Source organism: Podarcis bocagei, assembly GCF_964188305.1.
Source record: "Podarcis bocagei genome assembly, chromosome: 1".
NCBI classification, from domain to species: domain Eukaryota; kingdom Metazoa; phylum Chordata; class Lepidosauria; order Squamata; family Lacertidae; genus Podarcis; species Podarcis bocagei.
The window spans coordinates 5,351,488-5,458,093 of record NC_138125.1 but is presented as its reverse complement, the minus strand read 5'-3'; the positions used below and the strand labels follow the sequence as shown (position 1 = coordinate 5,458,093).

At 46.0% G+C, this 106,606-nt stretch overlaps 1 protein-coding gene across 6 annotated transcripts; it reads left to right on the top strand.

Annotated features, from left to right (window-relative positions):
• The first annotated feature begins 19,184 nt into the window (after positions 1 to 19,184).
• Positions 19,185 to 101,554, top strand: LOC308585378 (maestro heat-like repeat-containing protein family member 2B). 6 transcript variants are annotated; one of them, XR_014007349.1, is made up of 44 exons: positions 19,185 to 19,412; positions 22,998 to 23,125; positions 26,343 to 26,508; positions 27,872 to 27,970; positions 29,736 to 29,887; positions 32,009 to 32,149; positions 34,701 to 34,793; positions 35,586 to 35,696; positions 38,215 to 38,284; positions 39,715 to 39,831; positions 40,729 to 40,802; positions 41,360 to 41,482; positions 42,118 to 42,255; positions 46,417 to 46,555; positions 46,742 to 46,782; positions 49,162 to 49,315; positions 50,571 to 50,617; positions 51,765 to 51,872; positions 54,632 to 54,751; positions 56,681 to 56,806; positions 59,826 to 59,978; positions 60,825 to 60,851; positions 61,824 to 61,946; positions 62,913 to 62,992; positions 63,318 to 63,444; positions 66,343 to 66,438; positions 67,700 to 67,801; positions 71,260 to 71,383; positions 71,497 to 71,606; positions 72,563 to 72,715; positions 75,878 to 76,032; positions 76,182 to 76,344; positions 78,324 to 78,514; positions 81,132 to 81,269; positions 82,354 to 82,465; positions 83,718 to 83,864; positions 87,439 to 87,612; positions 89,093 to 89,248; positions 91,374 to 91,505; positions 91,808 to 91,910; positions 95,389 to 95,454; positions 98,305 to 98,517; positions 100,639 to 100,697; positions 101,410 to 101,554. XR_014007349.1 is itself a non-coding variant. In XM_081191008.1 (43 exons), the coding sequence occupies exons 1-42, from the start codon at positions 19,379 to 19,381 to the stop codon at positions 98,514 to 98,516; spliced, it is 4,995 nt and encodes a 1,664-aa protein (XP_081047134.1). In that variant the 5' UTR covers positions 19,185 to 19,378; the 3' UTR covers position 98,517; positions 101,410 to 101,554. The 6 variants fall into 6 exon arrangements, 4 of the variants coding, with proteins under 4 accessions (XP_081047134.1, XP_081047132.1, XP_081047133.1 ...); XR_014007350.1 differs by having other exon boundaries at positions 98,305 to 98,526; XM_081191008.1 differs by lacking the exon at positions 100,639 to 100,697 and having other exon boundaries at positions 42,148 to 42,255.
• Positions 101,555 to 106,606: the final 5,052 nt, after the last annotated feature.

Below are 106,606 nucleotides of genomic sequence, written 5' to 3'. Positions count from 1 at the left end.
TTAAATGACAAATTTAGGTTATATTTTAGTGATTAAGATTTAACTGATATGTTTTTAACTGCGGTTATATCTGTATCGTCCCTGTTATTCCCTATTGCAACTTTAAATGTATCCCTATCGTGTGTTATGACTTCCCTGATATCGTATGTGAGCTGGAACTGGTCTGTGACCGAAATAATAAATTGATGACCCCACCAGTGCCCCCTCTTATGCGCTGTTTGAATCGGGACGGTTCCAAACAGTGCCACCAATTGCGGCCGCCATCGTCTCTGCTTCCCATTAAAGCTGGTGCAGCCTCCACAAAATGAAACATGCAATATTGCCTTGTTAGTAGATCTTCTATTATTCCTCTGGTCAGTGCATCCCTCTCCACAGGTCTGAGCATTCCCTCTGGATGCAAGCGAAGAGGTAATAAACATATTTGTTTCATTACAACGTCTTTTAAAATCATATATATATATATGCCAGAAAAACACCACTCAACCAACTGTAAGCTGACCTCCAGCCAAAGTACACATTAATTATCCAGCTTAAGTCAGGCGGATGCTCAAGGGAAGGGGAGATAAAGTTACCCCCAGCTGAATACTTTGTAGTTAGCACAAATGTAATATAAAGCGAACCAGAGTTTGTCAAGTGTCTGTCTGGATTTTCAGTTTTCATTAGTGCCCTAATTAAAACCACATTTCTCGACTATATTACCTATAACAAGAAAGGAATGAGAAATGAGGTTGTCAAGGTCAGCCTCTCCCTGCTCTTAACGCTGAGGATCTGCAGGCCACGGGGCTGGATTTTGGTGTAAACCAGAGCAAGAGGGGTGGAATGTCATGTTGCAGCCGAAACCTTTCTGCGGGCGAAGAGGCGAGCCCATGAGATCATTTCCTCCTCATCGCCAACAGAAGGCGTTCATCGGGACGGCGCTTCTGAGACAGAGAGGTGGGCAAGGGTGGTGGCGGGCAGAAACGACAGGCACCCTGGACCTGTGTCTTGTGACCCCCGTAGACTCAAAAACGGGGAGCAGGCGAGGTGTAATTTGGGCTGTGCCTCACTACGGGTTAGTCCTAGGACCAGGGCTGGATTTAGGTTTGATGAGGCCCTAAGCTACTGAATGGGATGCGGGTGGCGCTGTGGGTTAAACCACAGAGCCTAGGGCTTGCCGATCAGAAGGTTGGTGGTTTGAATCCCCGCGACGGGGTGAGTTCCTGTTGCTCAGTCCCTGCTCCTGCCCACCTAGCAGTTTGAAAGCACACCAGTGCGAGTAGATAAATAGGTACCACTCCAGCGGGAAGGAAAACAGCATTTCCGTGCGCTGCTCTGGTTCGCCAGAAGCGGCTTAGTGTGATGGCCTGGGAATCCGATTCAGAGGGTGAACCGGAGGAATCCCAGCCTGCACAGGAGTCCCCGCCTCCAGGGCCGGCTGAACTGGGGCAGGGCCTTGATTCTGAGGTGCATGCACCTGTGCCGGATCCTCAGGAGCAGGCACCAGGTGAATCCACTCTGGCTCCAGAGGTGGTTGAGGACTCAGTGCCTACAGGTGAGTCTCCCCCTGGGCCCAGTAACCCTTCAGCCTCTCCTGAACTGCAGAGGCTCAGGGCAGAGAGGCGAAGGGAACTGGTTTCTCCCAGGAGGAGTGCTCGCCTTAAGGCCAGGAGAGGCGGGTCTCCTGGGGGCCGGGACCGCCCCTGGCCTCAGAGAAGATAAAGGCCAGTCAGCCCGTTCCCAGGTTGTGGGAGCAACGTCGTTGTTGAGTACCTGTTCCTGCCCGGACCCAGACCTGACCCTCCAGTGTTCCTGTCCCCGCCCGGCTTCCTGCTTCGGACCTCGCCCTGCTCCTTGTGAACTGTTTCCAGGCTAGTGACCCAGGACCGGACTTTGACTATGCCAACAGTAACCTTCCCCCCGGGACCAGCACACTTAGTCATGCTGGCCACATGACCTGGAAGCTGTATGCCGGCTCCCTCGGCCAATAAAGCGAGATGAGCGCCGCAACCCCAGAGTCGGTCACGACTGGACCTAATGCGGCAGCTAGACTGGTGACTGGGAGCGGCCGCAGAGACCATATAACACCGGTCTTGAAAGACCTACATTGGCTCCCAGTACGTTTCCGAGCACAATTCAAAGTGTTGGTGCTGACCTTTAAAGCCCTAAACGGCCTTGGTCCAGTATATCTGAAGGAGCGTCTCCACCCCCATCGTTCTGCCCAGACACTGAGGTCCAGCGCCGAGGGTCTTCTGGCGGTTCCCTCCCTGCGAGAAGCCAAGTTACAGGGAACCAGGCAGAGGGCCTTCTCGGTAGTGGCGCCTTCCCTGTGGAACACCCTCCCACCAGATGTCAAAGAGAACAACAACTACCAGGCTTTTAGAAGACATCTGAAGGCAGCCCTGTTTCGGGAAGCTTTTAATGTTTGATGTATTATAGTATTTTAATATTCTTTTGGAAGCCGCCCAGAGTGGCTGGGGAAGCCCAGCCGGATGGGTGGGGTATTATTATTATTATTATTATTATTATTATTATTATTATTATTAATGGTCAGGGGTCCCTTTACCTTTAAGCTACTGAATGTAATGGGGCCCTTGATATGTCCAGCTGTCAACAACAATTTTTTGTGTGCTTAATATATGCTATATGGTAATTTATGGACCTAATAGGTATCTATAGCCATTTGCACATAACAGTCCGTGCAGAATGTAGGCACCCTATATAAGGAAATGAGCAAACCAGTGATATTTGAGGGAGCAGGCTAGCAGGCGGGGCCCATGACTTACATCATAGGAGCCTACACAACATAAAACACTGTTGCTATCTGTAGGTTTTATTTTATTTGTTGTTTATCTTATATTTTGGAAATGTACATCCAGGGTTTTTCCCCCTTTAATTTTCTTGGGGGCCCCCAAGAGAGTGGGGCCCTAAACTATAGCTTGTTTAGCTTATACGCAAATCCGGCACAGGAATTATGGCAGGGTGCCAGACAGATACAATGAGAGAGAGAGAGAGAGCGCTGCCATTTGGGTGCTAACCTCAGGCGGCAGAAGCGCTCAGCAAAGACTCTCTGGTGAAGATCTTCATTGTAGTTCTTCAACGCCTCTTGCCTACTTCTCCCTTTGGCTGGAGAATGAGAGATGTTACGTACTGAAGTTCTCACCTTGGGCCAGCTGGGGGATACTGTAGATAGTTTTCACTCAGGTCCACATATGCAAATAAGGGATTGAAAGTGACGTTCAGTGATTGGATAGTTACAGAAAGTGGTTACTGTTGCATTGTAGTACAGCTCTATATAAGCAGGCTGGCTGAACCCTTCAGTTCAGTTCTGTTGTGGCCTGTGAATAAAGAAGAGCTGTTTGAAGAATCGCTGTGTCGTCTGATATGTTCACCCACAACTTAACAAGAGGCAAGGACCCTGCTTTGCACATAGAACCACAGGTATACAGAGCTGGAAGGGACACAAAGCACCATTTGGTCCAACCCCTTGGAATGCAAGAATCACATGACTGGGGAAGGGTAAGCCATCCCATCTACTTAGGTATGGTCCCAGTAGATCTGAAGGAGCATCTCCACCCCCCCCCCCATCGTCCAGCCCAGACACTGAGGTCCAGCTCTGAGGGCCTTCTGGCAGTTCCCTCCCTGTGAGAAGTGCTGTTACAGGGAACCAGGCAAAGGGCCTTCTCGGTTGTGGTGCCCGCCCTGTGGAATGCCCTCCCATCAGATGTCAAGGAGATAAAGAACTGCAAAACTTTTATAAGACATTTGAAGGCAGCCTTGTTTAGGGAAGTTTTTAATGCTTAATGTTTTATTGCTTATTATTATTATTATTATTATTCTATTGGGAGCCACCCAGGGTGGCTGGGGAAACCCAGACAGATGGGCGGGGTATAAATAATATATTATTATTATTATTATTATTATTATTATTATTATTATTATTATTACAGACTCTAGAACAAGGGTGTGGGGTTGTGCGTGATTCATCTCTTTTACATTTTCATTCTTAGCAGGTACAGCAAATTCCCCCCCTCCCCAGACACCTGTATGCGTTGCAAGGCACTATGATTTGATGCATTTTAAAAAACAAACAAACAAACAGGACAATGTTTTTTTTGCCCCCCCCAAAAAAGCCAGGAAATGGGAACCATAAAAAAAAAAGTATTACTTTTTTTTAAAGAAAAGAAACCCAGGCAAATGTTTCTTTTTTAGAAATGGTGACTTGCTTTTAGAAAGGGTCAAGGGCCAGGTGGGAAGGGAACACCCCGTGTGTCCCGCAAAACTGCTCCCTCTCTGCGTGAACCTCCTGGACGTTGGTTGTTGCCGGCTCTCGGGCGAAGGGGGTGCTGGGCTGGGAAACCGGGTTTCTCTCCCGAATGTCCTTTGGGCAGGCAAGATGCCCTCCGTCCCAGCCGGCTCCAAGACCACCACAAGAGACAGCCGTGTGGCCTCAGGTGCCAGCAGGAAGCTCTCGGGGACCCAGATGTTCTTTTTTAAAAATAATAATATTTATTGGAATTTTACAGGCAGTAAAAGGTTACAAAATTTAAACATAAAAAATAAGAAAATAAGAGAATAGAAAAAGGGGGGGAAAGAGATGTAAAAATACAAAAACAAAACACATAAAAAGTGAAAAACAGTTAAAAAGAAAAAAATCAATATTTTCATGTCTTATAATCAATTTACTTGTTTCCTGACTTCCTCACACCTCCCCTTTTGTATTCCCGTTTAAAATTCCTTTCAGCAAATCCTTACCCTCTATCATTTATCTTTACTCAATATCTTAACCTATTATAACTATGTATTTTCAACCATTACCAATCCATATTTGCATACTCTTAATAATCTTTTTGCCAATACCACTTATTTTCCATTCCAACATCATTTTAACATTCATTAATTTTACAGTATTTCTAAAAGTAGCCTTTGAATTTCTTCCAGCCCTCTTCCACCGACTCTTCTCCCTGGTCACGGATTCTGCCAGTCATTTCTGCCAATTCCCGGGGACCCAGATGTTCTTCCTGGGGGGAGGGGGAGAAAGAGCAGGAGGCTGTGGCATCTGGAAGCGTCAGCTGCCAAGTGGGGGCTCATCATCTGCCGCTCGCAGGTGCTGCCGTTGCTGCTGGCACGCGAGGAGAGCGGAGCGAACCTGACACCCCGAGAGGATGTGTTTTCAGCCCCCAGAGGCAGGGGCTGCTTCGAAGCACCCCAGATGTTCCTGCAGGCCCTTCGGTCCAGGGTCTGCTGAATGCATAAGGGCTGTGGAAATGCACCAGTCTTTCTCTCTGCATGTGTGTCTGTTTCTCTGTCTCTCTCTCTCTCTCTCTCTGGCACAGGGGGCTCTTGAGATTCTTTTGCCTCTCCGATCTTTTGTAGCCAGGGCCAGATTTAGGTTCAATGCGGCCCTCAGCTCCTGAAGGTAATGGGCCCTTGCTATGTCCAGCTGTCCTTTGTCAACAACAAATTGTCGCTGTTTTTTGTGTTGAATATATGTGATATGGTAAAACCTAAAGGTTAAAGGGACCCCTGACCATTAGGTCCAGTTGTGACCGACTCTGGGGTTGCGGCACTCATCTCGCTTTACTGGCCGAGGGAGCCGGCGTACAGCTTCCGGGTCACGTGGCCAGCATGACTAAGCCGCTTCTGGCAAACCAGAGCAGCGCACGGAAACGCCGTTTACCTTCCTGCTGGAGCAGTACCTATTTATCTACTTGCACTTTGACGTGCTTTTGAACTGCTAGGTTGGCAGGAGCAGGGACCGAGCAACGGGAGCTCACCCCATCGCGGGGATTCAAACCGCCGACCTTCTGATCGGCAAGTGCTAGGCTCTGTGGTTTAACCCACAGCGCCACCCGCATCCCTTTAGATACCTATTAGGTAAAACCTAATAGGTATCTAAAGCCAATTGCACATGTTGCCGTGCAGCCAGTCCATGCAGAATGTAGGCACCCTATATATAGACGGCTTTATAGGTCAAAACCAGCACTTTGATTTGGACCTGGAAGCTAAGTGGTAGCCAGTGCAATCGGACCAAGATCAGTGTAATATGCTCAAACTGTCTTGCTCCGACGAGCGAGCAATCTGGCCGCTGATTTCTCCTCTATCTATCTATCTATCTATCTATCTATCTATCTATCTATTTGACCAGAGTGGCTGAGGCAACCCAGTCAGATGGGTGGGCTATTATTATTATTATTATTATTATTATTATTATTATTATTATTCTTACTTCCCCACCCATCATCTGGCTGGGTTATCCCAGCCACGTGACAGGGACTCAAGTCAACTTGCAGCCAAATTTTAATTTCATTCCGTTTATCTGTAGAAGGCGCTGTACACGATCCCTTCCCTTGCACATTTTTCCTTTACAGCCATTCTGTGAGGCAGGATTGGTGGAAAGGTTGCCAATGGCTCAAGGTGACAGGTGTCGACGTGTGTATAATGTCGATGTGCTGCGAGATCCAACGAGGGAGAAGCTTCGTGATGTAGAACGGGACGACCCTTTTAAATCAGAGAAATATTGGAGGCTTTGGAGTGCTGTCTGCACAGGCCTTGATGGACACAGGGGCTGCAACTTATAGCCCTGGGATGGGAAGCCCTCTGGATCTGCCAGGCTTGGTGCAAATGGTAAGCGAATCGCCTCCTTTGGCTCACACAATTCTGGACTCCCAGGGGTGCCCGGATGAACATTCAGAGGGTGCAGCCTTCGAGTCTAGATTACAGTACAGCTGGCACAGCCCTGGCACAGCCTGGCCATGTCATACATGCATGTAAGTGTTTTCTGTGTTTTCTGTGACGTGGACCCAAAATTCTGCCATTCTGCCATCCGGAAAGCAAATTTGGGATGAGTATTGAAAGCCAACACCTCCCCCTGCTGGCTATTTTCAATATTATTGAATATTACTCTATTTGTGATAGGTAAAGGTAAAGGGTCCAGTCGTGGCTGACTCTGGGGTTGTGGCGCTCATCTCGCTTTATTGGCCGAGGGAGCAGGCGTCCAGCTTCCGGGTCATGTGGCCAGCATGACTAAGCCACTTCTGGTGAACCAGAACAGTGCACCGAAATGCCGTTTACCTTCCCGCTGGAGCGGTACCTATTTATCTATTTGCACTTTGACATGCTTTTGAACTGCTAGGTTGGCAGGAGCTGGGACTGAGCAACGGGAGCTCACTCCGTCACGGGGATTCGAACTGCCGACCTTCTGATCGGCAAGTCCTAGGCTCTGTGGTTTAACCCACAGCGCCACCCGCGTCCCCTATTTGTGATAAGTTGTCTATTTTCAAGTTATGTTTTTATGATGACATGTTCGTACTGGATCAGATTGTTATAAGGTCTACGGTCTTCATTGTTTCTGCAGCTTATAAACCACCCTGTGTATGGTAATATAGAAAGGCAACCTACAAATTAAAAGTGAAATGAAATGAAGAGGAATCACAATTAATCTATGATTCTATGAGAGTTTAGTATTCCTCCCCCGCACAGATTTTTAATGGTCCGCCTTGCACTCACCCAGCTAATTTAGACCAATGGTCCCAGTTTCTTAAGAGCGCATTTGCAATGCAAAGGGACTGAGCAGATCACCCAGCAAAGAGCATTTCTTTACGGAATTGCAATATTTGTGGTTGAAGCCGCTTCCTCTCACATCCTTCGTCCTCTAGCTTACAGGAAGAGGAAAGCGCACGATGCGAGTGATGCGAGACACGTCGACCGGCCGCTCATCTCCAAAGACCAAGGAAATCCCCATGTCTAAACATGGATCGTTAAACTGTAACATCTGGAAGGCAGGCGAGCTGTCCGCTGCAGAAGATCTCATCAAAGGACCTCGGATAACGTGCAAATGCGTCCCTGAGGGCCCTCTGGCCTTCCAGCTCCTGCGCCGCGAGACGCGTGATTTAGAGAGACGATAGTGCAGCCTCCCTCCATCTGCGGGGCTGACAAGGAGGCCTTGGGAGAGCATTAACGCAGAATTAACACACAGAGGCAAATGCAAAGTGAAGCGTTTGTCCCGGCCAGCGCGTGTGAGGCCGCTGATGTATCAGTTTGGGAAGTTACAGTCCAAGTGGGGCCCTGCATCAAATCCTAGGAAAAATTTAACACAGTGTTTCTCAAACTCAGGTCTCCAGCTGTTTTGAGACTACAACTCCCATCATCCCTAGCTAGCAGGTCCTGTGGTCAGGGATGATAGGAATTGTAGTCCCAAAACAGCTGCAGACCCAAGTTTGGGAAAACCTATGCAGTTTCGATGCAATGCATCCATTCTTCCTCCTCTCCAAAGTGGACCCATTCAAATTGATGGCCAACTTAGGTCCACTAATTTCAGTGTTGATGCTTTTGAATTCTGGTGCTGGAGGAGACTCTTGAGAGTCCCATGGACTGCAGGAAGATCAAACCTATCAATTCTGAAGGAAATCAGCCCTGAGTGCTCACTGGAAGGACAGATCCTGAAGCTGAGGCTCCAAGATTTTGGCCACCTCATGAGAAGAGAAGACTCCCTGGAAAAGACCCTGGGGGGAAGTGTCAAGAATGTACAACTTGCTGTTGAAATGGAATACACAAGATGAAACAGTGAAATCAGCCATGATAAAGTGGGCACAAGACATTGGTCATAACATTATGTTTGCTGACTGGGAACAGTTGTGGACCACCGGTATAAAATTTACGGCATGTAATGCCCTAAGAGAGAATATTATGAAAATGATTTACAGGTGGTACATGACCCCAGTCAAGCTTGCAAAAATCTACCACTTGCCTGATAATAAGTGTTGGAAATGTAAAGAAACTGAAGGTACTTTTTTTCACCTTTGGTGGACGTGCCCGAAGATTAAGGTCTTCTGGGAAATGATATATAATGAAATGAAAAAGGTACTTAAATGTACTTTCCTTAAGAAACCAGAAGCCTTTCTCTTGGGCATTGTCGGCCAATTGGTGCTAAAGAAAGATAGAACATTTTTTATGTACGCTACAACGGCAGCAAGAATACTCATCGCAAAGTATTGGAAGACACAAGACTTACCCACTCTGGAAGAATGGCAGATGAAGGTGATAGACTATATGGCTTTGGCCGAGATGACTGGCAGAATCCGAGACCAGGGGAAAGAGACGGCGAAAGAAGATTGGAAGAAATTTAAAATTTATCTTAAGAAATATTGTAAAATTAATGAGTGCTAAAATGTTATGGTTATAGAAAGTAAGGGATTACAGCTGTAAAGATTAAGTAGAAGAAAAGAAAAAGAAACAATTAGATAAAATTAAGGGGGAGGATTTGCTGAAACAAACTTTGAAATTGGAATGCAGAAAGGGGAGGTATGGGGAGGTCGGTGAAACAAGTTTTAAGAAAAAAAAGGATATGAAATTATACATGTTTGTCTTTGTGTTTGTATGTTTGTATTGTGTATTGTGTGTGTTTATATAAATTGTGAAAACCCAATAAAAATTTTATTAAAAAAAAGAGGAAAACACCCTGGGAAAGATGGAGGGCACAAGGAGAAGGGGACAACAGAGGACAACATGGTTGGACAGTGTTCTCGAAGCTACGAACATGAGTTTAACCAAACTGCAGGAGGCAGTGGAAGACAGGAGTGCCTGGCGTGCTCTGGTCCAGGGGGTCACAAAGAGCTGGACACGACTAAATGACTAAAAAACAACAATTTCAGTGGGTCTACCTTAAGGACAAACATAGTAATCTGAATAAGGTAAAGGTAAAGGGACCCCTGACCATTAGGTCCAGTCGTGACCGACTCTGGGGTTGCGGCGCTCATCTCGCTTTATTGCCCGAGGGAGCTGGCGTATAGCTTCTGGGTCATGTGGCGAGCATGACTAAGCTGCTTCTGGCGAACCAGAGCAGCGCACGGAAACACCGTTTACCTTCTCACTGGAGTGGTACCTATTTACTTACTATCTACTTGCACTTTGTGCTTTCGAACTGCTAGGTTGGCAGGAGCAGGGACCAAGCAACAGGAACTGACCCTGTCGTGGGGATTTGAACCGGTGACCTTCTGATCGCCACAGAGCCCTAGGCTCTTTGGTTTAACCCACAGTGCCACCCTTAGTACTCTGAATACAACCCACTAAATATACATTGACATTGGCATTTTCCATGGAGGGCACTGACTGTTACAAAATGTGTGGCTGCAGAGCAAAATAGTTGTCTGGTTCCTCCTCAACGATAAACATTTGAATTTGGGTTGCAGAAAGGGTGCCTTCCAATAAGTTTAAATCTCCCACTTCTTTTTGAAATCCACATATTGGCATAAACCCTAAGAAATTGTCTTTTGTTTCTGGTGCCTTTGCAAAACACAATAGAATTCCTCCACTCCCCCCCCCAATTTTTTTTGTTATATATCTGTTAAATAAAGAAAATAAAAGCACACAGGGGTGGGTCCCATTTAATCAGGAATCACATGGAGACTGGTATGATGTCATAATGTGACATGCTGATGTCACAGGAGGTCAGAGAATAGAAGCATGCGAGTCAACACAAGTGACCAGATACTGGACTCAGATACGCTAGTGAAGAAAAAGCGTTTTATATGCGTTATAACAATGTCACACCAGAGGGAGCTGTGGAGTTCCATCTTCCACCAATGTGATTTCCCACTAAGGTTTATAACACATTTTCCTGAAACGCTTTTTTGATGTATCTAGTTCCAGCATTGACTGAGGATGCTGTCATCGAAGGCAACCGAAGGCATGTTAAAAGAATAGCCATCTTTTTTTTCTTGAGTGCACAAAAAGGAACCTACTAAGAGTTTTCCTGGATCATATGAATTTGCTGAACCATTTTTTAAAAGGGATACAAAAAAGGGAGGTGTGAGGAAGTCAGGAAAATAAGTTAACTAAAGAGGAGAAATCAAGAAAGAGGGAGTTTTGTTTTCTTTTATATGTTTTTTCTTCTTCTTTTTTGTGTTTAATGTTTGTATTTTTGTATTTTGTAATTTTGTAATTTTCTGTTTTTGTATTTTTCTGAACTTTTCTATTGATAAAACTTAATAAAATATTAATGGAAAAAAATAAGAGTTTTCCTGGATCAGGCCAATGGCCCATATAGTCCAGCATGCTGTTCTCACAGTGGCCAACCGGATGCCTGGGGAAAACTCCCAAGCAAGTTTTGAACACGAGCATCTCTCCCCTTCTGTGGTTTCCAGTCTCTGGTTTTCAGAAGCTTTGTTGCCTCTAACCGTGGAAGGAGAGGGTAGCAATCGTGGCTGGTAGCCATCAATAGCCCCCTCCTCCATGACTTTTTCTAATCCTTTAAAGACATCTAAGCTGGTGGCTGTCACTGCCATGTCCTCCAACATTTCTCAGTAGAAAATTGGGACGTGTGTCAGCCTCCCCTGCCACAGCCCCTGCCTGGCAGCTGCCCACTCTCTTCCAGTGCTGGATTTACATTTAAGCAAAACAAATAATAATAATAATAATAATAATAATAATAATAATAATAATAATAATAATACCCCGCCCATCTGGCTGGGTTTCCCCAGCCACTCTGGGCGGCTTCCAACAGAATATTAAAATACAATAATCTATTAAACATTAAAAGCTTCCCTAAACAGGGCTGCCTTCAGATGTCTTCTAAAAGTCTGGTAGTTGTTGTTCTCTTTGACATCTGTAGCTCAGGGCCCCACTCTCTTGGCCCCCCCCCCAAAAAAAAATAAAGGAAAAAACCCTGGATGTACATTTCCAAAATATAAGGAAAAAGCAAATAAAATAAAACCTACATACGGCAGCAGTGTTTTGTGTTGTGTCGGCTCCTAGGATGCAAGTCATGGGCCCCGCCTGCTAGCCTGCTCCCTCAAATATTACTGGTTTGCTCCTTTCTATATATAGGGTGCCTACATTCTGCATGGAATGGTCGCGTGGCCACATGTGCAAATGGCTTGAGATACCTATTAGGTCCATCAATTACCATATGGCATATATTCAGCACAAAGAACAGCGACAATTTGTTGTTGACAAAGGGCAGCTGGACATATCAAGGGCCCCATGACCATCAGTAGGTTAGGGCCTCATCAAACCTAAATCCAGCCCTGGCTCTCTTCCTTCCTTGCGCCCTTCCTTCGCCTACGACACACCTCATGCCGCCATGACAGAGGTGGCAGCTTTGGTGGCAGAGCTGTCAACTTTCAGATTTGAAAATAAGGGATCAGCAGCCTCACCTGTCCCAGGGACAGCCTACGGGATATCTAACAATCCAGGATAGCAGCGGGAAGCAGCGGGAAATGGCGCAGGAATGAGGGAATTTCCCACAAAAAAGAGGGAAGGCTGACAGCTGTGTTTGGTGGCGGCTGAGAGGGGCGGCAAGAGCGTTACTCATGTCCGCTGCCCCTGCTCCGGCGGGAAAATGCCTTCCCTCTGCACAAGAGTTCCGCTTCGCGCAAGCGCTGGCTCATGCTCCTCCCGTGTCTGGTGGCAGCGGCGCTGGAGGGGGAGAATGGGGCATTCCCGGGTGAAATCAGAAGCAGGGGAAAGCTTGTCTCGCAGTTTGTATGCCAATTTCTCCAATCAATTTCTCCATCAATTTCTCCATCAATTTCTCTTGCCACTGTCCTTTGGTCGGGGGTTTCCTCATTCTTCCATCCTTCTGCCATTAAGACTCTTGCCGCCGTTGTCGCATACATAAATAGATTCTTTATTTTCCTTTGCAGGTCTTTTCCTACGATCCCTAACAAAAATGCTTCTGGGTTTTTTTACAAATGTTAATTTAAACATTTTCTTCAACTCATTATATATCATTTCCCATTTTTTAAAAACATTCTCTGCATTCCCACAATATATGGTAAAAAGTCCCTTCTTTTTCTTTACACTTCCAGCATACATTTGACCCAGTTTTGTACTTTCTTGCAATCTGTACTGGTGTTATATACCATCTATACATAATTTTCATATAATTTTCTTTCAAAAGAGAACAGTCTGTAAATTTTAAATCTATTCTCCACAATTTTTGCCAGTCTTCAAATTGTATATTATGTCCTGAATTGGACTCCTTGGCAGGTTTTGAATAAACATACACAAATTTATTGATTGTTAACATAATAGGCAGATAATTTAAGGATCTTTACAATTTTACAATATGCAGAGAATAACCTGTGTTGGAAAACCAGAGAGAGGAGCTGAGGGAAGTCCTGGGGGACGGAGGGAGAGATGGTTCTTCTTGGGGAGAGAGGGAGGGGGAAATGGGGGGATGAAGATGATAGTTTTTGATAATTTGTTATGTTAAAATTCTTAATGTTGTTGTTGTTGTTTAGTCGTTTAGTCGTGTCCGACTCTTCGTGACCCCATGGACCAGAGCACACCAGGCCCTCCTGTCTTCCACTGCCTCCCGCAGTTTGGTCAAACTCATGCTGGTAGCTTCGAGAACACTGTCCAACCATTTCGTCCTCTGTCGTCCCCTTCTCCTTGTGCCCTCCATCTTTCCCAACATCAGGGTCTTTTCCAGGAAGTCTTCTCTTCTCATGAGGTGGCCAAAGTCTTGGAGCCTCTGCTTCAGGATCTGTCCTTCCATTGAGCACTCAGGGCTGATTTCCTTCAGAATGGAGAGGTTGGATCTTCTTGCTGTCCATGGGACTCTCATTCTTAATAAAATAATAAAATAATACTTAGTAAAAACTATTTTTTTTTAAAGAAGCCAGGGAAAGCTTCTGTAATTCCACGAATGTCCCGGGAAAGCAGGGACACTTGACGGCTATCCACTGCGTCCTGGAAGAGCAAGGTGTTTTTAGGCCGTCAGAAAAGCTCACAGGAGTCATCCCGTTAATTCCGCCTCCCTCCTGGCGCTTAAGAGAACTCCCTACCCTGAAGATGCGGCCTCTGCGTCTTATTTGCGTCTCTCCATCTGCTTTCCCTCTCTTTGTGTGTGAGCGCACGTTCAGCAGCCCCCCAACTGCGCTCTTGAACCTTGGCAACCGGCCAGCGCAGGGCCCCCCCCCGCCCACTTTTTCACGTCTCGCTTCCAATTTCCATCTTATTAAAGACATGTCCTAACTTCAATGTGTGTAACATAAACAGTATCGCAAAGAGGAAGAATTAAAGCAGGCTGTCCCTGAGTGTAGCTGCGAGGGCTGGCGGAGGATGGGGGAGAGAGAGGAATTTCACCGCATGCTTATTTCATCTTGAGGGGGCGAGGAAAAGGGGGGCTGCTTGATGCTCAGGCACACGATGAACCCCATGTTGCTTTTTCCACAACGCATTTTGGACCCCTTGTCCTGAGCCCCTCAGAAGTTTCCGCCCGTATTGTTCTTCTCGGCGAGTTTGTGATACCGTACCCCACTCCCGCCTATCTCCCGTTATCCTCTCTGTCAAGCCCGCCGTGTCCATCACGAGAGAAATTTGGAGCGCTGCTGTGGCGGACATCTGGAGAAGGTTCGTTTGCTTGAAACTGTGAGCCTCTCTCTCTCCTTAATGCACCCCTGAGAAAGGGCCTGACGGGCCGCATACTTCTGCAAACCGTTCCCAGAAAGACCTAATTTCCTGGCGTCCCATGTGGTGTCAATAACAGAGCCCTGAGATGGAGCAGGCACTTATGAAATATTAAATCTCCGTTCGGGCTTTGCCCAAATTCAGACCACCTGTGAGCAAGTGGCTCGCTGCAAGGAGGACTCCAAACGTCGGAAACTTGGGGCATATGTGACCGATAAGGCATAATCAATATCTTTTGGAGAGTTTGGCGCAAGAAAGGTCTTGACAGTAGTGTGTCAGGAATCTGGGGTAGAGGAGTGGCTGTGGAGCATACGATTTGGTAGGGGGAGGTTTCAGACACATTGCTCCATTGTTATAAATCTTTTAAGGATTCAAACAGTATCGGGTCACGGAGATTATTAAATTTACTGTCCTTGGCTGAGAAGAGGTCTTTATTATTCATCCATCCGTCGAGGAGGGGACCAGGCATGGCTGACGTTTCGTGACATTTGAATTAGATCATGTTGGCCCACGCCAATGAAAACAGCCTCTCAGTGTTTTAATGTCATGATTTAATTCCTTCATTGATACTGGGAGGCAAAGACGAGGAACCAGTGGAAAGGCTTCAGTCAGGGCTGGGGGGGTACCTTAAATCACTCAGCTCCACACCCACCCGCACCCCATCGGAGGGCAATATTACAGGACCGTCACGTCTCAAGTAGGGTGTGTGTGTTCTACATGCAGCAATGCTTTTACGTTGCCAGATCTCCCGTTTTTCTTTCTTTCTTTTAATGAAGTACAATAAATTTGGGAGCCTGCCTAAGCAAACAGAGAAACATCTGGGATCTTTTCTGCCGGCAAATGCTGGTGGACGTTTGACCTCAGAGTGGATTCCAAGATCCGAGTGTTAATTAGCAGCGCTGTTTTACGGCTTGCCAATGTTTGGACATCTGGGGAAGGGCACTTCCTGGAAGGTGGAAGAGTTGATGCCGCAGTTGGGGAAAAGCTTAAGTACCTGAGAAACGCTAGGGTAGAACTCTGCTTAGCTGCAAAGTTCACAAACGATTAAGAGACGTTCTTTCCAAGCCAGCTTTGCAACGAAAGGGATCAGGCCAAGCTCAGATCAGCGTTCTGTCTCCGCCAGCATTCCGGTGTGCCTTTCTTTTAATATGCCGTATTTTTCGCTCCATAAGACGCACTTTTTTCCTCCTAAAAAGTAAGGGGAAATGTCTATGCATCTTATGGAGTGAGTGGTGAGTGCGTGGTCCCTGGAGCCGAATTTCCCAGGGGCAAAAAGCGGATTGTGCTTTTTTTTTTCCTTTTAGAAAGAGGGAAGGGGGTGTTGAAATGAAGCCGCTGAGCAGCTGTTCAGCTAGCGATCAGGAGGGAGATAAGGGACGCTAGCGATAAAGGAGGCTGCCTGGGAGGGGGGAGGTAAAGACAGCAATCTTGCAAGGAGAGGAGACAGGAATACTAAAACAAGCAATGAGGAGAGAAATTAAAAGAAAAGGAGCAAAAAAATTGCTCCAGCGAAGGAAAAGACGCTATTTTTGCAAACATGTTCCCCAACCTAATGCATTTTTCATGCTGTGTTCATGCTGTTGTTGTTTAGTCATTTAGTCGTGTCCGACTCTTTGTGACCCCCTGGACCAGAGCACGCCAGGCACTCCTGTCTTCCACTGCCTCCCACAGTTTGGTCAAACTCATGCTGGTAGCTTCAAGAACACTGTCCCACCATCTCGTCCTCTGTCGTCCCCTTCTCCTTGTGCCCTCCATCTTTCCCAACATCAGGGTCTTTTCTTCTCATGAGGTGGCCAAAGTATTGGAGCCTCAGCTTCAGGATCTGTCCTTCCAGTGAGCACTCAGGGCTGATTTCCTTCAGAATGGATAGGTTGGATCTTCTTGCAATCCATGGGACTCTCAAGAGTCTCCTCCAGCACCATAATTCAAAAGCATGAATTCTTCGGCGATCAGTGTTCATGCTAGTGGCGTAGCGTGGGGGTGGGTACAGGGGCAGTTGTTCCGGGCACAATTTTCTTAGAGGTGCAAAATTTCAACACCTGGTGCTGCCTCAATACAGCTGGGTGCTTCTGTCACCGGGCTTCACTGAAAATGGCTTCTCCATGTGAACCAGGAAGTGACCTCTCTGGACAACGGAACGGCTCTTCTTTATCTTATCTCTGCTGCTGAGATCTCCTGGGTGTTGTGGATGCCATTAGGCAGTTGAATGCTCATGTGTACTCTGTTTGTTTCCATCCCTCCCCCTCCCCTCTGTGCAGCCCTGGGTGCTGGCAACCCACACTATGCCACTGGTTCATGCTGCAAAATTACTTTATACTTGTTTTTGCACACATTTTTGGGTTGGAGGAAATATCGTTAAATCTGGGAATGATGTTCCCGCTGTCAACATGGGGCAAATTTGCATCAAGCCCACCCTGAACCACTCCACCAACCCCACTTGAACTGGGAAGACACTCAAGGGTCAAGGGACCCCTGCTTTTCATAATCCCAAATATTCCTGGTTTTGTTTTTGCACAGCTTTGTTGCACTGTAGCGCTGGAGTTCCCCTCCAGGTGGCAGTAACAGGAAGAACAGCATTCCCAACATCCCCATGCAGCAGAACAACATGTGTGGACTCTCCAGTAGAAATCCATCACCTGCTCACTATTACAGTGGTACCTCGGGTTACATATGCTTCAGGTTACAGACTCCGCTAACCCAGAAATAGTACCTCGGGTTAAGAACTTTGCTTCAGGATGAGAACAGGAATCATGCTCCGGCGGCACGGCAGCAGCAGGAGGCCCCATTAGCTAAAGTGGTGCTTCAGGTTAAGAACAGTTTCAGGTTAAGAATGGACCTCCAGAACGAATTAAGTACTTAACCCGAGGTACCACTGTATTGCAAGGACGCGGGTGGCACTGTGGTCTAAACCACAGAGCCTAGGGCTTGCTGATCAGAAGGTCGGCGGTTCGAATCCTGGTGACGGGGTGAGCTCCCATTGCTCGGTCCCTGCTCCTGCCAACCTAGCAGTTCGAAAGCACGTCAAAGTGCAAGTAGATAAATAGGTACCACTCCAGCAGGAAGGTAAACGGCGTTTCCGTGCACTGCTCTGGTTCGCCAGAAGTGGCTTAGTCATGCTGGCCACATGACCCGGAAGCTGCACGCCAGCTCCCTCGGTCAGTAAAGCGAGATGAGCACCGCAACCCCAGAGTCATCCGTGACTGGACCTAATGGTCAGGGTCCCTTTACCTTTACCTTTACCACTGTATTGCACTCAGTGACATGTTGCAGAAGATACCTGCAGAAAAAAACACCCATCTGAAAGCTTTTCCTATTATTCAGTTAACACCATATAATTAACAAATTGTCAACAAAACAATTACAATCTATAAAACACTGTTAGTAAGCCAGCGACAAGAAACAACAACAACCACAGACTAAACATCACAGTTGCAGCATAAGGCATGATTAACAAATCATCAATAAAACATTTATAATCTAGAAAACCTTATGAACAGAATAGCAACTGAAAAATAAGCTGAACACTGTTTTGGTGTTCATATTCTCTCTCTCTCCTCCCTTTTTGTAAAGGGAAATGTGTGGGCATTGGTATAAGCCATGTATGGAGAATCAGTGTCCTTCCAGGTGCTGGTAAACTACAACTCCCACCATCCCTGACCATTGGGAATGCTAGCTGGGTCTAATGGGGTTCAAGATATGGAGTGTCAGAACTAATAATAATAATAATAATAATAATAATAATAATAATAATAATAGTTTATTATTTATACCCCACCCATCTGGCTGGGCTTCCCCAGCCACTCTGGGCAGTTTCCAACAAAATATTAAAACACAGTAATGCATCAGTCATTAAAAGCTTCCCTAAACAGGGCCACCTTCAGATGTCTTCTAAAAGTCTGGTAGTTGTTCTCTTTGACATCTGGTGGGAGGGCGTTCCACAGGGCGGGTGCCACAACCGAGAAGGCCCTCTGCCTGGTTCCCTGTAACTTGGCTTCTCGCAGGGAGGGAACTGCCAGAAGGCCATCGGAGCTGGACCTCAGCGTCCAAGCAGAACGATGGGGATGGAGACGCTTCTTCAGGTATCGTGGACCGAGGCCATTTAGGGTTTTAAAGGTCAGCACCAACACTTTGAATTGTGCTCGGAAATGTACTGGGAGCCAATGTAGGTCTTTCAAGACCGGTGTTATACGGTCTCGGTGGCCGCTCCCAGTCACCAGTCTGGCTGCCGCATTCTGGATTAGTTGTAGTTTCCGGGCCATCTTCAAAGGTAGCCCCACGTAGAGCACATTGCAGTAGTCCAAGCGGGAGATAACTAGAGCATGCACCACTCTGGCAAGACAGTCTGTGGGCAGGTAGGGTCTCATCCTGCGTACCAGGTGGAGCTGGTAAACAGCTGCCCTGGACACGGATTTGACCTGCGCCTCCATGGACAGCTGTGAGTCCAAAATGACTCCCAGGCTGCGCACCTGGTCCTTCAGGGGCACAGTTACCCCGTTCAGGACCAGGGAGTCCTCCACACCTGCCCGCCCCCTTTCCCCCCAAAACAGTACTTCTGTCTTGTCAGGATTCAACCTCAATCTGTTAGCCGCCATCCATAACTTTGCCAAAATGGTCCTGCTAGAGGCATTGGTGTGTATATCCAAGGACACAGGGCTGATGTGCAGGTCTGAGGCAATAATCTCCAGGTCTTAATGGTGTCAACAATCCCCCGTCGATTCCAGGGCCGTCATTGGTCAGGTTGCTTTAGTAATGTATGACACCATCACCACCCATATCACAATGGAAGCCCCGGCTCTGTTTGCTTTCCACTCGGGCTGCAGTCCTGTGCACGTTTACTTGGGAGTAAGCCCCCTTCAACTCAGTGGGACTTACTTCCGAGTAAACATGCACGGGCTTGCCCTGTTACTTGGCTCCGAGTTCCTGGCAAGGCTGTGAGGCAGCCCTTTGGCCTGCGAACTGGTGTGATAGTTGACTGACGGCGTCCGTCATGGATGTATCTGGTGACTTAAAGACAATGAGAGGTAGGTGAGGCAGTCATTCTGAATTAGCCTCCCCTGAGCTGTTTTGGCCCATAATTCCCACCATTCCTACTTAGCACATCTTTTTTTATAATAATTTTTATTGTTTTTTTAACACATATTCAACACAAACAATACACAATACAAAAACAAACAAACACATAAACAAGTATAGTTTCAAAACCTTCTTTTCTTAAACCCTGTTTCTCTGACTTCCCCATACCTTCCCTTTCTGCACCCCTGTTTTCAAATTTCTTTCAGCAAATCCTCACTTCATAATTTAATTAATTGACCTTTTTCTCCCCCTGTCTTTTACCTAATCAATACAGCTGTAACCTCTTAATTTATCTAACCTTGACATTTTAGCACTCATTTATTTTATAAAAATTCTTAAGATAAACTTTAAATTTCTTCCAATCTTCCTCCACCGTCTCTTTTCCTTGGTCTCGGATTCTGCCAGTCATCTCGGCCAGTCCCATGTAGTCAATCACCTTCGTCTGCCATTCTTCCAGTGTGGGTAGTTCTTGTGTCTTCCAATACTTTGCTATAAGAACTCTTGCTGCTGTTGTGGCGTACATAAAGAATGTTCTGTCTTTCTTTGGCACCAATTGGCCGACCACGCCCAGGAGAAATGCCTCTGGTTTCTTAAGAAAGGTATACTTAAATACCTTTTTCATTTCATTATAAATCATCTCCCAGAAGGCCTTAATCCTTGGGCAAGTCCACCAAAGGTGAAAGAATGTACCTTCAGTTTCTTTACATTTCCAACATTTATTATCAGGCAGATGGTAAATCTTTGCAAGCTTGACTGGTGTCATGTACCACCTGTAGATCATTTTCATAATATTCTCTCTTAAGGCATTACATGCCGTAAACTTTATACCGGTGGTCCATAACTGTTCCCAGTCAGCAAACATAATGTTATAACCAATGTCTTGTGCCCATTTAATCATAGCTGATTTAACAGTTTCATCCTGTGTATTCCACTTCAGCAACAAATTATACATTCTTGACAAAGTTTTAGTATTGGGTTCTAACAATTCACCTACTTAGCACATCTTGATCCTTGAGGAATAACAGCGTCCACTTTGACAATCAGGAATTATTTTCTTTTTTAAAAAAAAAAACACACACACCCATGCTTTACTTACCGTATTTTTCGCTCCATAGGGCGCACCGGACTATAGGGTGCACCTAGTTTTTAGGGGGGGAAATAAAGAAAAAAAATTACCCCCCCCCAGCCCCAAAGAGCAAAGAAGCCAAGACAGCGAGCGGGATCTATTCCGCTGGCTGTCTTGGCTTCCTCTTTAGCCGTGCGCAAACTCTTCAGCTGGGAGAGGCTGCACACAGCTTTGGCAGAAGCCAAGACAGGGAGCGGGGTGGATCCTGCTCGCTGTCTTGACTTTGTTTTTAGCCGCACGGCTGGGGTGGGGGAAGCCCGAGCTTCCCCAACCCCAGCCCCCAGAACAGGTCTGGGAGCAGCGGCAAGGTTGCGCGCAGCCTTGCTGCTGCTCCCGGAGCTTGCAGCGCTGGGGGTGCGCTCCAAAGGCTTGTGGATAGCTGCCTGAAACCTGGGGAGCGCAGCGGGAGTTGGCACTGCACTGCCTGGGCTTCAGGCTTCAGGCTGCTATCCGCAAGCCTTCAGAGCGCGGGGAGAACTCCTGCTGCGCTCCGAAGGCTTGTGGATAGTTGCCTGAAGCCTGGAGAGCGAGAGGGGTTGGTGCGCACCGACCCCTCTCGCTCTCCAGGCTTCAGCAAAAGCAACGCAAAGCCTCCGGAGCGAAGCTCCCTCTGCGCTTCGGAGGCTTCCCGTTGCTATCGCTCAAGCCAAGGAGCCTGCATTCGCTCCATAGGACACACACACATTTCCCCTTCATTTTTGGAGAGGAAAAAGTGTGTCCTATAGAGCGAAAAATATGGTACAGTGGTGCCCCGCAAGACGAATGCCTCGCAAGACGGAAAACTCGCTAGACGAAAGAGTTTTCCGTTTTGGAGGTGCTTCGCAAAATGAATCTCCTATGGGCTTGCTTCGCAAGATGAAAATGTCTTGCGAGTTCCTGCGGTTTTTTCCCCTTTCCCTCCCCTTTTTCTAAGCCGCTAAGCCACTTATCAGCTGATCCGATAAGCTGATAAGCCGCTAAAAGCCGCTAATAGCGCTAATAGCGCTAATCCGCTAATCCGTCAATGGGGCTTGCTTCGCAAGACGAAAAAACCGCTAGACGAAGAGAATCACAGAACGGATTCTTTTCGTCTTGCGAGGCACCACTGTAATTCTTGCAAGAACAAAACAAGCAAGAATTCGTTATCACTGTAGAGCTTTCACCTGCAGAATGGCCCAGATTGCTACCTACCCAGCATTTTACAAACATTTCCCACAAGAACTTTTAAAGCTACAAGTATCTGAGAAGGAAGGAGACATGTGGGGAGAGAGGAGGAAGGAGCGAAACTGTCCGTTTCAATTTCACTCAGTTCCTCATTTTCTCTGTCTTCAGTTCTCTGCATTGCCGTATCAGTTTGCAATTTATAAAGTCCTTGTGAAAGTGAATAGCTCAGCTGGTTAGAGTGAGGCGCTGATAATGACAAGGTTGCAAGTTTGACAGCTGCATATTCCTGCATTGCTGGTGGTTGAATGATATGATTCTGAGTGCCCCTTCAAATCCTACAATTCTATGAGTCTATGAAAGCTCATCGTTTTTTCTTGTTGTTGCAAATTTCTCCTAACATGCTCATTTTGCGTGCAATTTTGCAAAGCAATATCCCCTCATAGAATGCAATTTTTGATGTTCTTTTAAGTCATACTTCTGCGGAGACACTTTACCTTAGAATAATATTACCATACACGTTTCTTGTTTGGAGAACTCCACTGCAGATTTCAGAGAAGTGGAAATACGGTTGCGCATTGGTTCACATACAGTTTTGAACAAGTGAAAATTCGGTAGGTTCGTCTTTAAATGCAAAATAAATAGAACATTTCCCCCACTCCCAGGAGAGGACTGAAGACTGGGTGTGCTGTGTGATGTCAAACTGCATGTTACACTTGCAAACAGCTACATATATTTAAAGAAGATGAGTAAATGAGCAAATTAAGTTCAAGGGGGCAGTGGTGTAGCAAGGTTAGGTGGTACCCGATGTGGAAAATTTCTTGTCCCCCCTGCCCTATTGAATATTTTTATTTTTGCCTGCAAAAATGGTTTGACTTTATTTCATATTTTGGGGGAGAGCCAGAGTTGCTGAGCTTTTTTGAGCTTATTTTGCAGAGATTGCATGCCTTGCGACAAGGAGTCTGCCTGCTGCCCTACAGCTGATGTGGAGCCGGCAGGTGGACTATTTTGGAAGCCTGCGCATTGCAACACCAAAGCATCTCTCACAGGTCTTGAGTGCCACACAGCATTTTGTCTCCCCCCTCGGAGGTGACACGTGTGGCGAACCACACCCACCGCCCCCACCTTGGTCCGCCCCTGCAAAGGCGGAGGCCTGTGGCAGTTTGAGGAAGAGGCGCTTGTTGCATTCGTGGTTCTTCAAAACCAGCAGATCAGATACGCACACCCATCAGTGACAACCAGTACAATGACCCGTGTTGCTTTTCAGAAATTTACAACTACATCTGCTGCAGCGCTGAGCAAAATGCCGACCTGGCTGCCCAAAGTCTCATCCAGTGGGTCGGGCCACCGAACATTGATGCGGCCATTCATGTGTTGGTGGAGATGCTGAAGGAGGTAGGAACAGAATTGACATCATGTGGGTTCAAGTGCTTTGGGTTGTACTCAGAGCAGATGGGCCAAAGGTAGCAGGGCATGTCAAATTTTTAAACTTTCAAATTCCAAAAATGAGTGGTACTTATAATGTGATATGGGAATTCAAAATATATTTTGGTTACATTAATATAATTTAGTTTTGCTTGGGAAGTAAAACATGTGTAAAATTGCATAGCATCATTTAAATGATTGCCAAGTACTTGCAGATGGTTGGACAGTGTTCTCGAAGCTACAAACATGAGTTTGACCAAACTGTGGGAGGCAGTGGAAGACAGGAGTGCCTGGCGTGCTCTGGTCAAGGGGGTCACGAAGAGTCGGACACGACTAAACGACTAAACAACAACAACTTGCAGTTATTATTGATATTATTATTTAGCATAACCTGACATTATTATTTAGCATATTATTATTTAGCATAACCTTCCAGTAGGCAAAATTAAAATTCTTTGGTTTTCCGAAAGCAGTTTTTGTGCTTCTTCATCAAACATAGACTCACCAAGCTAAATATTGTCCAGTCAAAAAAATAATAGCAGATTTGAATTCCTCACGCACACAAAATTATTTTTAAGACCCCCTCACTTAAGAAATTTGCAAAAATTATGTTTTGCCGCCTTAAATGACATGCTCTACTAAGGAAGTCAATTCCATTAATGTCAATGAGAACATTCGGAGTAGGATGAATGTTGACTGTAACTCTTTAAGCTGAATATCCCCACAAGAATTTTCAGGGACCTTTCTGGTTAGTTAAGAGTGACTGTTGTACAATATCCTGTTTCTTAGAGTAGGACTGCACATCTCAAAGAAGAGAGAGTTGCCCTTGAAAATGGCAGCCGTGTGACTGACTCCCTATCCCATCTAGTTAGGGCTACATTTGAGACTTTTTAGTTTCTTCTTCTTCTTCTTTGGCGATCCCTCGTAGCCGAGTAAGATTGTCTTCCATGAACACGGTTTTAGCAGTGTGTCCGTAAAGTGACTGTGGAGGCCAATTCTGGATCCACACATCCTTCCACAGTGGGGACATTGGTTTCTGGGCAGGAGTTGATCACAGTGTGGATTTGCTAAGCGTGCCTTCCTCTTAGCACGTTTCTCCCTTGTGTCCTGAGTTCAAGTGTCTTCTAAGCCCATGACACCTTTGGTAAAGGCTGTTCCCCAACTGGAGCACTCGCAGGCCAGTGTTTCCCAATTGTCGGTGTTTATACTACTTTTTTTTTAGATTTGCCATGAGAAAGTCTTTAGACCTCTATTGTTGTCCACCAGCATTATGCTTTCCATTCTTAAATTTGGAATATAGTAGTTGCTTTGGAAGACGATCATCAGGCATCCACACAACATGACCAGTCCAACGAAGTTGATGTTGAAGAATCCTTGCTTCGACACTGGTGATCTTTGCTTCTTCCAGTACACTGGCATTAGTTCACCTGTCTTCCCAAGTGATGTGTAAAAGCGTTGATGGAATCGTTCAAGGAAAGGTGACTAAGGCAATGGAAGAAAGGCCAGCAATGACTTAGTTGTAGTTCTTCTAACCTAGATCATTCTTTGGGGATCCTGAAGAAAAAAATTAAGTACCCAGCTCAGGTCATTGTCTTACATAGAAGCTAGTCTGAGAAATCCACTCCACTTCCCAGTGGGGAGGAGTTGCGGTGGACCGCGTGGCCACCCACTCCCCACCGGGGGCTGGGGACTTTGTCCCCCGTTGCCTGGGGGGATCAAAGCCCGGCCAGCCAATCCGCTGGCCAGGGGTGGTGGTGGCCAGAGCCGTTTAAATATAGGAGCGAGCCAGAGGACTTCCTCTTTGGCTCACTTCCTCAATCACCCGCCCTCCCTCCCTATTTTGCAGGTTAGGCAATGGCCTTGCTATGGACTTCGGTTGGTCGCCTTGGTTGTCAGAGGGGCATGGTAGGAATTTTTCCACTTGGCAAATTGGCACCAGCCACTTGGTTTTCACCTACCTCGTAGTAATCATCACAACTATGTTAGGGTTGCGGTTAGGCATTGTTTGACCTTGTGATGGGGGGAGGGGAGGTGTGGCCATCACCTGCCCCTCCAAACTTAAGGGTATTCCGTTAAAGGAATCCGGGGGTGTGGATCTAGTCTGAAGCCCGGCTGGGAGCTAGGGCCTTGACACAACCCCACGGGAACACCAGGGAGAGCTTGAGTTGGTTCGCATTGACAGGGCTCCCCCTACCAGTGGTTTACCCTTACTGGACAGTATCCTGGACATCAGGCAGGAGTCAGATATAGTCAGGTGCAATCAATGCCTAAGCTAATACCGCTCACATTCTGTATTTTCAATAAAGTTGTGGCCAAAATTTTGCCCAATAACATAAACCTAATATCTGATCTAGGAGTCTCGGTTGACCACAAACTTGACATGAGCCAACAGTGTGACGCGGCAGCTAAAAAAGCCAATGCAATTCTGGGCTGCATCAATAGGAGTATAGCATCTAGATCAAGGGAAGTAATAGTGCCACTGTATTCTGCTCTGGTCAGACCTCACCTGGAGTACTGTGTCCAGTTCTGGGCACCACAATTCAAGAAGGACACTGACAAACTGGAACGTGTCCAGAGGAGGGCAACCAAAATGGTCAAAGGCCTGGAAACGATGCCTTATGAGGAACGGCTAAGGGAGCTGGGCATGTTTAGCCTGGAGAAGAGGAGGTTAAGGGGTGATATGATAGCCATGTTCAAATATATAAAAGGATGTCATATAGAGGAGGGAGAAAGGTGGTTTTCTGCTGCTCCAGAGAAGCGGACATGGAGCAATGGATCCAAACTACAAAAAAGAAGATTCCACCTAAACATTAGGAAGAACTTCCTGACAGTAAGAGCTGTTCGACAGTGGAATTTGCTGCCAAGGAGTGTGGTGGAGTCTCCTGCTTTGGAGGTCTTTAAGCAGAGGCTTGACAACCATATGTCAGGAGTGCTCTGATGGTGTTTCCTGCTTGGCAGGGGGTTGGACTCGATGGCCCTTGTGGTCTCTTCCATCTCTATGATTCTATGATTCTATGTGTCCTTGTGTGAGTTATTTCCAATGAGGGGGTGGCTGCGGGGTCCTGACACCCAAGTTCAACAACCTCCCCCATTAGATCCCAACCCTCTCTGGGCACAGAAGGCCAAGAACTGGGCAGCATAATCCAGACTGACCGCCACAAACCCACAAGACTTTCTGCTTCCTTAGAAAGATGCGTCTGGGAGAATCGTCCAGCAAGCCAATGATGTCCTCCTATCTCTGGCAAGCTCTCTTTTCAATGACGTGATGTACAGACTTCAAAAGAATGTCAAGACTGGGATCCTCCCTCACCACATGGTCTTCAGGACCCTGGGCAACCTGGCCTCTCGCTACGGTAGGGCTCCCTCCAGTTCTTCACTGTTGCATGTTCTCCCATTGAAGGGAAAAAGGGCTTGATTCCCATCTCAGATAGGATGCAATTTACATATGGGGTGTGGGGGGAAACACTGAGGACTAGTGATTTTTTTTGTAATACAGTAATATGTTGTTCTTCTTTCCATATAGAAAATTGCATTTATTACTCAACAATTATATTCCAGTTAAACTAGTGACTTCCCACTTGCCCGTCATCGCTGTTTATAACTCAAATACATTGCATTTTAGGGTTCCGTCTTAATTTTTTTCTGCTGTTTTCTTACACTTTAAACCCTGCTGTGGTCTTCGCATATGGGAAATAACTTTTTATATAGACAAGAAAAGAGTTTCCAGTCTTCTTTAAAAAGATTCTAAATTTGATAATACAAAAACCAAAAAATATAATCCAAAAACAATGTTAATGTTTAAATGATTATTTATGTAGACAAAGATTAAATGTAAGGTATTGGTTGTGTTTAGAATAGATTTATGAAAGATTTAGAAAACTTATTGATTAGAATATTTGTGTGAGATAGTATGGGGAAAATGCAGAATAACAGATACAATCTTGCTTAAAATGTATATAGGAAGTGCGGTGCAAGCGATGGAAGTCAATCAATGAAATTTTATTATTATTTTTATATTGAGATATTTGTAGAATAAATTTGGAAGAAAATCTTCCAACTTTTCTTCTTTTTTCCTCTTTATTTTTTCTTCTTTTTTCTTTTCTTCTTTTTATCTTTTCTTTTCTTCTTTTTCATATATGTGTGTGCTTACCTGAAATATGTATGCATTTGCAATATTTTGCTCATCTTTTGTAATAATTATGTTAAATAAAATAAAATAAATAAATTTGTATCTTCTATCAGCGCCGTCAATTTCACCCTCTCTGCATCTTCCAAGATTTCCATCAACCATTCTTCCTTTGGAAAGAGGGTTTTTCTCTCCCCCTTCCATAGGTGCTGGTTTCCTGGGCCCCCAGGTTCCCGAGCACCCACAAAATTCCCCATGAAGGAGCCAGGATTTTGGCCTCTTGGGAAAAGTCACTTTAAATATTTTCCAAATTTTCTAAATCGTCAAATATATATATATTTTTATTACTGAGAACTAGTGACTTGACAAAGCTGGTTCTGTTTAATTTCACCCAGGCCACGCTAGGGGATCTAACCTCAGGAAGGGCCACACTGCAACAGAGGTTTGTGTGTTTGCATACCAAAACCAGCTGAAGTTCAGTCCCATATAGAAGCATCTCCAACAGAAGGGCTGCCCAGAGTTCGTGATCCTAAATTGTAATAAATCATTACCATCCTCTAACGAAAGGTTGCTTGTGTCTCTTCACTCAGCACTCAGGTGTATCCCGTTTTTGTCACTTACCTGTGTGTATTTAAGGGTGATGATTAAGTGGCCCATGACTAGCCACATGAAAGAAGCAATATGCTACGGTGAGTGATTCTTTTTCTTTTTTGGGCGGGGGGGGGGAATGGAATATCACCATCTTCCTTCCATTCCAGTATAGCCCCTACAACTGCTAACTGTTCCTTAAAGACCATCACCTATGCCAATCTCTGTGCGCCCCTTCCAAGAGAAGTTTGGAAGGCAATGAGACAACAGGGCCTATTTGGTGGTGGCCCCCTGATTGTAGAATGCTCTTTACAGGGCGGTTTGCCTGGCACCATTGTTGTGCTCCTTCCAGTGCCAGACTATGGGGAAAATTCCCCTTCGTTCAAAACAGAAGCACTGTTTTTTGGGGAAAGGAGGCAAATGGGTGTGGAGGACTCCCTGGTCCTGAATGGGGTAACTGTACCCCTGAAGGACCAGGTGCGCAGCCTGGGAGTCATTTTGGACTCACAGCTGTCCATGGAGGTGCAGGTCAATTCTGTGTCCAGGGCAGCTGTTTACCAGCTCCACCTGGTACGCAGGATGAGACCCTCCCTGCCCGTGGACTGTCTTGCCAGAGTAGTGCATGCTCTGGTTATCTCCCGCTTGGACTACTGCAATGCACTCTATGTGGGGCTACCTTTGAAGGTGACCCGGAAACTGCAACTAATCCAGAATGTGGCAGCTAGACTGGTGACTGGGAGCGACCGCCGGGACCACATAACACCAGTCCTGAGAGATCTGCACTGGCTCCCAGTATACGTTTCCGAGCACAATTCAAGGTGTTGGTGCTGAACTTTAAAGCCCTAAACGGCCTCAGCCCAGTATTCCTGAAGGAGCGTCTCCACCCCCATTGTTCTACCCAGACACTGAGGTCCAGCGCCGAGGGCCTTCTGGCAGTTCTCTCACTGCAAGAAGCCAAGTTACCAGGCAGAGGGCCTTCTCAGTGGTGGCACCCGCCCTGTGGAACACCCTCCCACCAGATGTCAAAGAGAACAACAACTACCAGACTTTTAGAAGACATCTGAATGCAGCCCTGTTTAGGGAAGCTTTTAATGTTTGATGCATTACTGTATTTTAATATTTGTTGGAAGCCGCCCAGGGTGGGCGGGGTATAGATAATAAATTGTTGATGTTGTTGTTGTTGTTGTTGTTGTTGTTGTTGTTGTTGTTGTTGTTGTTTGCCCTCTCCCCAACCACCTTTGGCCAGCCCAGCACATCACCATTTTTCATCCAACTACAGCCCATGAATTACAACTGACTCAACACCTTTTTCTTTTTGCTGTACATGTCAGAGTTGCTTTTCACTGTAACAGTCAGCCATTAGTTTCCCATTTAACTGGTTCTTGCCAATCTTGTGATCAGGTCCCATTGTTGTGCCCGTGACACGGGTCTGAGTAATATTCAGGCCTAACAGTATTTCCACCTCAAGACAAATCCAGTGGTACCTCAGGTTACATACGCTTCAGGTTACATACGCTTCAGGTTACAGACTCCGCTAACCCAGAAATAGTGCTTCAGGTTAAGAACTTTGCTTCAGGATAAGAACAGAAATCGTGCTCCGGCGGTGTGGCAGCAGCAGGAGGCCCCATTAGCTAAAGTGGTACTTCAGGTTAAGAACAGTTTCAGGTTAAGAACGGACCTCCGGAACGAATTAAGTACTTAACCCGAGGCACCACTGTATTTTTTTAACCCCACTCCTAGGAATTGGGATAGAGCGAAGGGTCAGTCTTCCATTGTGGCCAAGTGTGGACCCACAACCTCCGACTTTCGATTGCTTCAGTGCCAAGCAATCGCTTCTCAGACGTTTTCTCTCTCTCCCTCATTCAGTTATGGAACATTTCTGTGCAGCAATAAACTATTACTACAAAAACTGGAGAGCATGTTCGTTCCCAAGAGAGACAGAAGCTCAGCTTTGCAGCCCCGTCATTCCCATCTATCAACGCTTGGCTGGCGATTGGCTGAATGACGAGGAACCGAAGGTGAGAACCAGGAAATTTTCATCTTATTACAGCCGCGCCCAAAGCAAGGGAGCAGCTCCTCTTCCGGGCCGATGGGATTAGCTTGGAGGGGGGGTGCTAAGCGGCTAGGGGCCAGCAGGGGGTGCTGGAGGTATAAATGAACTGCCAGACTTTGCAAAGCTGGTACCCCTGGCTCAAGTTCATCAATTCTGTTGAATTAATTGTTTTTAATACTCGATTGGGAGCCGCCCAGAGTGGCTGTGGAAACTCAGCCAGATGGGCAGAGTATAAATAATAAAAAAGGGAAAGGGAAAGGGACCCCTGACCATTAGGTCCAGTCATGACTGACTCTGGGGTTACGGCGCTCATCTCACTTTACTGGCCGAGGGAGCCGACATTTGTCCGCAGACAGTTTTTCTAGGTCATGTGGCCAGCATGACTAAGCCACTTCTGGCGAACCAGAGCAGTGCACGGAAACGCCGTTTACCTTCCCGCTGGAGTGGTACCTATTTATCTACTTGCACTTTGACGTGCTTTCAAACTGCTAGGTTGGCAGAAGCAGGGACTGAGCAACGGGAGCTCACCCCATCGCAGGGATTCAAACCACGACCTTCTGATCAGCAAGTCCTAGGCTCTGTGGTTTAACCCACAGCGCCACCCGTGTCCCGCATACATAAATTATTATTATTAATTAAACTAAATCGTCAGCATTGGGTTTTGAATAAATGTGTACATCACCCTTCATGCATGGATCTCAAGGCGGTTCGCAACATTGCAATACAAGACAGCTGCTCCAGACAGACCCTGTGGTCAATGGTTATCAAAAGCCACTGAGAAGTCGAGGAGAATTAACAGGGACACATTGCCCCTATGTCTCTCCTGGAAAAGGTTGTCATACACAGTAAAAGCAAAAAAAAATTCCTTCCAGTAGCACCTTAAAGACCAACTAAGTTAGTTCTTGGTATGAGCTTTCGTGTGCATGCACACTTCTTCAGATACACTGAAACAGAAGTTGCCAGACCCTTCTATATAGTGAGAAGGTGGGGAGGGGTATTACTCAGAAGGGTGGTGGGAATGGGAGATTGGCAGATAGCTGAGATGAGCCTGTTGAAGTGTTCTCCTACTGGTTTCTCTGTTTTGTGATTCTTGATGTCAGATTTATGTCCGTTTATTCTTTGGCGTAATAAACGGACATAAATCTGACATCAAGAATCACAAAACAGAGAAACCAGTAGGAGAACACTTCAATCTCCCAGGACATTCTATACAAGATCTCAAAGTAGCTGTTTTACTACAAAGGAATTTCAGAAATAGACTGGAAAGAGAAGCTGCTGAATTGCAACTCATTACCAAACTTAAAACCATGGAGAGACCTGGTCTGAACAGAGACATTGGATTCTTATCTCATTATACATGACTTAGCCATTTCTCACCTTCTCACCCCTTGCCTTTTCCTGTAAGACCTATTACAGTGGTACCTCGCAAGACGAATGCCTCGCAAGACAAAAAAACTCGCTAGACGAAAGGTTTTTCCGTTTGCGATTTGCCTCGCAAGACGAATTTCCCTATGGGCTTGCTTCGCAAGACGAAAACGTCTTGCGACTTTGTTAAACCATTAAAACCGTGCTTCGCAAGACGAAAAATTCGCTAGACGGCAAAACTTGCGGAACGAATTAATTTCGTCTTGCGAGGCACCACTGTACAGTCCTTAAGAGTCGTCAACAGGCTCATCTCAGCTATCTGCCTATCTCCCATTCCCACCACCCTTCTGAGTAACACCCCTCCCCACCTTCTCACTATATAGAAGGATCTGGCTACTTCTGTTTCAGTACATCTGAAGAAGTGTGCATGCACATGAAAGCTCATACCAAGAACTAACTTAGTTGGTCTTTAAGGTGCTACTGGAAGGAATTTTTTTTTATTTTGACTATGGCAGACCAACACGGCTACCTATTTGTAACAGTGAAAGCAGTTTCTGTGCCAAAATCGGGCCCAAACCCCCATACGATATGGATCTAGAAAATCAGTTTCCTCCAAGTGCACCTTGATCTGGTCTGTGACCACCCATTGGAGAACCTTTGCACTGGTTTGAAAGCAGCACTCAGCTCCATGGAAAATCTTTCCATGTGTGTCCTTTTGCAGGTGAAGGAAGCCTTGATGAAAGCTCAGTGGCCCATGCTAGGAGCTCTGGTCCGCTGCAGAACGAAGCAAGATGAGATCATCAGGAAGATCCCACAAGTCCTCCGAGACAGCAAGATTTTGGATTCTTTCCTCATTGCCAAAGTAAAGGGATATTTATATATATATATATAAAACACAACCAATTTTATAAGTTGTGCGTCTTTGCTTTTCAATTTGTGTTATTTTATGCACTGTGACTTACTGTTATTTTTATCAGTTACATTTTAGAAATTATTTATTGTAATCGCTAAGAGTGAATTTCTGTTTAAGTATTATTATTCGCTGATGTGTAATTTTATTGTGCGCTATTGTATCCTAATGGATTATTGAGTATTACATTATTTGATATAAGTGGTTTTTTTTAAAGTTATGTTTTTATTATGACATGTTTGAATTGGATCAGATTGTTATAAGGTGTGTGATCTTTTTTGTTTCTTCAGCTTGTATTTTTTTTAAATAATTTTTCCCCCGGTTTTACATAAAGGTTGTACACAACAAACATAACAATTCTAAAAATAAATAAGGTTCCTTCGAATCTTCAGACCTCCTTCCTTCCCTCGATGGGTTCCATTTCTTAAAAAAAATAAAATCTGGATCTTATACAGTAATCTATCTATTATATAAACATAGTATCCAAAATTCATGTTACGTTGTGTCCCTGTATTCCTGCCAATGATTTCAACAGTGGTCTCTCAAATATGTTAAAAAGTTATTTCAGTCTTTTAAAATTTTTTTATTAGTTTTCACAATACTATAAACAAACAAACACACACACACACACACACACACACACACACAAAAGACAAACAAACATAAATCATAGCCTTCTTGAAAATTACAGTTATTAGCTTTGTTAGTGACTTCCTTGCTTCCCTTTGGTTGAATTTAATTGCATGTCCTTTTAACGGTTTTCCAAATCCCAATTTTTATAAAATTTAACTTAAGCATTAACATCCTTAGATCTTCACCTTATGGAATTAAACATATTAATTCATCACTTAACATAAATAAAATCCTTAGCCCATTAGGTATCTGCAAGCTATTTTCAGTCAGTTTAACTTAACAAATTTAACTAAATAATCATTAAATTTATTCCACTCTTCCTGACACTCCTCCTCCTTCTGGTAGTGGACTCTTCCGGTTAGGTCGGCTAGCTCCGAAAAATCCATCATCTTCATCTGCCATTCTTGTATTGTCGGTAATTCTTGGATTTTCCACTTTTTAGCTAACAAAATACGAGCAGCAGTTGTGGCATACAAAAATAATTTAACATCTTTCTTGGGCAATTCCGAACCTAGTCTTTTAAAAAAATACTTGGTCTTCCTGGTTTCTGATCTTTCCGGTCCATCTCGCCATTTCTGCATATTCCACCAGCTTGGTCTGCCCCTCTTCTCCAATTGGTACTTCTTTTTCCCATCTCTGAGCTAGAAGCATCCTTGCTGTTGCAGTTGCATACATAAGCAGTCTTTTGTTTTCTTTTGGTAGTTCAGCGCCTATAATACCTAACAAAAAAGCCTCTGGGGTTTTTTTTAAACAAAAGCTATCTTAAAGATTGTTTTCCTAACTCATTTAATAATAATAATAATAATAATAATAATAATAATAATAATAATAATAATAATACATTTTTATTTATACCTCGCCCTCCCTGGCCAGAGCTGGGCTCAGGGTGGTTAACACCAGTAAAATTACAATAAAAACATAATGGGGGGGTGTGTGGAACAAATTTAAAACACAGGTTAAAATGCAATTTAAAATGCAGCTTCATTTTAAAAGTAGCCCATAGATCAAACCCATAAGGGGAGGGAAACATAAGGGTCAGACTGAGTCCAAACCAAAGGCCAGGCAGAACAGCTCCGTCTTGCAGGCCCTGCGGAAAGATGTCAAGTCCGGCAGGGCCCTGGTCTCTTGGGACAGAGCGTTCCACCAATTTTACTGGTGTTAGCCGCCCTCAGCCTGGCTCTGGCCCGGGAGGGTGGGGTATAAATAAAATTTATTATTAATATTATTATTATGAGAGAAAGATGGCTGCGTGACTCGGCTCTTTTATGGGGTGAGCCAGAGTCATGCCCATCTCCCTGGTCACAAGCAGGGGGAGGATGCTGCAGACCAGTGGAACAGGAAGTTATACTGGCTGGAGTAACATCTCCCTGCCTGTGTCCAATTTAAGAAAACAAGGAATGTTGTATTTGACTGCGCCAATGGATAGGTAAAGGTAAAGGGACCCCTGACTATTAGGTCCAGTCGTGACCGACTCTGGGGTTGCGGCACTCATCTTGCTTTATTGGCCGAGGGAGCCAGCGTACAGCTTCCAGGTCATGTGGCCAGCATGACTAAGCCGCTTCTGGCAAACCAGAGCAGCGCACGGAAACGCCATTTACCTTCCCGCAAGAGTGGTACCTATTTATCTACTTGCACTTTGACGTGCTCTCGAACTGCTAGGTTGGCAGGAGCAGTGACTGAGCAAGGGGAGCTCACCCCATCATGGGGATTCGAACCAACGACCTTCTGATCGGCAAGTCCTAGGCTCTGTGGTTTAACCCACAGCGCCACCCACTTCCGCGCCAATGGATAACATCCCACAATTACAAATGTGGCCATGTCACAGATGTTTATATGGGCATGAACCGATTCTTTTCTTTTTCTTTTTTAGAGGCTTAATATTTTTTTGGATGTCTGCGAGGAGTACAAACCCCCAATCCCAAAGAAGATATCCCAGGCAGTTTGTGACTTTGTATTCAAGCAGGTAAGATGTCAGGGAAGCTGGTGGTTTTTCGGATCCAAGTGGCCTTTGTAAACGTTAGCACCGCAGGCCCAGGTCAAGGGAGACGTCGTCAATCGTGTCACCTTTGGAAATGACCTGGGTGCACTGTACACTTGTCGTTTGTGCAAAGGGCAGCTCCTGGGGGTTTGGGACAATTTTATCCCTACCAGAGAGACCTCAGAAGAGTCAACATGGCCTCCGGTTCCATGGGTTGACAGCCCAAGAACTGCCTCTACTGGGAACCTCTCAGCCAACATGGTAAAATTAGCACCAGGGTCCAATAAAGCGAGATGAGCGCCGCAACCCCAGAGTCGGCCATGACTGGATCTAATGGTTAGGGGTCCCTTTACCTTTAGGGACGCGGGTGGCGCTGCGAGTTAAACCACAGAGCCTAGGACTTGCCAATCAGAAGGTTGGCGGTTCGAATCCCCGCAACGGAGTGAGCTCCCGTTGCTCGGTCCCTGCTCCTGCCCACCTAGCAGTTCGAAAGCACAAGTGCAAGTAGATAAATAGGTACCACTCCGGCGGGAAGGTAAACAGCGTTTCTGTGTGCTGCTCTGGTTCGCCAGAAGCGGCTTAGTCATGCTGGCCACATGACCTGGAAGCTGTACGCCGGCTCCCTCGGCCAATAAAGCGAGATGAGCGTCACGACCCCAGAGTCGGCCACGACTGGACCTAACGGTCAGCGGTCCCTTTACCTTTACTGTGCTGGCAATGCGAGCTGGGGATAGTTTCAAAGCAACCTAGGTACCGACGTTTCTTGATCTCTTCCAGGTAGTCCCACGCAGTACTTCAGGGCAACCGAAGATAATGGAAAGGTTCAAGCACCAGCGGTTCACAGTGGAAAGACAAATCCAAGAAGAAGAATCGTTCCCGTGTCATCTGGTAGCTTTCATAAGAATCTGTTTTATCCTGAGTCAGCTCACTGGTCCATCCAGCTCAGTATTAGCTGATGGCAGGTCTCCAGGGTTTCAGAAAGGGCTTCCCCAATTTGTCTTTACTTTCTTTGCTTTTCTTCAATTCTACCTGAAGGTGCTGAGGACTGCAGTGGAGCTGTCCTTGAAACTGACCCAGAAACTCCAGCAGGTGCAGAATGCCGCAGCGAGACTCCTTACGGGGTTCTCGCCGCAGGATCACATTCATCCAGTGCTTTACCAACTGCACTGGCTCCCAGTAGAGTACAGAGTCAGGTTTAAGGTGCTGGTTTTAACCTTTAAAGCCCTATACGGCCTAGGACCCTCGTACCTATGGGACCGCCTCTCCTGGTATGCCCCGCAGAGGACCTTACAGTCTTCAAATAAAAACATCTTGGAGGTCCCAGGCCACAGGGAGGTTAGGCTGGCCTCAACCAGAGCCAGGACTTTTTCAGCTGTGGCCCCAACTTGGTGGAATGCTCTGTCCCAAGAGACCAGGGCCCTGCAGGAATTGGCATCTTTCCACAGGGCCTGCAAGACAGAGCTGTTCCACCAGGCCTTTGGCCAAGGCACACAGTCTGACCCTCTCTCTCCTTCTGTAATCCTCATAGAACTCTAGCCCAATGGTTGCCATTAATTTGACTCTGAATTAATTTTAGAATGAATTGATTTTAGACTGTATTTCAATTAATTGATTGTGATTTTATGTAAACTGTGTTATTTTTACTGTTGTTAGCCACTGTGAGCTCGGCTTCGGCTGGGAGGGCGGGATATAAATACATTATTATTATTATTATTATTATTATTATTATTATTATTATTATTATTATTATTTGAGGTCCTTCCTTTGTATGCACAGCTGATGCTCTGCCACTGAATTTTGGCCCTCCCCCTATTTTCTTGCTATTTATTTATTTTATTTATTAATGGGCTTTTAGATCTTTTTTTTTAAAAAAAAGCCATGCATATTGAAAGGAGCTTTTGCAGGAGATACAAAAGCGATTCAACATTGTAAGAACACACACACACACACACACACACACACACACACACACCACATTTAAATAAAACAGCAACAGCACAGTAACCAAAGGTAACAGGAACTAATGCTAGTGATCAGCTTGAATGATAAGTTTTTAAAGCACCCCATTGTTGGTGCCTGTCTGATTTCAACATCCCACCTGGCAGGTGCCACAGCAGTGAAGGCCCTGCTCCATATCTCCACCAAACAGAGCTCTGTACAAATTCTTATTATTTTTATATTCCACCCATCTGGACGGCTTGCCCAGCTTCTCTGGGCAGCTTACAGCACATTTAAAAACATAGTAAAAGGTCAAACATTAAAAAAACTTCCCGATACAGGGCTGCCTTCCGATGTCTTCTAGATAATGATAGTAACAATAGTAACAATAGCTGCAGCTGCCAAACCAAACCTAAGGGCATGGGTAGGCAAACTAAGGCCCGGGGGCCGGATCCGGCCCGATTGCCTTCTAAATCCGGCCAGCAGATGGTCTGGGAATCATCGTATTTTTACATGAGTAGAATAATTTATTATTTATACCCCGCCCATCTGGCTGGGTTTTCCCAGCCACTCTGGGCAGCTTTCAACAAAATATTAAAATATAGTAATGCATCAAACATTAAAAGCTTCCCTAAACAGGGCTGCCTTCAGATGTCTTCTAAAAGTCTGGTAGTTGTTCTCTTTGACATCTGGTGGGAGGGCGTTCCACAGGCCGGGCGCCACTACCGAGAAGGCCCTTTGCCTGGTTCTCTGTAACTTGGCTTCTTGCAGGGAGGGAACCGCCAGAAGGCCCTCGGCGCTGGACCCTAGTTTCTGGGCAGAACAATAGGGGTGGAGATGCTTCTTCAGGTCTACAGGGCCGAGGCCGTTTAGGGCTTTAAAGGTCAGCACCAACACTTTGAATTGTGCTCAGAAACATACTGGGAGCCAATGTAGGTCTCTCAGGACTGGTGTTATGTGGTCTTGGCGGCTGCTCCCAGTTACCAGTCTAGCTGCCACATTCTGGATTAGTTGTAGTTTCCGGGTCACCTTCAAAGGTTGCCCCACATAGAGCACATTGCAGTAATCCAAGCGGGAGATAACCAGAGCATGCACCACTCTGGTGAGACAGTTTGCAGGCAGGGAGGGTCTCATCCTGCGTACCAGATGGAGCTGGGAGACAGCTGCCCTGGACACAGAACTGACCTGCGCCTCCATGGACAGCTGTGAGTCCAAAATGACTCCCAGGCTGCGCACCTGGTCCTTCAGGGGCACAGTGACCCCATTCAGGACCAGGGAGTCCTCCACACCAGCCCGCCCCCTGTCCCCCAAAAACAGTACTTCTATCTTGTCAGGATTCTACCTCAATACATTAGCTGCCATCCATCCTCCAACCAAGCTGGGGGGCCTTCTTCCATGACTGGCCCTTTCCTGATCTGAAAAGATGGTTTCTTCAAGCCAGCAGCCTTTTCCCTCTTTCTTCTTACAGTCCTCTTCTGAACACCGGGAGCTCTGCATGGATCACCGAAATGTCCTTATGGAAGCCTTTGCACACTTGGGTAAGAGCCGGAGCAGGAATAGAGAACTGTGCCCACCCCCCACAAATGCACCCACCAAGTGTTGCCTGACTCCAGCTCCCCTAAATATCCTTCCTTCCTTCCTTCCTTCCTTCCTTCTTTCCTTCCTTCCCATTTGTATGCCATTGTTCCACAGTTGAAGCCATGCTCAAGGAAGCTTGCAGCATGGGGGAAAAATACATTGCAACTAAACAATAAACAAAACATTAAAAAAAATACTCAACCAAACTGAGCCATTTCCACACGAAGCACACAAGGTCTAAAATAAAGATACGAAAAGACAACAACAAAGCCAGATATTCACTAGGCCATGTTGGACTGATGGGAGTTGGAGTCCTACAACAAGAGAGGGGGCCGACTGCTCCATCCCCAGACCAGAGACCTGAAAATATCATTTCCTTCTTGGTTTTCCTCAGAAATGTCAGGTCTTAGGTCTTGGATGAATCTGTCAGTTGTAGTTTCTGTCAGTTTCTAATTTACCAGTCTTCATTTCTCCACATTTCCACATCAGACATATCTATCTATCTATCTATCTATCTATCTATCTATCTATCTATCTATCTATCTATCTATCGATTATCTATCTATCTATCTATCTATCTATCTATCTATCTATCCATCTATATCATCTATCTATCTATCTATCTATCTATCTATCTATCTATCTATCTATCTATCTATCATCTATCTATCTATCTCTATCCATCTATCCATCTATCCATCTATCCATCTATCCATCCATCTATCTATATCTATCATCTATCTATCTATCATCTATCTATCTATCTATCTATCTATCTATCTATCTATCTATCTATCTATCTATCTATCTATATCATCTATCATCTATTCTAGTGCTCACAAAATTCACCATTTTAGTTCAAATTTCTCCTAATGGACACATATTTGCATTCACAATTTGACCTAATAACACACCTTGACAAAGCTATGTCCCCAAATACATTTGTGTATCTAATTTTCATCAAAATAATAATAATAATAATAATAATAATAATAATAATAATAATAATAACGACAACAATATATTATTTATACCCCACCCATCTGGCTGGGTTTCCCCAGCCACTCTGGGCAGCTTCCAACAAAATATTAAAATGCACAAATGTGTGCATTTTGGAGCACACTTCCCTGCGATAGATGCATTTTTGTACACACTGCTTGGCCAGAGAACTACATCGCAAAATTCAGAGAAGGGCGAAGGGCAAAAGATCGCTACGTGTTGGTGTTCTCATCTTGTTTCGGAAACGGTGAATTAGGTTGGCTAGCTTTTAAACGTGAGCTGAATCAAACACACACATACACACTTGCAAAATAATGATAATGATGGTTTGTAAGATGATGGGATGATGGGAAGTCTGACTTGCCCAAATTTGCCATTCCTTTCCTTGCAGTCGGCTGCTGTCCCATCGATGCTCTGGACTTCTTGCAGGCTCAGATGAAGGAGGACTCCGAATATATCCGTGTGGGGTTCTTAATGCATCTGAAAATGATTGTTGGCAATGATGGCCGTAAGTAGCAGCGTCCACGATCCATATAACCGGCTTAGGTGCATAGAAGAGTAGCATTAGCATTTACAGAGCATTTTCAGGTAGGGTTGGTCAGGCTTCAGTTTTGCATGATTTGCTTTGTATTTTTTTAACCCCACCTACCAGGGATACTGTAAGTAGCCCATGGCCTGAACCAGGAAGAGGTCGGGTATCCCTTGAGATGCCTTCAAACTTGATTATCCAATGTTCCTAGCTCCAGCATATAGTTTGGGACCATTGGGGTGGGCAGATAGAGCTGGGAATGGGCTGGGCGGGTTTTGCAAGGAAGGGCGCATCATTTTTTGCAAGGAAGGGCACATCTTGAAAGACCTACATTGGCTCCCACTATGTTTCCAAGCACAATTCAAAGTGCTGGTGCTGACCTTTAAAGTCCTAAACGGCCTCGGTCCAGTATACCTGAAGGAGCGTCTCCACCTCCATCATTCTGCCCGGACATTGGGGTCCAGTTCCGAGGGCCTTCTGGCGGTTCCCTCATTGCAAGAAGCAAAGCTACAGGGAACTAGGCAGAGGGCCTTCTCAGTGGTGGCACCCGCCCTGTGGAACGCTCTCCCACCAGATGTCAAAGAGAACAACAACTACCAGACATTTAGAAGACATCTGAAGGCAGCCCTGTTTAGGGAAGCTTTTAATGTTTGATGCATTACTGTATTTTAATATTTTGTTGAAAGCTCCCCAGAGTGTCTGGGGAAGCCCAGCCAGATGGGCGGGGTAGAAATAATAAATTATTATTATTATTATTATTATTATTATTATTATTATTATTATTATTACTTCACGGATGCTTTTATGAGATGCAGCTGACAAATGTCTATGTTGGAGCCCCACTGAAATCCTCTCTCCATCTCCTGCCTCTTCTAGCGTGTGAGAGCAGAAATAAGAAACAGCCAATTGTGGAAGCCGTGAAATGTCTTCTAGATGACCACCGTGAAGGGGTAAGACCAGGGAAGGGGCTCTTTTTGAGTTGCTGAAATGCTGGAAGATTCGGAACAGATATGGTAAATGTTACAGCTTTCTTCTCCCTTCACTGTTTGAGCTAGAATTTCTCTGAATACCAGTTGCTGTGGTTTCCATGAGGAAGTTTCATAAGTTAATTCTTTGCTGCATGAAGAAGCTCTTTCTATGACCTTTCCTGAATTTTCCATCATTCCATTTCATGGCATGTCCACAAGTGTTATGAGAGAGGAAGAAACACTTTCCTCTACCCTCATTATCCATGCATAATTCTTACAAACTTCCCTCATTTTTCCTTTTACATGCCTTTTCACTAAACGCCCCGAACACTGCAACCTTTCGTCGTAGGGACGTCAACTTCCATCCCCTTGATCATTTTGGCGGCCTGGCCCTAACCTTTTCCAACTCCTTTGGGAGCTCAGGCGACCAGAACCGCACACACAGGATTCCAAATGCCGTCGCGCCCTAGATTTGTAGAATGGTGTTGTGGTATCGCCTTTCGAAAGGTGAGATGACTTTGCTTTCCCCACTGCCACAGGTGAGAAAAGCACTCCTGCATTTCATCAAAGAGCTTCTTTGCTCTCAAAACGTCGAGGGCTGTCCCGTGTGGGAGATGGTTGTCTACATCTTCAGCCAGTTCACTGTGCACATCAGCCATCAAGTAAGTTGGGAAACATGCTGCTAAAATGCTCTGACAATATAGGAGACTAAGGAAGTCAGATTATCCTCCACCAGGGCAGGGCCTTCTCAGTGATGGCTCCGACCTGGTGGAATGATATGTCCCAGGAGACCAGGGCCCTGCAGGATTTAACTTCCTTCCGCAGGGCCTGTAAGACATTCCACCTGGCTTTCAATTTGAACTTGACCCGATCTTTTGTTCCCCTTCTTCCCTCCCTCTCCCCTTTTTATGAAGATTCCCCGCTCTGGGATCCCACAGCTAATTCTCCCCTGGTCTCCTCGCTGGCCCAAATAGGACTAATTTAGCCAGCTAGCCCTGGTGATCATCTAATGTTTATTGGATGCATTTCCCCCCTAAATTGATTTTTTAATTCTGCATTTATTGTTATTCACGTTTTATACTGTATTTTATACTGTTTTTTGTTGCATCAATTAAGTGTTTTAAATTTGTTGTTAGCCGCCCTGAGCCCGGTTTTCTGAACCGGGAAGGGCGGGGTATAAATAAAAATTTATTATGTTCTTATTCCAAGGCAAAGTTCACAAACCAAAACACCTCCTTCCAGGTTTGCAGCGTTCTTAATCCAAGTTGTTCATAAACTAAGCTGTTCTTAAACCAAGGTGCCACTGTATTTGCCTCTCTTGCCAAAGCACGGGAAAGACCCCGCAGTCGAGCAGAAGGAGAAAGAAGAACGGATTCAGGAACTCTGCATCGACGTCTTGGAGAATTTGAATACCTCTGCGGAAGGGATGAGCAAAGTGAGTGATTCGTATGAGTTTTTCACCCCCATCGTTCTACCCGGACACTGAGGTCCAGCACTGAGGGCCTTCTGGCGGTTCCCTCCCTGCGAGAAGCCAAGTTACAGGGAACCAGGCAGAGGGCCTTCTCGGTGGTGGCGCCTTCCCTGTGGAACGCCCTCCCACCAAAAGTCTAAGAGAACAACAACTACCAGGCTTTTAGAAGACATCTGAAGGCAGCCCTGTTTTGGGAAGCTTTTAATGTTTGATGTATTATAGTATTTTAATATTCTTTTGGAAGCCGCCCAGAGTGGCTGGGGAAGCCCAGCCAGATGGGCGGGGTATAAATAATAAATTATTATTATTATTATTATTGTTATTATTATTATTATTATTATTATTGTTATTGTTATTGTTATTATTATTTCATGGGAGAAGACCCCTCCTGGGTCACAGCACAGGTCTGTGAGAGCTCCTTGCCACATACCGCAGAGGAGACGTTCAGTTCAGTTTGCATGTAAAGGCTAACCCATGGGTAGGCAAACTAAGGCCTGGGGGCCGGATCCGGCCCAATTGCCTTCTCAATCCGGCCCACAGACGGTCCAGGAATCAGCGTGTTTTTACATGAGTAGAATGTGTGTTTTTATTTAGAATTCATCTCTGGGTTATTTGTGGGGCTTAGGAATTTGTTCATTTTTTTATCTCCAAAATATAGTCCGGCCCCCCACAAGGTCTGGGGGGGGGGACAGTGGACCAGCCCCTGATTTAAAAGTTTGCTGACCCCTGGGCTAACCGATCAAATTAGCTCTTTCTGATGCAAGGTGCAAACCGAAACTCACATATCCTTTGAAAATGCTCGTGTTAGGGTGAAGTTTGCCAAAGGACGGTTAGGTGGTAATGAAAATAACATTTAAAAATGCATTGCGTTCGGGGAAATTGCTTGCAAAGATGAGCACGTTTGCCAAAACTGCATACGAAATGGGTACATTAGGAGAAATTCGCACCCAAACGCTGATGAATTTTCACGAGGTCATTAAAAGAAATTGCAAAATGTGGAGAACTGAATTCGAGACTGGAAAAAATGAGAAACCCCTCCTGTGTTCTATTTAGATTAGTTTCTTTTATCTTTGATTTTAAAAAAGGTATTGGATACTTAAAATCAACCTTTGCATGTTTTCTTTCAAACTTTAATAAAATCTATAGGAAAAATAAAGAAACAATGAGAAATGGAGAAAAGCGAAATTGTCAGATCCAGTCTGAGGGCCACATTCTGCCAGGACACTGAGGTCCCTCGTCACGAGAAGCCAAGTTACAGGGAACCAGGCAGAGGGCCTTCTCGGTGGTGGCGCCCATCCTGTGGAACGCCCTCCCACCAGATGTCAAAGAGAAAAAGAACTACCAAACTTTTAGAAGACATCTGAAGGCAGCCCTGTTTAGGGAAGCTTTTAATGTTTGATGCATTACTGTATTTTAGTGTTTTGTTGGAAGCCGCCCAGAGTGGCTGGGGAAACCCAACCAGATGGGCGGAGTATAAATAATAAAAATTATTATTATTATTATTATTATTATTATTATTATTATTATTATTCCCTTATGAGGATCCTACTGGGGGCCGCACGTCAGTGGTGGGCGGGGTCCAAGGCATAAGTGGGTGGAGCATTGCACAGAGGCATCTATGAACCCCCAACCTCTCTCCATCCTCTTTCAGGGCAAGCAAGAGGCAAAAATCACTCTAGGAGTGTGTGGGTTCTGTGAAGGGGTGGGATTTGAGCTCCAAGGCCTGAACTTCTCCACCCCAACAGAGGTAGACTTTGTTAATATGATGTCCTGAGCAAGGACAAAGTTTACCCTCGCCGCCAAAAAATATTTCTTATTTTCACAATAATTCATTTTGGTACTCACTGGGCCTAACTTTGAGTAGGTACCCACATAAATATCGGTACAGTGGAATCTCAGTTTTTGAGCATCTCAGAAACCAAATGATTTGGAACCCGAATGCTGAAAACCTGGAAGTAATTGTTTCCATTTTCAAACGTGCCTCGGAAGTCAAACAGTTTTTCTCCCCCCTCCCCATTGACTTTGCAGCCAGCCCATTGATCCTCGGTTTTTCATAGAATAGAATAGAATCATAGAGTTGGAAGAGACCACAAGGGCCATCGAGTCCAACCCCCTGCCAAGCAGGAAACACCATCAGAGCACTCCTGACATATGGTTGTCAAGCCTCTGCTTAAAGACCTCCAAAGGAGGAGACTCCACCACACTCCTTGGCAGCAAATTCCACTGTCGAACAGCTCTTACTGTCAGGAAGTTCTTCCTAATGTTTAGGTGGAATCTTCTTTCTTGTAGTTTGGATCCATTGCTCTGTGTCCGCTTCTCTGGAGCAGCAGAAAACAACCTTTCTCCCTCCTCTATGTGACATCCTTTTATATATTTGAACATGGCTATCATATCACCCCTTAACCTCCTCTTCTCCAGGCTAAACATGCCCAGCTCCCTTAGCCGTTCCTCATAAGGCATCATTTCCAGGCCTTTGACCATTTTGGTTGCCCTCCTCTGGACACGTTCCAGTTTGTCAGTGTCCTTCTTGAACTGTGGTGCCCAGAACTGGACACAGTACTCCAGGTGAGGTCTGACCAGAGCAGAATACAGTGGCACTATTACTATTTTTGAATATTTCGGAAGTAGAACGGTCTTCCAAGACAGATTACTTTTGAAAACCAAGGTTCGACTGTATTGTTGCCTCAGCTTCAGGATCTGTCCTTCCAGTGAGCACTCAGGGCTGATTTCCTTCAGAATGGAGAGGTTTGATCTTCTTGCAGTCCATGGGACTCTCAAGAGTCTCCTCCAGCACTATAATTCAAAAGCATCCATTCTTCGGCGATCAGCCTTCTTTATGGTCCAGCTTTCACTTCCATACATCACTACTGGGAAAACCATAGCTTGAACAATACGGACCTTTGTTGGCAAGGTGATGTCCCTGCTTTTTAAGATGCTGTCTTGCCATGGCGAAGGGGCTTGAATAACTCAGAGAAGCTATGAGCTATGCCGTGCAGGGTCACCCAAGATGGACAGGTCGTAGTGGAGAGTTTTGACCAAACGTGATCCACCTGGAGCAGGAACCAGCAAGCCACTCCAGTATCCCTGCCAAGAAAACTCCATGGACAAAGACAACAGGCATATTATTATTATTATTATTATTATTATTATTATTATTATTATTATTATGTGCCTCCTCTGCTTGGCACCGTGTGTAGGGGAACCACCTGAAATCTGGCGTTGACCCCAGCTGCTGAATATTGATCTCAGCCCTATCATCACAGTGTTGGACATTTTCCATATCTGCTATTGGGTCCCCGGAGCACAGATTCACAGAAAGTGGCAACCAACCTTGCAGGATTCAACAGGATTTATTTGAAATGCATATGCAGGACAAAGGCACAGCACAATAAGCTCGCAATCTGCACACCCCAGTCAGGGTGCGCCCATTTTTTATACATTTGCAGAATACAATACCACCTGATTTCTGGGAAATCGAAAGTTATAGCAACTTCCTATGTCCCAATAATAATAATAATAATAATAATAATAATAATAATAATAATATATTATTTATACCCCGCCCATCTGGCTGGGCCTCCCCAGCCACTCTGGGCGGCTTCCATAAAAACCAAAAATACAGTAAAATATCACACGTTAAAAACTTCCCTGAACAGGGCTGCCTTAAGATGTCTTCTGAATGTCAGGTAGTTGTTTATCGCTTTGAAATCTGCTGGAAGGGCGTTCCACAGGGCGGGCGCCACCACCGAGAAGGCCCTCTGCCTGGTTCCCTGTAACCACACTTCTCGCAGGGAGGGAACTGCCAGAAGGCCCTCGGTGCTGGACCTCAGTGTCCGGGTAGAACGATGGGGGTGGAGACGCTCCTTCAGATATGGGCTTGCCCCCCCATCCTGCAATGGCCCCACCAGCCTCACCACGCCACGCTTATCTCTTTACAACCTTGAATAAAAAACATTTGAGCCTGTTCCATCAATGCCAGCCTTGTTCTCCTGACGCACCTCTTGTTTCTCAGAAAGGCCATTTGGGGAGGGGGGTTTCTTATGGCCCTACAACAGTGTTTCCAGTAAAACAGAACCCAGCACCAATTGGAGCAAAAAACAAATTGCACCTCCCTCCTCTTTGCAGGCTCTGTGGCCAAGGCTCCTCTTCTTCGTTGTACCAGCTCCTTACACCCCAACGCTGACCCCGCTCTGTAGATGCCTGAAAGAAATGGCCCTTGGTCGAGAGGACGACACGACACTATTTCTTGGCTCTTGCAAAGGAGGTTTGTGGAAGGAGGTTGTCAAAGGCCGGTCCACGTGCTTGAATGAGGGCAATGTGCCAAGAGGCACCCTCCACTCTCTTCCCACCAGTGGGCCAGTGTGGGAGCTATATATGAAGCCAACGGCAGAAAACCACAGCGTCCTTCCAAGCCTGGTGTACTGAATTTTCTTCTTGTTTTTCTCTTTAGTAGGCCTTCCAAGCGCCCACGGATTGGTAGCGAGGCTTCTGGTGAGGAATGAGTAAAAAAAGCAGGGTTTTGTCCCCTTGAAAAATAAAATAAGCAAGTGTGACGCATTTCAGTATATCAGATCCCCTACCCCTGGGTATTTATTGATCATCAATATAGGAACTTCAACTGAAGTGTACTGCCAGGGCCGGATTTAGGTTTGATGAGGCCCTCAGCTACTGAAGGTCATGGGGCCCTTGATATGTCCAGCTGTCCTTTGTCAACAACAAATTGTCGCTGGTTTTTTTTTTTTTTGTCAAAATAAAAAAATTCCTTCCAGTAGCACCTTAAAGACCAACTAAGTTAGTTCTTGGTATGAGCTTTCGTGTGCATGCACACTTCTTCAGATACTTTTTTTTGTGTTGAATATATGCCATATGGTAATTGATGGACCTAATAGGTATCTAAAGCCATTTGCATATGTTGCCGTGCAGCCAGTCCATGCAGAATGTAGGCACCCTATATACAGAAAGGAGCAAACCGGTGATATTTGAGGGAGCAGGCTAGCAGGCGGGGCCCATGACTTGCATCCTAGGAGCCTACACAGCACAAAACACTGTTGCTGTATATGGGTTTTATTTTGTTGTTTATCCTATATTTTGGAAATGTACAATTAAGAAGAAGTATATTGATAGTGAAATACAATTAAAAAGAAGTATATCTTTGGGAGGCCCCAAGAAAATGGGGTCCTGAGCTATAGCTTGTTTAGCTTATACGTAAATCCGGCGCTGTGTACTGCACAAAATTGTTAGTTCTAGTGCCGGATAGTGCCTCTGGAGCCCCAAACTCCTAAATTGAAGCTTCCATGAATTTTGCAAACTTAGCTGTGATTCCTGCACTGCGGGGGTTGGACTGTGGGGGTCCCACCAAACTCTACGGTTCTAGGAGTCTGTGATTCTATGAACTGTTTGCTGTGAGTCAGAAGTTTACAACCTATCCTTAACACATAATTATCTTACTAAGCTCTCTGCCCCTGTTAATGTTGTTCCATTAAACTTGATTTTGAGGCCCCCTGCCCCCTTTGTTTACCCTGTTCCTTATTTGGTCTATGTTCCTATGCATCAACATACAGTGGTACCTCAGGTTACAGACTCCGCTAACCCAGAAATAGTATCTCGGGTTAAGAACTTTGCTTCAGGATGAGAACAGAAATCGTTCTGCGGCGGCGCGGCGGCAGCAGCAGGAGGCCCCGTTAGCTAAAGTGGTGCTTCAGGTTAAGAACAGTTTCAGGTTAAGAATGGACCTCCGGAACGAATTAAGTTCTTAACCCGAGGTACCACTGTACTGGTGCAAGCGACAGCCACATCCTGACCACTAGTTGTCCCAGTTACAGGTGTAAGTGAGTTCTATACCTGCTCAAGCCTACAAATAAACCAGGGGTAGGCAACCTAAGGCCCAGGGGCCACAAGCAGCCCACGGGGGTCGTTTAACCAACCCACGAGCCGCCCCCAAATCAAGCCGCCCACTCAGCGAGTCCCCACGCACGCTGCGCGGGAACTTGATTCCGCGGTGCCAGAAATTGCGTCTGCACAGACGTAGATGTTGGAAATTGCGGCCTACAATCCAGCCCACAGAGGGATCTCTGCTGGAGTGAACTGGCAAAGGTGAACCTTGCTGACCCTGAAATATGTGGGATGTAAACACAGGAGCAGTCAATGACAACATTCCTAGAGTGTACATGTTAGAACATGGGGAGGGATGTCTGTCCAGCAAGCAGGTAAACTTCCTGGGACGGACTTCCTCCGCATGTGACCAGAGGTGGGTGTGGCCTCACCTGTGCAGGTAATGACAAAAGCACAGGGCAGGCAGCCATCTCTCTCTGCCATTTTCCTTCGATGAAGCAACATCTAAGGATGCTCTCTTGGCTCTCAGCCAAGAGAGGAGGAAAGGACTATCTTGCTATAAGATAGATTCTAAGTGTATGGAACCTTTTTAAGCTGTCTGCCTTCTGGGATCATATTGTGAACAGAATGTGAGTAAACTCTTTTATACTTTTATAAAGACTGTCGTGTCTTGTATTTTAAGAGGGAACAAAAGGGGAAATTACCAGGGTAATTATTACAGAGGTTCTAGCGAACCTGTGCACACGTTACCGTTGCGAACTTAAAGGGGAATGTCTATAAACTCTGCTGATATTTTGGGAACTTGTTAGCACAAGTTGGATAAGGATATAATTAGTCAATATATCCTCTCCTGCACCCCAGAACATTCCCACAAAATAAACCATATTCCAGCTGCAAGCTGCCTTGTTTACAAGCAATCTAACCGCAAGTTTGTTCTAACCAGGAGCTTAAGCAAGTCTGGGCTGCCTGGGGTTGTCTAGCAGTTGCAGCATTGTGGAGAAAACAACATCCTCATTCCTCACGCTCTCCTGCCGACAGGTCTTGGCGTCCAATCCGAACCAAAGAGGGAGCTGGGCACTGCAACTCTTACATGCCCTGCACTGCAACATCCACACGGCCATCACCAAGTTGTGGGCCAAACAAATCCCATTCCTTTGGGACTCCTTCCTAAGCAAGGCAATGAAGCAAACAGGTAAACCTCCTTTGCGCATGCCCACCCAGAAACACTTTCGCCCTGGCCAGATAGATAAAACTACAACCACCAGTGGTGGAGAGCAGGGTGGGGCAGGGCTGGTGCGCATCCTGGGGGCGCGGGCAGGGGACCAGCCGCAATGGCACCCCACCAGGATTGCGCTACCAGGGGCGGTGCGCTCCCCCCGCACTCCTCTTCCTCCACCAGTGGCAACCACCCTTTCCTTTTTTACGTGGGAGTAAAGTTGAATATCTGGCTGTCAGGTGGCCATATTTGCCTGTCTAATGTGTTTATAGGGACGCGGGTGGCGCTCTGAACCACAGAGCCTAGGGCTTGCCGATCAGAAGGTCGGCAGTTCGAATCCCCATGACGGGGTGAGCTCCCATTGTTCAGTCCCAGCTCCTGCCAACCTAGCAGTCCAAAAGCACACTAGTGCAAGTAGATAAATAGGTACCGCTCCGACGGGAAGGTAAACGGCATTTCCATGCGCTGCTCTGGTTCACCAGAAGTGGCTTAGTCATGTTGGCCACATGACCCGGAAGCTGTCTGCGGACAAAGAGCCAGTGTGGTGTAGTGGTTAAGAGCGGTAGTCACGTAATCTGGGTAACCGGGTTCGCGTCTCCGCTCCTCCACATGCAGCTGCTGGGTGACCTTGGGCCAGTCACACTTCTTTGAAGTCTCTCAGCCCCACTCACCTCACAGAGTGTTTGTTGTGGGGGAGGAAGGGAAAGGAGATTGTTAGCCGCTTTGAGACTCCTGAAGGGGAGTGAAAGGCGGGATATCAAATCCAAACTCTTCTTCTTCTTCTTCTTCTTCCCTCGGCCTGTAGAGCGAGATGAGCGCCACAACCCCAGAGTTGGTCATGACTGTACCTAATGGTCAGGGGTACCCTTACCTTTACTTTAATGTGTTTATATACCACCTTCTTCTCAAGGTGGTCACATGGTTCTCTGCTCCCCATTTTACCCTCTCAACAGCCCTGTGAGGTAGGTTTGGCTGAGATGCAGTGACTAGCCCAAGGCCACCCAGTGACTTGTAAGATCAAGTCCTTACAATAGCGGAATGGGTATCATGTGGCATTTGCAACAGATGCTGGTATTAACCTTTGAAGCTTGAAATGGCCTGGAATGTTGCGACCCAAAGGACGTTTTAGAAAACAGATTACCATGTTCTCATTATGATGTTATTTTGCTATTAATTCGGTGGTTTCATGTTTCAGCTCAAATGGCACAATTTCCTCCCCTTTTTCTCATAGAAAGTACTGAGATCAGGAACCAGGAATGGGAGAAACAGCTGCTGCAGGTAAGGAAGTGCTGAGATTTCACCTGCAACAGGTGGGGATGTGGTAGGGCAGGTCTGAAGATTTAACAGACCTGGATACTGGCTGGTTATCCTTTCATTTTAAGCCAGTGATGGCCAGACTTGGCCCTCCAGCTGTTGTTGGACTACAGTTCCCATCATCCCTGACCACTGGTCCTGTTAGCTAGGGATGATGGGAGTTGTAGTCCCAAAACTGCTGGAGGGCCAAGTTTGGCCATCACTGATTTAAGCTCTTGAGTCAAACTATTGGTCCAACCAGCTCAGTTTGTTGCTGGGCTCCCAGCTCCCAGCAGTTCGAGCAAGCATGGCCAATGTTAGGTAATGATGGGAAGTATAGTCCTAAAGACTTGGGGTAGAGATTCTGCAGTATCCATTTGCAAGGACACAGCCTTCACTACAAAACCTATATAATTTGGGTTGAGTAACTGTAACTCTCCTGAGGCTCCAATACTTTGGCCACCTCATGAGAAGAGAAGACTCCCTGGAAAAGACCCTGATGTTAGGAAAGATGGAGGGCACAAGGAGAAGGGGATGACAGAGGGCGAGATGGCTGGACAGTGTTCTCAAAGCTACCAGCATGAGTTTCACCAAACTGCGGGAGGCAGTGGAAGACAGGAGTGCCTGGCGTGCTCTGGTCCAGGGGGTCACGAAGAGTCGGACACGACTAAACAACAACAACAACAACAACTGTTTTCAAGGACTATGGTGGGAGGAAGAGAAGGTGAAGTGCTGGAGAGGCAGAAGGTGGTTGGTTGGAAAATAAACAGCCGAATGATATGTTTTTCCTACATAAGGTGGTTTGCATTCCTGAATTAAAAGCCTGACTAATCTGGTGTGCGCCCCCAAATATTGAACCCCCCCCAAGAGAATTTTCTCCCACAAGGGTTCCTCATCCCAGTTTTTCAAAAGGGCATCTCCCTTCTTTGCAAATGTAAGGTCACCATTCCAGACAGAAAGGTTGTTGAGCTTGTTTTGCAAAAAGAAATTGGATGTTTTGGAGCTATTTTTGAGTACAATGGGCCAAAACGGCACTGCCTACATCGGTTGTCATACGTTCAGATTTCCCTGGACATTTGGGAAGTGATGGTAGGCAACATATTTTGTTCCTGCTTTTGCTTTTTGTTCATAGTTCCTGAGAAGGACCTTGGAAACCATTGATGACAACACTTGGACCCAGAATCTGAGCAGAGAACTGGAAAGTCAGATGACGAGCTACGCCCAGCAGTCCCCCGAAAGGGTGTGTATCTCTCCAAAGGCATTGGTCCTTGTTCCTTTGCTAATTAGTTAATAAAAGGCATGAAGTCTGGATTAGGGTTGGGCAATATCCGGTTTTCAGCATCATGATATATCACCGACTAAACATCATGATATATCATGATGCCTGAAATATGGATGGAGTTATTTAGAGACATTGATAGGCTTCACAATTTTCCCCAAATTGTGACTTTTGATGGCAACAGTCTCTTGCAATTTGCTGGAGGATTGCTGAGACAGCAGAATTAGCAGGGGCTGCAGGAATCGAGAGAAGCATTGACTGGTTTCACTGGCATCACAACAGGATTCATGATATATTACCAGGCCAAAAATTAGAATCATAGAATCATAGAATCATAGAGTTGGAAGAGACCACAAGGGCCATCGAGTCCAACCCCCTGCCAAGCAGGAAACACCATCAGAGCACTCCTGACATATGGTTGTCAAGCCTCTGCTTAAAGACCTCCAAAGTAGGAGACTCCACCACACTCCTTGGCAGCAAATTCCACTGTCAAACAGCTCTTAATGTCAGGAAGCTCTTCCTAATGTTTAGGTGGAATCTTCTTTCTTGTAGTTTAGATCCATTGCTCCGTGTCCGCTTCTCTGGAGCAGCAGAAAACAACCTTTCTCCCTCCTCTATATGACATCCTTTTATATATTTGAACATGGCTATCATATCACCCCTTAACCTCCTCTTCTCCAGTCTAAACATGCCCAACTCCCTTAGCCGTTCCTCATAAGGCATCGTTTCCAGGCCTTTGACCATTTTGGTTGCCCTCCTCTGGACACGTTCCAGTTTGTCAGTGTCCTTCTTGAATTGTGGTGCCCAGAACTGGACACAGTACTCCAGGTGAGGTCTGACCAGAGCAGAATACAGTGGCACTATTACTTCCCTTGATCTAGATGCTATACTCCTATTGATGCAGCCCAGAATTGCATTGGCTTTTTTAGCTGCCGCTAAAAAAACTTCAAACTGGTTTTGGAAGATAGTTCGATATATCGCCCAACCTTAGGAGAGTCCTCCTTAGCCAGGACAAAGCTGCATACAGAAATATGTATTAGGAGAAATTCACACTAAAATGTTGAGAAGTTTTCACGAGGATTTCTTTTTTTTTAATACAAACTGATGTGGAAATGCCGAGAGCTGAAGCTAAGATTGGAAACATGTCATCCCTAGTGGGGAAGATGAGGGTTCTCAGGTGGTCCTCTCTCTAGCTCCCTTAGTAGAGCATCTTCTTTGCTTGTAAAAGGTCCCATGTTCAATTCTCAGCATCTCCAGTTAGGACTGAGAGAGCACCCACTCTGACACCTTGGAGAGCCTCTGCCAGTCAGTATAGCATAGGCACCAACTCCCCAGGGCCCTGGGTGCCTGAGCCCCAACAAAATTCCCCATGAAGGGGCCAGAGCCTTGCACACTGTGTGGCACCAACGGTCCAGGGCACCCACAGTCACTGAGCCAAATTGGCACTCCTGCAATGCAGACAGTACTAAGCTAGATGGATCAATGGTATAACCCAACTTCCTTTGTTCTTCTCCCAGTGTGGTGTAGTGGTTAAGAACAGTGGACTCGTAATCTGGTGAACCGGGTTCGCGTCTCCGCTCCTCCACTTGCAGCTGCTGGGTGACCTTGGGCCAGTCACACTTCTCTGAAGTCTCTCAGCCCCACTCAACTCACAGAGTGTTTGTTGTGGGGGAGGAAGGGAAAGGAGAATGTTAGCAGCTTTGAGACTCCTTCGGGTAGTGATAAAGCGGGATATCAAATCCAAACTCCTCTTCTCCCATGATGCACCTACTATGATCTGTGACATCAACATCTAGCCCAGGGGGCGGCAAGGTTTACCTCACCTGGGCCGGTTCACTCCAAGAGAGATCCCTCCGTGGGCCGGATTGCATGTGCTCCCATGATTTCTGGCGTCTGCACATGTGCAGGTGCGATTTCCAGCACTGCAGAAGTGAGTCCCCGCACTATGCTGTGCTGGTTTAGCACAGCGCGCAGGGACTCGCCGAGCGGGTGTGTGATGGCCTGGGATTCGGAGGCTGAACCTGAGGAATCCCAGCCTGCACAGGAGTCCCCGCCTCCAGAACCATCTGAGCCAGGGCAGGGGCCTGAGCCTGAAGGGTCCTCACCTGTGCTGGATCCTCAGGTGCAGGCACCAGCTGAGTCTGCTCTGGCTCCTGAGGTGACGGAGGCCCCATTGCCTGCAGGTGCTCCACTCTCAGCCCCGTCAGGGGAAGCTGAGGTTGCCTCTGGGTCTGGTAACCCTCCAGCCTCTCCTGAGCTGCAGAGGCTCAGGGCAGAGAGGCAAAGGGAACTAAGTTCCCGCAGGAGGAGTGCTCGCCTCCAGGCCAGGAGAGGCGAGTCACCAGAGGATCAGGGCCACCCTATGCCTCGGGGGAGATAAAGGCCGGCCAGCCCCAGTCCCAAGTTGCGGGAGCAACATTTGTTGGTAGTCTGTTCCTGCCTGCACCCTGTCCTGCTCTCCTGCCGGAGCTCCTGACCTCACCCGACTCCCTGCCTTGGACCCAGCTTCAGCTTTGACGGACAGCCTCCATACTGCACCCTCAACCTCGGACTGGACTCAGACCTCGCCTCTCGGTTAACCCATGGGACCAGCGCAGGGTGGCTCAGTTGGGGGCAACTCGTGGGCCAGTTTAACGACCCCCATGAGCCACTTCTGGCCCATGGGCCTTAGGCTTCCGACCCCTGACCTAGCCTATCCTTTCCTTATTATTCCTTTTCAGAGGTTCCTCTATAAATCTCTGGGAATTGCCCTGACCTGTTGTGAAGACCCAGCCTTTGTTCAGAGTCGGATGAAGCACTTGATAGAAAACGCAAACTATATGGAACAGCTAGAGAGAGAGGTGCGGTGCTGGTGGGACCACATCTGAACCCTTCAAATGTGATTTCTTTGCTTTGTGTCTTTGCTACATTCCCTGCTTCTCAGACCAGAACGGGCTACTCAAACCGTCTGCAATTAACATCCACACAAAAGTACAATACTACTAGTGGCAGTTTCTTCCAACGCCCCCTCCCACCAAAAATTCAGTGGGTGGTATAATACAAGGTCCAGGCTGTCAGATTGCATTTCTTAGTGCAGAAAGTATTGCTCTAATATGTGTAGAGATCTTTCCTATTCTAATTCATTCAAGAGGGTCCTGGAAGCTTCTCTGTGTGAAAGAAACAAGCAGAAGGTTCGTGATGTTTGGGTTATTTCTTACGAGAAGCTGAGTACAGCTGGCTTAAACTGGTTCTCTTATCTCTTCTTTCAAGGCCATGAAAGTAAGGCTAGAAGGAGCCTGGGTTTCACTTTCTGTCTCTCTATCTTTCTGGTGTGGTGTTCTGTATATAGTGTTAAGGGTTATAGACTTACTATATGTTATTGTAAGTTTAAGTCTGATGCAACTGGATTTCTTATGGACAGCGCCAACCCTGAATGTATTGGATCTGTGACCATTATGCTCATTTGCCTTCAGTAGCAGTAGCAAACTCTGCTGGATGAAACACAATTGCCTCTGGTCTATTTTTTGGGAACCCTGCAACGTGTTTAAGGTTTTACTCTGCTAACTATACATTGGAGTTCTGCACTGGATCAACACTAAGTTGAATTTCATGACTCAGGCAACTCCCATTTTTGGCGCAACTGACATGTGCGCAATCATGCACAGACGCACAGCGTCAAACCAGGAAGTGATCTGGAAAGGCCATAAAGACATCACCAAAATGTTTGACCTCAAACTCATGGCATCCATTTTTGTCTCTGGGATTAGTATGTATTTCATTTTATTTATTTCAGATGTTTCTGTTTTCTCTTCCTCACCCAAGCTCCTCAGCAGAATACATAAAAATTGCAAAAAATAAAATAAAAATTACAGTGGTGCCCCGCAAGACGAATGCCTCGCAAGACGGAAAACTCGCTAGACGAAAGAGTATTCCGTTTTGGAGGTGCTTCGCAAAACGAATTTCCCTATGGGCTTGCTTCACAAGACGACAATGTCTTGCGAGTTCCTGCTGGTTTTTTTCCCCTCCCCCCTTTTTCTAAGCTGCTAAGCTGCTTATCATCTGATCCGATCAGCAGATAAGCCGCTAATAGCGCTAATAGCGCTAAGCCGCTTATCAGCTGATCCGATCAGCAGATAAGCCGCTAATAGCGCTAAGCCGCTTATCAGCTGATCCGATCAGCAGATAAGCCGCTAAAAGCCTCTAAAAGCCTCTAATAGCGCTAATAGCGCTAATCCGCTAATCCTTCAATGGGCTTGCTTAGCAAGACGGAAAAAACCGCTAGACGAAGAGAATCACAGAATGGATTCTTTTCGTCTTGCGAGGCACCACTGTACAGTGTATAAAAATCATTTAAAACATAGGTAAAGGTAAAGGGACCCCTGACCATTAGGTCCAGTCGTGACCGACTCGGGTTGCGGCATTCACCTCGTTTTATTGGCCAAGGGAGCCAGCGTACAGCTTCCAGGTCATGTGGCCAGCATGACTAAGCCACTTCTGGTGAACCAGAGCAGCGCACGGAAACGCCGTTTACCTTCCCGCCGGAGTGGTACCTATTTATCTACTTGCACTTTGACATGCTTTCGAACTGCTAGGTGGGCAGGAGCTGGGACCGAGCAACGGGAGTTCACCCTGTTGCGGGAATTCGAACTGCCAACCTTCTGATCGGCAAGTCCTAGGCTCTGTGGTTTAACCACAGTGCCACCCACGTCCCAAGCATAACTAAACATAAAAACAGAAAGCACTGAGACCTGACAAGGCTGATTCTTTTCTATTTCTATTCCACTTTACAGAAGATCATTCAGATCCTTTCTTTCTCAGCTGTGGGACATTTAGATCTGACCTTAGCCACGTTGCAGGAATTTGGAGCTGGGATGGGTCTGAAAATTAAGATGTCCTCTATCATCAGTCGCTACAAGGTAATGGAAGAGAGACTCCTCTCCTGGGTTAAACGTTGCGGGTTTAAGAACGGCCTTACAAGAAAGGAGATTCCAGTTAAAGACCAGGGAGAACTTTCTGACAGTAATTGTGGTTCAGTAGGGGAACGGTCTCCCTTGGGAGCTGGTGGACTCTCCTTCCTTGGAGGTTTTTAAGCAGAGGTTGGATGGCCATCTGTCAGGGATGCTTTGGCTGAGATTCCTGCATTGCAGGGTGTTCGACTATGTTAGATCAGGCATACTCGGCCCTCCAGATGTTTTGGGACTACAACTCCCATCATCCCTGACCACTGGTCCTGTTAGCTAGGGATAATACAGTGGTACCTTGGGTTAAGTATTTAATTCGTTTTGGAGTTCTGTTCTTAACCTGAAACTGTTCTTAACCTGAAGCACCACTTTAGCTAATGGGGCCTCCCGCTGCTGCTGCGCCGCCAGAGCACGATTTCTGTTCTTATCCTGAAAAAAAGTTATTAACTCGAGGTACTATTTCTGGGTTAGCGGAGTCTGTAACCTGAAGCGTATGTAACCCGAGGTACCACTGTAATAATAAAATTTTATTTATATCCCGCCCTCCCCAGCTGAAGCCGGGCTCAGAGCGGCTGACAACAATAAAAGTAACACAGTTTACATAAAATCACAATCAACTAAAATGCATTCCAAAATCAATTCATTCTAAAATCAATTCAAAATCAAATTAATGGCAACCATTGGACTAGAGTTCTATGAGGATTGCCAAAGGAGGAGGGTCAGACTGTGCCTTGGCCAAAGGCCTGGTGGAACAGCTCCGTCTTGCAGGCCCTGCGGAAAGATGTCAAGTCCCGCAGGGCCCTAGTCTCTTGGGACAGAGCATTCCACCAGATCGGGGCCACAACCAAAAAGGCCCTGGCTCTGGCTGAGGCCAGCCTAACCTCCCTGTGGCCCGGGACCTCCAAGATGTTTTTGTTTGAAGACCGTAAGGTCCTCCGTGGGAGAGGCGGTCCCGTAGGTACAAGGGTCCTAGGCCGTATAGGGCTTTAAAGGTTAAAACCAGCACCTTAAACCTGATCCTGTACTCCACCGGGAGCAGTATAGCTGGTATAGCACTGGGTGAATGTTATCCCGCGGCGAGGACCCCATAAGGCATTCTGCACCCGCTGGAGTTTCTGGGTCAGTCTCAAGGGCAGCCCCACGTAGTTGTAGTCCCAAAACATCTGGAGGGCTGAGTTTGCCTATGCCTGGACTAGATGAGCCTTGGCGGTCCCTTCCCTTCTATGATTCTGACTCCAATCTCTCTATTTCTTGTTCCTTTACTATTATTCTAGGTTTGAGGGCTTTCCGTGCTCTGCAAATCCCTTTTCTCATCTGTCATTTCTTTCCGGGCTGCCTTAGAAGGGCGGGGTATAAATAATAAATTATTATTATTATTATTACCACCTTTTTATCTCTGTTCCCTTAAACTGCTTACTCTGCAAGCAGAGTGGAACACCTCCCAAGAATTCCTCTCTCCCCTGCTGCTCCTTTCAGCTTTCCTCCTTTTAATTCCTCCTCAAGCCCATGGCCTCCCTGTCAGCATTTCTGCTTTATCTCTGCACAGCGCCAGGAGAGACATCAGCTCCCACTTGCCCAGACCTGGTTTGCTGCCAGTGGAGCATCCGGCATGGACTTACAGAGGCACGACAGCATCTCTGTTTCCTCCTCACACTTCCTCTTTGAAAAATCTCCTTTGGGGTGTCATTTGGGACTTGCTGAGGGAGGGGATAAAGTTGCTGTGGTGTGTTTACAAGCTCATTTTAGTGAAGGCCGATGCATGTTTTGCAGAGATTCATGAGGTTCTTTCCCCCTCCCAAATTCAGATGAGTGAGCTTGTGGAAATAATACTTAAAATAAATTCGTGGGGTTTTTTTAAGAAAAGAGGAGATCAGTTGTTGTTGTTGTTGTTGTTGTTGTTGTTGTTGTTGTTGTTGTGTGTGTGTGTGTGTGTGTGTGTGTGTGAGAGAGAGAGAGAGAGAGAGAGAGAGAGAGAGAGAGAGAGCTGCCATTTGGGTGCTAACCTCAGGCTAGCTCCCAAATTCAGATGAGTGAGCTTCTGGAAATAATACTTAAAATAAATTCATGGTGTTGTTGTTTTTAAAAAAGAGGAGATCAATTATTCTGTGTGTGTGTGTGTGTGTGTGTCTGTGTGTGTGTGTGTGTGTGTGTGTGAGAGAGAGAGAGAGAGAGAGAGAGAGAGAGAGAGAGAGAGAGAGAGAGAGGGAGAACAAACAGGCAATAAGAATATTCAGGGTAATTAAAGGATAAAGTGGCTCTTTGTCAGTATTGCTGCTGCTGTGCCGAACAGGAAGCAATAGGATCTGTAAGGAGCAAGCTACTAATTAAAAGTACGATAGCACTGGAAAGGGACGCAGGTGGATCTATGGGTTAAACCACAGAGCTAGGACTTGCCGATCAGAAGGTGGGCGGTTCGAATCCCCATGTTCCTCGGTCCCAGCTCCTGCCAACCTAACAGTTCAAAAGCACGTCAAAGTGCAAGTAGATAAATAGGTACCGCTCCGGCGGGAAGGTAAATGGTGTTTCCGTGTGCTGCTCTGGTTTGCCAGAAGCGGCTTAGTCCTGCTGGCCACATGACCTGGAAGCTGTACGCCAGCTCCCTCGGCCAATAAAGCGAGATGAGCGCCGCAACCCCAGAGTCGACCACGACTGGACCTAATGGTCAGGGGTCCCTTTACCTTTACCTAGCACTGAAAAACCATAAAAAGCATTTGCCAGTTTGCATCGAGAAAGCTGGTGCTTCAGTTCTTTGTTGGCTGGAAAAACAATAGCCGCAAATCAGGTTGGCAAAAAATAAAGGAGGACAGGGCTGAAAACACTGGGTAGCAAGAATCTGGCAACGGTGTGGTCTAGATTTTCTGCAAAAAGTGAAAGCAAGGCTGGTGATTTCAGGTTTAAAGTTAAACAGCTCATGCGGAGGCAGCCAAAATGGAACAAGAAGCACCCATGCCCAGTAATTTTTTCTGTTGCTCAGGACTACCAGCAAGGCAGACGTGGTCACGTCCACCAAACGCTGATGCTCACCTACGGCAAGGTGGCTCTCCAAGCCCCCAAGGAGCTCCTCCTGCCCAGGGTGGAAGCCGACATAATGAAGAATGTCCTCTGCTATTACCGGAAGAGCTGCCAGGCAAGTGCTTTAAAGGAGAGGGTGGTCTTTGCCACAGAGCTGGTTCCAGAGGGTGGCAAAGTTCAATGGGCCTTAGTCAAGAACCTATTTATTTGTGTATATTATTGTTTTCGTTGTGTATTTTGGCTTCTCGTTTTGCATTTTTATAGAATCATAGAATCATAGAATGATAGAGTTGGAAGAGACCACAAGGGCCATCGAGTCCAACCCCCTGCCAAGCAGGAAACACCATCAGAGCACTCCTGACATATGGTTGTCAAGCCTCTGCTTAAAGACCTCCAAAGGAGGAGACTCCACCACACTCCTTGGCAGCAAATTCCACTGTCAAACAGCTCTTACTGTCAGGAAGTTCTTCCTAATGTTTAGGTGGAATCTTCTTTCTTGTAGTTTGGATCCATTGCTCCGTGTCCGCTTCTCTGGAGCAGCAGAAAACAACCTTTCTCCCGCCTCTATGTGACATCCTTTTATATATTTGAACATGGCTATCATATCACCCCTTAACCTCCTCTTCTCCAGGCTAAACATGCCCAGCTCCCTTAGCCGCTCCTCATAAGGCATCGTTTCCAGGCCTTTGACCATTTTGGTTGCCCTCCTCTGGACACGTTCCAGTTTGTCAGTGTCCTTCTTGAACTGTGGTGCCCAGAACTGGACACAGTACTCTTATGTTGAACACAGTACTTTTATGTTGTGTACTGCCCTGTGAACTTCAGGTGAAGGACGGTATACAAATTTTAATAATAATAATAGTAACAGTAATAATAGAAGAAGATGATAATGGGCTGACTGTTGTGCTGTGTTTGTTATTTGGCAATTTGTCCAGGCAATTTGTCCATTTCATTTGTCCAGGTTTTGGGCGTCAGCATTGAGAACAAGGTGAGCAAGCAATTATCTGACTTGGAGTCTTGAACAGGTAAAGGGCCCCTGGACAGTTAAGTTCAGTCAAAGGCAACTATGGGGTTGCGGTGCTCATCTCGCTTTCAGGCCGAGGGAGCCAGCGTTTGTCCACAGACAGCTTCCCAGGTCATGTGGCCAGCAGGACTAAACCACTTCTGGTGCAACAGGACACCGTGACGGAAACCAGAGCAGCGCACGGAAACGCCGTTTACCTTCCCCTCCGCAGCAGTACCTATTTATCTACTTGCACTGGTGTGCTTCATAGAATCATAGAGTTGGAAGAGACCACAAGGGCCATCGAGTCCAACCCCCTGCCAAGCAGGAAACACCATCAGAGCACTCCTGACATATGGTTGTCAAGCCTCTGCTTAAAGACCTCCAAAGTTGGAGACTCCACCACACTCCTTGGCAGCAAATTCCACTGTCGAACAGCTCTTACTGTCAGGAAGTTCTTCCTAATGTTTAGGTGGAATCTTCTTTCTTGTAGTTTGGATCCATTGCTCCGTGTCCGCTTCTCTGGAGCAGCAGAAAACAACCTTTCTCCCGCCTCTATGTGACATCCTTTTATGTATTTGAACATGACTATCATGTTCAAACCTAGCTTCGAACTGCTAGGTTGGCAGGAACTGGGACAGAGCAATGGGAACTCACCCTGTCGCTGGGATTCGAACCGCCAACCTTCTGATCAGCAAGCCCAAGAGGCTCGGTGGTTTAGACCACAGCGCTGCCCGCGCCACCTAGCCCAACACCCCGTTCTCACTGTGGCCAAACAGCTGCCCCCAATGGAAAATCTAAAAGCAGCACTAGAGCCCCTTTGTGCAAATTCACCCAAATTTTATTGAAGATGCCTCCATAAAAACACTTTTGAATGCTATATCTGTTTCTGTGGAGCAATGTTTCCTAATATAATAGTTTGGGGGTTTTTTTGCATGTTTTCTTTTGGCAACGCAGGACTCCAATCTCAAGCTGGCCTTTGTTGAGAGCACCACAGATATCTGCCAGGCTATCTGTGAGACCCAGGACTTCCAGAACTTCACCTTAACTTGCAAAAAGGAGCTCCTGGACATCTTGTTGGTGAGGAACCTGACATTCTGCCTGAGGCTATGGCAGCCCCGATCACTCAGAGAGGCCTTTGTGTGAAACTTTTTAACAAAGGTGCAGAACCTCTCCTAGGATTGTAAGGGGGTAGGTTTCCTGATGACATCATGGGCTCCCAGCCAATCGGCACTGTGCACAGCCAGCTCCTGCTTCAAATTTGCAGAACGGTGTTATTTCCCCAGAGGTCAGCCCCGTAGTGCAAATGTACTTTTGTAGCTAAATGCAGTGGCGGCCGTTCAAGATCCACCTTGGTGCTCCTAAAATGTCACCTCTGTATCCTTCCCTCGTGGATTGATTGCCCCTTAGCCTTTCAGGTAAGTTACCGTATTTTTCGCTCCATAAGACGCACCTTTTTCCTCCTAAAAATTAAGGGGAAATGTCTGTGTCTCTTATGGAGCGAATGCGTGGTCCCTGGAGCTGAATTGTCCAGGGGCAAAAAACAGATCGTGCAATTTTTTTTTTAGAAAGAGGGAAGGGGGTGTTGAAACAAAGCAGCTGATCAGCAAGCGATCAGGAGGGAGACAAGGGACGCTAACGATAAAGGAGGCTGCCTGGGAGGGAGGAGGTAAAGACAGCGAACTTGCAAGGAGAGGAGACAGGAATACTCAAACAAGAAATGAGGAGAGAAATTAGAAGAAAAGGAGAAGAAAGGGGAGGGAGATAAGGGAATATAGCAATAAAGGAGGCTGTGGCCACAGCATGAACCACAAAAATCATACATCCACTGTTTCATTCAGAATTTTTTTATTATTATGGTCAGGTGCATCTTATCGAGCGAAAAATACGGTAATCACTGGCTTAGCAAACAGTGTTTGATCCTTTCTTGGTATCCTTTGGAAATCATAGAGGCCGTGGCATGTCAGTGGAGGAAATCTCTCTGCCCCTCAAGGGTTTTCCCCCACCCTCAATTCCTTTTGCCCTTTGCCCGTCTTGTGTTCACAGGATTTCATCAAGGAGGAACCACTGGACGCTCTGAATACTGCACTTCGTCCCCAAGCCATCACTGCCCTGGCATTCCTGAGGTAGGTGTCTTTCTTAGCAGTTTTCCACATAATTTATTTTCACAAAATCATAAAGGGACCACAAGGGTCATCTAGTCCAACCCCTTGCAATGCAGGGATCTTTTGCTCAGTGTGGGATTCAAACCCATGACCCATGAGACTAAAGAGTCTCACGTTCTCTCAGTTGAGCTATTCCTCTTTGGATTCTGTCTGGGTTGTTTAAGAGACTTTGGCAACAGCCATCGCTCCCTCTTGTGGGAGCAAATGTTCCACAACCAAACTGAGGTCCAGCCTACTATTCTTCAGATATCCACAAGTCTCTCCTGTGTGACCTTCCTCCTGCCAGCAAACTGAAGCCATGTTTGGCCATGGAGGAAATTCGCAATCTCCTCGATCAGAGCATCAAGAGTTTGTTTCCTCTTCCTTCCCTGGAGCAGCTGAAAGAGACGGCGGGGGATGCTCTAAAGATCGAGGTAGGTGGCAAAAGTTTATTTCCAGATCTTCTTTTCTCATCCACATGGGGGTTTCCTGGATGCATCTGATTGGCCAATACCCGGATCATACCAAAGAGTGAGACCGGGGCCAGATTTAGGTTTGATGAGGCCCTAAGCTACTGAAGGTCATGGGCCCCTTGATATGTCCAGCTGTCCTTTGTCAACAACAAATTGTCGCTTTTTTGTGTGTTGAATATGTGCTATATGGTCATTTATGGACCTAATAGGTATCTAAAGCCATTTGCCCATGTTGCCATGCAACCAGTCCATGCAGAATGTAGGCACCCTATATATAGAAATGAGCAAACCAGTGATATTTGAGGGATCAGGCTAGCAGGCGGGGCCCATGACTGACATCATAGGAGCCTACACAACACAAAACACTATTGCTGTATGTAGGTTTTATTTTATTTGTTTTTTTATCTTATATTTTAGAAATGTATCCAGTGTTTTTTTTTCTTTTAATTTTTTTTGGGGGGGGCCCAAGAGAGTGGTGCCCTGAGCTATAGCTTGTTTAGCTTATATGTAAATCCGGCTCTGGGTGGGAGTTCGATTTAGCTCACATTTTAATACAAGCTTCCGAGAGAGAGAGAGAGAGAGAGAGAGAGAGAGAGAGAGAGAGAGTCATCCTCACCTCTCCAAATTTCATGGTGCAGTTATTCAACCGAGAATTCACACAAAAATTCGCATACTGCGTATAATGAATGTGGGAAAATGCATTAGTTGCTGGAAGCCACAGGATGCGGAAAATGTTAGGATATTTCCGTTCCACCTTAAAAAGGGAGCAGGCAGTTGTGTGTCACAAGCCTGCGTACTTCCGGCTCACAGGAAGTTTCTGTTTTGTATATAGCTTTTGTTTTCTCTCTGTTGCCTCTACACGAAGGCAGGCGGTCATGTTTTTCCTTTGTTCTGAGCACCACTGAATAAAGCTGTAAATATGCTGCTCTCCTGGGTGAATCTTCCGTTGTGGAAACTCTGCGAAAAGGGCGTGCATGCGTCCTGGAATGTGGACAGCTATTTGTGAGGCCCGTGTTGCTAATTGACTGATACTGTTCTACGGGAGACCAGAGATGACGTGGAGGCATGATGGCCTTTGTCTCCCTGGCAGTATCCCAACAGAAAATCCTCTTCTGCTCATGTCCTGCTTGCAGACTTCCAAGAGGCATCTAGCTGGCCACTATGAGAACAGAATGTTGGACTAGAGTCAGCTCTCTTTGGTCTGATCCAGCAGCCAGACTCTTTCCAGTTTCAATCTCTAGCACCTCCAAGTAGGAATGCAGACCTAGGCTGGATCTCCACTGATTGTAAAAACGCTGTAAAAACACACACATAATAATAGCTGTCAATGCAATTTCCCACTGACGACGGATCACTGCCCTACAGCACCCTCTGGTGTCACATTTTTATAACGCATTTCTAACGTTAGAACTGACCAGTGTAGACCTACCCCTACTTGAGATCGCACAACTCTGGGACATGATGTTGATGGGCAACTGACAAGCCCTGTCCACAACAGCCGCACAGACAAGAAAATCACTGCTTTTCAATCAACCTGGCATAGTTATATTACGTATGTGACATTGCTAGAACATGGTTATAGGCAGTGCTCTTTTCCTGGCCCACAGCACAATTTGGAGCACATGAAGAACATATTTTAAATATTATTATTTCCTCCTCCCCGTTTCTGCTTTTGTATAAACCTTGCAGACCAGCACTGCTGCGGATACAATATATCTTTTGAACTGTGGATAACAATTCAAGCAGTGGAGATTGTTATGTCTTATTTTTGTGTTTGTTAAGTTTGTGATGATATTAGCATATACACTTTGATAAAGCACTATGGAGTATTCGGAGATGATTCTTTGACTGTGTGCAATCGTTTTATCTTTGATAGTTTTTTTAAATTAAAAATAAAAGTGTGCCACTTACTGTACCAACTTCATGGTGAGTACCGACACCACTTTTCCCTTTAAAACCCCCCAAAAAAGCACTGGTTTTAGGCCTCCAAGGACTTATGGAATGATAAAACTGAAATGACTTAAACGTTAAATGAAATTATATAGCCATTTGGCACTTCTGCTGGGGTGGGTGGGATTGTTGAAGACTGATGGTTGCTTCTTGCAGAAATAAGTGAAAACGATAAAATATTTTGGGGGAAAGAATGTCTCCTGCCTGAAACCTTGGGGAGCTGCTATCAGTTGAACAATACTGAGATAAATGGACCCAGTGTCTGAGTCAGTGCAAGGCAGCATCCTATGTCCCGACTGGACCTCTGCAGCTGCTTATTAGAGCATTTTTAATCCAGTCATGGATCTCCAGACGTCCCATCTAGCTTGGCCCTCTGACTGGGGGCGGCCGCCGAGACCACATAACACCGGTCTTGAAAGACCTACATTGGCTCCCAGTACGTTTCTGAGCACAATTCAAAGTGTTGGTGTTGACCTTTAAAGCCCTAAACGGCTTCGGCCCAGTATACCTGAAGGAGCGTCTCCACCCCCATCGTTCTGCCCGGACACTGAGGTCCAGCGCCGAGGGCCTTTTGGCGGTTCCCTCATTGCGAGAAGCGAAGCTACAGGGAACCAGGCAGAGAGCCTTTTCGGTGGTGGCGCCCGCCCTGTGGAATGCCCTCCCATCGGATGTCAAGGTGATGGACAACTACCTGACATTCAGAAGACATCTTAAGGCGGCCCTATTCAGGGAAGCTTTTAATGTATGATATTTTAGTGTTTTTTGGTTTCTGTGGAAGCCGCCCAGAGTGGCTGGGGAAACCCAGCCAGATGGGCGGGGTACAAATAATAAATTATTATTATTATTATTATTATTATTATTATTATTATTATTATTATTATTATCTCCCTACTTGCATTGTGCTTTCAGTCCCTGTACTCTTGCTCCATGGACGCCCTCAGGAAACTCGTGACAAGCATCGTAGAGGACCACCCAACACCTGAGCTGATGGTCGAGATGTTCCAGGTGAGCCGCAGGAGAAACTTTCTCTATTGGCGTTCATTGGTTTGGATTAGGCAACCAATTTAGAGACCTTTTCAGGCAGCTGGAGGTGCTTCAAAGGCCTCCCCCATGACTTCCCTGCCTTCACAGGTGCCCCTGCTCTGCCAAATCCACTCAGGAATGAATTGCCTTTTTTATTTTAGCTTCCAGACTGTCTTCCAGGGGAGACTCACATAGAGAACATTGCAGTAGTCTTTCTGCTGGGTTACCAACTCATACACCTGTCAGTTTGCATTTCTTAGTGCAGAAAGTCTTGATCTGATGTGTAGAGATCTTTCCTATTCTGCTTAATTCAAGAGGGTTCTGGAAGCTTCTCTGTGTGAAAGAAACTTCAGGATGTTTGGGTTATTTCTTCAGAGAAGCTGAGCACAGCTGGTTTAAACTGGTTTTCTTATCTCTTTCTGTCGAGGTCATGCTGACTATAAAAGTAAGGCCAGAAGGAGCCTGGGTTTCACTTTCACTTTCTATCTCTTTTCCTTCTAGCGTGGTGTTCTGTACATACTATGTTTAGCATTAAGGTTTTAGACTTACAGTGGTACCTCGTGTTACGGACGCGATCTGTTCCAGAGGCCCGTCCGTCATGTGAAATGCCCACAACTTAAAACACTGCATCTGCGCAGGCGTGTGGTGCGATTTGGTGCTCCTGTGCATGCGGGAAGCGCGATTTAGCACTTCTGCGCATGCGCGAGTGGCAAAACCCGGAAGTAACCCATTCCGGTACTTCCAGTTTGCCGCGGGACGTAACGCAAAAAGATGCAACATGAAGCGGACACAACACGAGATGTGACTGTATTATTAGGTATTGTAAGTTTAAGTTAAGTCTGCTGCAACTGGATTTCTTATGTACAGCGCCAATCCTGAATGTATTGGATCTGTGACCATTATGCTCATTTGCCTTCAGTAGCAGTAGCAAACTCTGCTGGATGAAATTCAATTGCCTCTGATCTATTTTTTGGGAATCCTGCAACGTGTTTAAGTTTTTACTCTGCTAACTAACTATATGTTGGAATCTGCTCTGGATCAATATTGAGTAGAATTCCAACGACAACATCACAGTGGCAAGGCCCTGTGTGAGAATAGCCATAGCTAATGAGGTGGACAAAATTGGCACTGTGTTTTTATATTGCAAACTGCCCTGTGATTGTCAGATGACGGGCAGCATAGGAATTTAACAAAAATAGATGTTCTAATATCAGTTGCGTTTGCCTTCCTGCTCTGCCAACAGCTCATAGACCCCTGGTTCACCGTATCGGACTGTAGCAGGGAGAGAGCGCTGCAGGCAAGCTCCCAGACCCTCGCTGCCTTCCAGGAGAACTATCAGCTCCCCGTGAGTTTCCTTCTCTTCACCTGCTTGCCAGCTGCTCAGTCTGCACATCTCTGCCCACTATCCCAGAAACTTCAGCGGGTGCAGAATGCTGCAGCGAGGCTCCTCGCGGGGTCTCTGCCATGGGAGCATATTCACCCAGTGCTTTTCCAACTGCACTGGCTCCCGGTGGAGTACAGGGTCAGATTTAAGGTGCTGGTTTTGACCTTTAAAGCCCTTCATGGCCTAGGACCCTCGTACCTACAGGACCGCCTCTCCCGGTATGCCCCACCGGGCACCGGGCCCTAAGAAAGTTAGATTAGCTTCAACCAGAAGCAGGGCCTTTTCAACACTGGCCCCGGCCTGGTGGAACGCTCTGCCTCATGAGACCAGGGCCCTGCAGGATCTGATTTCTTTCCGCAGGGCCTGTAAGACAGAGTTGTTCCGCCTGGCCTTTGGTTTGGAGCCAGTTTGATTCCCTCCCCCTCTTTCTTTTTTCTTTTTTCTTTTTCCTTTCTCCTCCTGTGATGAGGCTGCATTTTAATATTTTAATATTTCAATATTTTAATTGTTGTATTTTAATCTTGTCTTTAAGTTGTATTCATTCAACTTGTTTTTATTATTGCCTGTTAGCCGCCCTGAGCCCGGCCTTGGCTGGGGAGGGTGGGGTATAAATAATAATAATAATAATAATAATAATAATAATAATAATAATAATAATAATTATTATTATTATTATTATTATTATTATTATTATTATTATTATTATCTGTAAGCAACACCATTAAAATGCAGTCTTAAAAATGACTTAAAACAACTTACGCTCGCAGAAACAAATTGCGAACGTCTCTGAATATTCACATTTTTGCAAGGATTTCTACCCCCCCACCCCCCAAAAATATAATACATTTCCCCTGTTACTTTCACTGATATCTCCATGTTTGCACACACTCCCCCCTAATGTTTCTATGCTTGTACACATAATTTGGGCAGAGATTTTCAGAGCAAAATTCAGAGAAGGGTGAGTTTTGAAAGTTCACGCATTGGTTTGAGAGGGGCAAATCAGGTAGCTTCTCGTTGAAAGTCAATCAGAATTAGATTTCTCCCCAGCCCTGGTCACCATCCATCTCACAAGTGGCGTGGAGGGGGAACCCCCTGTCTGGAGGTCCTACACATGAGTAGGTGTCCGACAGAGACACATGCTCGACTGGCATGTTCTCTCCCACCTGGTCGGACGTTTGGGAGCTTCAAAAGCTTTTTCCAGCCCAAACGTCACAGCGACTGATACCAAGAGGCATCAACACACTTCGGATCAGCAGAGTATAGGCAGTCAGCGTTCAGACTCAGTAGCGCAGCTTTTCGGCTAAACTACGTTTATTTACATATACCATATTTTTCGCTCTATAAGACGCACTTTTCCCCTCCTAAAAAGTAAGGAGACGTGTGTGTGCATGTTATGGAGTGAATGCAGGCTTCGTGGGCTATCCCAGAAGCCAGAACAGCGAGAGGGAGCGCTGCGCAGTGCTCCCTCTCACTGTTCTAGCTTTTGGCTTAGCCGTGTGAAGCCTCCACAGGGCAGTGGGGAGCCTTCATCCCGCTTCCCTTAAGAGGCTTTGCGCAGCTATCCCTGGCTTTTGCGGGAGGTGGGGGAAGGGACAGAGCGTGTGGTTCTGTCCCTTCCCCCACCTCCCAGAAAAGCCCCCAAGAGCCGCACTCCCTTTAAAGAGTGCGCGGCTCTTGCGGGAGGTGGGGGGGAGCCAGGAGGCTTGCTTTCACTGAAGCTTGGAGGGCAAGAGGGATCGGTGCGCAGCGATCCCGCTTGCTCTCCTGGCTTCAGGGATAGCCCCGCAAAGCCTCCTGAGCGAAGGGGGAGGAGCGCTCCCTCTTCGCTCAGGAGGCTTCTTATTCTTGTTTTCCTCCCCTAAAAACTAGGTGCGTCTTATGGTTGGGTGTGTCTTATAGAGCGAAAAATACGGTGCGCACTCGGAGCATCTTGACTCAGCTCCTTCCTCTTCAGCATCAGACAGCAAAGAGAGAAAACCAAGGGGCAAATGTCCGGCAGAAATGTCTGGCAGAATCCAAGACCAGGGAGAAGAGGTGGTGGAAGAAGAATGGAAAAAATTTAAAGACTACCTACAGAAATACTGTAAAATTAATGAATGTTAAAGGGATGTTGGATTGAAAATAAGTGGTGTTAGTTAAAAGATTAATAAGAATATGTAAATATGGATGACATTGGTGGAAAATATATATTTATTATAGGTTAAGATGTTGAGTAAGGATGAATGATAGAGGGTAAGGTCTTGCTGAACTAAATATCTGAACTGGGATACAAAAAGGGAGGTGTGAGGAGGTCAAGAAACTAGTGAATGAGGTATAAGATATGAAAATGCTAATCTTTTTTTGTTTTCTTTTTTGGTGTTTTTTCTTCTTCTTCTTTTCTATTCTGTTAACTGTTTTTTATTGTGTACTTCTATGTGTTTTGTTTTGTATTTTCCCATTTTTGTAGCCTTTTTTTGGTTTTTGTATTTTATGTTTAAATTTTGAAGCTTTTGATTGTTTAATAAATATTATTTTTTTAAAAAAAACAAAGGGACAAATGTCCTACAACACAGTAATAAAAACATCCTGTCTCCTTCACTTCCCACAATGTGGAATGAAAACACACGCCGTCATGTGATATAAACAATCCCATGACTGCAACAATGATATATGATGAATTGAAAAAGGTATTTAAATATACTTTCCTGAAGAAACCAGAGGCCTTTATCCTGGGCATAGTTGGCCAATCGGTGCTAAAGAAGGATAGAACTTTCTTTATGTACGCTACAGCAGCAGCAAGAATTCTCATCGCAAAGCATTGGAAGACACAAGATCTACCCACCTTGGAAGAATGGCAGATGCAACTAATAGACTACATGGAGATGGCGGAAATGACTGGCAGAATCCGAGATCAGGGAGAAGAGTTGGTGGAAGAAGACTGGAGGAAATTTAAAATGTATTTGCAGAAATATTGCAAAATTTTTGAATGTTGAGGACATTAAAATGAATTGCAGGGGTTTTAGCAACAAGGCAAAATGCAAGATTGGATTAATAAATAGATAGACTAACAGGACATGAATTTGTTGAACTAACTTTCAAAAGGGATACAAAAATGGGAGACGCGAGGGAGTAAGGAAAATAAGTTAATCAAAGAGGAGAAATTAAGAAAGAAGGAATTTTTGTCTTTTTATATGTGTTTTTTTTCTTTTCTTTTTTGTGTTTAATGTTTGTATTTCTGTATTTTGTAACTTTGTATCTTTTTTGTTTTTTGTATTTTTCTAAACTTTTTTATGGATAAAACCTAATAAAATATTATTAAAAAAAAAAAAACCAATCCCATGACTGCAACACGGGGAAAGAATCCTAACACACACACACAGGTCATAAAGATCAGGCAGGCACAAATGAACAGATTTTTTTAAATCTTTCTTTTCCTGTAGGATGGAGAAAATTTTCAGCAATTTGGGTCACTGGTTGCGTTCCTTGCCCCCTACACCTGTGATGGCTCCATCAGATGCCGGCAGTGGGCTGCCCAGTGCATTAGTTACCTTTTGCACATACAAGGTGAGACTAAAACCATAGAATCATAGCAATGCCTCCTTTCAGCAAAATCTATCCAGACAGAAATGCACTGGTCAGGAAATAGATCCATCACTATTCTCTCTCCCCCTTGCCAGCTCAGTCAAAAGTCACAGCAGAGGAGGAAGAAGAAATGCTGTCAGCCTGTCGTGACCTGAAGGCTGAGGTCCCCAGCGCTCTATTCGAAGCTTCGTGCAGAATGGCCAAGGTGAATTTCCCAATCATTTGGCTAACATCTGTGGACCAGGTTTCATTAAATCACAGAACTACAGAGTTGGAAGGGACCCCAAGGGTCATCTTAAGGTCCATAAATAGCAACACCCTCGAGGTCCCAGGCCCTAAGGAAGTCAGATTAGCCTCAACCAGAGCTAGGGCCTTTTCAACATTGGCTCCAGCCTGGTGGAACGCTCTGTCTCATGAGACCAGGGCCCTGCAGGATCTGATCTCTTTCCGCAGGGCCTGCAAGACGGAGTTGTTCCGCCTGGACTTTCGCTTGGAATCAATTTAATTCTCTCCCCCTCTTTCTTTTTTCCTTTCTCCTCCTGTGATGGAACTCCTATTTGGGGACTTCCCTGGCTTTTTTCTGGCCCATGTAGGACCAGTCTGGGTAGTTGGCCTTGGCGAAGATTTGACGTTTTCATCCCCCCCCCCCATTTTTTTTTATTTGAGTTTCTACTGAAATTGAGGCTGCATTTTAATGTTTTAATGTTGTATTTTAATCTTGTTTTTAACTTGTATTTCAATCAATTGTTTTTATATCGGGTATTAGCCGCCTTGAGCCCGGTCTTGGCTGGGGAGGGTGGGGTATAAATACAAATTATGATTATTATTTTAATTATTATTATTTAGTCCAACCCCCAGAAATGCAGGAATCAGAGATGAAGAATCCGCAACAGATTTCCATCCAAGCTCTGTTTTAAAATCTCCAGCAAAGGAAAACCCACCACCTTCGAGGGAGTACATGCCACTTCCATTTCTTTGGCGATTTCCCTCTCTATGGTCAGAATGAACCACAGTTGCATTTCAGTGCAATCGTTATTGTGATCATAGGTTCACAAACCTTTGCTTGGCAGGGGGTTGGACTCGATGGCCCTTGTGGTCTCTTCCAACTCTATGATTCTATGATTCTATGATTCTATGATTCTACTTTTGGCGTTTTCACAGGTGGTCAGCGTGCATTTCCCACCAGATCAAGCCCTGGATTTCATTGAGGTCATCCTGGAAGACCTGGTGTCCGGAAATGAAATGTGCGCCATTTCTGCTGGCCGCTGGCTGCTAACCATCCTTTGGGACTCTGGAGATGCTATGGGAGCCCAGGTGACTACTTGCCACCATGGGGGGGGTAGCTTTTATAAGCTTTGTTTGACATGTGTCAGACAGGTCTCCAAAGGCACCAATCTACAATTGGTTGTTGGAGCAGGCTTTGGCTGGTGTGGAAGGTTGGCTTTAGCTTTTGAGCAGAGGCAGGGATCGTGTTTCATAGTCCTTCGGGGGGGGGTACATGCCAGTTGTGGGTGGGGCTGGATGGGCAAGTTGGCTGAGTGATGGGTGCGACTCTCACCTTCGCACATTCTGCCCATGCAAAAGGATGCTCTTCCTACATGTACCCATCACTCCAAAGATCCAGCCAAGTAAAAGCTCTTGCAGAGGACACACAGCAGGGCCAGGTAGGGGTGTGGCCTTGTAGAAGGGGGTGTGGCCAAAGAGAGCCCTGGTGGCCAGGTAGAGAGGCTTGGGGTGCAATGTGGCCCCCATGGCTGAAGTTTCTTACCCTTGTTTTCGAGCAACCAATGAACATAAACCAAAATTAAATTTTGACCTGACCAGCTTAGCCCAGCAGAGCACCACTGGGTCCTGAATGAAGTACAGTCGTACCTTGGTTTTCAAACGGAATTCGTTCCGGAAGTCCGTTCGACTTCCAAAACATTCAGAAACCAAAGCGTGGCTCCTGCAGCCAACTGGAAGCCGCAGAAGTCACGCCGGATGTTCGTCTTCCAAAAATCATTCAAAAACACTCACTTCCGGTTTTTGATTGTTCGGGAGCCAAAACATACGAGTTCCAAAGCGTTCGACAACCAAGGCTTGGGAATACTCTCCACAAGAAATGCTTCTGCTCAGTCAGAGGTACATATATACATCCTTTATTTTACATATGTACAAGCAGCACACATAATCATGTGTCCGAATCCTGTGAGTCAGATTCCCGAAGTGACTTACGTCCACCCCTTTTCCAGCAGAAGAGGCGAGGCATTCTCAATTGATGTCTCTGCCCCCTGCGCGTTAACCCTCTCCTTTCCTGAGCAGAAGGAACCGGCACTGCATCACTGTCAGTGCCAGAGCTTCCTGTGCAGGGTTGAGGCTCTGTTCCAGCATAGAGCCTTCCCTCCTCCTGACTTCCCCTCCTTTCCTGCACTGGCACTTCCTGCCCCCCTTCCTCTGCTTGTCTCTCCTCCTCCTCCCCTGCGTTCTCTGGCAATACCATGACACCAAGGTACGGCTGAACTTGGTTTTACTTCTTCAAGAACAAAGCAGGTACTCTTCCATTGAGCTACAGCCTTGATCTAGCATCTAGATGTAGTGTGGTGTAATGGTTAAGAGCGGTAGTCACGTAATCTGGGTAACTGGGTTCGCGTCTCCGCTCCTCCACATGCAGCTGCTGGGTGACCTTGGGCCAGTCACACTTCTCTGAAGTCTCTCAGCCCCACTCACCTCACAGAGTGTTTGTTGTGGGGGAGGAAGGGAAAGGAGAATGTTAGCCGCTTCGAGACTCCTTAAAGGGAGTTGTCAGAGCTGCTTCAAGATCCTAGCTCACAGAGGATCACGCTAGCCAGCGGTCATTACGTAAAAGTCTTTATTGAATTACAGTTTCCATTCTCACGCTGCTGTCTGCAACTCTACGTCTACTAGCTAGATCGGCGAGGCTCCGTCTGAGTCTCCGCCCCGTGCGCACCAACTTAATATCCTAGCCTTGCTCCACCTTTTCCTCCTGACTGTCCTCCTCTGGGTCCCTCTACCCCCCGGGGCTTCTTCCTTCCGGGATTCTTCTGACGCTGACCCAGACCCTTCTGCCTCCTTGCGCCGGGCTTTAGGACCCGGTTCCCTTTCGGGGCTGCTCACTGCGCCGCCTTCCTCTGCATTTGAACTTGGCGCGCGCGCCCAACCTTCCACTTTCCTCTTAACCGTTTCTTCGCTCCCCGATGGAGGTGTGGCCACTCCTGACTCCTGCCCTCCCTCCTGTGGTGAGCTGCCAGCGCTTCCCTCCTGGCTCCTTTCCTCTTCCCTGCTTCCTGGCGGTGACGCTGGTCCCGATTTCCAGCTGCTCCCCCCTGAGTCTCCTCTGGCTCTATCTTCCTGGGGTGCCTCCCTAGACTCCCCCCTTGCCCTGGCCACTGGTGCTCCTTTCTGTGAATCCTCTGATTCACTGGAAAGACTGGGAGATCTCGGGTCGTCGTCATCACTCATCCTTTCCTCTGTCTCCTCCCCTTCGCTCTCTGTTTCCTCCCTTGCCCGTGCCTCTGCACCTAAACCCCTGACAGGAGTGAAAGGCGGGATATCAAATCCAAACTCTTCTTCTTCTTCTAGATCAAGGGAAGTAATAGTGCCACTGTATTCTGCTCTGGTCAGACCTCACCTGGAGTACTGTGTCCAGTTCTGGGCACCACAATTCAAGAAGGATACTGACAAACTGGAATGTGTCCAGAGGAGGGCAACCAAAATGGCCAAAGGCCTGGAAACGATGCCTTATGAGGAACGGTTAAGGGAGCTGGGCATGTTTAGCCTGGAGAAGAGGAGGTTAAGGGGTGATATGATAGCCATGTTCAAATATATAAAAGGATGTCACATAGAGGAGGGAGAAAGGTTGTTTTCTGCTGCTCCAGAGAAGCAGACACGGAGCAATGGATCCAAACTACAAGAAAGAAGATTCCACCTAAACATTAGGAAGAACTTCCTGACAGTAAGAGCTGTTCGACAGTGGAATTTGCTGCCCAGGAGTGTGGTGGAGTCTCCTACTTTGGAGGTCTTTAAGCAGAGGCTTGACAACCATATGTCAGGAGTGCTCTGATGGTGTTTCCTGCTTGGCAGGGGGTTGGACTCGATGGCCCTTGTGGTCTCTTCCAACTCTATGATTCTATGATTCTATGATTCTATGATTCTAGCCTTTCCCCCAAATGTTAATCTGTTCGTGGTGTGCACATTCCTTGGACCAACCCACTACCTTGGGCTGTATAGGACCGTATAGAAATATAGGGCTGGGGAAATGCCTCTCTCTGAAACCCTGGACAGCCATTGTGAGTATGATAGAGAGCCAGCAGGCCTAGTGGCCTGGCTCAGGACAAAGCAGGTTCTTATGCTCCTTTGTTCAAAGAAAGCAGAGTAGCGTTAAATTTCTAAGAAGGTATTTGGAATTTCTAGAATGCAATTGACTCATATGAGTGGGACTGCTGATAGCAATGCATGCGCCTGAATTGCTCCTGTCAGGTTTCAGAGATCCTGGACATTTTCTACAGCCGCTTGCCCACCATCAAACAGGAAGATCTGCGGCTGGTCCTTGTGGAAGCTGTGGCTGCTGTCTCCCATTTTCACCTGGACACCGTGATCGAGAGCCTATTCTGCCGCCGCCTCCCGATGGACAGGTGCATGCCAGCATTAAGCTCAGGCTTTTGTACATTTGGGGGGGAGACTCCATCTGCATTTCAGCCCACAAATTGGACCCACTGGGTTTAAGTGAACGGTGCTTGTGGGAAAACAAATCCTCTTCAACTTGTGTGTTGTTGCATTGCAGTGAAACGGGTGAACTCTGGAGGTCCCTAGGCAAAGACCCTTCCCAGGCCTTACTGATTTTATGCAAGTTAGCAGCCAGGGTGGCAGAGCCTTCAAGTCTGGAAGCCCCTTTCTCCTCAGGCAGCAATGACAGCGTGGAATTTGCAGATGAAGGACCTCTCAAGGTGAGCAAGAAGAAGTGAGGAGCAGTTGAGAAACGGAGGGATTCTTAGAGCGGAGAGATTTCAGTTTGCTTAATGTAGACTGAAACAACATAAGAGTATCAGGAGAGCCTGGCTACTGGGGTAGCCTCACATGCACCAGAAATCTGATGGGGGTTGAAGAGGAAAATATAGGTATATATGAAAAATAGAATTCCAGGATGCCTAAGATCCAGGTTTGGGGCAAGTACTCTTTTGTGAGAGAACTCCAGCACAAAATTTTCCCTCCTAAGTTGTTTCCAAAGTCCCTCTCTTCTCTCCTAGCATAGAAAGAGACCACACATTTGGTAAGTTAGAAATGCTTTACTTACAAACCCTTCCAAGGTCACATTCATGTGCTTTTCCATACAGCACACAGAAAACCAGGCAGTCTTGGAAAGTGGACTCTCCTTCATCAGAGGTTTTTCAGCAGAGGCCTGTCAGCAATTATTTAGCTGTGATTACTGCATTGCAAGAATTTGGACTAGATGTCAGGGACTGGGCAAGGAGGAATGGTGGAGACCGCCTCCCCGGCCTGACCCTTCCAGAGAAGAAGAAGACAGTTCAGAATTGCAACAGGGGTTTGAGGGAGGTCACAGCTCAGAGGCAGATGAGGGGGGGGAAGCTGGGAAATAAAGGGAGATGAGGAAGAGGAACCACCAGGAGGACAACAGCTGATGGACACCGTGTCCTTAGAAAGCATTCCAGACCCGACCCTCCCAGAACCCGGCGAGCCTTGAAAGTAGGAGAGCAAAGAGCTCAGAAGCAAAGGGCCCTCAGCACCGCCCATAGAGATGATGATGAATGAGGAAGTGGGAGGAAAAGGGGGTGGAGAGTCACTCAGGGCAACGCCATTACTCCAAGAGGCTGAGTTCCAAGCCTCTCTCTGTAAATATTGAATAAAAAGCAGATGGTAAGGACTTTTCCTTGTCTTATCCATTCCTGGCAACCTGCTGTGGGGTTGTTTCCTCTGCCGCTTGATACTAGATGTTGTTGTTATTTATTATTATTATTATTATTATTATTATTATTATTATTATTATTATTTATTTATTTATACCCCGCCCATCTGGCTGGGTTTCCCCAGCCACTCTGGACGGCTTCCAACAAAACACTAAAATACAATAACCTATTAAACATTAAAAGCTTCCCTAAACAGGGCTGCCTTCAGATGTCTTCTAAAAGTTTGGTGGTTATTTTTCTCTTTGACATCTGGAGGGAGAGCGTTCCACAGGGCGGGTGCCACTACCGAGAAGGCCCTCTGTAACTTGGCTTCTCACAGTGAGGGAACCACCAGAAGGCCCTTGGCACTGGATCTCAGTGTCCAGGCAGAACAATGAATGTGGAGACGCTCCTTCAGGTATACTGGGCCGAGGCCGTTTAGGGTTTTAAAGGTCAGCACCAACACTTTGAATTGTGCTCGGAAACCTACTGGGAGCCGGTGTAGGTCTTTCAAGACCGGTGTTATACGGTCTCGGTGGCTGCTCCCAGTCAGCAGTCTAGCTGCCGCATTCTGGAATTAGTTGTAGTTTCTGGGTCACCTTCAAAGGTAGCCCCACGTAGAGCGCATTGCAGTAGTCCAAGCGAGAGATAACCAGAGCATGCACCACTCTGGTGAGACAGTCTGCGGGCAAGGAGGGTCTCAGCCTGCATACCAGATGGAGCTGGTAGACAGCTGCCCTGGACACAGAATTGACCTGTGCCTCCATGGACAGCTGTGAGTCCAGTATGACTCCCAGTCTGCGCACCTGGCCCATTCAGGACCAGGGAGTCCTCCACACCCGCCCGTCTACTGTCCCCAAAAACAGTACTTCTGTCTTGTCAGGATTCAACCTCAATCTGACCACTGGAACTCCTTCTGACTCTACAATTCCATGATTCAGTTCTATGACGGCCGTTTTACTGGAAGACGTCCTCTCACACACCCAGGTGTTCTTTCATTCCTTTGCTGTTTCTCTGTTCAGGCCACTTGCGCCATCTACGAGGTCCTGTCTGTGCTACACACCGAAGAGGGCATCCAGGAACTGTTTCCAGAGCTGTTCTGCACTCTCCTAAAGCAGGTCAGCAAAACCCTGGAGAAGAGGATGCCCTTTTACGAGGGTCGCCGGAGGCTGTTTCTGAGAGAGCAGCATTTGTCTGAAGGCAACCCTTGCAGGTCAGTCTCCCACTTTGCCCACATCTTTTTGCATGGGCCTCCTCTGGAAACATATAGATCTTGGGTCTGGGCTTTGAATTAGAAAATATGTTAAGAATCTCATTTATTAGGAAACCAGAAGCATATCTGTTGGGCATTGCTGATTCAGATATTCCTTAAAAATTTAAAGATCTTTTTTCGTATGCAGCAGTGGCAGCCAGAGTTCATATAGCTACAAGGTGGAAGAGCGACAGAATTCTTTCTAGACAAGAGTGGATACAAAAATTGACTGAATATGCTGAATCAGATGGTCTATCTGAAAAAAACAAACAAATAAACCGAGAATTGAATTTGTATCAACATGGGAAGCCTTCAGAACATATCTTAAACAAAATTATACCAGGTTAAAATCTGTAGCAGCTATTGAGTCATCCCAGCAGCTTTTATTAATTGGTTATATAAATATAAACATTTATAAAATGTGAAAATGTTAATATAAAAAATAGAATTTTGATACGGCAGTAAATTTATGTAAAAAGAAATAAGGAATAAATGGGAGGTCGGGTATAAAAGGTAATGAGATTTTTATTTTTATTGTAACGTGAAATTGCAGTCACAAATTTATGTCATAATTTTTATCTTATTAACAGATTGTGTAAATTTTATTTTCTTTCCTTTTCCCTCCCCTCTTAAGCTGTATCCCTTTTCAGTATTGTTTTTTGGTTTGTTTGTTTTTTGTATGTAATAAGCATGGAAATAAGCATGAGGGGGAAAATAAATCAATAAAATAAATGAATAAAAGATCTTGGGTGTGGGCACCAAGCCTTATGAGGAACAGTTGAGGCAATTGGGTCTGTTAAGCCCAGAGAAGAGGAGACTGAAAGGTGATATGATACCTGTCTTCAAGTAACTGAACGGCTGTGTCATATGGAAGGTGTGATGGCCTGGGACTCGTGCTGGGACTCGGAACCAAAGAAGACTCAGTCCGCACCGGATCCTTTCCCTCAGGCATCACCTAAACCAAGTCTGGGGCCTGATCCTGAAGAGTCCCAGTCTGCACAGGTTCCCCTGCAACAAGCACCAGCTGGGCCGAGTCAGGGGCCTGAGCCTGCCCTGGCTCCAGATGTGGGGATGACCTCGTTGCCTCCAGCTGGGCCATCACTTACAGCTGCTCCACTACCAGTTGGGTCAGGAGAGGCTGAGGCGACCTCTGGGTCTAGTAACCCACCGACGTCTCCCGAGCTCCAGAGACTAAGGTCTGAGAGAAGGAGAGACCTGAGGACTCGCAGGAGGAGTGCTCGCCTTCAGGCGAAACAGGGAGGTGAGTCACCGGGGGATCAGGACCGGCCGTTACCCCAACAAAGATAAAAGGCTGTTGGACCCCGCCCCAGGTTGCGGGAGGAACATTGCTGTATGCTAGATCCTGCACCTATCCTTGCCTGGTTTCCTGCTTCATGTCCAGCCTTGGCCCTGTGGGACTGACTCTTAGTAGAACCTCTGGATTCTGGACCGGTCCTGGACCGCGTTTCACGGGTTACCCCTGGGCCTAGCACAGAAGATGGAGCAAGATTGCTTTTTCTTGCTGTGGAAGGTAGGACCCAAACTGATGAATTCAAGCTACAAGCAATGAGATTCCGAAGAGAGGAATGGACTCCCTTGGGATGTTGTGGACGCTCCTTCCTTGGAGGCTTGTAAGCAGGGATTGGGTGGCCATTTCTCAGGGGTTTTTTTAGCTGAGACCCCAGCATTGCAGGCAGTTGGACTAGATGACCCTTGGGGTCCATTCCAGTTCTACAGTTCTATGGTTTCCTGTGACAGCAGCCCTTCTGAACTCGTAAATTTGCGTAAACAGAGGCCTCTCTTGTCGGCCTGCAGGAACTGAACTAACAACCCCATGAACATAGCATACTGATGTGCAAACCTTGGGCTTCCTCTTAGACAGCTGCACACGCAGAGTTCCATCTTTATGACTTCTTTCCATGCAAAACAGGCTTTTTATTTTTAATTTTAATTTCTATCCTGCCCTTCTTCCCAATGGGAGCCCAAGACAGCAAAAAGCTAGGAAAGCAAAATGCTGTAAAATAAAATAAAATAAAATGAAGCCATTTAGTACATCAAGAAACAATGAAAGCATCAAGTACATCAACAAACATTTAAAAACAGTCACATAACCCTCAGTTATTAATTTCCAGGTTGCCAGGTGCCATAGCTTTCGGCCATCAAACCTCCCAAATGAATAGAATCGTGTGTTGTTGTTGTTTAATTGCTCCTGAATGTTAATAATGAGAGAGGCAGACACATCTCACCAGGAAGAGGGTTCCACAAATGGGGAGCCACCACCAAGAAGACCCTGTTGCAGAGGGTGGCGCAATAAAAAAGGCCTCCCCTGCCCAAAATGGTTGGTATTGGGAAAGGCAGGTTTAGGTAGTTGGAGCTCAAGTCATTTATGGCTTTGCACGTTAATCCTAACCCCTTGAAATATGCCTAGTAGGTCACCCGCAGCTGCTGGCTCAGTGCTTTTAGGACCAGAGGTGACCAGAGGTGGCAGACCATTTTCAGTTTGTATTGGCCTGTTCTTCTTCAAGTATCCGACCTTCTTCTGATTCAGATGCCCTTTCTGTGCCCTTTTGCTCCACAGACTTTCTGTGGCAAGTCTGAAGGCTCTCGTGTTGAAGCTTACCACTGATCCCTCACTGGCAGAGTTTGGAGAGGTGAACATCTGGACTTCACTTGGTGATCCTAGAACCCACCAGGAGGGGGCTTCTCTGCTGGCCAGGTGAGGGACTTGGGACTTCTTAGTGAACTACGGTAAGTCCTTCATTTGACGTTTGCCACACTTCCCCTTATATTCCGGAGCAGTGGACTATGGAGCTGCGGAACTGCCACATTCCTTTGTTATCCTATACAGAGTTCAGCAGACCATCAATGAAGCATTTCAGGCTATCTGCTATATATTGGGGAAATCGTTTGCCTGTTGGCTATGCGTTTGGTCACCTTCTAAGAGATTGCAATCAAATTATGCAGGATGCTTCCTGAGATCAAGGAGCAGATTTTTGGACAATGGCCCGCCATTTAGAGCACAGCAGAGGTTATATTTTCTGAGAATCCTCCGGAAAAATAATCTCTCAAAGGACCTGTTGATGGCATTTTACCATTGTACTGTTGAAAGTGTATTAACTTATGGTCTGTGTGTGTGGTTTGCGAGCTGCACGGTCAGGGGAAAAACAATGCTGTCCAGGGTTGTAAAGACTGCAGAGAGAATAATTGGGTTCACTCTCCCTAAGTAAAGAGGTAAAGAGACCCCTGACCATTAGGTCCAGTTGTGACCGGCTCTGGGGTTGCGCGCTCATCTCGCTCTATAGGCCAAGGGAGCACTCTTCCCACCTTGGATCAAATCTATGCTTCCAGGTGCCATAAGAAAGCTGCAGAGATAGTGCAGGATTGTGCGCACCCCGGAAATGATCTCTTTCAGCTTCTGCCTTCTGGAAGAAGGTGCAGGGTTATAAAGACTAGGACTAGCCGCCTGAGAAACAGTTTCTATCCAAATGTGATTTTGGTTTTAAACGCAGTATAAGGTAGTCTCCATGGGAGTATATTGTATTTAATTATGGGGTTTTGGAGTTTTTAGGGGGCTAACCAGGCTGGGATAGCAGGCTTGTTGGTTTCTGACTGTCTGGTGTAGATTTTCAATTGCGTTGTTCTGTATGGGACAATGACAATAAAGATTATCGTATCGTATTGGAATGAAGGTGCTCTGAACTAGGGGAGCTCGTATTTTGAATGACCCCATTTGAGACTCCCTCACTCGCCCACACAGCTGTGGAGGTGAGCATCTTCTAATGTTCCTTTCACTCTTATAGACATCTGTTTCAGAACAGACTTTTGGACCAAAAGATCATTGAGAATGCCCTCCCCTGGATGACTTCAGAGTCCGAAAAGCTTCGGCTGACAGGAACTGCTTTCTTTTCAGAGGTAAGACCTGGCCATCTCAGGTGTTGCTTTCAAAAGGTGCCGTGGTATTTGAGCATAAGAATGGAGGCCTCTGGCTTGTGTCCAGTGCTAGTCCTAATCAGTGTAGACCCATTGAAATTAATGAACTTAAGTATGCAATTCCCATGAATTTCAGGGGTTCTACTCTGAGTAGGACTAGCACTGGATGTGCTCCACTGTTTCCAGGAATGGCTCTGTGTTGTCGTTGTGTAGTGCAGTAGCAGAGAGAAAACAATAGCAACATTTCTGGTTTGGCAAGAGGAATCGAAAGGACTTCCGTAATCGAAAGTGTATCTCTCTTCCTGAGAATGAGGAAATCCCAACGAAAGAACAGTGGCAAGAAAAACGATGCGGAATTGGCCAAGTTGACATATAAACTGTGTGACAAGGACAATCGTGACTTCAAGGAAGAATGGGAACTTTTTACAGATTATCCAATAATAATAATAATAATAATAATTTATTATTTGTACCCCGCCCATCTGGCTGGGTTTCCCCAGCCACTCTGGGCGGCTTCCATAGAAACCAAAAAACACTAAAATATCATACATTAAAAACTTCCCTGAACAGGGCTGCCTTAAGATGTCTTAAGGCAACAAAATGATTTGGACTCCTTGGCAGGTTTTGAAATAAACATCCACAAATTTATTAGTTGAATAAATGATAGATAAGGCAATGCTGTGTACAATTTTACAATATGCAGAGAACAATATGTGCAAAGAAACCAGAGAGGGGAGCTGAGGGAAGTCCTTGGGGGGGTGAGGGGGGAATAAAAAAGGGGGGCAAATGTAAATGGATATATTGATTGAAAATATGTTTGTTAAAATTGTTTACATACACAAACACACACACACACACACACACAAACACACACACTGGTATCTCAGATTAAGAACTTAATTTATTTCTTGAGGTCCATTCTTAACCTGAAACCGTTCTTAACCTGAGGTACCACTTTAGCTAATCGGGCTTCCCGCTGCTGCCGCCACCACGCAATTTCTGTTCTCATCCTGAAGCAAAGTTCTTAACCAGAGGTACTATTTATGGGTTAGCCAAGTCTGTAACCTGAAGCGACTGTAACCTGAAGCATCTGTAACCCAAGGTACCACTGTATTATTATTATTAATAATAATAATAATAATAAATAAATAAATAAATAAATAAATAAATAATAGGTATATAAATGCAACAAAATTTGGTACATAACTCAATGAACTTGTCTGTTTATTTGCAGGCGATTCGGGACCCCATGCTAGGAGAAAGGGTGCGTCTGAAATCCATCCTTCCCCTCCTGATGAAGAGGGCAGGGGACCAGCAACTGGGCACCCGCCAGATGGCAATCAAGGGCCTGGCAAACGTTCTCCTCGTGGCTGCAGACAAGGTGAGGCGTTGCTCTTTAAAGGTGGCATTATTGCAGGACGCCCGTGCGTCAAAGGCATCAGCTGAGGGTGACAACATGAGACAGGGCCTTTTCTGCAGTGGCTTCCTGCTCGTGGAATGCTTTCCCCGGGGAGGCTCACCTGAGGCAACAAAGATGCCAGGCGATAATGTTCCTCTTTAGCTAGGCATTTGGCTGATTAACATCCTATGGCTTTTTTTAATGTGCTCGTAGAAGGGGGGTTATTGGTTTGCTTTTTGTTTTGCTGTGTATTTTGTGGAATTCGACATCCTGGTCTTCTGATCGTTCTGTCTGTGCAAGTTGGATAGTTCAGTTGGTTAGATTGTGGTGCTGATTTCACCAAGGTCGCAGGTTCCAGCCCCATATGGAACATATTTCTGCATTGCAAGGGGTTATACTAGACCAGGACTAGGCAACCTAAGGCCCGGGGGCCAGATCTGGCCCAATTGCCTTCTCAGTTCGGCCCACGAATGGTCCAGGAATCGGCGTGTTTCGACACGAGTAGAATGTGTGCTTTTATTTAAAATGCATCTCTGGGTTATTTGTGGGGCACAGGAATGCATTCATTCCCCCACCCCCCAAAATATAGTCCGGGCCACCACATGGTCTGAGGGACAGTGGTGTTGGGATACTGCCAGGGAGATGGGGGCATAAGGCAGGCCCCCAGCTGGCTCCAGCTACCGGCCGGCAGCCGGGCGATCACCGGTCTCCCTTGGAACAGCATCAAACAGCAACACGAGCCTCAGATACATTTAGAGACTTGGCACACTCTATCAGCAGAGTGAATAAATCTTCTCACAGCAGAAGTGGCGGACAGAGCCATGTGTAAGCATATTTACAGCATTTATTCAGCATAGTTCAGGAACAAAGGAAAAAGCATGTCTGGTGCCCAAAGATTAAGGCTTTCTGGGAGATGATCTATAATGAAATGAAAAAGGTATTTAAATATACCTTCCTGAAGAAACCAGAGGCCTTTCTCTTGGGCATGGTCGGCCAGTTGGTGCCAAAGAAGGACAGAACTTTTTTTATGTATGCTACAACAGCAGCAAGAATACTCATCGCGAAGTATTGGAAGTCACAAGATTTAGCCACACTGGAAGAATGGCAGATGAAGGTGATGGACTACATGGAACTGGCAGAAATGGCCGGCAGAATCCAAGATCAGGGAGAAGAAGTGGTGGAAGAAGACTGGAAGAAATTTAAAGACTATTTGCAGAAATACTGTAAAATTAATGAATGTTAAAGGGATGTTGGATTGAAAATAAGCGGTATTGGTAAAAAGATTAATAAGAATATGTAAATACGGATTGACAATGGTTGGAAATATATAGTTATAAATAGGTTAAGATATTAAGTAAAGATAAATGATAGAGGGTAAGGATTTGCTGAATTAAATATTTGAACTGGAATACAAAAAAGGGTGTGTGTGAGGAGGTCAGGAAACAAGTAACTGAAATATAAGACATGAATATATTGATTCTTTTCCCCCTCTAACTTTCTTTTTACTTTTTATGTATTTTGTCTTTGTATTTTTGTATCTCTTTTTCTTTTATTATTGTTATTCTGTTCTATTTTTTATCCTTAATTCTGTAACTTTTTTGTTTGTTTGTAAAATTCTAATAAATATCTTTTTAAAAAAAACAACAAAGGAAAAAGCATGTCTGCTTCCCTTCGTCTCCAGCAAGCAGCTAAAAGCAAAAGCAATATACAAACGGAAGTTCCCAGCAAGTGCGACACACAACAGTCATGCCTGTTCCCTTCTAAGGTGGAACGGAACTACCGGTATATCCTAACAGGTGGACCACAGCTGAAAAATGTTGCTGAACCCCTGTACTAGACCACCCTCTGAGTCCCTTCCAGTTCTACAATTCTATGATTCTAACATTTCGGCTTGCCAGAGAGAACAATCCTCTTTCTCCCCCTGCTCCAAGCACTGCACTGGGGTTTCTCCAGACACCCCCCAAGCCAGTTTGGGGGGTGCATGTGGGAAGAAGGGGGGGAGTCCCATTGCGCAAATGGTAGTCCTTGCTGAGGGCTTCAGCTGACAATGAGGAACCCTGCCCCGTATTTCAAACTCTTTATGGCAGAATCCGAGACCAGGGAGAAGAGTCGGTGAAAGAAGACTGGAAGAAATTTGAAGACTATTTCCAGAAATATTGTAAAATTAATGAATGCTAGAAGGATGTTGGATAGAAACTAAGTGGTTTCCAGCTGTAATGCTTTAAGAGATAGGAAAAAGGGTTTGCAAAAGGGTAAAAGCTTAATGGTAACAAACTGAAGTGGAATACAAAAAAGGGAGGTATGAGGAGGTCCGGGGAAATAAGTGTAAGGAAAATATGTTATGGAAAATCAATGTGTTGTTTTTTTAACGTTTTTATGTTTCTTTTTATTTTTCATTTTTACTGTTATACTTTAAAAACTTTAATAAATATCTTTTTTTTAAAAAAGTATTTCAAACTCTTTATGGAAGGACCAAATGATTCATTAGAGCAGTGGGAGAATTTTATTCAATACAGCGTACGATGTTTCTGTATACAGTGGTACCTCGGGTTAAGAACTTAATTCGTTCCGGAGGTCCGTTCTTAACCTGAAACTGTTCTTAACTTGAAGCACCACTTTAGCTTATGGGGCCTCCTGCTGCCGCTGTGCCGCCGGAGCACGATTTTTGTTCTCATCCTAAAGCAAAGTTCTTAACCCGAGGTACTATTTCTGGGTTAGCGGAGTATGTAACCTGAAGCGTATGTAACCCGAGGTACCACTGTATAAGCTAAGCAAGTTATAGCTTAGGGGCCCCAAAAAATTTAAAGGGAAAACATCTGGATGTACATTTCCAAAATATAAAATAAAAAACAAATAAAATAAAACCTACATACAGTAACAGTGTTTGGTGTTGTGTAGGCTCCTGTGATGTAAGTCATGGCCTGCTAGCCTACTCCCTAAAATATCACTGGTTTGCTCCTCTCTATATACAGTGGTACCTCGGGTTAAAAACTTAATTCGTTCTGGAGGTCCATTCTTAACCTGAAACTGTTCTTAACCTGAAGCACCACTTTAGCTAATGGGGCCTCCCGCTGCCGCCATGCCACCGGAGCACAATTTCTGTTCTCATCCTGAAGCAAAGTTCTTAACCCGAGGTACTATTTCTGGTTTAGCAGAGTCTGTAACCTGCAGCGTATATAACCTGAAGCGTCTGTAACCCGAGGTACCACTGTACTGCAGGCAAAATCACAGCCGCTCTAAACTAAGCCAAGAGGCAATTGAGGTTATTTGAGAAGCCACATATCTATTGACTTAGACTTAATTAGACTTCATTTTTTCCCCCAGGCGTATTTACTAAGAATAAATGCTAAAGTGTATCTGTGTGCTTGCTGGTCGATATATTTAATTTGGCCTCGTAAATTATTTCACATAAGGGATTATGGATTTTATAGTCCCCCCTCCCCGTTTTTGTTCTGTATATCATTGCATCTGTCATGAAGATAAAATGAGTATTTTGAAAAAGGACTCTTGCCCATCTCCCATATCATGGGTGCTCATCTCATGTCCTCCCTTCCAGGTGAAACAGCAGAAGAGGACCATTGTGGCTATTTTCCTGGGAACGTTGTACGACGCAAATGTGGTGCTGGAGGGTCTCAAAGCCCTTGCCCTGGTCTTTCCTCACCTGAAAAGGCAGGATGTGGGCTTCATGTTCAAAGACATCTCTATGAAGACCATCACCTACCTGAGTGATGTAAGCCAGTGAGAGAATCATAGAATCATAGAATCATAGAGTTGGAAGAGACCACAAGGGCCATCGAGTCCAACCCCCTGCCAAGCAGGAAACACCATCAGAGCACTCCTGACATATGGTTGTCAAGCCTCTGCTTAAAGACCTCCAAAGTAGGAGACTCCACCACACTCCTTGGCAGCAAATTCCACTGTCAAACAGCTCTTACTGTCAGGAAGTTCTTCCTAATGTTTAAGTGGAATCTTCTTTCTTGTAGTTTGGATCCATTGCTCCGTGTCCGCTTCTCTGGAGCAGCAGAAAACAACCTTTCTCCCTCCTCTATGTGACATCCTTTTATATATTTGAACATGGCTATCATATCACCCCTTAACCTCCTCTTCTCCAGGCTAAACATGCCCAGCTCCCTTAGCCGTTCCTCATAAGGTATCGTTTCCAGGCCTTTGACCATTTTGGTTGCCCTCCTCTGGACACGTTAAACCACAACCCCACCCTTCAAATTTTCCTGAGATCCGACTTTGTGTTTCAAGTTACCTTCCCATGATGAACATAGGAAACTGCCTTGCAATGAATGAGTCAGACTATGGTTCCATCTACTTCAATGTCGTTTGCGATGACTGGCAGTGACTCTCCCAGGCTTTCTAGCCAAAAGGCTCTCCTAGCCCTGCCTGGGGACGCCAATGGGGAATGAACCTAGGACAGATGTTCTGCCAATGAGCTACAGCCCTTGCCATTGCTTGCTGCCAGCTCATCTCTGCTCTAGGGAAGGGATGCTCTGCAGTGATGTTGCGCAATGGACCCTCCAGGAAGCTGTGGATTGGTCTTGGGTGGTAGTTAAGGGACGCGATTGGCGCTGTGGTCTAAACCACTGAGCCTCTTGGGCTTGCCGATCAGAAGGTCAGTGGTTTAAATCCCCACGACGGAGTGACCTCCTGTTCCTCTGTCCCAGCTCCTGCCAACGTAGCAGTTCAAAAGCACACCAGTGCAAGTAGATAAATAGGTACCGCTGTGGCAGGAAGGTAAGCATGTGAGCAATTCTGGTGCTGAAGGAGACTCAGGGCTGATTTCCTTAAGAATGGAGAGGTTTGATCTTCTTGCAGTCCATGGGACTCTCAAGAGTCTCCTCCAGCACCAGAATTCAAAAGCATCAATTCTTCAGCAATCAGCCTTCTTTATGGTCCAGCTCTCACTTCCATACATCACTACTGGGAAAACCATAGCTTTAACTATACGGACCTTTGTTGGCAAGGCGATGTCTCTGCTTTTTAAGATGCTGTCTAGGTTTGTCATTGCTTTTCTCCCAAGAAGCAGGCGTCTTTTAATTTTGTGGCTGCTGTCACCATCTGCAGTGATCATGGAGCCCAAGAAAGTAAAATCTCTCTATGCAGTTGCTGATTTCTTTTACTATCATGCAGTGTATACATTTTATGAAATTATAAATAAAGAATGATCATCGGTTGAGGGTTGTTTCTTTTCCTGCCTACAGGTCGATGCGGAGATTCGCGAGGCATCATTCCATCTCTTTGGCATCCTGGCTGACTCGCCCAAATTCAGATACAGAACTTTTTTTGCTGAGCAAGCGAGGAAGAGTTTGGTGCCACTTCTGATTCACCAGTGGGACCCCAATCCCAAGGTGTCTGAGGTAAGACCCAGAGCCCCGTCCATCCCATCAGGGTCACTGAATACCAAGGGAAAGTGATAGTTCCTTAGCCGTTGCCTCCTGGCAAAGTCACGTTACAATGGCACAGAGTGAGGCCCAAAGTAGAGGTTCCTGCATAATTTGATCTCTGAGAGATCTCTCATAATAACTGTCTAGACTGGCACCTCCTAGATCAGTGCAATCCTAAATGTGTCTACTCAGAAGTAACTCTGTCTTGCTCAATGTTTATGTTATAGGAATTCTGAGGTCTCATATATATAAATCATGTGTCCATAAATTTACAAGGCAAACAAATACATAAGTGTGTCTGAAATAGTACAGGAAAGCAATCCTGAAACCATTTTGACTCTCCCAAATTGACCTCAAATGTTTCTCTGCAAGGAGGAAGGAAATGGGAAAATTTCCTCCCCTTTGTCTCTTTGCTCACAAATCCTGTCTTAAGGGCGTACAGTGGTGCCTCGCAAGACGAAATTAATTCGTTCCGCGAGTTTTTTCGTCTAGCGAATTTTTCGTCTTGCGAAGCACGGTGTCGGAAAAGTTTTGGAAAAGCTTCAAAAATCACCAAAAACCTCAAAAAAGGCTACTGCACCGCGTTCTATGAGTTGCTCCTCGAAGTCAAGTCGCAACTGTATTAACGGTGTTAAGAAAAAGGAAACAAACTTGCAAAAAACACAAGACGTTTCCGTCTTGCGAAGCAAGCCCATAGGGAAATTCGTCTTGCGAAGCAGCTTGAAAACCGCAAAACCCTTTCGTCTAGTGAGTTTTTCGTCTTGCGAGGCATTCGTCTTGCGGGGCACCACTGTATCTGTGTATGAATAAGGTGAGCCTGTAACCTGGATTCAGGAACTGAGTATTTAACATCACAAAAGAATGGCCAGGATGCCCAGGTAAAAGCAATCAGTGACCGTTATCGGGTATCCTGGCAGACAGGTTTTCTGCTGTAGACCGCATGTATGATGTTTTGGGGGGTGGTCTTGAGCTACAGGGGAGGCAATTTTCAAATGTCTATATAAATGCTTGCACACCATTGTTCTAGGTTCCTCTCCTCCCTCCCTGCGTGGGGTGAGCGGGGGACCCTGTTGCAACAGTTTAATAAAGATCAGGCTTACTAGCTGCTTTGCTTCTCAATATTCTCTGGTTGGCCTCTGTTCACAGCTGTCAACCGTCCCTTATTTGGCAGGAAACTCCCTTATCCCAGTGCCGTGTCCCGCTGTTGTCCCTTATTGATGATGTCCCTTAAATTTCCCCGGTTTCAAAGGAAGCAGCTCCTCTCCCTCCCTCCCTCCCTGCCGGCCAGGGAGGAGGGAGGCTCCAACTGTGTTGCTTGGCTGCGTTGCTCACCCAATAAGGAGTCTAAGAACGACTGGGGGGCGGAGCTTGCACTCCTTGTGCCAATCAAATCGGCCGCCTTGCCTGGGGACTCGCCTTTGCTCAGCGCTTCCCAGCGGAGAGGTGACGGTGGTTTTCCTTGCTGCATCCCCTTTGTTGGGTTGCTGTGCTGTGGGAACCACCGCTTGAGGCTTCGTTTGGCTGCTGGCTGGGATTTCTGCCTTTGGCTCGGAGGGGCTCAGAAGTTGAACATACCTGTGCTTGGAATCTGATGGTTACGTCATCGACGTCCCACTCACCCTTCCCGGGGAAAAGGTCTGTCTGGAGCGGGGGCACATGGTGGGGGAAAGGAAAGGAGGTGGTTGAGTACAATGGCGGGTGGTGATCTCGTGGGGGGGGGGCTTTTGGATTTGTTTTGGAGGCTCCTTCGATTGACTGTTATGGGGGAAAGGAAATGAGCTGGTTGTCTGAAATCCCTTATTTTGGCCGCTGATCCCTTATTTTCGAGGCTGCTGGTCCCTTATTTTCAAATCTGTAAGTTGACAGCTATGCCTCTGTTATTTTTCTCCTTCCGATTGAAAACCTACTTAAGGACTCTATACAGGCTCTTAGATACCCCATAAGGGAAAGAGAGCAGTATTTTCCTTCCAACAGTTTGGTTTCTGTAAATTATTATTATTTTCCTGCAGTGCATTCACGTCTTTGAAGGAGCCTACTGATAATTCTGGAACTGCACAGTTCTGCTTTCCCCACACACCCTCTCTCTTCTTTCTTTCAGGCCTGCAGAGCCGCATTTCTACATTCGGTGCCATTTTTGGCCAAAGGGAAGTTGAGGGTCCATCTGGAAGAAATGTACACCACCAGCAGTTTGGGGCTCCCAAATTTACGCATGCACATATGCAAGCAGCTGGTGAGAGACAAAGAGATACCCCACCCATCTAGCTGGGCTTCCCCAGCCACTCTGGGGGGCTTCCAATAAAATATTAAAATACCATAATACATCAAACATTAAAAGCTTCCCTAAACAGGAAATTAAAATTAAAATTAAAATTAAAATTAGAAGAGAGTCGTTTTGTTGTATCACTATTGCCTCATTTATTTTATTTTATTTTATTTTATTTATTTTATTTTATTATTTTATATTTTATTTTATTTTATTTTATTTTATTTGCAGCCAAGGAAGCTAATGAGAATGTGTTTGGTCAATGTCAGGTAAACAGCCACCCAGCGATGAGGAGGGAGCTCTTGAAAAAGACCAAAGCCTATTTCCAAAGCAGGTGGGAAGAGATCCAGATCAGAGCCCTTGAGTTGTCAGGTGAGAGGCCAGGCCGCTGGGGGCTGATGGGAGACGTAGTTTTCTCTGTCCGCCTGTGAACATGAGTTGTTGGTCTTTGCATGAGAACGTTGGTGTTTCATGTGAATGGTCCATGGTGTGATGTAATTTTATTTAAGTTTTTAAATGCAAATCACTTGGAGACCTTTCAGATAGCCAGCTACTAATAAGTCTAATGATTGATTGATTTGATTGATTGATTGATTGATTGATTGATTAAAACATCTGCAAGGCACCAGGTTAGAGATGATTGTTCTAGTCATATTGATGTATGCACACAGAGACACACACACATGGGAGAGAGAGGAAATAAGTTTCTGACTTCTTCAGCAGACATGAAACCTTCATGGAAATTGGTGGTTATTGTTAAATATTTAAAGTACTTCATTTGCACCTTCCCCCTTAGACGGAGTTTACAGGAGGGCCCTCATCACAGAATGAACTCAGGCTTGCTAGAGAGGTTAAAAGCAACAAAAAAGGCTTTTATGGGTATGTTCGTAGCAAAAGGAAGAACAAAGAAACAGTGGGGTCACTCAGAGGAGAAGATGGTGAAATGCAAACAGGGGACACAGAAAGGGCTGAACTCCTCAATGCCTTCTTTGCCTCAGTCTTCTCCGATAAAGAAAACAATGCCCGACCTGAAGAATTTGGAGAAAATGATTCAGCAGAGGAAACACAGCCCAGAATAACTAAGGAGATAGTACAAGAATACTTGGCTAGTTTAGATGTATTCAAGTCTCCAGGGCCAGATGAACTGCATCCAAGAGTATTAAAAGAACTGGCAGATGTGATCTCAGAACCACTGGCAGTCATCTTTGAGAATTCCTGGAGAACAGGCGAAGTCCCGGCAGACTAGAGGAGGGCAAATGTTGTCCCTATTTTCAAAAAGGGGGAAAGAGAGGACCCAAATAATTATCGCCCAGTCAGTCTGACATCAATACCAGGGAAGATTCTGGAGCAGATCATTAAGCAAACAGTCTGTGAGCACCTAGAAAGGAATGCTGTGATCACCAATAGTCAGCATGGATTTCTGAAAAATAAGTCATGTCAGACTAACCTGATCTCGTTTTTTGACAGAATTACAAGCCTGGTAGATGAAGGGAACGCAGTGGATGTAGCCTACCTTGATTTCAGCAAGGCATTTGGCAAGGTGCCCCATGATATTCTTGTAAAGAAGCTGGTAAAATGCGGTCTTGACTATGCTACCACTCAGTGGATTTGTAACTGGCTGACTGACCGTACCCAAAGGGTGCTCATCAATGGTTCCTCTTCATCCTGGAGAAGAGTGACTAGTGGGGTGCCACAGGGTTCTGTCTTGGGCCCGGTCTTATTCAACATCTTTATCAACGACTTGGATGATGGACTCAAGGGCATCCTGATCAAATTTGCAGATGACACCAAACTGGGAGGGGTGGCTAACACCCCAGCGGACAGGATCACACTTCAAAACGACCTTGACAGATTAGAGAACTGGGCCAAAACAAACAAGATGAATTTTAACAGGGAGAAATGTAAAGTATTGCACTTGGGCAAAAAAAATGAGAGGCACAAATACAAGATGGGTGACACCTGGCTTGAGAGCAGTACATGTGAAAAGGATCTAGGAGTCTTGGTTGACCACAAACTTGACATGAGCCAACAGTGTGACGCGGCAGCTAAAAAAGCCAATGCAATTCTGGGCTGCATCAATAGGAGTATAGCATCTAGATCAAGGGAAGTAATAGTGCCACTGTATTCTGCTCTGGTCAGACCTCACCTGGAGTACTGTGTCCAATTCTGGGCACCACAGTTCAAGAAGGACACTGACAAACTGGAACGTGTCCAGAGGAGGGCAACCAAAATGGTCAAAGGCCTGGAAACGATGCCTTATGAGGAACGGCTAAGGGAGCTGGGCATGTTTAGCCTGGAGAAGAGGAGGTTAAGGGGTGATATAATAGCCATGTTCAAATATATAAAAGGATGTCATATAGAGGAGGGAGAAAGGTTGTTTTCTGCTGCTCCAGAGAAGCGGACACGGAGCAATGGATCCAAACTACAAGAAAGAAGATTCCACCTAAACATTAGGAAGAACTTCCTGACAGTAAGAGCTGTTTGACAGTGGAATTTGCTGCCAAGGAGTGTGGTGGAGTCTCCTACTTTGGAGGTCTTTAAGCAGAGGCTTGACAACTATATGTCAGGAGTGCTCTGATGGTGTTTCCTGCTTGGCAGGGGGTTGGACTCGATGGCCCTTGTGGTCTATTCCAACTCTATGATTCTATGATTCTATCAGATTTACAGTATGACAAGTCCAGGAATCTCACACTCATGTTACACTATTATACCGCATCGTGTTTTTTAAAGAATATTTTATTTATGATTTTCAGTTTTATACATTTCAATCACTTTAACAGTTCAAAACTTGATTTCCTTCCCCCTCTTTCTTCAGTTCCTTAAATTTATTTTTAATATTTTCTGCATATCCAAATTAAATCAGTTTGCTTGTATATTCATCTCCTTTAAATACATACGCTTATAAAACTGCAGATTATTACAATTATGCTGCCAATGTTCTTATCTGTCTACAGTTTATGCATATCCAAATTAAATCAGTTTGCTTGTATATTCATCTCCTTTAAATACATACGCTTATAAAACTGCAGGTTATTACAATTATGCTACCAATGTTCTTATCTGTCTACAGTTTGTAAATATTCAGTCAATCATTTCCATTGTTTTATAAAAAAGCTTGTTATCTTGATTTCTTATTTTCTGGTAAGTTTCACTATTATACCACTTTGGGCTCCCCAACCCCAAATAATTCTGGGAAGTGTAGTTTGGGACAGGTTCCGTGAGTTGTTGGACGACCCCTGCTCCCCTTCCGGAACTACAATTCCCAGAGTTCCGTGGAAAGGGCTATTGATTGTTAAACCACTCTCAATTTTACCCGTGGACTGCAATCTGTCCAGATTTTAATTTGCTCTGAACTAATTTTAAGATGTATTTTAATTAATTGATTGCCTGTTTTCATGTTCTTATGTTCTTTGTACAGTGGATGCTCGGGTTGCGAACGTGATCCGTGCGGGAGGCACGTTCGCAACCCACAGCGTCCGCAACTTGCAGCGCTGCGTCTGCGCACATGTGGGTTGCGATTTGGCGCGTCTGCGCATGCGCAAAGCGTGATTTAGTGTATCTGCGCATGCGCGAGCGCTGAAACCCGGAAGTAACCCGTTCCGGTACTTCCAGGTTTCGGCGCGTCCATAACCCGAAAACGCGCAACCTGAAGCATCTGTAACCCGAGGTATGACTGTATACTGTGTTAGTTTTATGATGTTAGCTGCCCTGAGCCCGGCTCTGGCCAGGGAGGGCGGGGTACAAATAAAAATTTATTATTATTTTTATTATTATTAAACCGCTCTGGGGATTTTATAGCTAAGATGGCATCAGATACCTGACGTGTCCTTGTTTGGCTTCTTTCCTCTAGGAGTCATTCTGGACTGCATGCAGCTCGCAGAACTAGACGAAACTTTGCGGCTGCTATTGCTGGCCTGTAAGTCATTCAAAAGTCACCTCCGCAGGGTTTCCAATGAGGGCAGCAGCAGCTCTGCTTGCAAGACCTGCTCAGCGATATGCTTCTCCTGTTTCTCCCTTCCATTGTAGGAGTTTTCTAACAATGCAAGTAGCGAATTGCACAGAAAATATGTGGGAATGTTAAGGATGGTCAGAGAGGATACATTGATTCAATATAATCCTTCCTTCCATCATCATCATCATCATCATCATTTTTTTATTTGTATACCGTCTTTCTTACAATAATATTTTACAATACTCAAGGCGGCTTACAAGCTGAAGAAACAAAAAATGCACATCTTATAGCAATCTAAAAATGTGTTAATAAAGCAAAACTTTAAAATAAGCAACCTACATCAAAAAGTAACATTCAACAATTATTAGAGTAGTATAAAATAATAATATCAACATAAAAAAGTTAAACAGAAATCAACTCAACAGTTGCAATAAATAATTTCTAAACTATAATCAATAAAACAATGGAAAGCCACAGTACATAAAATAATACAATCAAATTGAGAAGCAGAGACTAGAGGGTGGAGCAAGGCAGGTGGAAGGAGGCTAATGAGTCTTGTAGCAGAGCACATTCCTCTCCCCCCCCCCCAATTTTTGGGATAACAGTTTATTAATTTTCCAAAAATAAAAAACAGTAATAATATTCACATCCAGAAATTTGAACCACAAATCTTAATTGACTTCCCTTAACTCCCCCTCCTGGTTGAATTATTTTACTCTTATTCTTGCACGTCCTTAAAAAAACACATTCCCCTTGATACAGCAGGAAGGTAGTTTGCAGATTTGTTTGAACCTCGTTAGTTAAGCAATCCAGTCTGGCTTGATCAGACTGGATTCTTGCTGGTGTCCCATTTGATCCCTCTTAAAAGAATATAGAAGCAAGAGTCTTTCCTTAAAGGTGACAAGAAGTTTACTTGCATTCAGTTCGCAGTATGATCCCTGAAGGGAGGCTTCAGCTTGTAGTTACAGAACATGTTGTTGTTGTTGTTTAGTCATTTAGTCGTGTCCGACTCTTCGTGACCCCCTGGACCAGAGCACACCAGGCACTCCTGTCTTCCACTGCCTCCCGCAGTTGGGTCAAACTCATGCTGGTAGCTTCAAGAACACTGTCCCACCATCTCATCCTCTGTCGTCCCCTTCTCCTTGTGCCCTCCATCTTTCCCAGCATCAGGGTCTTTTCCAGGGAGTCTTCTCTTCTCATAAGGCGGCCAAAGTCTTGGAGCCTCAGCTTCAGGATCTGTCCTTCCAGTGAGCACTCAGGGCTGATTTCCTTCAGAATGGATAGGCTTGATCTTCTTGCAGTCCATGGGACTCTCCAGAGTCTCCTCCAGCACCAGAATTCAAAAGCATCCATTCTTCGGCGATCAGCCTTCTTGATGGTCCAGCTCTCACTTCCATACATCACTACTGGGAAAACCATGGCTTTTACAATACGGACCTTTGTTGGCAAGGTGATGTCTCTGCTTTTTAAGATGCATCTTTTAAAGATACTTTTTAAGATGGAGCAGGAACCGGCAAGCCACTCCAGTATCCCTGCCAAGAAAACTCCATGGACAAAGACAACAGGCATATAAAAGTTACAGAACATAGTGTGAGTTCATCCCTTATGGGAATTGAGCCCATGTGCTGTTGGCTGAGAGCCAGCAGACAGCAAAATACATTAAAAGAACAACATCAAGAGAACAAAAATGGCTGCAGGAGAACATCATGGCATCAAGAGAGAGAAATGGCTGCATGACTCGGCTCTTTTATGGAGTCAGCCAGAGTCACGCCCATCTCCCTGGTCCCTGGGGGGACGCTCCAGACCAGTGGAACAGGAAGCTATACTGGCTGGAGTAACATCCCCGTGCCTGTGTCCACTCTAGGGAAACAAGGAATGTTGTATTTGACTGCTCCAATGGATAACATCCCACAAAATACCGTATTTTTCTGTTTATAACACGCCCCCGTATATAAGACGCCACCTACATTTGGAGTCTCTAGTTTAAGAAAATGGGGAGGATTGCCCAAAGTTGTTGAGCCGAAAATCACTTACCCGACTGACAAACGCTGCCCATCGCATGCATCACAGAAGAAAACAAGCGTCTGACTGCTCGCTGCCACTAGCTGCCAATCACCCACCCAATTGCCACCACCACAGCCAATCCTAAGCAGCCCTTGCCACAGCCACCAATCACTCACCCAATCGCCGCTGAAAAGCTCCTGCTCGCGGCTGCAACCAATCGCCTGTCCCACATATGCACTATCCGTGGCTCAGTTTTTTGGCTCAGTTTTTTCCTTTTTAGCCTGCAGGAGCCGAATTCTGCAGGACCCAGAAGGCTAAAAGGGAAAAAACCGAGCCAACGCAGCAGCAGTATATAGTAGTGGTAAAAGGTAAAGGGTAAAGGGACCCCTGACCATTAGGTCCAGTCACGGATGACTCTGGGGTTGCGGCGCTCATCTCGCTTTATTGGCCGAGGGAGGCGGTGCACAGCTTCCGGGTCATGTGGCCAGCATGACTAAGCCGCTTCTGGCAAACCAGAGCAGTGCACGGAAACACTGTTTACCTTCCCGCCAGAGCGGTACCTATTTATCTACTTGCACTGGTGTGCTTTCGAAGTGCTAGGTTGGCAGGAGCAGGGACCGAGCAACGGGAGCTCACTCTGTCGCGGGGATTCGAACCGCCGACCTTCTGATCGGCAAGCCCTAGGCTCTGTGGTTTAACCCACAGCGCCACCCGCATCCCTTATAGTAGTGGTAGTTAGGTTCTATTGGCATATCGGCTCTTGTTACTTGAAGAGTTGGTCCCTTGACACATCTGCCCCTCCTGTTTCAGCGCTCGATAAGCTTGAGGAGGCGCCCAGCCACGGCGTTCAAGTGGCAGCTTCTGAGGTGACTGCCTGCCTGCTCAAGAAGTGGGGCGGAGATCTGCTGAGGAGGAAAGTTGCCGGCCGAAGCAGGAGCAGCATCACCCAAAGGTCTGCCCCCATGTGGGGGCAACCCAGCGCCATCATGGAAGTCGCTTCCGTCCAAGAACTCTACGAGTGAGGTTGGTCCCGTAAGTACCTCTCGCAGCTGTTGGAGAACCACCTTTCAATTCACTCATGGGAAGTTTGCATTGGGATTCAGAATTTGCAGAGATCAAATTCCTTGATCATCCCTCTTTGGAAGCAAGAAAGCAGGGGAGAGCGGAAAGGGCAATGCAATTGTTGTTTCAAGATTGGTTTGATAGTTTTAAAAATCGTCTAGAATCATCCTTTAGATACCATTAAGTTGTTGTTGTTGTTGATGATTTACTTACACCCCACCCATCTGGCTGCGTTTCCCCAGCCGCTGTAGGGATGTGGGTGGCGCTGTGGTCTAAACCACTGAGCCTCTTGGGCTTGCCGATCAGAAGGTCGGCGGTTCAAATCCTTGCGACAGGGTGAGCTCCCGTTGCTCTGTCCCAGCTCCTGCCAACCTAGCAGTTCGAAAGCACGCCAGTGCAAGTAGATAAATAGGTACCACTGTGGCAGGAAGGCAAATGGCTTTTCCATGCACTCTGGTTTCCGTCACGGTGTTCCGTTGCACCAGAAGCAGTTTAGTCCTGCTGGCCACATGACCCGGAAAGCTGTCTGTGGCAAACGCCAGCTCCCTCAGCTTGAATAGCGAGATGAGCGCTGCAACCCCATAGTTGCCTTTGACTGGACTTAACCATCCAGGGGTCTTTTACCTCTACCCCAGCCACTCTTGATCTAGAAGGGATAGGCTACACCAAGCATAGCCATTGTGCATGCTCTTCAACATCTCTCCAATGAGAATAGGGACGTCCTGTTGTTGTTGTTGTTGTTGTTGTTGTTGTTGTTGTTGTTGTTGTTTATACCCTGCTCATCTTACTGGGTTGCCCCAGCCACTCTGGGCAGCTTCCAACATATATAAAAACATAGCAAAACATTAAACATTAGAAAAACTATACAAGGCTGCCTTCAGATGGCTCGGGGGTCAGTTAACTCCATACCCTCCAACTTTTCTCCATTGAAAACAGGGACATCCTAAGGAAAAGTAGGACATTCCGGGTTGAAATCAGAAACCAGGATGGTAAATCCAGAGCTGTGGCGGGAAAATAGGAACCCCTGAAGGGTCTGAATGTGGTGTCATCCATTTATAGAGCTCCCTTTGCCCCTTACTGTTTGCCATGCTGTCTGAGACTGACGGAGTCTTATCATTTGGCATCAGATGTGGGAGAGGGAAAGAAAGACTAGGGAGGACTTTTAAGGGCGAATCAATGGGTTTGTGGGAGGGTGCATAACCTTGCCACCTGAACATATAATTTTATTTACTTATTTATTTATACATGCATACATACAGACATACCCCACCCATCTGGCTGAGTTTCCCCAGCCACTCTGGGCGGCTCCCAATCAAATGTTAAAAACAATACAGCATTAAATATTAAAAACTTCCCTAAACAGGGCTGCCTTCAGATGTCCTTTAAAGATAGGATAGCTGCTTATTTCCTTCACATCTGAACGGGTGCCACTACCGAGAAGGCCCTCCGTCTGGTTCCCTGTAACCTCACTTCTCGCAATGAGGGAACCACCAGAAGGCCCTCGGAGCTGGACCTCACTGTCCGGGCAGAACGATGGGGGTGGAGACGCTCCTTCAGGTATACAGGACCGAGGCCATTTAGGGCTTTCAAGGTCAGCACCAACACTATGAATTGTGCTCGGAAACATACTGGGAGCCAATATAGGTCTTTCAAGACTGGTGTTATATGGTCCCAGTGGCCACTCCCAGTCTTCAGTCTAGCTGCCGCCTTAGTTGCAGTTTCCGGGTAACCTTCCAAGGTAGCCCCACGTAGAGCACATTGCAGTAGTCCAAGCGGGAGATAACTAGACCATGCACCACTCTGGAGAGACAGTCCGCGGGCAGGGAGGGTCTCAGCCTGTGTACCAGGTGGAGCTGGTAGGCAGCCGCCCTGGACACAGAATTGCCCTGTGCCTCCATGGACAGCTGTGAGTCCAAAATGACTTCCAGGCTGCGCACCTGGTCCTTCATAAATGATAAGTTGCATGTTCTTCGTTTGCATTCTGTGTCAATACATGAGCTTTGTATCAAATCAAAGTGTCTCATAAACACCAAGGAAGTGTTGTTTTAAAATGCTGGTGAATGATTTTATTTATTTATTTAGGCACATAACATGCCGTTCTGCTCTAAGAAGGCCTGGGCAAAATGGAGCTGTAGACTGAAGTAAGAATGGGGAAGAAAAACGATTTGATTCACAATGATAAGCTAATATTCCCAATTTGCACTTTCTGAAACAAGACGCGAACCAAATCTCAGCCATCTTTTGAAATTCAAACCTCCATGGATTTTGCTATGTGGTTCTCCTGCCAAGTGATGTGTACCAAAATGTTCATAGGAGATAACAGTGCGTGGGGGGGGGGGAATGCATTTCATGCTCGCAGAAAGGTTTTGAATCATAGCTTCTCTGTGGATTAGTGATGGCTAACCTGTAGACAGGTGGCGCTGTGGGTTAAACCACTGAGCCTAGGGCTTGCTGATCAGAAGGTTGGCGGTTCCAATCCCCGCGACGGGATGAGCTCCTGTTGCTCGGTCCCAGCTCCTGATAACCTAGCAGTTCGAAAGCACGTCAAAGTGCAAGTAGATAAATAGGTCCCGCTCCAGCGGGAAGGTAAACAGCGTTTCCGTGCGCTGCTCTGGTTCGCCAGAAGCGGCTTAGTCATGCTGGCCACATGACCTGGAAGCTGTACGCCGGCTCCCTCGGCCAATAAAGCGAGATGAGCGCCCCAACCCCAGAATCGGTCACGACTGGACCTAATGGTCACGGGTCCCTTTACCTTTAACCTATAGACACAGTTGGCTTGTCATCTTGAGATTTTAAGAAAACGGACAACCCGTTGGTCTCTGTGCAATAATATTCCTTTCTCTCTGCTCCCAGGACATCTGGAGTGACAGAAGTCCCTGCCACTCACAAGAGAAGGAGCAGATTTGGCCCACAGCAGGAGAAGAGACCTCATCACCCCTCCAAGAGCGAATGGCTCTCAGCATTATTTGGATCAATATATTCCTCACTGTTGTGGTTCTGTTGCCTCTCTGCCTTACTTCTTTCTCAAAACAAACAAGCAAAAGTACTTCTAGAAATCTCCCACTCTGCGTGTCGGCAAATGAGCTGTGGACAGGTTCGAAGACATGAGCGTCAAGATATGCCAGTAGCAATATCTGTGGAGAGGTGAGTTTTGCTGAAGAGTCTGTTCAAAAAGTGAGTGCTGTGTTGAAAGGGCAAACCACCCTTTCAGGCCAGAAATTGCCATCCAATCTTCTTTCGGAGGTGATGGGAGATGGAGGGGCTGAAGATGATATTGTAGAGCAGACATGAGAGACCTCTTCCAGTCCACAGGCCACATGCGAGTCCCAATTTAGCCCTGGTGGCTGTTTCCCCCAAGCCACCTGCCCCACACCTGACACCATATGTTCCCCCTTTGGCTGGGATCATATGACGTCAGGTGTGGTACAGGTGAAAACACAGCTACTGTAGCCTTATTGGAGTTCACCAACTGGGTCTGCGTTGCTCCCGGGAGGGAGGGAGGAAGTCAAATGACACCGAGGTTGATTCAAAGAAAGAGTTTATTCTGCTCTCTGGATAGCAGAAGGCACTTGTGTGGTCAGTCCACAGCAAGTCCAAAGAAATGAGAAATTTCATGCAGTATATATATCCTCCAGGCACCCTCTCCCCCTTCCCCAGGAATCCAAGCACGTCAGCTTGTACACGCAGGTTGACATCACAGATGTTCCTGCTCCGGCACTCTTAACCATAAAAGGGTTTTCCTTCCTGTACTCCTGACCATAAAAGGGTATTCCTGTTCTTATATACTTATCTTGGAGTAAGAAGGTTTCCTGGCACTGTTTCCGGACTAGGTCTGTGTGTCAGAGTGTGGTCAGGACGTAAGATAAGACCTAGACGTGTCATCCCTGTTCTACTGGAACAGCCAAGGTCATCCTTGCCGTCACGAACTGATAAAGGAGAGGGCTCTGAGCACTTGTTTATACAGCCTGGTTTTTGTTTATACATTGACTCAGAGCTCAAGTTAATGGATTTTATCTAAGGAAAAATAGGGATTTTGGTGCCCGTTTCAAACTGCCTGCACAGTCAGTTTTGGGTTTGGGAAACCCATTCCTTCACTACAGAGTAAAAATTGGCAGGCAGAAAGTACATTCCTGGTTTTTCCTTGACAATCAAGGCTTGTGTTTGGTGCCTTTTAAATTTGTAGGCTCTGCTGGGACTGCATCCATTCTGGAGGTTTTCCATGTCAGATCCAGTCTCTGCAGAACGTGGGGTTTTCTGACAGGCCCTCCTTCCACACAAGCCTCCTGAGAAGAGCAAAGCACCCACAAGACGTAACACAATAAGAATATTATCTAGAACACAATTTAGAATGTTATCAGGATCATACTGTGATCCCTGATTGGCTGGGAAAGAGGAAGGAGATCCACCCAGGAAATAAAAGTGGGGCAAAAAGCTGCAGGTGAAGCAATAGTTGACAGCAACAAATAGCCTTGAAGGAATGTGGCTGTTAAGGGATTCCCTTCCACGCACACCAGGAAGTATCCCCCTCCTTCTCAAATGCTCTAATTGCTACTCTGATTAAACTAGGCAAACGTTAGTAGACTACTGCCTATTAATGGTCTTCTTCTGCATGCAAAGACAGACTCCCGTGGATTGAAGATACAAGACCAATAGGGAGTTCAATGATCAATAAGGTGGTTTCTGCATTGAAATATACTCAGAGTTGAGAGTGGATTTCATGCTCTTTATTCAGCTCATAGTGGTGAGGAGGAATGGAAGTTCCCCCAGAATGTCTGCTTTACATACATTATTTACACAATGGGGCCCATGTGATTGGCTAATTCCAGAATTCTCCTGTAGGCCAATCAGGTTGCGGATTCACTTCCACCTGGAGCTGGATTGGGTGGCTCCTGTGGACCAATCAGACTGCTGCATTCTGGATCCTATTGTTCTAGGACCACCCAGACTGCTGCATTCTGAATCCTATTGCTCTAGGACCAATCAGACTGCTGCATTCTGAATCCTATTGTTCTAGGACCAATCAAGACTGCTGCATTCTGGATCCTATTGTTCTAGGACCAATCAGACTGCTGCATTCTGGATCCTATTGTTCTAGGACCAATCAGACTGCTGCATTCTGGATCCTATTGTTCTAGGACCAATCAGACTGCTGCATTCTGGATCCTATTGTTCTAGGACCAATCAGACTGCTGCATTCTGGATCCTATTGTTCTAGGACCAATCAGACTGCTGCATTCTTGATCCTATTGTTCTAGGACCAATCAGACTGCTGCATTCTGAATCCTATTGTTCTAGGACCAATCAGACTGCTGCATTCTGGATCCTATTGTTCTAGGACCAATCAGACTGCTGCATTTTGGATCCTATTCAACTCAGTACATAACATGCATGTTTTGTAGACGGAAGTGAGGGGCAGATGGGGCTTGTCAACCTGGGAAGGGAGCCGACTTAGGAGAAGGAAAAATCTGATCCTAAACATCCGCTGCCTTGAGGCATATCTTCAGGAGAAGGAAAGGTTTTGGAGTAAACCATACCAAAATCCAGAGTGGAGTTCTAAAGACCGAAGGATGGCTCCTTGTTCGCCTCCTCCCAGCAACTCCTGAAGCCCAGATAGTGCCAAGCGTCTTGCCCTGCTTTCGTTTGGACCCCATCAGTGAGGCCGAGAGGGGGGTCTTGTCCGAGAGGTTGTGTCCCAAGGAGGTCCCTTCAGTGCTGCTAAACACAGCAGTTTGACTTCACCCCCGGAAGCAAACTCCATTGCCTCTTGTGGCAGGCGGTTGCCAGCCTATTAATGTGTCGTGAGAGCCAGGAGAGGGCAGCAGTGCTCTTACTATCCTGGAATGAATCCCTTGCTTGCCTTCTGTTCCCTTAAAAGGGGCCTATCTGTGCCAAGAAGTTTTCCCAGAGCTGCCATTTAAAATTTCTTGCAATTAGTGAGTGGAATGTGGCCTGCACAGCTTTAGCAAAAGTAGCTAAGGGGCTAAGCACCATTAAACTCCAAAGGTCTTACCTTTGAGTAGATTGTACAGCATTGTACTGTTAGACCTTTGCCTCCAAGTAAGTCCAGGAGGGACGCGGGTGGCACTGTGGGTTGAACCACAGAGCCTAGGACTTGCCGATCAGAAGGTCGGCGGTTCGAATCCCCGCGACGGGGTGCGCTCCCGTTGCTCGGTCCCTGCTCCTTCCCACCTAGCAGTTCGAAAGCACATCAAAGTGCAAGTAGATAAATAGGTACCGTTCCGGCGGGAAGGTAAACGGCGTTTCCGTGCGCTGCTCTGATTCGTCAGAAGCAGCTTAGTCCTGCTGGCCACATGACCCGGAAGCTGTACGCCTGCTCCCTTGGCCAGTAAAGCAAGATGAGCGCCACGACCCCAGAGTCGTCCGCGACTGGACCTAACGGTCAGGGGTCCCTTTACCTTTATCCAGGCATTCAGATGTTGGTGTGTTTTAATCTCTCTTTAGTTTTAATTGTTTTTACTTGGGTGTGTTTTTTATTTATTTATTAAAGATTTCTTGGTTTACAAAAGTACGTGCAATGTCTCTTTTTTCGAGTTACATTTTCTACAGATCAGTTTCATTTGTTGACACATGAGTGTTACATTAGGAAGAAAAGAGGGGAGGAGGTGGAGGGGGCCGTGGTGGGTGGGGGTGGGGTCAGGAGGCGATGTTTCTATTTTAGTTAATGTATGTGTGGGGTTTGTGTCAGCGTCATTTGTGCAGGTTCTCTTTGCTATTTGCTTGTGTTCCTTTGGTGGTGAGAGAGGTTGGGGTTGGCCATGGGTGTGGTTGTTCATTTGTGGTTGGCTGTGGTGGTCTTTGTTTTCATGTGTGAGTGAGGTGGGTGGGTGTTTTGGATCAGGTTAGCCATATTAATCCGTATGCTGTTGGTGGATTATTGTCATTGTCTTGTTGTGCTGTGTAAGTGATAAAAGGGAGCCATAATGGGGTGAAGGCACCTTCTTCTATTTGCCCCTGTGTCTATTTCAGTTTATTGGTTAATTTTTCTAGTAAGGCTGTTTCCCATACTATTTGCTAGCATTGGTCCATCCTTACTCCTGACAGGTCTCTCTAGTGTCTGGTTATGGTTTTTCTGGCTGCTGAGAGTAGGTGGATTATGAGTTCTTTGTGATGTGAGTGGGCATTGTTGTCTTGGAAGATGTTTAGTAGGGCCAGTTCTGGGGTGATTTCTAATACTTGGACGTTCTTAACTGTTTTTATTGGCATGTGCATTTTGTTCAACCAACCAACCAGTAAACAGGACAACCCAGTGATACAAGGTCTTGAGACAGACCCACTTATAAGAATAATCATCATCATCACGTTGTTGTTTAGTCGTTTAGCCGTGACCGACTCTTCATGACCCCCTGGATCAGAGCACGCCAGGCACTCCTGTCTTCCACTGCCTCCCGCACTTTGGTCAAACTCATGTTAGTAGCTTCAAGAACACTGTACCACCATCTCGTCCTCTGTCATCCCCTTCTCCTTGTGCCCTCCATCTTTCCCAACATCAGGATCTTTTCCAGGGAGTCTTCTCTTCTCATGAGGTGGCCAAGGTATTGGAGCCTCAGCTTCACGATCTGTCCTTCCAGGGAGCACTCAGGGCTGATTTCCTTCAGAATGGAGAGGTTTGATCTTCTTGCAGTCCATGGGACTCTCAAGAGTCTCCTCCAGCACCACAATTCAAAAGCATCAATTCTTCGGCGATCAGCCTTCTTTATGGTCCAGCTCTCACTTCCATACATCACTACTTGGAAAACCATGGCTTCATCATCATAGTAATTTATTATTTATACCCCACCCATCTGGTTGGGTTTCCCCAGCCACCCTGGGCAACTCCCAACAGTATATTAAAACCATGATAAAACATCAAACTTTAAAAACTTCCCATTAAAAACTTGAACGTAAGAGGTGGTGGCCTGGGCGAGGGTCTTCTCTGTGGTGGCCCCAAAGTCATGGAACTCCTTCCCCATAGATATGTGTCTCCCACCCTCATTGCACAGGTTTTGGAGAATGTTGAAGATGCCCCTCTTCCCCTGGCTTTTGACACTTG

What these genes read in the sequence shown, in the direction of transcription:
- LOC308585378 (XM_081191006.1), top strand. Translation starts at nt 19,379, where the DNA reads ATGGATGTATCTGGTGACTTAAAGACAATGAGAG. An exon ending in TCTTGGCTCTTGCAAAGGAG is followed by an intron (nt 46,556 to 46,741) that starts GTTTGTGGAAGG and finishes TTTTCTCTTTAG; the next exon opens with TAGGCCTTCCAAGCGCCCAC. An exon ending in CCATCACCTACCTGAGTGAT is followed by an intron (nt 87,613 to 89,092) that starts GTAAGCCAGTGA and finishes TCCTGCCTACAG; the next exon opens with GTCGATGCGGAGATTCGCGA.